The following is a 144,179-nucleotide window of genomic DNA, read 5'->3' as shown; positions in this document are numbered from 1 at the left end:
TTTTTAACATGTACTTTCTACTGGAAGAAAAAAAAATGATTTTGCACCATGAAAGAGTAAGCTATTATTTAAAACTACTACACGGTAGTAATTAAAATATTAAAAGCTTACCGTAATCTACATATAACACTGTCTTACTTGTCTTCTTTTAAGTATTTTAAATTGGTCTTTTATATATTTCACAGTTCTATTCAGTTTTACATTGACCAGAATGATTATTAACTAATTACATTCCTAGATCCATTATTGTACCATCACAGGCTATATGATTATATACAGTCTGGCATGATTATGTCTTTCTGCCTGTTTCTTAGTTCAGATGTTCTTGTCTTATTCTACCTTTAACATTTTAATATAATCTCGAATACAAATCCATAAAACAAAATTATGCAAAAGTATCTCAGGTCCACCTCTCTTATTCAGGAAACATAGATATTAATTCAAATGGCCCCTGATCGTAAGGGTGTAGACTGAAGTGTGGGGAAATAAATGTAATTAATTTACTTAGAAATGTCATAAAACTCCGTGGCTTATAATGAAATTACACAACAATCAATGTGTAAACAACATTTAATTTCATCATAAACTCCAATGTGACAGAAATACTGATAAGTGGTAATGTAGGATGCAGCTTATGTTTGGTAAACAAACCTTTTTTAATACTTAGGTCAACTTTATGATATTCAAGACATTGCATAGTTCTTTAAGAAGTGTACACAGTTGATATTCATCGACAAGATGAAAATTAGAAAGATCCCCTCAGAATTAAACAGTCTAAAATAATCTCTTATAATGTAGAACACTTATATGTATTATAGACACATAATCATAGATATCAAAGACTTAGTGTTTTCCTTTAAACCGTAATCTTATTCTAGAAACTTCTGTTTGAACAAAAACAAAACAAAGCCTCAAAACATATTTGAAACATTTGCTTTTATAGTGGAGATAATGCTAGAAGATAAATCAATTAAAACAATATGTACGGTGTATAATATGTAATAAATATATGGTGTGTACTGTACCATATGTTGTATATGATATAGGTTATGTGATATGCACAATAAATTAAAACAACCAGTCAGAACTATCAGGTTCCTCTATGTAAAATGTGACCAGAAGGAACTGGATCAGTGAAATCAATAGTTTTTAAAATTACATAGAAAACTACATTGGAAGAACATCTTGAAAACAAACAAACGAGCCAAAAAACCTAATTAGATAATGGTGCATTAATGTTTCTTTTAGAATGAACTCTTAACACACTTATCAGACTTTTTCCTATGGCTTTCAGTTAAAACAGAAACTAACCCTTTATTTCCTGTTCCATCTTATGGATCTTGCAGGATCTAAGTGTATCTCAGCTGAGGGGAGAGGTGTCATAAAAGCCCCTCACACTGTCCCCAGTGTGTCCCCAAATCCTGATGCAATCCTTATGCAGAGCAAAGACAACACCAGTGAAGAGAAACCCACTGCATTTGCTATGCAAAAGGAGCCTGAAAAACTTGTATCACTGCAGATACGTACCAAAATGCAGAATAAAGATACCCACAGGCTGCTTTAGAGTTGTGGATTGGTATCATTTATCAGAGTTCAGCTGCAAAGTGGGGAATCAAGCACATGCAGGACTCAAACTGCCAGCATTAATACAATATCTTTATTTTCATCCCTGATCCCCTAACACCTTCCAGCAATAAATAAGAGCATTAAATCAAAAGCTCAGTTTGACTACTGGAAGGGTTCGTGTTTTTGAAGGTAATAATCCTTTATTAAAATTCACGTTTACTTTGGAAAGGTTTAAAGTGTGATTATCCTGTTCTGTCATAAAAATTGGTTCTACTTAAGAACAGCGGGAAATGATACATAGTTAGCAGTTAGAAGAGCAGCACAAAGTCCTTCTAAAGCCTTGGACTTGCCAGTAAAACTCTGAAGTTTTACTGGCAGTAACTAGTCACCATTAATGCATGAAAGAAAGAGGTGATGCTCACATGGTAAATTTTCAGTACAGAACCAGGTAGCCTAAAATATTTTTATTTATTTATTTATTTATTATTCTTTATTTATTATGACGACATGATCTTTTGCTAAGGCACCATGAAAGATAAAGGAGGATTTTTTTTTTTTTGTCATTTTAGTTGCCTCCTCCATACTTCATAGAGCAGCTCTCTGTTAACATCCTCTTATTTTCCTTAATCCCACTCTAAGAAAAGAAAAAGAAGAGACTGGTTCTTTGTCTCATTCATTACAGAGTATAAAATATAATATGTGAAAGTAGGTATGAGACATGTAAGATACTGAGTATAGCAGGGGACAAAAAGCAAGACATTTCTGTGTCTGTCACAACAAACACTTTTAAATCAATATGAACTTGCAGAATAACAGATTATTTGACAGAGGTCTGTATGAGTCACAGTTTCCAGCTTTGGCTATGAATTAGATGCCATTCATTATTTCATATTTGTGGCAAAGCGAGAAAGAGAGATGAAAAAACTATTTAAAAACTGAATCAAAATGAAAGTTACCTTGACTAATTTGAATTCTCATCTAGCTTTGATCTATTGGTTTCGTTGGATCTATGCTGATTCTGAGAACCCTGCACAAGGTGTTAATTTACACAGGGCACATATCAGGTAAATCAGCAAAACCAAGAACTTGAAATGCATGATGGGCTGTCCTGAAATATTCATTAGTGGTAATGAGTAGTTATCACTACTTGCAAAATCTCATGCAACATAATTGCCCTTCAAACAGATATTCTCACAGATAATACAGATTCAAACAGACTTTTTTTTTTTTTTTTGGTGAACTATAAGAAAAAAATATGACAGAGTTATTACAGTTTATACCAAAGTTTAGAGGAATTTCAAGCCTGGAGGATGCTAAAATAAAGCCTTATTTTAGTGAAAGCTAAAATATGTGTTTTATAGCTGCAATTTAAAAGGCCAGCAAGAAGTTTCAGAATGCTTCTTATGTTCTCTCCATTTATATTGTTCATTCTGATAATGTTCCCTTTAAAAGAGCTTTGTATTGTCATCCACAATCTATCTCTTTTCATTATGAAGATTGAGTTGCATTCTTGCGCGTATTTGCATATATAACACTAAAATGGCCATCTTGCTTCTTTAATAAGCATGTGGGCTTTAACTGGCTCTGCAAAAAGCAGTCCATTTTCTGTGTGTTATTTGCTGGTGCTGTATATTGGACGGCAGAAGAGGGGATTAAGTGTGGAACACACCTGACCATGCACTGAACCTGGACAGTCTTCCCAGGACTGGGACAGCAGGAGACCCAGGGACAAAATACCAAAATAGCTTTCCAGGACACACTTGATTCCTTGAAAAGCTCCTATTTAACCACAGCAAATAAAATGTGATGGATTTTGCTAACTTTATTTGCTCGGTGTCCCTGCACACCTTGCCTTGGCAGGTGCCTATATTCCCTTTATTTTCTCTGAGACATCTGAGCTTCAGGTAGTGGAGATCTAGAAAGGGAAAAGGAAACATAAATGGCAGTGGAAATTGAAAGAAAAGGAAAGAAGCCCAAAGTAAAAAGTTTTTCCTCCCTAATTTGGAAGAACAGCACACCAGGAGAAACTTCAGAAGTTGCTTCATTTTACTTCTTTTTATAGCCACCGCAAAACTTTGCTTCCATTCATTAAGAGACAATATAATTTTTATGCACATAAGTGCAACTTCTGAAGTAGCATTATACTCATTCTGTCCTTGATGGGTGTGAAGAGCTTCTTAAAATATTTGCCATCTCTTTCCCTGCTATATCTTAGGAAAGGAGTTAGCAATCTTTCAAGGCTAGCTCAGACTGCTTTTCTTTCACAAATTCTCTATAAAATATCTCACCCAAGAGTCTTCCATGTTCTATCTACTTGACTTCTAGGCCAATTGAGGCCTCAAATAAGATGACCAAAATAAGCACTCAATAATAGCCAACAGAAGGATTAAGAAAAAATTAAAAAATGCCAGTGTTCGTTGTAATTTTACTCATACTGTTGAATGCTTTTTCACTTATTACTGAAAAAGTCTACAAAGTACATCTTAAAATAAAACTGTCTTTTCATAAAACTAAAATATGAATCTCTTAAATAATTCAGGGAAAAAAATCATTATTTTACAAGTTTCCAAGCTAAATGTAATTAATGCCTGGCAGTATCACAGACTGTTTGATAAATCAGATGCCAGAAATTCTGGCAACGTTCTTTGCTAGTAAACCTCTCCAGTAAATAATGAAACAATCATTTCATCACATAACAGCGTTTGCATATTTTCCACAGGGTAATTATAAAATAGATGCAATTTTTCCTGAATTAAGAGTTCTATTTTTTTTCTGAAGTATTTACATATTTCCTATATGCATGAAGGAAAATGTATACTTCTCTTTGGAACAGGAAAAAGATGAAAACAAGAGATTGGAAATCAAAGGAGGCCAACGTTTTCCAGGGTTTTCAGGCAGGGAAGGAGTTGGACTTGTTAGAGCAGCTTGGATTTTCTCCATGGTTCATCGAGACACAAGGTTTGGGTCCCTGAAATCTCTTTTTCAGCAAGTCCAACTCTTTCTGCACAACCCTGCAATCGGATTGCTAGAAAACCTCTCATATCCCTTCCTAGTGGCTATAAATTAGACCAGGACTTGCCCCATGAACTTATTGCTCTTAGATAGAAGTCTGAATTTATATTTGCATAAGGAATTTCTATTGCATGACATAATCTGCCACGAATAGTGCTATTTTTAGCACGCATATAATATAGGTAGACATTCTGCATATAGAGATCCCAAAAGTAGATACCAGAGCTTTGGATATTGTGCTGTTCTTTCCAGTGGCTGTCACTCTCACTTATAATCATGCTGTTAGTTAGAACTAAGCTTAAAGAACTTTAAACTTTTCTGTTGAAGGTATGATCATTGCAATGATAGAAGTGTGGGCTTCCTACGGCTATTGATTTTTCCACTGAATTTCCAGCAGGAACATTTTGGACGACTCCAGCTGTGCAGCACAACAGAATAAATAACCCTTTTCCACTTCCCCGAGAAGCTGCTTTCTTCATCTGCTGAGCTTTCAAACTTTCCTCACTCCAGTTTATTTTCCTCTACATAAACTAGTTTATAGCTTAAAAGTGGGGGAACAAAAAAAGAAAAAGAAATAGACAAATGAAAAGGAAATAGCTAAAGAAATTACTTAGAAGCTGTTAAGACTTTTCCAAGGCTGAACTGAAGACTTTCCATATTCCATCCTTTATTTTACAGATTAAAGGGGATATCTTCAGGCTCTTGGAGGAGAAGGTCTCTGTTTTATAGTGATTTCAAGTAACTAACCTCATAAAGTAAAGCAAAGAAAAAGAAGAGAAAAGAGGAAAAAAAAAAAAGTTGTGAAGTTGGTAAGGGCTTTTGTTTGTATTATGAAGATGTTTTGAGCTTTCTTGGACTTTGTTTACATTGGCAAAGTATATTTTTCACAACATCTGGCAGATATGGCTTTCCTAAGTGGAATAGCACAATTTTTCACTAGGTCATGGAGGCTTTTTCATTTTGCACATCATTTAAAATTAAGTTTAGTTATTCTGTGAAGTGAGAATACACTCTATCCTTGACACACAGAGGGGAAAAAATATTTCTGTCTGTTTTTCAATAGCACACAGGGGGACTGGACACACATTAATTGTCATTAAACTACAGTGTCATGAGTTACATCACTGTAGCTGTGAATTTGAAAAGAAATGTAGTCTTTTTCTGTTATACTGTGATTGAGTTCTTTGCTTTGCAGGAGCCCAGTACTTGGGTTTCTGTCCTCTGCAACATCACAAGCAAAACTGATTTGAAGCCAGCAGTTTTTAATATTCCAAAACACATCAGATCTGCAGCATTCTCGCTCAGATCAGTTAAGAAACAGCATGTCACTCACCTGTGTCCTCACTGCTTTTAGCATATTACATTAAAATTATATCCAGTGCCCAGAGTAGAGCACATGAATAATGCAGAAAAAAATGCAATTGTCATTCTAAAATTGTTTCATTCTATCATTTTCATTCTAAAATTGTTTCATAACATATTATTGAGGGTGCCAATTCACCTTATTAAAAATTTTAATGTCATGCTTATGTACACAACACAGTTAAAATCCTTTTGTATTTCAATCTTCATACTTTGTACTGCCATACATCTTATTTTCTTCTCAGCTCTTAAGCCACCATAGTAATTGCACGAGCTTTTCCCTTAGCTTGCATGCATCAAAGTTACCAGAAAACTGCATTTCTTTCCTTGTTAGCAGCTAGCAAGCGAATCTTGCTGAGCCCATGATATTTCAGGATGAAAGGCACCGATTAAACTTGCCAAAATTACTTAAAGAGCAATTAATTCTGTGAGGGCAGTTCCAGTCCCAGAACTGGAATTGGAAAGGGCTGACTGCAGGCAGATGTTTTATGGGAAGGTGAAAATAGGGTTGGTACTTAAAGCTGTTGAGTGATCCATTCCAGTGCTTCCACAGGCAGTTGTCAGAAGGCTCCATACTTTTTTTTTGCATATTGCTGGTTTTGGTTAGTAAAATTTAAATTTTAAGCTACACAGGATTGTTTCTTTCTTTTTTCTTTTCTTTTTTTTCCCTCCAGATACTCCAGAAAGTGCTCAGTTTACGAGCACGATGATCCTGGCAGTATTCTCTTTATGTAATGAAAATCTATTGCTTGCCTTGAATAACAGAGCAATCATATTTCACTTATTCTAAATTGTTTATATTGAAACATGGCTAAAGCAGCACTTGGCTCGTCCCAGGAGCACCGTTCTAAGGCTCATTCCCACCTGCTCTCCATGTTTTGCCTGTGGGATGGGAGTTTTCAGGAGCTGACTGACAGATTCCAGGGCACCAAATATGCAACTGGTGTCCTGGCATCAAAGCCACTTCCTACTTACATAATATCTCTTACTTTTTCTTGTTCTGTGCATTTTCCGAGACTATTCTTTGCCCTTCCATCCTTCACATCCCTTTTCCTCTCCCTGTTTTTGGTCACAGCACTCCCAAGCCTCCAGATCTGCTCCTTAATGATCCTTCATTACCCCTTCATTGCATATAAAAGAAATTGAATTCTCTGCAGCTTAGCACAGTCAGTGCACAAACTCTAATAGTATCATTTAAAAACAACATTCAGAACAGTATTGCTGAAAACTATGCTTGAATGGCTCTAAACCACTGTTCTCATTAACAGGATGCTTTTCCTGAGCCAATTAGGGGCAAAAAAGTCAGTGGCTCTTTATGAAAGGCACTAAAACATTAGGAAGAAAATGCAGCTGTAAATCTCAGGGCATATTCTGGCATCATCAGGTGTCAATGTGATTCTGCTGCAGCACTGAAGTCAATACAAGTTTTGAGAAGCTTAAGTTGGGAAAAATCCTGGGTTCTTCATGAAGGCTAATGCCCATCCTTCCTTTCTTCTCATGGCAAGCCTATGCAAGTACATTACCTCCTGGCTAGCTGTTGCACATATATATATATATTTATATACACGTATATATAGATAGATATGCTGCTTTTCAAAGTCTGTGCAATGCATTTTTTTACACTTTAAACCTTCAGTTTTAGGCAAAGATATGAATGATGGTTCTAAAACAGTGTCCTCATGTAGGCCTGTTTTGGTTTTCATTAAAAAATTTAAATAGCCAGCAAAAGCTTTAGAATCCATCACTTCTTCATGAAATTTCAGTAGGATTGCAGATGAATGTGATGATAGGAAAATATGCTTGCCTAAATGATGTTTCAGGATATCTTATCCTGAAAGTACAACGTGACAGCCAGAAGACAGACTACTTGCGGTTAAATTAGAGATGACATAGCTGAATGAACGTGTTTCTTTTAAGAAACAAAAGAATGTTTTATTTCAAATCCCTACTTTCTTCACTGAAATAAACAAAGACTTCCTAAAACTGCAGTTTCAAGAAAAAAAAAAGGTTCTTTTTTTTTGCTCTTAGAGAAGTCCTCTTGATATTTCTCGCTCCACATGCCCTATGCAATGAGAGAAAAAGTGATATAATATACCCCACAAGCTTCCATGGGACCGTGACATTTGTCAAAGGCGTTGGATGCAGTGACAGTAGAAAGGTCTGCGTCATCTGATGGTGCAGGCAAGTGGGTCCTATTGCCATCCCTCTGAAGCCTAAGAACTGCTTGGAGCTCTGCCAGCAGCACTGCAGTTGTAGCAAATGCATCGATTTGATAAAGCAATAGTGCTAAGATCAGCCAACACGCTCAGGTTAATGACAGCTCTGCTCTCAGCTGCTTCCTGATGCAGCATTGCCACAGATTGAGGAGGAAAGGTAACATTTTGATAGCGTTTTTTGGGGAATTGCTGTTGTATGTTTGACTATGTTCTTTTGCTTTAGTGTTTAAACGATAGCTGCAGAGGAAGCTTTGGAAAAATATACCTCTATCTCTCAGGAAGATATAGGAGATGTTGCTGATGGGACTTTTTAGGCAATATTACCTGTGCTGGAACACTAAATTCTATGCTTTTCTATTTCATCTCCCTGAGCATGAGGTGAGAATCCCTTCCCATTGGGATAGCACTTGAACCCCATACATATTTAAATGCGTGCTCATAAGTTTCTTATCTAACTTTCATGGTAGCTGGAATAATTGCTGAAGCTGAAGAACGCCCAAGACTTATTTAACATCAGTCCCAGCTCTGTGGATGACTGGAGTCAATATAAATTTCCCAGTGACTTCAATGGGGAGAATATTTTGTCTTGCTTGTATCACTAAAGGGCAGCAGAACACACTGAGATTTGGACAGTCTCTTCACACGATTTATTTTTTAAAAACTACTGCCACAGCTGAAGCCCATCTTTATAAGATCATATAAAATGACTGTTCCTTTGGTAACGTTCATAATTTCATCCAAATTAAAGGCAGATGTATCATTACGTTATTTTATATATGCCAGGAAGGTACCACTACCTCTTTGGAGACTATGTGAAGGTAGAATAAGAGACAGAAATCTTCAGAGTCTCAAGTAGGCTACAGGGAGCTGCAACATATGCGAGATCATACAGGCCTCCAATGCCTCAAAAACACCTTTTCATCTCTCACTCCTGCTATGCCAGCATCCTTCTCTAGAAATGCCAATTACCACATAGTCTGTCCTTCTGTACATCAAAAGCAACTAGGTTTCACCCAGATATGCTCCACTACATAAAAAGCCTTTCTTTGGCAAAATATTTCATTCTTCAGAAAAATTAAAACATGAGGTACATCAGACACTAAGGAACTGCTGGGGTCCAAGGCCCCCATATGGATTAAGGATTTCTGTGACTATCCCTGCCCTTTCCTTTGAAGCTCTGTGGGAGCTGAAAGTTTCTCAACTTTGACATTTTTTTCCTCTTCTAATCTATATCCCTTGCTGAATTCATACATTGTACACCTACAGGCACTAACCAGTATATTTTAACAATAATCGGAGAATAGCATTAATCAAGTATGCTGGCCCTCTATGATGGGACCTCAAATAGTAGGAGAAGCAAGTAGTATGGTAGAGGGCTAAAATAAAATAAAAATCTGTAAGTTAAAATATGGAGGCAATGGTAGAAGCAATGCTCAAAAAGTCCAGTGGAGGGGGCAAAATTAGCAGAGATGGAGAACTTGTCCTGAATAAAATAATATAATAAATCTCTTATGATTATTATTTGAAAACCACAGAATGGTTTTACTAGCCATTGGCACCTCCTGATGACTGATGTTATTAGGTGGAAACAAACACTATGCTACCATCATTCCTAACAGATCTAGCATACACATACATCATTTTCTTAAAGAGCTCCTAAATGTTCACTGCTGTCAGTCCTGGAACATCTTCACTATTTGTAAGTCCTGCAGACTGCATAAAAATATTTAGAGGTATTATTCAGACTGAAGACCTTAAATTATATCTGTAAGCAAGGCTTTCTATTAAAGTCTTGACACTGTGCCTATCATATTCCCTAACTGGCATTTCCAGGTTAAAGTATATAGAATAATACATGGGGCTTTTCCACCCAAAGGATTAAATTTAATTTTAATTTCAAGTTTTAAACTAAAGCTGCATGTGCTCCCTTGGACATATGTTTCTGTTCTAGTAAGGAGAGAATTATAATATACTAGTCTAAAAGAAATAATTTAATATTCTTAGTGAGGGAGATAGATATTATATTCCTAACAAATGTTGAATCTTCATCTCTCGATTGTCTCTCTTGATTATCTTAACAAAAAAAGTAAGAAATTTTCAAGTGAAAGGACTCTACTACATTTTTTTGGAGATTTGAAAATAGAAATAGTTTTTAATCAGCACAAGAATTATAGCTGGGCCATCAAAATCGTTTTCTGCTCCCACTGTCAGGATCAAAGTAGGATTGAGTGACACAGGATTATCCTTCAGGTTTATCAGTCATCTTTCCTGAAATCTGGCTAATAATAAGTAAGTAAATCAGAAAGCATATAACACAACTCCTTTTTCAAGTTTTTTTAGGAGGAAATGTGTCTTTTGACTTGCAAAGCAACAATTTTGATATATTCTCAATGAGAAACCTTAATATAGAACCTCGTTCAATCAACTTTACCAAATATTTTTAGAGCACTTTTTTTTCTGACATAAAGACAATAGGGTATGAATAGCTTTAAAAGCTTTCAATAATAAATTTGCTAATTATAGTTTCTAAGGAGCTACATGACAATGTCAAAATAACTAGGTATATTCAAAGAGGTTGTGGTGGGCCTTGTACTGCATCTGATGCTGTTAATTTTTGTTTCAATTGTGAACTCAATGGTGCAATAGGCAGTACACATACAGTACACATTGCATCTTAGGAGATTCATACTGACATTAGGAAAGTATTTTTCACTAGGAGGGCAGTGGGGCACTAGAACAAAAGTCACTCAGAGAAGTCATCAACTCTCATCCTTGGAGGGTCTCAAGACGTAGCTAGATAAGGCCATAGCTGGCCTAGTCTGGAACTGGCAATAGTCCCATTTCAGACTGGCTGTAGATAACCTCTGCAGGTCCGTTTCAATCATAATTCCTGTGAAAATAATCCTTTAATCATATAATGGACAACATGCATTATAAAAGCAAGTGCAAGTTAAAGAAGTCAAGCACCACCATTAGATGGGTACAAATTATCTTATTAGTCTAAGTCCTGAAGACTACTGGCGATCAGATGCTGAGCTTTAGTTAATAATATTAGTAAATAATGTTAATAAAGCTGCCACAAAAGAAATGGAAAATTTCTTGGATGCATGAGCAGGCATGGCATGACACCAGGGAATTCCTTCTGATTTACTCAGCACTCATGGGCTCAGCTGGAATACTACCTCAAGTTTTGGGACACTGTATTTGCAGAAAAATTTAAATTGCTAGAGAGCTGAGAGGATGATAGGAAGTTATGAAACATGATATCCTAGAAAATTGAAAGCAGTGACATCATGTGGTTTAAAGAAAAAGAAATACATTCTGAAATGTGTGCCAATTTGAAAGCTGAATAGCTTGAAGGATGAATTAAATGTCTTTGTTTCAAATAAATGTTTTCAGAGAAGTCTGCATGGATATAGGCCTTCATGCTATGTTCCCTTAGTGCCAAATTTGAAATAACTGATAATCTTCTCAGAGAAAAAAGACCTTCTCTAATTTCAAATAATTAATGTCCATTTAGGTTCACTTACGTGTTTTGGGCATTTTTTTTTCTCAGGTTGCCCAAAAAGCTTTAGGGAATTACTGACCCTGACTTCCAGTTTATGGAAGAATACACACACACACACATACACACAAGTAACAGAAGTTCATCACTTATCCATTTAAATCAGGTGAAAATTGTACTGCATTAAAGGCACTTACTAAAAACATCAGTTTGAATTAAATGCTTTAAGTATCAATCTACTTACTTACATTCTTACGTCATCTTTATTTTCTAGTTTCATGATGGCACTTTTGATGAGTATGATTTGAAAGAACACTTTTATGAAGTGTAGCTCCAATCATCTCTGTGCATTTACCAAAAGCAGGAGAGGCATTATTAAAATTTTCTTTTTGTTTTCAAGCAAGAATATACATTACATTTATGGTGCAGAGTGCTACAAGAATATGTCACATCTCCAAAACTAGGATGAAGCTTTTCCTAGCTCCCCTCTATACATTATTTTCATGACCACTTTCAGATATGCTTTCTCTAGCAGAATTACCCAGCCTTTGGTTTAATTCTTATCCATTTAGAGGATCATTATTGCAAAAGCCAAAAAAAGTACCCATTGCTATGTTTACAGTTCTTAACTGGCCAAAAAATATCAGCTCAAAAAAAAATAGAAAAAAAAAAAGAAAAAAAAGACTGGTGTTTCTGCTTCTTTAGGAAATGATTTAATAAAGGATTCATGAAGGAAAATGATGTCTCAGTTGAGCTTGTCAAATATTATTTATTGAATAAATTGTCATTTTCATTGAACAGTTTATTCAACAAATACTTTTGATTGTATGCAGCCAATTCTGCAGGAGCCAAAATAGTGTTTGACAAATAAATTATTTGATAAATAATGCCAGCATAATTCTGATCCCTTAGTCAATGGGTTTTAATTAATTAATTAATTTCAGCCAGCTGCATTCTACACAATGGGGTCATATTTAAACATAAATGATGAGGTACAATATATGGTAAGGGGGAGTGGACTTGAAGCACCCGATTTCCACTTAAGAAATGGTGTATTATCTACCAGTCTATATCTTTTGTCTTTATTTCCACTTAGTCTTCTTTCTCCCCTTTTCCTTCTTTCTTGTCTAGGAGAGACCTAGGTCCTCTGCTTCAGTTATTGCTGATGTTGAAAGGCGAAGAGTGAATGGTGCTGCAGTGTGCAGGAAAAGAGAGGATTTTACAGTTAAAATAATATATAATTGGGCAGACCCCCTTGCCCATGAACAACTGACTTCATTGGGTGCCATGGCTGCTCATGGAAGAAGAAGATCTCCCTTCCTCATTTTCTGGATGCCAATGTGAGCATTTCTGGAGCTACATCTGTAGAATCAGTGACTGATCTGTAGATCAGTGATCATGACTGTATCCAGCATCAGAGTCAATTCTGAACACGTGTAATATAGAATTATTATCGTTTGTGTATAAGTGCAGAAAACCCCACCATCAAAATAAACAAACGAACACACACACAAAGCAAACACAAAGTGCAGCAACCCCAAAATAGGCATTATCAAATTAAGCAGGCAAACTTTAGTTTTAGCCTTTGTTTCTATATGTCTTAGTTCTCCCTTCCTAAAACAGGGCTATCCATGCTCCTTTATCAATATCAATGCTTGGATATTATAAAATAAATTCCTATTATTTCCAAAACACTTAAATGATTTGTAGAGAGTCTTCTGGGTTAGTTTAAGAAGAAATTAATATTTCTTTATTCGATGCACGAGTCAGACACGGTGCATTAAATACAGTTCATGACCCTTATTAAATAACTAGGCTGAAAGGAAACCCTGAATGATTATTTACTGAATGAGACCATAATCTTTTGGCAATGCAGTGATACTGTATTTAAGGTGTGAGTACCAAGCACAGCTGCAAAGATGATTCATGCTTAGATGGGCAGCCAAAGTCATGTAATTTTGTGTTTTCTGAGTTTCTGATTTTACATCATTTTGGTCTTCGATTGTAGCATTTGGAGACATGAGCATCTAACACGGCCCCTGAGGCAGAGCTGCTGCACTCGACCGTGGGATTGGACCTTCTGTCCTCCTGGGCCTTGAGCATGGGCCTGAACTGAACTCAAAAGACTGGGCCCGGAGCTAGCGAGGCCAAAAAAAGAGGATTTTACAATTAAGATAATGTTAGCATACACAACTGGGCAGACCTCGCTTGCCCATGAGCAATAAGACTGCAACGGGTGCCAAGGCTGCTAATGAAAGTAGAGTATTTACCTTAATTATAGGTATGTTCCTCATTTTCCATGTCATAAAAGAGGAAATTAAGAAGAGCTAACCACCAGCTCATCCTGCCTAGCAGAGAGATTCTACATCATAGAGCTCTGAAAGTGTGGCTCAGTATGACTTAAATTCACTACAAGGATTTGCCCAGATTTCCAACACCCAAGGTCCTTCATTCTTTGTATGAACTGACATTGACTATTTAACAGTGGCTCTAATATCTACACTTCTTCTTTATTTTTATTAAATTAAGAATGTAATTACTACTTGCATCATTCATTTAAAGGGCATAAAATTCAATTTAATGTTATCAGCAATGATTATATTGAATAGTTGTGTTATTTTGTGACATCAAGCTGTTTCTGCAACAGTTCAAATCAAATTAAGTGTAGGTTTGGCTGCATCTAATTCAATGAAGATAATTATTCTTTTCAAAAAAGAAAAGCGCAGTTAAGATGCTTATAATATGTAATGCAAATGTAGCTAAAAATATCCTAAAATTGCATCATCTCCCAATGAGAAATTGGATTAAGTGAATTGCTCTGCTGCAAATAAATATGAATTTGTTTTGATCTATATTTTATGTCGTATGTTTTTGGCAAGATTACTTTTTCTTTAAAAAAGAGAAAGAAAAACAAAGCAAATATTTCCTGTTGTTTTCCATGATTATTTATACTTAAATACTTTGTCCTTCATTTTTTTGCCAAAAGATTTCAGGGAACATTTGGGAGACATAGCTGGGACGTTAATCTGTGTTCTCTCAGTTGATCTGAGCATTTTGGGACAGATTTAGGAAATTTTGACTCACATATTGGTTATTACCAGTTCTGATGTAACTCTTATAGCTTCAGGGGTACCAGGCTATAGACATACCCGTCAGAATAGTGATTTACCTAACATAAAATACAGGAGATCTGACTCTGCAATCACCCTGTAATAACACACTACCTTGGAATAACTTTTACTCTGATACAGTGAGGAGGCCGCACTGCCATCAGGCTCTAATTCTTAGCCAGGCTCCATTTATTTTCCATGACTACCAATATCTTTCCTACTTAATACTCAGGAATATTTCCAAGTTTCTGGCTAGGACCCCATTTGGGCCCTATTTCTACATATATGCCCATACTTCAAGAAAGAAAAGATGACCCAAAGAGCCATGATGAACACAAACATGATCCTGTTGTAAAAAAATCAGTGGACACAAATTTTGGCCTATGTTGTAGGGTGACCACAAGAAAAGATGTTCTACAAGCAGCCAAAGGCATCCTAAATATAGTGGATTTGCATCTTGCAGAGTTTTCAAACATGAGCAGGTAGAAAAGCTCAGCAAGTTTTTAAATATATCTAGTGCCGTGCAACCTTCTTTGTTCTTCTAGGAGATGCAGCATTGCTAAGGGAAATAGTGTAGCTCCACTTTCAGGGGAGATAGATGGATAACAAAAGGGAAAAAAAGCCAAGGAAAACTGCTGGGGAACAGCCATTTCTGACTCACACTACAACTCAAAAGGAAGCAGTACTGTTACTCTTATGAATAAAAATGACAGAATTCACTAAAAAGAGAGGTGTTTAACAAAACCGATAATGACCATTTTAACTTACTAAATGGCTTTTATCTGTAACTTAGAAACAAAACAAAGCAAACTATAACATTACTATGATTTATCTGCATGCCTTTAATTACTTCTTGATCATTAAGTTGTACATAAATGAGGTGTTTTGCAAATTCGGCAGGATGAAAGATTGCAATCAATCTTGAATTTCTTTATGCATTGCTAATTTTGAGTCTAAGGAAAACACATATCCAGAATGCAATATGCCTGGTTGGCTTGTTTGAGGTGTGTGGAACAGGGAGTAAAGAGCCATCTGTGTTTTTGTTGTCCTAGGTATAAGTGGCACAGGGGCCTGGTAGGATTTAGGCTTCAGCCCTGGAATTCCTCTCGGACATTGCACGCTGTTCCAAGGGAATGGTGAGGGATAGCAATGCTGCAGCTCGGAGCAAACCTGTGCAGAGAGGCACTCTGAGGCCCTACCAGGAGAAGGCAATTTGTATATTGCCTTGCAGACAAATGAGCTCCACAGGGTATTTCCTTCCAGACGACCCAGCATTGCTCTGGGGGAGCCACACTTGTCTTGGTAGGAACTCACTTCACTATTTATACACATATTTTTCATATTTTATGCAGGCTTTGATCTACGTAGGTATATTATGACAAGAGGAAAAAATAAAGATAAGATTCAGCAACCATACCAAGTGCAAATATTAGAAAGATTGCATGCTAACCTCCTGGATGGGAGTTTGCTGTTTCAAGCATACGGCAAATTAGGAATCTCCTTCTATATGTTTGCAAGTACCGTGTATTGCAACCAAAGTAAACCCCCAGTTTCTGCCAGGCTACCCTGATGTGAATCAGTGGCAATTGTCCTGATAAATGAAATATCTCCACATGCATTCCAATAAACAAGGAGAGAGGACCTTGGCCCACGGTGGGTTGAGGGAAGCATCGTCTTGAAGGATGAGAGCCAAAGCCTGAGCATTTCTGCAGCTGAGGGAGGCAGACAAAGCATATGCTGCCACTTAGGAACTAAATGTCACTTTTTTTCCAAAGCTGCCTTTGCTATAAGGTTGCTACTGCTTGTTTCCCCCCAGTCCCCATGGCAACTATAAAAATTTCATTTCTACTCTAAATATTTAAATCCCAGTCAGACCTGTTAACATTTTGGTGAGTAAACACAGAGGAGACGTGTGATTGCTCTGCACTAATCCAGGTCTCACTGGAGGGCTGCGTCAGCTGCAACTCTCTTCATGTTTCAGGGTATAGAAATTTCTTAGCTGATTCCAACACAATGTGTTCTGGGATAATCTAATTATTCTACGAAAAACTAGTTATAACACATTAGTAAACTCTGCCTACTGGAGTGCAATTTCCTTTATTTTTTTTTCTGCTGTTGCAAATTACAGCTATTATGAATCAGGGAGCACCACCTCATCAAGAAGTTAACCTTTTGCAAACATTTCCCGTGTTTGAATTGACATCATTTTAATTGCTAACACTGATACCGCACAGTGCCTTCTTTTCTCAGCTGTGATTAAAACCAAACATACAAAAAATGCCATCCCAGGTCACTGGAAGTCAGCATTTTTCAACAGTCCCTACAATTATTGGGTAATTTATCTTACAAGAGAATTCAGAGCTCCTCATCCATACAGCAGCATCACTGGGCCAGTACAAAAACATCTAAAGATGTCTAGGAGGAATTAAATATGACCAGCAATCACCCAAAAAATCCCCAAAAAGCTCAATCTGGATGTTATGGTTAGCAAGACAATCACATCACCTTACAAATTAAATACACCCCAGAAGGATCATTCCAGAAAACTTAACTACATATTTTTTTTATTTAAGTTAAATGGATTTGTACCTGTGGATTTGTTAGACTAGATGAAAAATGAATACTTCTTGTACTACTAATAAGCCAAATTTATTTCTATGGAAAATATGCATAGATTAATATTGTTTTCTTCATATAATTTGTCGTCTGAATGAATTATACTGAAAACACCCTGAAAACAGCACAGCTGAAGATTAAGAATATTGTTCTAAGTGCTTTTGTATTGATCTCAGTCCAGTTTTATAGGAGAACACATCAATATATTATTGGTGCCATAGACACCTATGTAGGTAGGGTAGTAGGTGCAAAATCAATTTTATCTACTTTCATACTTGAAATCATATTTTATTAATGAGAAATACAAGGTAATACTTTCTGAAACAAAATATTTTTTTATTTCTGTTTAGGATTTCTATTAATTTATAATATTCTGTAGACCCTGAAAATTATTCACTGTTTAGCTTTCACTGAATAGGGATTTGTTGCTGTGACTATCAGGAATAAGTAAGTTCCTCAAGGAAGTTTCCAGAGACTGCCCTAACACATCAATCATTACAGAAATTAAAGACATACTTTAAACAACCTCAGCATGGTCGTAGCACAGGCATTTTGGCCAATAGGAATTTAATATCATTGGGAAAAAAAAAATCCTCTTGCTACTACATTGAACATGCCTGCAAAAGAGCCATATGTTTATTTAAGGTTTGTGTATATCTTTCAGTAATTGAACCTAAAAATTTGTAGCATACGGCAATTTGATCTGTTATATAGAGTGCCAATATCAAAAAGCAGCGACTTACAAATCATGATATTTGCATTAATTGCACTATTTTTGGTCTCTAGCTCAACAAATTATTCTCACAACTTAGCAGTTACCATAAAGCACTGAGAACGCTTGTGTGAAGTGGGAAACAGAGCAGTTTTAGTCAGTTAAAGCAGCATTAAGCCAGTCCTTTGGCCTCCTACAAGAGTCACAGTTTTACCTTGACAAGGACATCCGTGAGTGACACTCATGTAGCAGAAAGCATCTGTCTTGCTTGCTGTCACCAGCATTTCCGAGAAGATCCTTGGAGGACAGAACAGCAAATACTTTCTCATTTAGCAGTGTTGCTCATTTTTGAATGAGAAACTATGTGTTTGCCGTCATTAGTCCTTTATGGATCATATGCATGCTGTAAAATTCATCTCTAAGATTCCCTTCCAATTTCTGTTCTACTAAAATACAATATTCCTTCTATATTCTGGAGCCTCTTATTTGAAAATCTTGGAATCTGTGGCTGTATTCTGCATGCCATTTGAAACCGAGCAATGCTTTTCACCTGGTAATAAGGAGAGATATATCAGTTATTTTTCTTTTTACTCTCAGAAAATAAATAAATCACCAAAAACTCAGTAGTCCATCACACGGCTTTACCAATCTGTGTAGGAAAACCATCTATTTTCTGCTCATTTCTTCATCCATCCAGAGACTAATGTGTCCCTGCATTTATGTGCATGGTTCTAGCAGAGTGGAAAAGCCTTGAAGGCAAATGTAAAACCTTTTTGTACCTGAGACCAACAACGGTACATGATATTGAATGTGAGTTACTCCTCTTGCAGAAGTCCTTCTCTGCTGCAGAGCTTAGGCTCCATGAAGGAATTATTCTCCCTCTGCTTGTACCCCAACCTGTGTTCTGGCATCTAAAATTAAATAAGTAATAAAGACCAACTACAATTTACATTGGTAGAAAAAGAAGGTTACATCTAGTGCCGGATCGGACTATAGGATTTTGTCATTTTGTTATGTATGCAGGCATAACAAAACTATAGATTAAACAGCTCAATAAATTAAAAGACAGAAAAAAATGGGAAAAAAAAAGGAAGGAAAAATATATCATAAGGCTTTTCTCCTCTTTCTCAAACTGGAAATTGTATTCTGAAAAAGCAAATGTGGAGATAGCTTGAGAAACACATTGAAGATAACACATAGAAAAATTATTAAATGCTCATTTTCATCTGGAAACACAGTTTGTATCTACCTCACACAAAGAAAAGGAAAGAGCAAAAGCTTTTGATTTTTTTTTTTTGAAATGATATTTGCCTGATACAAAAACAAGCGTTGAAAAAACAAAAGTAGATCGATTATATAAAAGCCCCAAGCTGGGGCAGGGTAGCTGGGTCAGAAAATTGATCATCAGGAATAAGTTTTCATAATATTCTGGTGCAAATGTGATTTGACTTAGTAATGAAGGAAAGCTCATTTCATGTCTTGGCTGTGTAGCAGACTGTGATGCACTTGGGGGAATCGTTTCCATGCACATTCTGTATACCTGTATGTATAGACGTCTGCCTATAGACTTGACACATCATCTCTAGTCCCTTGTGACAGGATTCCACTGGTATAAACATGAGCAAGGCACAAAGAAGAAACTGGTTTTTCTAACCTCACTGTTCAACAACTGGATCAACACCTGTAGATTTCATACAGGAACCACAGGGAACTGTAGCTTTGGTTGGTTTTTTCAAGGATCTTTTAAATAATCATAATCATTAAGGGGCTTTCAAAGAAATGTTAGACCTTGAAAGTAAAGCAATCACTTGTGTTATAGGAAAAGCAGTCTTGTTTGCTTTCAGTCTTCTTACTTTGTATGTAGGACACATAAAGAAGGCAGTAAACTAAAAGGTGGGAATACAATTACTCTTAAAGCAGAGAACACAAGCCAAACATATTCTTGCAATGAGCGATTCATTTCAGACTTCTCGGCTTTAAAATGTTAAATAATTGGGAATAGTAAAGAAAAAAAAAAGAAAGAAAATATATTTAGCAAATTAGGATTGTAGGAAAAAAAAGGAACCACAACCTCTAGAGCAATGAGTTTTTTTCAATCCCAGTGAGAGAGCAAGGTATCTATTTGGAAATAAAATTCTGATCTAAAAACGAGCATCTGCCATTGACTCAAAATCTAGGCCTTATATTACATTAATAGGAATTAACAGAAACATCCTTATGAGTGTTCAGAAAAGAAAAGCCTGTCAGTGTCAAGATGAGCAGAAAACCATCAACCAGTGGAACTAATATCCTTCTTCAGTTTGCAAATCTGACTATTTTCATCATCCTTCTTGCTACTTTAAGACATAATATCCAAAAATGCAGTTTGAGTTCTGGTTCAGCACTGTGATATTCTAACAAACAGGTGAATTACAGTTATGCAAACACAGAATCTCCTAAGAAACTGCAGGACTGTGGATTCTTCAGCATCCTGAATGTATTTCTTCAAGGGTAATTTAAGACTTTACTAGCATGAATGGGCAACTAGATGTAATTGAGCACAAAGAAAGAGGAGGTAACCAAAATTAGCAAACAAGAGATGATATCTCAGCTATATTGCATAAAGGAGCCAAAAAAAAAAACCACCCTGGTGTGAGTTCATAAGGATAACATCCTTCACAATATCCAAAGGGAAAGAATAAGGAAAAGATCTGGAGCTGAGGGTCTATGATAATTGTTCCCCAGGGTTTCACTCAGGGAACTGCAAAGATCACAGAAGACACTGAAAATATTTCCAGTGACTTCTCCCCCAGAAGGTCAGAATGACAGCTTACCAAATGGTATTAATTAGATGGAAAACAGAAGTACTAAATTTTGTCCTTCGGCCTCTCTACCAGCTTCTTCCAATCGCTCCCTGCTGTATCTCATGAGAATCAGAAGAAAAGATGATTTCCTCTATAGCTGGGAATGCACATCCTATCTCTCTCCAGTGCGAGGTCAGGAAGAAGAAATCATAGGATCATAGAATGGTTAAGGTTGGCAGGGACCTCTTGAGATCATCTAGTCCAACCCCTGCACACGCAGGGTCACCTAGAGCACGTGGCACAGGACTGCGTCCAAGCGGGTTTGAAGATCTCCAGAGAAGGAGACTCCACAACCTCTCTGGGTAACCTTGGACAGAGGTCTCTAGAGGAGCTCTGTGCAGAGCTGCAGTCCTATTCTGCTAGTCTTACATTGCAGAGCACCAGAAATGAGGTAAATGAAAGGTTGCTGGGCCAGTCCATAAGATTCATGACCTCTCTTCCTCCTCTCCTACAATATTCAAGTCACAAAGGCAGAACAGCAATAATCCTTCCAAAACGTTGTGAAAATAAGATACTAAAAATAAAGAGTAAAAGGTGCCGGTAGCTGTGAATTATAACTCCACATATGAATAGTAGGAAAGGATAGTGGCATATTTTTAATCATATTTATACCATGATAACATATCTTCTCCATATTTCTGCCATACATAAATACTGCGTATACATACATACACATATTTTAACCTTCTGCTTAGGTTTTAAAAACAGGAATTTAGAGAATACGAAACCGACCTAAAATGAAGGAGTTGTCTAGAAATATTTGGAAGACTATCTTTGCTTTTATTGCACTTACTTACTTATAATGAAGTCATGAAAGGGATTAAATACATTTCATTAATCCCTTCAAGTACCTTGTTTAAAGATGACAAGATCAAGTATTCATTTGCCTTTGCATCATGAAGAGATTTTCAAAAAACACTTAATGATGGAAAAGAGGGAGAAAAAAAAATCAAAAATAAAACATGAAAAAGATAGGTAATTAGGGTTATATGAAGTGAAGGCAGATACAAATGATTATGCTGTGTTTGTGGAATAGTTATATTTTATTCTTTTATGTTTTATTCTTTTTATGTTAAGGGGACATAGAAAAAGCAAGATTTTTTTCCAGTCATTTGTTGCAGAATAAAGCATCTGCATATAAAACTCATATACTTTTACAAATACGTGTATATATATATATATATATATATATACACAAATATATGCATGTATACCTCCATTATGGAAACTGAGAATGCATTCTACATAGTAAAGATGTAGAATTTTTTAGATAAGATTTTTTAGGTAAAATAGACTTAGTCACACACAGCTCAGATGATTAAGATGCAGCTGCATTGTTTAAAACACAACAGGCAAATCAATACAGCAGTGTATTTTTTATAAGGTACAAAAAAAACCCAAGAAAACAAACAAAAAAACAACTCTTTAATAATCACTGAAGAAAACAGAGCACCAAAGAGCAACATTTTCAGTTTTGTAGCTCCAGTAGTGAACCAGGAAGGACACTGCAACTTGTTGCAAGTAATTTGCTCTTTGTTGGCTAGTCCATAGTGCCTAGGGGAAAAATTTCTATTGCCAAAATTCAATAGATTAATAATCTACTGAATATCTTATTAGATTATATTAATAGATTCAGTAGATTAATAATCTACTGAATAACTAATATCAAATCACTGTGGAGTGAATAAGAAATAGCTGGTCTGTTCTACCACCATATTTATAGCTGTTATATTTCTTCTCTGGCATGCTGTATCTCTGAGTAACTAATGATGATTGTATGATTCTAACTAAATCCTTAGTTATACATGATTATATAGTTTGTTTTTCTTTGAAAATGTCATTGGAAAACAGAATCTGTTAGTGGAACACTCCTGGAAAATTCAGGTATTTACCCTGGGCTGTAGAGGATATTATTTTTAATGCTTTCTGTTTTCTAGATTTGATTTCCTTCATGGAAGGAAAAAAGCAAGCAGGGGGAACTGACTTATCCTGTCCTGAAGTGGATCTTCTGAAAACTGAAAGGATCAGAAATCTGTAGATTTTCTACCGAATTAAGTCCATGGTATTAAAGGATTGCTTTTTAATGATCATATACAAATAAATAGTCACTTCTAAGCAGAAGCTTTAAAATAGAATTTTCTATGCATACCAGGCACATGTTAAATATTAAGTACTAGTATTATACAAAAAATGCACATTCATTAACTGAAAATCCTACTATTACTTATCTCTATGCAACAGAAATTTCAGCAGAAAAATAAAAGCTAACAGAGGACTGACTCAGAATTCCAGGCAGCATTTTTTTTCTCTATATCTCCAAGCCACTTGACTCCAAAAGTCTACATATTGTAGCAAAAAGTGAGGTCACTTTCCCTGCATGTAACAGAGAACAGCCCATCGCTGCCTCATAGTCATCATATTTTGGATAATACACGGAGAGCAAAACATTACCTCTGATTTTCCCTACATCAGAAGCTGCCTCCTGACAGCAATCAATAGGAGGCTGGATGTAAGTAATTAAGTTAATAGTACTGAGAGAAAAGGAGCTCCAACACATCAGCAGATGAAAGGGAGAATAATTTTACCTTTAGGCAATGATCATATCAGACGGGCAGCAGGAAAGGTAGAGGAATTAGGAGACAGTGCAGAACAAGACACCTGCTTTTTATGCAGTTTTAGTGGAAATTACAAAGAATGAGCAGTTTTCTGCAAAGGTTTTCAGCATGGCAAGCATTATTACTTCCTCCTCTCTTTATTCAAGTGGATTTCATGGTGTTTTGGGCTATTTTTCTTTCCCTAATGAAAGCAGAGTATTTTAATTTCAACAACTGCAAAACATAAGGTCCTTCAAGAAAATAAAAGCAGGAAGAAATAAACATTACTTTCTGGTCACTTTAGCAGCCAGCTTCTCTCCATAGCAACCACATCTTGGTGCAGTGGCAAAAACGCTTGCAGAATTATCAGCTCATTGAGCTCCTGTTGCTCCTCAACACATTAGGAAGGGTCTGTTTAGCATCCAAGCATAGGAACTCTCGGCTGGCCTCTCTGTAGTTTATTTTAGCACATCAACAACAACAAAAAAGCTCTTTTAAAAAAAATATATTTTCAGGGTGACTGGAATCCCAGAAAGGATTACCTTATCTTCAACAAGAGAAAGGAGAGCTGGAAAGGAGAAGAAAATGATAGGCCTGGTCTGGATAACAGAATGAACAGCTGTGCATTGGTCTCTCAACCTCTTCTCCAAAAGAAGCTTCTGTTGAGGAGTGCCTGGGACACCCCACCCTATGGACCTGCTACAGGGGAGAGTCTCTCCAGCCTTGGTCAGGAACCAACAGTTCAATCCAACCCCTCACATATAAGAGTGTAAGAATTTGTGCTCTTTATGTGTAAGAGTGTAAGAGGGCACAGAGTGTAAGAGGGCACAGAGTGCCCTCCCTGTGTAAGAATTTGTGCTCTTTATGCCATGAGAAATCCAGAGGAGCAAATGAAAGCACGGTGGTTTTAATCAAGGCAAATGTAGGAGTCGTTGTCAGGAATAACATCCACTATTTTGGAAGTTCTAGGCTTACCACAAAGCCAAGTAAACAGGAATATTGAGAGAAATAGGTGTTATTAATCACACTTGTTTTCAGTTCACAGGCCAGTTGAAGAATGTTTGCTAGGAGCTTTTAGTAGACAATGAAGTACAAAATTACCAAATCAGGGATTAAGTCCAAAATGCCCTAGTCAGATTTACCACCATGGTAAATCTAATCTCACAGGATTAGAAGTCTGGAGAGATTCAGATCCACCATTTCTTCAACGTGTCTCCCAGCAAAGCCAAAACCTTATAAGCTTCCCCAGAAAGCCTTCAGGCTATCATGTCTTCTTCTTTCCCTGGAACAAAAGCACAGAGAAGGTATGACAGTTGATGGTGATCTACCAGAGTATTGTCAGCATGAGAAGGAAAAGTTTCTATGATCCTGATTCCTGCCTAAAAAGCCTGCAAAAAAGAACATACTTCAAGGAATAGCTACTATGTCTGAGTAAATGCAGCTGTAGCCGAGTTCCTTTAGCTATGCACCCAGTGGGCTGGGAATCAGCCTACTCTGCTCTGGGAAGCAGAGCCAGGATTGCTCTACGTTGGCCGAAAACTCTCCAGAATTTAAATCTCTGGCCAAAAAGACATTGGAATGCTGTTTTATTCTGCATATGAAGTGAGGTTTTGTCTTACTGTGTAAAAAGAAACATGCATATCCCCTATCACATCATTATATTCTGATATACCTTTTAATTTTTTTCTTTTAATAAAATCCAGCGACCTTATTATGGATGTGATAACATCGCACTATATGATGTGAGCTATTATGCCTGGTGAATGTCACGCTCAGACAAGCAGCAATATCATCCCTGTGCAGGTATGACTGCATGTGAGTTTGAGGAGTTGAAGGAAAATGAAATATACAGGGCAGAACAATCCGTTATGAATCTTTTACACTTTTATATGAAATTATGCAAAATTATATCAAATCCTCTAGTTGAAGACATTTGGAAGGAATTTTAGAGTGGTTATTGATTGCTTTCTAGAGTTAAAGTCATTGTTCAGAGAAAAATTGAGAGAGCTAACAGGAATAACTAAAGGAACTATTATTTATACTATAGCCTTAAGTTACAAAGCTAAAAAGCTGAAGGCAACGATGTACGTCCTTAGCCACAACATGCTGACCTCTCTGCACAGATTTCAGACCTTGAGATTGGTTCATCTGCAAATCCCATCTTCAAAATTATTTTTATTTCAGAATGAGCACAAAAGAGATTTTTGGTTGAGGGTGGTTTTGTCTTTCCTTCAAAGATAAGATTCTGGGACAAAATTTTTCAGTTTTTCAGCAAGGGCAGATCCTAGATAAACCAAGATGCTTGGGGACAAATGAGGGCCTGAATTAATAACAGCAGTGTCTGTATATTGGATGAAAAAGGAATTCCATAGGACATAGAAGCCTGAGTTACAACTCTAGAGTACCACACAGTTATTTTATTGAAAACATCTCTTTTAGTTCTATACATTTTAAAGATACAAGGTCTAATAATCCAAAAACTATATCTAATTAAAAAACATATATTAGATGCTTTGTAGCTTAAAGTCAAAATATAAGATTAGATTCAGGTCATCAGTAGAGTGAATTGCATGTACCATTAGCTATGGACACATATCATCAATTGAGGAAATGCTCCTTTCTTTTTGTCAGATTATAGTATAAAATGTCAGCACACACGGATGATTTTTATGAACTGGCATGTGCCTGCAATTTTCTGGTAGGTTCACGCCATCAATAATACAGCATATTTTCCAAACTGCACAGAAATCCTTTCCAAGCTACACTATTCTACTATTGATTGACAAGAACTGTTGAGTTTTCTCCTAGGGCCCGGAAGTATGAGAGGAAGATTTTTGGATTCGCAATGGTTACAAAGTACATGCTGGATGATTAAACCACAATAAATCATTTTTTGATGTGAATCACTGTTGGAAAGCACAGGTTAGAACTGAAGGTTGACTCTTAAACAATTCCATGCCCGTTTTCACAGAGCTTTCACATTATTTCCATTATTTTATCAGGGAAGTCTATAGTATTGCCCAGGCAGGTGAAGACTGCCGAGATGGCAGAGACTGCTTTTTGTCCTTCCCAACCATCCAGACCCTCACATAGGATCATCTCCACTGGGGAAGAAATGGAAAAAATGTCTCTGTTGCTCAGCTGTTGCCCAGAACTCATCACCAGCAATGATTAGCTCTTCTGGGACACTAAATCCAGAAAAAAAAAAAAAAAAAAAAGATATATCAGAGTCAAGACCAAAACTGTGTGGAATAATGCAAAGGTAAATGTAAAGCACAGATGACATGGATCAGAAGGTCAGGATTGTATCATTTTATACCTCCTATTTTTTAAAAAAAGTTTACTTGTTATTTTTTCATTCAGAAAAAAAAAAAAAAAACAGTTGAATGCACTGAAATTCCGAAAAGCCAAACTTCATTTAGCAAAGGAAACGAGCTTTTTTGAAGTCTAATATACCCACTTATTTACTGCTTGCAGAAATCTTTTGAGCTTTGAGAAGGGAAAGCACCTTGAGACGGATACCAAAGCCTTCGTACCCTCAGCTCCATTATATCCTTCTACAGTTTCCTGCTGTGCAGGTATTCCTGCAAATGCAGCCACTAATCCTGACCACTTAACCTAGCTGGTAAATATGAACACAAAAACAGTAGCACATCCACAAAGGAGCCCCACTCTCTTCCACCTGCAAACGCTAAGAACTTGCAAATTTAATGCAGTTCCACAGTTTTGCTACATATTTAGTACCAGGTTAGTTACATTGGGAAAATCATATTTGTAGCTTTTCAGCTGTTTTTACCAAAGTCTTAATAAATGATATAATCTTCACACAAATGTTATAAACTTAGCTTAAATGAAGGTCATTTAGGTGAGAAAGCTCAAATGTTGGGAAATGACCAATTTACCTTCCTGGGACAATTGTTACGCCTTTGTCATTGTGCTTATGCATTAGGACATGATCTTCAACTGCAAAATATACAGTATATTTATCACAGACTGCTGTCTCACTTAGGACTAAAGCTGCATATGAAAATACAAACATGATCCTTCAGGTGCTTGAGTTGAAAATTATACAGTTCTGGACATCGTTTTACAACATGTCCCAGTTTTTCTTTTCCTTTAGCTACATGTTTTTGTTGTTTCAAACATGCAGCAGGTTTCCAGTAGGATTTCATTTTTACAATTTAAACCCAGGATAAATTAGGTGTTTTTTTTATTTGGTTTTACACTGTGGTAAGCTACCATGAGCCTGGGAGCCTCTGGGACAAATTATCTTAATGCCTTTCCTAATGCCTCCACAACTGTGCCTGGGATTATACACTGCCTGTAAGACAGAATAATCATCAGATCTAAAAACCAGTCATTTAGTACTGATCAGTCAGTATTTGTGTTTCCTGAAATATCTTTCCTATCTGAAATGCACAGTTTCATTTTAATTTAAAAGTCATCATGGAGAGTCACGACAACTGTTGCCTATGCAGGAATTGAATGGGCACGTTGCCGCTCTCCCAGGAATTTTGCACCGCTTTCCATAGCTTCTGCATGGATTCAGACCTCTAAAAACATTGTCACTGCTCACCACGCAGTAAAACAAAATGATACAATTGCTATTGTCACGAAGCAGCCTCAACATTTCAGTGTTGCCAGGCTCTTCCTTTAACAGGAGTAGGAAATTCAGCAGGAAACAGTGTCCTCCGCAGGATATTAGAGACATGATCATTAAAAGATTCAGAGTGTTGTTGCTCGAAAACTAACACTACCATATCAGTGTATTTTTAGCAGTTTTCCTCTTTCTTTGGAAAGAGAAATGCATGGAAATGATATGATCCACCTGACAGCTTGCCAGCAGGAGTAACATTGAAAGCATTTATTAGGAAATACCAAGATAACATCTCTTTTGCTGAAAACAGTAGCGGAAAGCTGTCAGACTTGGGGTTGCCCCCATGCATAACGAGCTGCTGCTGCTGCTACGTTGTTCGGATGGATGCCGGGGTTATAAATTATTCTTTAGGCATGTACTCTTATATTTGTCATTTGCATGTATTGTGGAAATGTTGCTTTGAACGTTTATTATGCCCATAACCTAAGCTCCCTAAGACGTTCATCCCCTGCTCATCACCTGGTGGGAAGAAAGAACCCATATAAAAGCAACAGGAGGGGCTTCTCCTTAAATGCAGACTTTCAGCTGTAGCATCAAATTGAGTTAGCTATTGCTTTATCTTTTCTCTTTTTCCTAGCTTACTGACTTTATGACTTAGTCACTTTTAATCTTCTTTCAGCTTACCATTTATGTTTTCCCCCACAGGCATTATATCTTTTTTTCATGTTGGGATTTATAAATGCCAGATAACAGCTTCCTACCCCCAACTGCCTTTTCATGATGCATCCTGGTAATTTAGGCCAAAATTCTTCAAACCAGCCATAGCTTGGAATCGCTGGAATTTCTGGATGCCTGTTTAAAATTGAGTCCCTGGTAAAGGCAATGGGGCTGGTGGCACTAGGGTGCTTTTAGACACCAGAGAAACCCACCTGTCCTTTGCACATGGAAGTTACCCAAGTTACGGCACTTCGCTTCTGATCAACGTGGTCACCCAATTCCCCAATGAAAGATCAGTGTCCTTAGAATCATAGAATGCTGAAGGTTGGCAGGGACCTCTAGATCTCATCTAGTCCAACCCCCTGCACACGCAGGGTCACCTAGAGCACGTGGCACAGGACTGCGTCCAAGCGGGTTTGAAGATCTCCAGAGAAGGAGACTCCACAACCTCTCTGGGCAGCCTGTTCCAGGGCTCTGGCACCCTCACTGGGAAGAAATTTTTCCTTAAGTTCCTGTGGAACTTTTGGTGTTTCAGTTTCCGGCCATCACCTCTAGTTCTGTCGGTGGCCACCAGTGAAAAGAGGCCGGCCCCATCCTCCTCACTGCCTCCCTTGAGGTACTTCTAGACACTGCTCAGGTCCCCTCTCAGCCTTCTCTTCTCCAGCTGAACAGGCCCAGCTCCCTCAGCCTCTCCTCACAGGGCAGATGTTCCAGGCCCCTGATCATCCTCGTAGCCCTGCGCTGGACTCTCTCCAGCAGCTCCACATCCCTCTTGTCCTGTGGAGCCCAGAACTGGACACAACACTCCAGCACAATCCATGTGCTGTATACAGAGAGCATCACTGTGCTGCTCACATCCCTTCTGTTCACAAGTGGAGCACAGGCTGCCTCTTGTCCTTAGGCTAGTCCATTTGAAACATTTAGGCTTTTTCGCTTTAATATTTCTTAAATTCCCTCTCCACTTACTGCAGCCACCTCTGGCTTCCCCTGCAACCTCTTTGGGGAGGTAGGAGCTGGCCCATGGTAGTGCTGAACTGTCCGCATCCGGGAGGAGGGAACCAGCAGCGGGAACTGATTTTATCCATCTCTTCCCTTAAATGAGGCAGCTCGGAAACAGCTAAAAAAAAACAAAATCCCTTACCAGTCCATCGCTAATCATTTTAAAAGCATAACTGTAGGAAGCTGTTGCCAAAGCTATATGTCTGCCTAATGGAAGCCGCTTTTCTTAAAAATTGCTCTTAATTTAAAATGGAGCTCTAAGTAGGGTATTTTGCGCATATTTGCTCTCTCCTTTTTTTTTTTTTTCTTTTCTGCATCCAGAGATGCTCATTGCACAAGCAAAGGGCAAATTCTTCCCTTGAAAATCCTTCTTTCCTTTATGGTGCTTGGGCAGCTCTCCTGGATGCCTAAGCATGGCCCAGAATAGCTTTACTGAGTACCGAAGTAAAAGTAGCAAACATTAATGACATAGGAAAGGACAAAACAAACAAATAAACAAAAAAGTGCCAACTCTAGCAGAATTGAAGAGAAATTAAAGAGAAAACAATTTAGACTGTTCTTCTGCCTTGCAGGTCCGAAATGCCTCAGAATCAAGAGCTCTCTCATCCGGCCATCAGGTGTACATAAGTCTGCATTAAAATTAATTGAAATATCTTCACTATTTTAATGGCAAGTGTTCGTTTTGGTAAAAGTATAAGAGATTTTAGGGTCATTTTGCTGTTCAGGATTTTAATGATAAAGCAGGAAAAACTAAATGTTAAACTTTTTGCTCCATTTAGTCCCTGGATCTAACTCACTGCTCCCACTGAACGGAGAGCTATTTCAAAGCACACAACCACAACTCAAAAGTAACAAATTTCAGGGACACGAATTGTTCTGCTTCCTTCTATTTTTTGTGTAATCTGAGACCATATTTTAAATATATCATTTTTGGTAAAATTCAATGGCTTCTGTGGACTACATAGGAAAGATAAAAGGTTAATGAATATTAGAACTGAATCAGATGTCTAATGTATAATATGCAATTATCTATGCTAAATATAGGTAAGAATATTTACTGTTTATTAATATTTTTCTCACATGCTTCTCACTACCTTCTCTCCTGATTCATGACAACATTTGTGATTAAAGGATTTTTATTAGCACAAATGTGGGTAGAATATCTCTATGATCCATAATCTAGCATCTACGGATATACTGCAGTTCTGGTTTCATTACTAAATTTTTGGAGACTGCAGAGGAGAGGTGACATTAAAAGTGCATCTCAAGTATACAGTATAGTAATATTGATCCCTGGAAATTGTTTTGCTCCCATTTTTGAATGGGAAGATGGGTAGATATTTTGAATGGTAGATACAAAGAAATATGGAATACGTTGGACACACTGGGGCCTGTTGAGTAAGAGAGTAAAACAGCTCTTATGAATTTTCTGCAAATATTTTTTGATGTTTAATCTTTCTAAATCATCCTTTGATATGACATAAAAATTATAATAAAGAATTGCTCAGTCAATTCCTGGGGTCAGGAATTTCACCCCAACCTGTTAAAAATGAATAAATACAAGTCAGTAAATACAAATACGAGTAAAAAAAAATGAATAAATAAATATATCTTACAATTATAGTAACAGAGATGTATTCCAAAAATAAACTTTTTTTTAGAGAGCCAGAACTTCTTCCAAAGGAATCTTGAGAGGTCGAGGGAGATTAGGTGTCCAACTGCTGAATTATTATGAGACTTGAATATAATGTCCCTCAAGGTTTTGTTTGCATTGCTGCTCTATATCTTTATTTGTTTTCCAACATCCAAAATTCATACTGGTATCTTGTGTGGAATCTTTTTTCCAATGTGACATCCAAATCTACAGAATGCCACATAAATCTGTTCTTTACTTTGTGAAATAATTTCCCTGATGATTCTGAGGCAATCTAGCTGTATTTTCCATCCTCAGCACAGCACAGTGACAAGGATCAGAGATGAATCAGCAGGAGAGGCATACGATAGTGGAACAACCCTCTTCTATACATGAATATAATTTTCTAACTCCTTTCTCATCTAACAAAGTAACATCAACACAATACAAATATCAGCATCAGAAGCCTCGTGTCTTCTTTTCCATTTCAGCACATCATTTTTCCTCATATCAGGTAGAGGAAAGGTCCCAAAAGAGTCAAAGAAGAAGAAGAAGAAAAGTTCCTTCTCTTTAGTCCCATCAAATATATAGCCACATTTTACCTAATTTTAAATCCTTTCAAGATCTATCCTTAAATAAATTAATTAAGTGCAGTTATGACATGGAAAATGCACTCCAAGTTCCAACAAGCCTTTTAAGCCTCCAAAACTAGTGGACACCCTCTGTATCATCAGTGCATCAGCAATACGGGTCCTTCAGGACTATCCGAATCATCAGTTGTATCTTAAATCACGAAGTCGGCAATGTCAAATTGTAGCCCAAAGTGGTACAATTACATTAAGGCATAAAGAGCAAAATGTAAGTAATCCTTTCTCTCTGTTCAGTACCTGTCTGGCCTGGTCTGGAACACGCTATCCAATTCCGGGCACTCCAGCTCAAGAGAAATGTGGTTTAGGTAGGACAGATGAGAGGAACAAGAGCAACTAGAAATAAAAACATCTAACCCTTAGAAAACACTGAAGAAAGGATTTATTAGGTATCCAAAAAAAAAAAAAAAAAAACAAAAAACACAGAAAAAAAAAAGTGTTAGGAGACTTGATAATAATTTTCAAATATATAAAAAGCTGCAAAAAAAAAACAAAACAATTTGTCTTGTTTTCTTCCTAGTCCCTGAGGACAGAGACGGAAATACTGAGTAATCAGGAAAGTATAATTAAGGAAAAACTTTTTTAAAAGAGAAGTCATTTAAATCCTTAAGTACTGGGCTAAATTCCCAAAGGAAAATAAGCATGGGAGAACAGTAGTACACCAGTAAGGAATCTGTTTCTTTTTCAGTCTCAGGCTGTCTTTGGCTATCTTTTCATCTATCTACAGGTATACAGTGTCAAAGGGAGATTCACTAAAGCGCTCCTCTTTCCTCTGACTGTCAGTTTTTTCCATTTTAACTCTCTTTTATAGGAAGAAGAATTTCAGTCCCTGTCGTCTCCATGTATCAAAGAAAAACCTTAGGCAACAGCAGACTGCTCAGGAAGTCAATAACACAATCAGACCAGAATGACAACAACAGAGCTACATCAGTCCAAAACTCGTGTAAGGTGAACACCAAGATCTTTCTTATCATAACCTACTACATTTTTACCTTACGGTTTCATTAAGATCAAATGAAAACACAAGAAAAAGAGCTTAGGAAAATCTGTCATACTCAAGCTTTTACCTTGGGAATTTATGCAACCTCAACAGAAACCTAATGCGACCCAAACTTTAACAAAATCTAAGTTTAAGGCTAATAAGTTTTATTCTGTTTTCCTATTCTTATTCTGTTACTGTTCCCACAAAGAGCCTCGGTACTTACAATGGCCTTTAGTTAGGTCAGTCTGATACATCTTCATTGACTTGAAATCATCTACTTTGATGGGCACTAGACAGAAATCTGTCCCTTTTGCTTTTATACACTGTTGTAAGTATATGTGCTGAATGTTCATTTTATAGGATAAATCAGGTAGAAAGTATTAACCTTATTTTTTTTTTCCATTTCAGGTTCCTGTTTTCTGTCCTTATTATATAAGAGTGCAGAAAAATAAAGGACCTTTTCTTTCACCAAAGACTTCCATTCAAACGGAACACACATTACAGTCCACCAGAAGAAAAACCTGAAAATTTTAAATCTCCCATTACCCAAAAACATGAAGTAGAATAAATAAATATGAATATTTCTAATCTGGTCCTGTGCCATTATGTAGCAATTTTGCTATCTTTTGACTGGTCCTGCTTTAGAGATGTGGGAGAGATGAGAAAGCAAGATCAATTATGCACATACTGCATATTGGCTAATTGTTATTGCTGCACATACACCAACAAAGCCTGGCCTGAGTTACCAATAGCAAAGCAAATCTATCTGTTTAAAATTTATCAGCAAAACTTGCACATAAGGCAGGGTAAAACCTTACACATGTGATCATATAGCTGAGTTTAAGCTAGTTAGGACTTCTCCCGAGCACTACAAAACATCCAAGAAATGTATTTGAATTCCACTGTCAACTTGTCCATAGTGGGAATGTCACACATAAAAGCAGGTTACTTCTGTAAGGTATTTATGATCTTATTTGAGCCAGTCTTTGAACAGAAATTGTTGACTTCATTTAGTAAGACCATGCTTAAATGTGAGTCCTTACTCAAGTATTGATAGAGTTCTTCTCATATTGAAGAACTCCCAATGGAAACATTTAAATAGATGAACCTCTCTTCTGATTTTATCCATTAAATATTTCTAGATAAATCAAAGTTTTCTTGAATTTCCTGCTCTTTCAGATTAGTAGGTTGCAGGGACATTTTTGGCAGCAGGCAGACAGAACAACCAGAATAAATAATCATCTTTCTAAATGAAAGTACAGTGCAGCTGGGACTGGCCAGCAAAAACAGATGATGTTCTGTATTTTTGGAGATCATGCAATCATTCCCAGAACAAATGACAATAGACATTAAATATTCAGTTATAATTAATATTTCTAACATGTGTCTATGCAATTTCCATAAAATCTATTTCAGTTAAACTCAGTTATTTCTGTTCACAGAGAATAAGCACAGAAGGAGTTTGACCACACTGTTACAAATTCACTAAAATCCTCTAATACAATGGAGAACATGTGTAAGAAGCTACGTAGGTATTTAAATAAGAAAATGGCAAATGCTTGAAGATTTTTTTCATTGGCCCAACTCCTTCTGCTATGATTTCCATTTAATAGAGAACTTTTTTTTTTTCCTCCTGAAGTGTTAAAGCCTGTTTTTCTAAACTCTTTCACTCATTTCTGTTGAATTTATGTGCAGTTTTATCATATAATGTTTTGGAAAAATAACTTCGTAATCAGTTATTCAAAACTGACCTCCAGAGGTCCCTTCCAACCTTAAACATTCTATGATTCAATGATTCTACGATTCTATGAAAACCTGCTGTGCCCTAATGTGTTCAATTACCATCATATCTAGTTTCAGTCATCATAACTGAAACCATTACTCTGAAGTGCTGAATTATGTATCCGATATATCTGATATGTCTGATATATACATCTGATATATCCAAGACATCTCAGGGAGCTGTCAGACATCACACAGGTGCTCTGGGAAACCTGTGTCCTTCAGGAGCATCATCTAGAGACTGGATCAGACACCCTGGAGCATCTTAAGTGATATCCAATGCCAATCTCATCAAAGCCCTGTTCCAACAAGAAGTGCTGCTCATGCAGTGTAAGAACAGTTAAGAGTGTCCCCTGCATGAAATCCAAGTTGAAAGACTGAATCTGTCTGAAGTCTGTGGGAATTTCCAAAGGAGCAGGGGGCTATACAGGCTAACAGGTATACCAAGAAGAGGTGCCCTCGGCGACTATTCTGCGGCGAGGGCTAAAAAGATTTGTGCTCTCTGGTAGGTGCAGCCTGAAATTTAAGAAGAAACCCAGGTAGATATTTTTAAGAAGAAGAAAGAAAAGCAGCTGGAGGGGGAAGGCAGGCAGGAAAAAAATAAAGGAAAAAAAAAAAAGACAGAAAAGTATTTAAATTTGATCTTATTTTAAGCCATTTAAGCTTTTTTTTCACATCTCTATTTCTCTTAAAAATGTTTTTAACTATTAATCTGTCTTGAATGTTGTAAGGAAACATTTCTGTTCAAGTTTTACCTTAGTTTGGATTAAGCAAATGTGATTACATTTGAATAGACAAGAGCAAGACTAGGTTGAAATGAGTGTATAAACTGAAGCACAGAGGCCATTTAATTTGAGGAGAGCTGGAAATGCATGAGATATGGAAGAGTCTTTAAGTTACTAGCTGTAATCAGGAGGACACTCTAACATTCAGTAAGATATCAGGTGCAAGCTTAAACGCCTCTATTTTAATAATAATAGGGATAAGACATTCTTCGGAAACACCTTTAGCTGCATGTTTTTACTAATCCTTTTACAAAACAAGTGTAAATCCTTCTCCAGCTTGCTCCATAGTTTTTAAACAGATCGACACTTTTCCATTGCTATGAACCTTCTGCATTTTTGAGTCAAAGATGTAGAGTTTTGTGTCCCTTCAACAGCAGCGTATTCACATATCTCATATTTCTTACCTTGATTCCCATGTCAGATCCATAACAGCCCTTCAGATTTCCCTTAAAGCTTCAGGGCTCACCTATTTTATTACTGGTAATAATTCTTCCATCAATAATAGACATGGATCAACTATAAGTTTAAGTGTCTGTTTTCCTCAGCTTCTACACCAGGAGTTTGCTTTCTTGCCACAATTTCGCTTTCTTCTTGAAAGAGCATAGGCTACTATCCCGGTTAATAAGCTGCCAAAGGTAAATGTAGCTTGAATTAATCTTTGTTCACTTACTGTGCATTTTACCTTCTTGAAGCCTTAATTCTCAAAAATTATTCTTTAAAGAGCTTAATGAGGAGACTTACTATTCTCCAAGAAAAGGAAGTGATGTTTGTCCTAAAAGTGACTTTTAAATTAGTCTCAGCAGGAAACTAAACTGTGCAGATTTGAAGGAGTGTACAGAAAGCAAAAGAAAATTATATTGCAAAAGAAAATTATATTGCAAAAGAAAGTTATATTGAAGGATTCTTGGCTTATTGTATCACAGGTGGGTGAAACAAATTGCTCTCTGCCCTGCACAGTTTTCTTTACACTACAGGTTCAGTTACCTTCTTGAGTTCATTTTCTATTACAGACTTTCTGTGTTCAGTGTTACAGTTTTAATACTTTAGATCCTGTCAAGAACAAAATGCTCTTGAAATGTAATGTATTTCCTTTCCCCAAAGATGGCCAGTATTTTATTTCGTGTTTTCATATGAAGCTGTTTCGTTATATCCTTAGACAATACATTACTATTGCACTCCCCGTTATTAATTCTAACTTGAAGATTAAATTTGCATGTGGAAAAAGTATAGTGACACTGTGTCATCAAAGACTTTTTTAACTGTGATCTTTGGACATGGCTCTGGTTGAGGTAAATTTGTCCAGTAGGATCTTACTGACAAATCTTTATATTCCCTTGATACATACCAATATGAAACACTTACTGCTAAAGAAATATGCCTTTAAATTTTAACCTCCTAAATTTTCTCCAACCCTCAACAAACAGAAAGGGGTCAGAACAACACCAAAGAACAATCATATTTTAGGAAAAGGGTGAATAATTATGCAAATCATGAAGAAGCAAGGAAAATATTAGCAATCCTCATAAATAACAGTTGCAAATTTTCCCCTCTAGTTTTCAATACACATGAAAGGTCTGTGTTTAAAGTTCCTTGTCTAATAAGTTGTAAAGGGAGAACCAATAAGAGAAGAAAAACAAATACAAACATTGAAAGTGAGTGAATGGATTAGACAGAGTAATTCTTCAGAGCATCAAACATGGATTAAACAATTGAATAATTCAGATATAAATAACCATTACTTAGATTCCCAGGGTTATAAAATATGCAAACATAATGAGATTTCTCTAAAAATATAAAGTAAATATTCCAATGTTTAGCTGCATCTTCACAAGCAATCATGCTGACTATATCATTATTTGAGAATGCTATTAGAAGAACATTTAACAGAATTCAGCCTTTATAAAATAGTTGTAAACCAAATATGTTTAACAAGTTAATCAGTCATTCATGTTAAACAATATATTATGTGTAAATGGCTAATTATAGTTACCAAAGATTGTAACTTTCATTACAAATTTACAATTTATGCAAACTGTTAGATGCCATTAATAGAAAAATAAAAGGCAACAGGGCTCAATAATATATTTATTCATTGGTAACATAAGACTCTGGCAAGCTACAAAATAAATACATGATATTATCAGCTAAACAAGCACTGCTATTCTCTGTATGAGGTTTATATCTGAGTACCTGGTTCCTCTGAGCACTCCTATAGCTTATCCAGTAAATCTCACCCCATTTTGTCCAATGACATTTGTAAAGTGCTGAAGTAGATCCTAAGGGTCCTTTATAATACATACAATTCAGAATCCCAAGCTTAGGATCAAGGGGAAAAAAAATGTATTTCTGGCTTCCAACTCCTTCTGCAAGAATCCGCAGTAACTCAGGATCCCTAAGAATTGTGCCCATGTGTTTTTTTTGCCATTTTCCATTAACACAGGAGGAAGCCATGGGCAGTTCTCTGGTGAAAACCCAATGCAGTTTTCTGCATCCTCTATAGGGTCAAAAGGGACAGAGAAATAATTTGCTGCTTCCTTAAATCTGTCCTTAAATATCCTCAAGAGCCCAAGAACTACCCTTTGCAACTAGTGTGACCTAAATGTGTTATAGCTGTCACAATTACTGCTAATTGCCAGAATTGTGGATCCTTTCCCAGCTTTACAACCCAAGCTCGTGCCTCCTGCTCCACCACTGTCCATATGTGGAAGGAATGAGCAGAGGAACCGTTTCTGCAACTGGATGAGTGGCCATATGTGCAATGCAGAGGAAGGTACCGGGAGGGCCACCTCGCTAACGAGCCAACGTGGCCAGCACGTCTGGCATGAACAGGGCACAAACTGCTCAGAGAGGAGCTCAGCATCTCCTGGCAGCCTAGAAGAGCGCCTGTTATAGACTGCCAAGGGACTCAGTTTGCATCCTCGGGTGCATTAAGAAGAGCGTCTCCAGCAGGTCGAGGGAGGGGATCCTGCCCCTCTACTCAGCCCTGGTGAGGCCGCATCTGGAGTATTGTGTCCAGTTCTGGGCTCCACAGGACAAGAGGGATGTGGAGCTGCTGGAGAGAGTCCAGCGCAGGGCTACAAGGATGATCAGGGGCCTGGAACATCTGCCCTATGAGTAGAGGCTGAGGGAGCTGGGCCTGTTCAGCTGGAGAAGAGAAGGCTGAGAGGGGACCTGAGCAGTGTCTAGAAGTACCTCAAGGGAGGCAGTGAGGAGGATGGGGCCGGCCTCTTTTCACTGGTGGCCACCGACAGAACTAGAGGAAACGGCCGGAAACTGAAACACCAAAAGTTCCACAGGAACTTAAGGAAAAATTTCTTCCCAGTGAGGGTGCCAGAGCCCTGGAACAGGCTGCCCAGAGAGGTTGTGGAGTCTCCTTCTCTGGAGATCTTCAAACCCGCTTGGACGCAGTCCTGTGCCACGTGCTCTAGGTGACCCTGCGTGTGCAGGAGTTGGACTAGATGACCTTGAGAGGTCCCTGCCAACCTTAAGCATGATTCAGATCAGCACTGCTGCGGAGGGTCCTCTGTCGCTGTGACAGGGGCATTTTTCCTGCCATGTAATGCTGGCTAACTGCTAAACTTAAAGCTTCGCTTCAACCATCAGGCCAACACATATATACAATTTATCTCCCCTCTTACAACTTTTCTCCTTCCCCAGGCATCCTGAAAACTGGGAAAGATTCTACATTTCTTAATTAATCATCCAAGTCAGTTGCCAATCTGTTAATAGAAAATCAACGAGCAACATGAGATAATCCTTGAAATCCACCATCTGGGCGTTAGCCATGGACATTCAGCTGTAGCCTTCTGGCAGGCTACTGAAATAACTTAGAGTAAAAAACAGAAGTAACTTTTATAGGTAAGGTAATAGTCTGAATAGAACATAGTCTGTTCCAGTGATGACAGCTTTCATATTTTCTTGGTTTTACAAGAAATGTTATGAAAATAATATTATTCAGGAGAACGACCTGAACAGAGAGAGGTGTTATGACAGTATTCTTCTTTATAATTTGAGCTCTTTTGCTAAAGAAAATTCATGAAACACTTAGATTTGAAACATACATCTTAGTAATTCTAAAAAGTAAGCGTCTAGCTATGTTATAGGTAAACCACTAACTTTATAGACACGAGCCAATTTGAATTCCAATATTATTTCCAATAATATAGCAGCTAGAAACAATAATGAGTAAGGATCATGTCTGATGATCTAAAAAACTTTCTGATATAACAAACTTTAAAGAAATAAGAGCGGACCTACTCGTTATGATGGATGCCATACAAGCCATCTAATATTGTAATAGCAGCCATTATTGGCATATTAGCATTACATTACTCTGCCAAGCCATATATTTATTATGGTCAAAAATCTTAAGATAGGTACTTTGGGTAGAAAGTCTGAAAATAGACCCGAAGTCTTGGCAGACACTTCTGGTGTTACCTGTTAGCTTCATTTGCTTCTACTGTGTTACTAGACTGAAGAGTAGCTATCACATTTACTAACATTTCAGAAAGGTCAAAACTTACATATGTAATAAAGACAAGCTTAAAAGCAGCAACCATCAGTCTCCAGTAGGTTAATGCAGTAACAAATCTCACCCAAAGTACCTTTCCTAAAAAAGAAAAAAAAATCACATTTTAATATGCATTTAAATATAAGCTCCATAATTAAGTGCAAGTGTTCATAAGATCAGGGCTTAAATGTGAGCAGTCTGATATTGATATATTTAAGCCTAAACTGAAATAGAATCTTAACTGCCCTTCACTAGTTAAAACCCTTTAGCCTTATTTAGCCTTTTAACACTGGACTTAATCAAGTTGCCCTGATGCATACAGTAGATGATCATTTAAGGTACAGCTAGCATTAAGTGCTGTGTTAACAGTTCAATGGTTTGGATATTGATAGCATGGGTATCATCCTTCTGGAATAGCAAATTAGATAAGATTAGCACTTTGAGATAAGATTTATAGTACTGTCCATTGAATTAACTGAATCGCACTATAATTTCTTGATAAACCTTTGAACATTTCAGGCTAAATGAATAGAACTGTGTCATTTCTGGGAACAGTGTATGCAGAGTATGAGGGATGGTGGGATGCACCGATGCACCAGCTGCTTAGACGAGGCCACAGGTCTTCTGCACAAGCTGCACTTTCTGTGCTTCATGCACTTTCTGCATGCAGCAGGGGAAGTTCTGCAAGGCAGCAATGCAGCTGATGGTCTTTGCAGCCTTGCAACAACCAGGTAGATGAGAGCACAGTTCTCCTGCTTTAAGAATCTACTTCTTGCTTCTAGATGGGGCCGGTTCAACAGTGGAAACGAAGAACATCTTACAGCAACTCGGTGATTACAACATTCTTAGGAGCAGACAGAGCATACTCTGAGGAGCCCTAAAATCTAAGTTATGCTTCCCAGTGGTATGCTCTAACTTCTAAGCTGCTTTTTAACTGTAACTTATTCTCTTTTGCGCGTTACAACCGTTGGCATCTCCACTTGTGCTTGTACACTGAAGTGCCCAGCCTGAGGATCCCTGATGACTGAATCTCTCTGAGGACTTTGACAATTCAGGAGCCACAGCTCTGTCCTGTTATGGATATCAGGTGTGGCCTAAGTATCTGCTGGTCAAACTCTAAAGTGTGCCGAAATACCCATTCACGGGCACTTCAAGAATCGGGCATCCTGAAATGGAGACAATTCTAAATTTTAGGCCTTTCCCCAGAAAAGTCATAAAGGATGGTAGGTGGTGTGAATGGCTTTCCTGAAGTTACGCCTAAATTTATTTTAAACATGAAAGTTAGGCAACCTGCAAGTTTGATTTAGACTAAGCCCCAAGTTCTCCTCTAAGCCCATAAGAAGTAATAGAAAGACACATTTATCTGCTTTATATACAATGGTACTACATTAGCATATAGAAGGGAATAAAATTTTTGCATATAACATTTGCCTTATCACTCACACGTAGGAGAAAATGTTTTCTGACTTTCCAGAGATGTTCATACACAGGAAGAGATGCTTTCAGGCTACATGATGCTGTTTCCAACAAGTTATCATATACTTGCTTTTTTTCTGTTTTGCATATATCCTCCTGGCTCTCCTTTAAATACATATATATTTATATATATTTAATAAAGCTCCTTTACATGAATTTTATTGTTTCTTTACTTTTATGTACTAATAGTTTAATAAATGCTTTAGCTGAGATGACATTACGTGTTATTTTGCATGACTACAGAATAGGCTCTGACTACAGAATGTTTCAGAAACATATTTCTGAACGCAAACACAATAAGCCCTTTCACAATAAACCCTTTCACTAAGAAGGCAAAATGTTATTGCTTAATTCTGAACAAGTAACCCAGCTTACATTTTGCTTTAGTGATTTTGGCATTCCTATTAAGTCATATAGAAAATCAGAGAGACCTTGGTAATGAAAAACTTTATGTGGGTTTTTTTTTTTTTTCAGCTATTACTCTCTGAAATTTACATGTTTCCTTAAATCCTGATTTCTCTGGAGGAAAGAAAACAGCTGAACATGCATAGCAGCCAATCTGCAATTAGCACTTCATACTACATGTACCCAATAGCAGCCATCCTCCACCTTCTGAGCTTGATTCCAGCTTTTCCTGCCAGCAAACATCTCACGCAGGATGCTCTAGAGGTACCAGTTGTTTGTATTTCGTGTTGGGCTTATTACAGAAGGTGTATTTTCTAATCTTTTTTGACACAAATATCTATTTGCGTATCCTCGCAGAAGATTTAACTGGTTAGCCCCAGCAAAACTATATGAGCAGCTTTGCAGCTGGTCATATAGTGCAACTGTATACCTAGTGCCAGACACGAAGCCTACAAGCTGCCACTTCATTTTTGGCACCTGTATCTATAGCCTGAGAGGCTCTCAGGTGGTCACGGATTTTATGAGGCTCAGAATGATCGTACTAAGTCAAACACTCATGTTCTTGAAGGCATCTGAAGCCCAAGCTAAGTACAATTCTTAAACACGTATGTTTGATTTTATGCAGACCTAAAGAACTTTCTCACAAGGATGATTCATTAAAAAAATGCTGGAAAACCTGTGCAGATTTGCTGTAAGGCACCATGGAGGCCCCTCAGGTTTGGCTACTATACACGCCAAGAGGCATTATGCTCTTGGCTGAGCTGGACATCCACCAGGCCTGTAATCACATTCCTATGACTGAACAAGGCTGAACAAATCTGTTAATCCACTACTGTTGTACTTGCATTCACCCTTAGCCTGCAGTAAACATGAGGAAATTGGCTCTGTGACTACAAAAAAACCCAGCTACACCAACCCAAAGAATATACATTAGTAGTCAATGTAATTTTCTCCAATCAAAAGATGTCCTGAAGAGCCCATACCTGACATACCTTGGCCATGTCAGGATGATTCGGAAAAAGATAATATCCTACAGAGAAAAGAGAAAAACAGGGTTTGTGCTGTAGACCATGAACTAAGGGGGCATGCAGAAAGGAGGCAGTTTAGACAAATTGCCTCAATGTCCTTTTGTTGTTGTGAGGGTCTTACTCACCATATCCTAGTGGTACATCCTGATGGGTGGACCTCATTATCTTCTTACAATAGATCTCACTTGGAATTCTTTCAAGAAAAGTGGATTCTCTTTCCTAAATAGGAGGAGTTAAAAAAAAAAAAACAATACAGTTGTTTAAAAACAGCTAGTTGCAAAAATATATTGCTTTGTAAATCCGGGCAAGGGTGATTTCATCTAGATACAAGTGCAATAGATCCAGGTCTGCTGCATTTTGAAGGCCAGGGAGGCCACAGGAGATATTAAATATTGTGTTAGCTCTACGCCCGACACGGGCAGTATCGCATTCACGAACAGTCTGTCAACAACTGTAGGTCTGATCACCTTCCAAACAGGTAGTCGAATTCAAGAATAGCATGATTTATTCACATGCAACATTTACAAAGCAGGTTTGGGATGTCAGTACAGGAAATTCTCTACTAGAGTGTGGGATTTTTAGCTAGCTCTAATGTACAAATGTGCAATCATCATTCACCCCAGAAGATGGGAGAGGGCTCTCAGTGTCCACTCTCCTCAGGCGGCATCCAGACCAGAGGGGAGGAACAGGGGATCAGCTTGTCAACTCGTCCAAAATTTATGATGGAATCTTCCCTCTCGCTTCTTTCCTCCTTAGTTCACCTTTTACCTTACATTCAGGTGGAGCTTGAGTGACTAGAGTCATACTTAATATTGTTATTGATTGGAGAAAAAGTTTCTCGCTTTCATTTAAAGGTAGAGTCAATCAAAAATCCAGGGCGCGTGCTCAGTGAGGAGTGGTTGTACCTCGGAGGTGGGTGACTTTCCGTGTATCACCTCAAGGAAGCTCCTGTAATGCCAAAACTGCTGTTAGGCCCTAGTTTTTCTCTCAGTTCCCCCTTTTCAAGCAGTTCTTCCACAAGCTCTTAAGACAAGCTGCTGTGATGATACACTTCAGGTCATTTTTAAACCCTCACAGCACTCCACTCAGGTGTTATCACAGAAACAATACATGATGCAAAATGTTTAAATACCTAACCATGTAACTAAAAGAAATAATTTGAATACTCCAAGATAAAACATATGTTGCAGTAAAAAGACTGAAGCTATAAATGAGTTGCTATGCAGCTTTTTAGAACGGCTGTTGTTACAAACGGCTGTTTTTGCAGAATAGTTTGTTAATATCTTATATAGTAATAGTAACTAAGAACCATTTTACTTCTTTTCTGGAATAGCTGCATATCTTCCTCTTTCTGCTTAATTTTTGCTAGATAGCTTCAAAGTTTCATATTTAGCCAGGCACTATACTACTTTGGATATTTATTACACAGTGTCATAGAGGCAGAAGAGCAGAACCGTCTATGCAGTCTTCTCCATCAAGGACCAACAACACAATACGTAATAGAAATGAGAAAATATATCACACAATCGTGGTATGCTACACTGTAACAAGTACAAAGGAAAATAAGGTGCCTATGGATTTATCTGAGTACCCATAATCAAGGCGAACGAGCCTATGTCATGAAAATGACCTTCTTCATGGCAAACTTCTAAAGTGTGAAGCTGGCAATTCATTAAGACCAGTCCTCTGAAGTATGGGATCACCAGTTAGTGCAGATGACAGTACCGTGCAGTTGGACACGAGGGAAGGGACCCACTAAGGGTGACATTCCTGGGGTCTGCGCTGAGCCCGTCCTTTCCATGCAAAGCCAGGCAAGTTAAATTTTAACCTGAAGAAGGGCACGGATTCCTCTTCTCCCTGGCATGCTGACAAAATAAAATAACTACGCTGCATCCTACCAAAAGGTGCATCAACCCTGTATGCTGTCCATCTGTGCCTACAAAGGGCATATTAAAAGAGCAAGCCCAGTACAGCCTGTTCAGGGCCCTCACTGTGGCACCTCTGGGCAGCAGATGCAGTGAAAATTACAGCAGACTTTGCCTGCTGGGAATCTCCCAGGAAACCTGCAGACCAGACTGTTCCTTATCAGGAACAGCAGGATTTTGAGGAGTGAACTGAAGAAATTGATAAAAGACAACAAAATTCTCCTTAGCGGTGCTCACATTGCACATGGTGTCTTTCCACTGTCACAGACTTTACCCTTTCCGAATATGAATGAGGAGCATTTTCAGCAAAATATATAACTGTACCAGCTTGTTGCAGCTGGATCAATCCATCCATTCCAACATTACAGACATCCGAATACAGAGTCTTGTTTTGGTCTTCTCTACATCCTGTTCCCAAATTCCAGGCTTTTTTTTTTTTTTTTCAAATATGCTTTTCATGCTCAGCACTGCTATCATTCTGTATTGAAAGGCATTATCATTACTGTATATATCAACACAAATGAGCTTGACAAGAAGACTCCAGTCTCAAAGCACACAAAGAAGAAAAGGGGCAAGATGGAGCAGAAAAATGAAACAAAACAAAATAAAACAAAGCGCCGAAACCACCACCACCACATACCAAAAAAAAAATAAATAAAATAAAATAAAACAAACAAACAAAATGAAAAAAACACACCGAAGTCTGCTTAGAGGGGCAATCCTTAATATCTGCACTGTCAGAAAGTCAATTCTATTCCACTCCCCCATACTTTTGGAAAATATGGAAACTATTTCTAATCTGATAATAGTGAACTGAAACTAAAACTAGCAAGAACTCTATTGCCTCTTCATGAGATACATAATAAGCTGAACAAGAGAAAACAGTCTCTACCAGCAGGAGAGAGCTAATGAAAATCTGGACCACATGATCAAAGACATGTACAGTGGCTCTGACTTCCAATCTTAACTTCTTGATGCATCATATCCAAGTGAGCTGCTGAAAAAGAGCAAAGTTTCAAAGAAATGATATCGGAGAAAGCATATTATTGAAAGCGAGAAGCAGCTAAAATTCTCGTACAACGCTGTGGTCACAAAAAACATTCAAGAAAGCTTTTAATCTACACATAGGTAGCTGGACTTGGAGAGGTAATTTGCTTTGTTTTGTTTCGCTGGAGAAATATTGTATTCCTAAGAAAAGTGAAAATTTGAAGGACGTTGTCAGCATATGAACCTCCCAAAGAACAAAATTTATTTCAGTCTAGCTCTGAAGAAAGTTTGACTGACAGTCACTTAGCAAGTCAGCCTTGTAATTATGGCATTCTGACTGAATCCACTAGAAAAGATCAAATACTGATGGGAATCAAAGATGTAAAGCTCCTGGAGAAACAGCCAGAAGATAGAAACCTGTATTACAAAAAGCAGTAAGGAAGTGTCAAAAAGATGTGAGGAGAAAAGCAAACTGCAGTTATGCCAAATATCTGATTATTACAAGGCAAAATTGGAAAATGGAAAGACAAAATAAAATAAGAAATTCAGAATAGCAAGAAGTTTTGGTGGATAGAAAATGTGATACCAGCACATGCATGCACAGATCCAAACATCCAACAGTTGCATTTAAATGCTACAAACTTGACCATTTTGCCATATTTTGCAATCTGAACTGTGAGTACAAAAGAGAATCTGACAAAGGTATTGATGCTCCGTATGAAGAAGGTAAGAGCACACAGATATGAAAAGGGCATCTATAATGAGCCTGAATCTTCAGAAGTTGAAAGCAGGGATGGAGGACCCGAATCTATCTCTACCTGAACAAATACTTGTGAATTAATTATGAAATACCGATACCCAAGTGAATATTGGACTGGAAAATGTGGCTGTGAGCTTTTGCATAAGAAACCAAGACTTAGGGAGAAAAGGCCACTAAAGGCCCCAACAGAAATAACTTTGGGCAAAAAATAGTACCTACTGAAAAACCATATGAATTTGACTTGAAAATCAAAATTGAAAATGAAACTAATTACCTTTGTTGCAATTTCTAAGCCAATAAATATGCTAAGCATTTGCCAGTAGATTTAATTCTGAAGACAAAGGGAGATTCTTGAGCTGTGATATAAAATAGGCACATGCTAACATATGCTGGCTAAAGCAGCTTTGTTATTATTCACACTTCTCAGCCTGGATTCCAAGAAGGATATAACATGAAAATGTCAGTGTACATTTGTAACGCAATTGGGAGGCACAGGGTAATATATCATAATGTGCATTAAATCTGCATTTACAAGTTATGAAGTTTCAGAAAATTTTGCCTGGTGAAGATTTACAGTCATATGAGCAAATGAAACAAAATCTCCTGTAAAACATTATTATTTATTTTGTGGGATACGATCTATTTCAATGTTTTGCTTAGTTAACATACCAGTGATTGAGCAGTTTGATGAATAAAGATGTTAAGATGGTCAAATGATTATTCAGAAGCTTGCAGGGGTTGGGCTGGCTTAACATAAACTGGCCTAAACATGAGGACATCACCTTTACAGCGCAGCACATCACATCACCATTGAAATTGTATTTAGGAGGTGAAAGCAGACTCTCCATTTAGTAAAACTGCAGCAGGCACTAGAACAAATTGCATTGTGTAGCAAGAAAAATGGATAAAGACACAAAAATTTATCTTATAAGAGGGATTCAGAAGTATAAAATCCTTTAAAAAGTGGAGCTACAGGTCATTTCTACCAAGGCATTTCATGGACTTTAAAAGACTACATCTATCAGAAAGGTTATTCTAATTTCTTTCAAGCACAGAATACTGAAATCAAGGTTTTGAGGAAAACGGAAAGTAAATTACAACTGATCCCTCGTAATGGGTGTATAGACAAGTGGAAATTGCAGCATCAGATCCCCAAAGCTACTGATTCTGCAGAGACCCTAAAGAAGCAGCACCAGAAGGTGCAATGGAACAGAAAGCTCCATGTTTCACAGCAGCTCACCTAGAATTTGGGAAAGGTTCACTGAACACCATTAAAATTGTTAAAGCAGCTGCCGTTCTGATTAAGAAAAGGAACATGCACTGAACCAGACCCTCGGGAGGAGAGTCAGATGCATAATTAACATAAATACCTAATGTACCCAGCTTATTGCATATCACCAACCTCTTTTTGTAAGCTAGCACCCAGCCTTTGCAAAACTGCCTCCATGGTTTTCCTTGGGTCAATAAGGTTTGGATTTATAGGCCTTATTATTCTCCTCCTTCTGCACCTTAGAGTGGGCATTTCTGTGCCAGGAGCACAGCACCAGGAGCCTTCATGATGCCAGGTGGCAACTGTATATAGCATCAGAATGTCATGCCTGTGATGACAATCATACAAGACATTCCAATATTCACTTCCAAAAAACCTTCAGCTTGAATAATTTAGTGCAAGTAACATGGAATTTTTAAGCTTAAATACTTAAGTAAAAACTATATAGATCAGTTCACCTGAAAATGCATGCTTAGACAGTAAAAGAACGTGCCTTCCCAGCTGAACAGCTCTATTTTTTCATGCAAAGAGGGATATTTTTCAACCTTGCAGTGAATTGATACAGAAAAATGAACTGAGAAATGTAGAGAAAAATTGTACTGCTGCATCTACATTCATTACAGTTGTTAGAAACCATGATAAGGTTAACAACTGCTATAGATACCTCCTGTCTGAAGTATAGGAAAAGAGCCTCATATTTCAGATTATTCTGCCAGTGGTAACTATTAAAATCTGTATTTTAATTGTGATCACTCTCCTGCTGCATTAGCTGTGACAGGAGAGTTGAATATCGCAATTACAATCCAGATTCTACAGATATAGTATTTGGAGATTAATGTCAGAGCAAGCATTCTAGTCTGCCTTTTGCCTCCTTTTCCTTGGTTTGATAATACCGATTTCAGTAACATGCACAGGTCTTTAATTGAGGGTTTCACCCTTGAACCAGAGTTTCATATGACTGTCTTTTTAAGGGAAAAATAGAATTTATCTTTTTTGTGTGCCGCATTTTAAGGAGCTTTACCTAGTTTATATGCTAGCCCAGCTATATGCATACTAGTGCTATACTTTAAAGTCTTTATTTCCTTTATTTAGTTAATTTATTTGTTCTAGAATAGTGAGATAGAGAGAGAGAGGAGGAAACAGTTTCTTAATACTGCGTGTAACATAATGTTTTACAGAAACTAAGTATATTTAAGGAATTATAGGTATAAACTCTCATATATATGCACCACGAATTAAAATTATGTTATCCCATTGTTACAATATTTATTGTGGCAAAATAACTAAGAGTGCAAAAAGGTAGTGCAATGATAGCCATAAAAACCAAGTCCCTGACAGCAGCAAGTTCAAACTGTTCTCCCAAGTGTTCCTGCTAAAAAATGACTTCCAGCAAGCTAGAAGCTGAGCAGGTTGCCTTCGTGACACAGGACTCGTGACCACAAGAGTGATGGAGAGAGACTTCAAGCCATCACCATCCTGCCACCATGCTGTTTACCATGGTGGCTCCTGTCTCCTCACTTAAGTCACCATAGAAGGTTGACCAGGGTCATTCCAGTGCAAAGTCAACAGAGTTTGTTGGAATTGCAAGCAGCAGTGGTCACTTGCTAGGATCAATTGCACAGACCATGAAATTGCCTCAGGACTGAGATGATAGACCCCAGCTGCGAGGCTGGTGATAACCTTCCTGATCCGCATGAACATTTTTCCTGTATCCTACTGAAAAATGATAAATATTGAGTACTTCAAGATGATTGTCAAGTGATGCACGGCCATAAAATGTAAGGATGCATCAGATCCCCAATAAGGAATCAATGATGGCTGGAGTTGGCAACACTTCTGCAAATGGCAAAAATCAAGCGAGAGCTATTGTAAGTTAATTGAAATTCAATAGTATTTAATTACTGAACTGTGGATTTTGGTATGGAACCCCACAGTGAATAAAGAGTTGGTTTCATGTCCTGTGGTGACTATAAGAAAATCATTGATGATACTTCTCAACCATTCTACTGCTGAGGGTATGTACTTACTGTGCTTTTAATTCTAGACTCCTGAGGGAATGTTTTAGAATAGGATTATTTTCCTCAAACAAAAATATTTGTTAGTTTCTATGAGAAGGAAGCAGCTTTTTCAGTGATTCTTTGTTGTTATCACAAACAATGATCCCCCCTGATTTCACCACGTCGGTTCATGCCAATGGCATATTTATTTGTTATGTTCTGAAATACAATTCATCTCTCTCTGCCTCCAAAGCCCTAACTCTTAGATGCACAAAGTTTTTTTTTTTCTTTATTTTTATTATTTTTTAATATCTAAGGGAGCTAGCCAACAAATTTTAACACAAATACACTTATTTGTGCATATATATATGCTCATTCATACTCTGGTAACCATATTCACATGCAGGAAAACTCTTCTCTAAATATTTGTGTAAACATGAAGCGCTTGCCTGAATTTTCATGTGAAAATTGAACACATAAGGGTGTATCAATTCCTTAATGATAGAAAAATTTGAATTAACAAAATGATTCTCATTATGCCACAGCTGAAGCACTGGCCTTCTAAACTTCACTATTTTCAATAAGTTCTGGCCTTTATTTCATCCTGTCAATATCAATAGAAAATGTTTTCTGACATGAAAGAAGTTGGGCTAATCCTTGGCACTTTTAGGCCATTGAAATTTGTCTGTCCAAATTCATACTGGATACTGCTGGATAGTATCTAATCACTTTATTCAGATCCTATCTCTGTAGTAGTAAATTTGTAAATCACCTTGAATTACAGGATATTCCCATTAATGTTTTGATCCCTTTTCTCATGCAGCTCCTGCACCAGGCAATTCCTGGATAAATATTTTGAACAAAGATTCAAACAGAAAATCCATCTCACTTTACACAGCTCAAGAGATACATGAATCTGAGAAATAAAACCTCATGCTTGGCAAAGCTAGTGTAGAAATCACCTTTATGATTTACAATTACTTAAATGAAACCTTAAAAGGCAAGTGTGGGATAAGAGTAAGAATAGGAATAAGAATAGGAATAAGAATAGGAATAAGAATAGGAATAAGAATAAAGAGGGGGTTAGAAAGAGCACAACTTCTCCACCTGATTAGGGAAAGGGGAATTTCAGGTAGAGAAAGTTGGTCTAATGGAGTAACATTGGTTACTCATTACAAAACGGATAAGGTTTATAAGAGAAATTAATTGGCCATGAAAGAGAAGTTAGGAAAACAGTACACTTTAGTTAACTATCAAATAAAAAAGACTGAAAGTTCCTTCCATAGGCAACAAAACACTTCAGTACTGAAGTGATGGCAGATGGTTCAGAAAACTTCAAACATTATATTGAACAGTACTAACCACAGCATGAATAACTCTTTTAGGACTCTTAGCCCATTTTTTCTCTTTTCTTTTTTTTTTTTATTTTCCTCCCAGATTTGGGACAAAAAAGTAGGACTCCAAGGACCAAAATATATGAAAAGGTCCCTATGGTACATGGTGGTACATTGCCAATTTCACAACAGACAAATATATTTTAATGGTTTCTCAGCAGTGGTCTGAACTACGTGTCATGCAATGCTACAGCAATTCCAGCTCATGCCTCTGAAGTCACTAAGGTTAAAGCTTGACTGTGATTAGTTCAACAACACAAAACTGGTCAAAGTTTTCTGAAAATTTGTCAGTAAAATATGTTGATTTTGTCTAGAAGATGAAAGGCAAAAGACACTTTTGCCTTAAAGATTATTAAAAGTTTAATTTAGAGGGTTTTCTTCTGTTTCATGCTGAAGAGATGGCAGCCACAGGGCCTTCTGTTGCTCAAAGAGACTGGAAATCACTGTATTTAGTGCTTGCCTACAGCTGTTACACACTGCAAGCCAGGTACCAGCCTAAATTCCTATTTAAAATGCTAAAATGATAACATTAAAAAAATGAGCATTGCCAATGTAAGGGACAAGCACTCACCATACTTAATTAAATCATGTATTTAGGAGCTTACGCATTTGGGTTCAGATAACCAGTGAAAATCATATGTGGACACACCATGAATAGGACCACTCTGGCAAACACAGATATATGAAGTTTACCTTTCCTCTGCACAGCAGTCTGTGTAACCCAGAGCTTAGATCAAAATCTCTTTTTCCGAGAACGAGTCATTCTAATTAGAGTATAATTCTAGGTGATTGTGTTCATTTTATTATATTCCTTAATTGCTATTGCATTGCCATACAGACTGCTTTTATATGTTTTCTTGTTAGTTCCCCTCATTATATACTTCTAAGATGAATGTAAATGTGATAAAGACTGTTATTTTTCTTGCTAATGAACAATTCAAACTGTTGAGAAACATCTGAAGGGCTGCCAAATTTTCACATCAAACTCTGAATTGCTTTTTTCTCTTTTTTTTTAAAAAAAAAAAATGCTATGAACTACGCGAACTGTTTTAATGTTACACAGAATGCCCACTATATAGTGCCTGGGTCTTTTATGCTTTTACTCCACTTCAGTGAACACGTAGCAATTGAACAGTAGTATTATTGCTCCACTTCGATTTTGTTAGCCCCGATATCTGTGGAAAAGTTCTTCCAGGCTCTCCAACTTCTCCAATGGCTCTCAGAAGGTCTTAAAGAAGGAGCAACCACCATGTCCTCAATAGCTGGGAGGAAGAACCGGGAATTCCACCCACAATTTGGGAATGATGAAGAGCAGCTAGTGGGAAAAGCTGCTTCCTCCTGGTAGAATCCTCCACGTGGAGAAGGAGCACTCTGGAATTGTCACCGGGTTCAGTAGTATTACTCTCTGTATTTAATTATTGCCACTTCTGCCCACTTCATCTTTTCCAAGCTGTTATATGTGACTTCCAGAACTAATCACACTCCCTTATAGCACAACTGAGCTATTTTATTATTTTATTTTTCTCTAAAATCTTCACAGAAATTGTCAATTGCAATTGCTCTATTTTCCTCCTTTCATCTTCAAAAACCTTTTATGATTCCAGAACATATATATATAGCAAGTAATATATGCAGAAAACAAAAAAAAAATGTCACCAACCAACATTCATCACAGAAACACATATCCATGCTCTTTAATGCTGTAGAATGAGGTAAAAATCAATCTCTACTTGTAGAAACATGCATCCAGCAAAAACATCAATCCACATCCATTTAGGCCTTTTCTTAAAGTCTGAAAATCAACTATTAGAACTACATACAGCTGTTAAAAAAGCACCTTGAATTGGAATTTGATCTATTAATTCAAGCCATTGAGTGTCTATATACATAATTATGTGTCTCTGTGTGGACTTGTGGCATACTAAAATTCACACTATACTGAGATTTCTGCAGGGAAGATATAGAGCACAAGTAGACTATATCATTTAGAGAACATATTCCCATTCTGCACTTCGTAGATAGGAAAAAATAAGCTTACAATATATGATATGGTTCCTCATCATTTTTCAGTATTTGTCACGAATACTGGACTCACGGGCTTCAGCATTATTTATCCTTCCTGTTCCCTGAAGTCCTTCCTCTAAATAACAAAGTAATTAGGTCAAAGTTTTGTTGCTGTGAAAATCTAGCAAGAAAATAGAAAGAAGAAATCAGTGAAGCTTGATATAAAGTCAACAAACTCGGAGGTCATAAAATCTATAAAACTGGTGCCTTCTTACATTATGAGGGTCATCTTTAGGTCACAGTTATACACGGTGCTCAGGTGAACAACTAAATCTCAAGGCTCACTTTTCATTACTTTGTCAGGTGCACAAATACTGAACCTGTCAGAAACTATAATGGCAAGAGCTGTGCTGCACCAAATACTGCTAGACTGGACTTGTTGTCATCAAGTGATTTTACTGCAAAGTCAATACACTGTCCGCTCTGCAAAAATGTTGATAAAACCATCCACTCTTCCACAATGTTCATGGTGTCCAGTGAAGTTCTCCAGAATATTTAAAGCACCCAGGGTCCAACAGTGCTTCGGTTAAAGTCAATGTCTAAATCGCCATCTATTTCCAAGACAGCTGGGGCCATAATGCATTAGCCAGAATAAAGGTGTCCAAATGTAGCTGAAAAAAAAAATATTACTCAGGGACTTTGGGCCTGATTCATTGTTGACTCCTGTCATACTTTTGTACAAATTATATAAATGATTCCAAGCAGATGTGCATGCCACTGCATCCATCACCAGTCTGGTGTGAGCATACCTACCAATTTTTACCAGAAAAATAAAGTTATCATTTTAAATAATAAACAAGAATATAATGAAGTATAGGAGAATTTGCTATATTATGAATATACTGGTATTACATGTTACCAATAGAGGATGTATACAGCTAGGAAAAAATAGAGTAGAACTCTATGCTTCAGTGATAAACAATTTTTGAAAGGTTCTGTTTGGGGAAAAACCCAGATATTTAAACTTCATTATGTTCACATATTATTTATCATGCAGCTGCTAAAAATCCAAATATTCAAGGGGTAGGGAACAATGATCAGAAGAATCTGCTGCTGCCACAAATGACATCCCCTTTTTCATAAAAATACCAATAGCTGTTAATTAGCATGTATAAATTCTCCCTGCTGCCTGGGACAGAACGCCATTTTTAAAGGACCCTTTGGCCATTTGGAAGCAAAGTCCTTGGCACTACATCCCAAACAGTGAATATAGGAAAATAACGCAAAATTTCCTTCTTCTTCTTCTTTTTTTTTTTTTTTTTTTAAAGGAATATTTGACTTTGCTTTCCTGCCTTTGATTATTCTCTGTCCAGGTCATACCTCCCTTTGTGTGGAATAGGTCAATTTAGCTCCCTGTTTTTGATCAAATTCCTGAAAGTCTGGCATCCTGCCCATACCTGAGATCACTTGGACCAGTTCCTGCTGTCACCCCATTCCTTCTCCAGAGTCTAATCAGTCCTGAATAAGCAGTCCTGTTCCCTGCTGTTTAGCAACACGGAATTATTCTGACCCTGTAATCAAGGCAGAGACACAACCTCAGCAGACTTGCAATGAGGATATCAAGGAACATGCTAGACCAGACTAGAAATTTGGTCTGGTGGCGAGTTATTGCATGCAACAGAGGCAACTGCTGATGGACTCAGTGCCCTGGTGGCCAGTGAGGGCCTGGGAATTAAGTCCAACAAAGTGTGTGAGCTGAACCTGGCCCATGCAGCAGGAGGACCTGGTCAATGATAGTGGTGCTGGGCTGCCCCGTGCATGGAAGACAAGGACATATTGGAGCAAGTACACTGAAGGGCCACAAAGATGATTAAGGGATGGAAGCACCTGTCAAATGAGGAGAGACTGAGGGAGTTGGGACCTTCAGCCTGGAGAAGAGGGCAGTTGGGGGTGATCTTAGTGGTGTGGAAACACCTGATGGCAGGAGTAAGGAAGATGGAGCCTTCCACCAGGAGAAGAGGCAGTGGGCTCAAAATGACATATGGGAAAATCCATTTAAACATGAGAGAACAGGGTTTTTTTTGTTTGTTGATTTGTTTTTTGTTTTGTTTTCTAACTGGAAGGGTCATGAAATGCTGGAAAAGGGTGAGCAGAGAAGTTTTAGAGTCTCTATCCTTGGATGTGCAAAAAATGACTAGGTATGGTCCTGGGTGACCTGCCAAAGACACTCTGATCTGAGCACAAGGGTTGAGCTAGATGATCTCCAAAGGTCCTTTCCAGCCTTGACTATTCTGTGACAGAATAGAAATAAATGGTGATACTCTTACAGAGCCAAGGTCCATGCAGAACTGTATGTACAAGCAGATCTGGAGCCTACAGAACAGATCTACATATGTATATTTATAGGAATGAATATAACATTCCAGCAAATAAATACAGTGAGAAATGTACATGTACTGTACGGGTAATCTGTTTAAATTACTACTGGAGGCAGGGAGAAAGGGAATCAAAAGGGAAAAGCAAGAAAGAGGAACAGTCACAGTTTGTCATTGAACCAGACACTATCAGCAGTTTGAGTTTAGCAGGTGTCACGACAGCAGTAAAATTTAAGGATGTGATAGGGCACACTTTATCACAGATATTTTCCCTGGTATAAGGTACAGTTATGTTTACAAGAGATGCTGACTACTAAACAAGATGCTCTTTTCTCCCTTTGTCCTTCAGCTTGCCTCTATTTTATGCATTTGCAGTCGTTGTGTCACCAGTCCCAAGGCTTCCCCTGTAATCCTTATTACTATGCAGAGTTAGAGAAAGAAGCTAGAAACCTCTGTAATGATTTAAAGCAGAGGAGGGAATACATAGCAACACACACACACACATATATATGTGTATACATACATATATAAAACAGGGCAAGTTTCATCATAAATCCTATTTGGCCAGCAGCTACCTCATTTCCTGCAATGTGTAATTTATACATTATGATAGATAAATATAAATTATATATATGTAGGTATCAGGTGTAACAAATTTCTGAAGCATTTCATTGTTGATATCAGTTTGTTTTTTCAATCCCACAACTCCATGCACTGTACCAGTACTTTACGACAGAGTTCCACACGTTCATTGCAACGTGGACAAAAAGTGGAGCATTTTCTTTAGTTTTAAGCGTATTGCCTCTGTCCTATTAAACTATACCCATGTGTTGTATAAAAACAGTGAACCAAAATGGCCTTTTTCTTCTCTTTTTCCCTTTATATCATATTGTTATTTCCATAACTTTTCCCTTTCTCTTTTTCCATTTTTATCTCTCTCAGTTTTTATCTGTAAAACCTGTCCCGATCTTACAGTGTATTTCCTCACACAGCACAGTATCCCCCTGCTCAGTCTTTTTAGAGACAGGACAATCAGAACTGAATATAGCATTACACACAGCCCAGCAATATCCTATTAGAATTGTACATGAGATCCGTACCAATTTCCTAGGAATACAAGCAGGATAAGAGGTTGGGAGCACTGCCACACACTGTGTCAATATTGAATGAGGAGAGTTATGCATAGGTCCTCATAGGTGGCAATTCACATGGTCTGAAAGCAACGACTCTGAGCCTGGGCACGTCCCGTCTCACACACGTTCAGCATCAGTGTATCGGAATAACAATTTTACCTTTGAAAAGGGAAACCTCAGTGGAGTGACAGTTGTCCTCGCTTTGTCCCTGAGGTCTCTCATCCATGAATTTGCATTTGTCATGCTAGCCAACCCAGCTAGTTCCCCGTAAGCTCCTTACAGTGCAAGATAAACTCACACAGAGTGACTTGGTGCATGTCCATGGCCTTCTTCCAAGTTCCTGTCACTCTGTTCCTTTGCTTGTACACCTAGGAGCACTCTGCTGGAATAGGAAAGCACACATATAAATATGTTTAGAGGATGCATATGAGCACCCACCCCTATGCTCTTTGAAATCACATATCTTGGATCAACATGAGTATGCGTTGCCCCTACTTTAATGAACTGAGCTACAGCACTAACAAGTACATGAAAAAATTAAGATGTTCCACGTTTCCAGCAACCTAGGAAATCTTCCCATAATAATATATCCTTTCAACAATAAGTGGGTGTTTGATGGAAAGATATGAACAGAGAGCATAAATGATGCAGGAATAAGAAACCAATTAAGTAATGTCCATATGGATTACATTGTGAGCACAGCGGGATGTAGAGCGGAGGGACCGAGTGCCATATGGAGTGTGGATGCTGATCCCATCTGGGTGTTTTCTTTACTAAGGATACTGACAATTTTATACTCATTTTGAGCTTCAAATTATCCACATCTTAAGAATGTTTGAATTATTTTTATTTATACCGAGATTGCTTTATGGTCTCATGCAATACACTTCAGCTGGAAGTGTAGGCTCTGTTATGAACAATAAATCCCTGTTACTGACATTCACTAGTATGGGGTCAGATTGAAAGTTCACGGGCAGTCAGTAACAAGGAACAGCAAAGAGCTGTATTATGATAGGAACAGAACAGGAGGAAAATTAAGCAAGGGCACAGTTATATACCTAGTTCTTTTTCTACTCCAGGGAAAATTAATGTGCAATTTTTCCAAACTTGTTACCAGTCTTTATTACTTTTCTACCTTCAGTATTTCAACTTGGTTTGTAGGTGTTAATTCGCTGTGTAGCTGTATGGGAGGGGAAAAAGGAGAGGAAGGAAAGACCATGGCTCAATCATCTCGTGCTCTGCAATCTCTCTCTGAGGTATCCTGCCCATAAATAAAGAGGAATAAGATTTTCCTTATACTCGTATGCACAGGATAAGCTACAACCTTTTGTTTAATAAAAAGGGTAATTCTATAGATCTGAAATAGACTCTTGGTACATAGAGGACATTTTTTGTGAGCCCATTTCATTTTGCACAGCAGCAGAATCACATCAGCAATTACATGTCTCAGCTGAGCTTTTAAAGCCAGGGTATCAGGCTTGAAAGCTCTTGTGTGCTCATGCCCTAGGTCGTACTTAATGTTCTTCTTGCAGGAGATGCAAGTTTCTTTAATTATAAATAAATGTGTTTGCCCTAGACAGTTTATTAGCTATTGAATACGTGATTTCTCTGTTTCAAAATGGAGCAAATATAGCCTACAAAGCAAATCACCACTTCAAAACCACCACACGACACTGTAATACCCAGCTACACACCTTGCTTTGAATTTCAGATGACCAGTTCTTGCTAGCTCAAGGACAACAAGAAGTTTCTTGTCACTTCAGTGTGCTTGATAAATTGGACCGGACAGTAATAAGAAACCAAAGCCTTTGAATTTTGGCACCTTGATAACTTCGAGAAGCAGGCAGGGCGCACATTTTGCAGACATATATCAGAAGAAAAAAAATATATATAATATATCTAGGCTCATCATGACAGCAATTGCACAGGTGTTGCTTTGTATAAACACAGCTGCAAGAGCAGTGATCTGACTGCAAGCTGGAGGCATTATAAGATTCGCTTCAGAAAAACAAAACACTTATTTTCTGTTTCATAGAAGAAGTAATGGGTTTCTAAACAGAAAATACATTTGTATTGAAACTGGAGATATGGAGACCATTCTTTCATGTAGATTTTCTGTAGCAGAACACAATTCAGGAGATGTATATGGGGATATGCACACTAGTTTTATTGTCTTGCAAGAGTGACTGAAATACCACAGTAAATCATTTATACATGGGTGAATCCATCAAAACATCTGTCAGTCTCAAAACTTGGGAATAAAACTATTTTTTTTATATTTGTAAGTATTGTGGCTTGTTTTGAGAACACTTAGTCTTCACGTTTCTAGGGTTTCAGAACACCCTGTTGGGCCAGGATGTCTCTCATCTGCACCTGTGGCACTAAGAAGTGCTCTACCTAGGGTAAGTTTTTCCTGCATCTGTACACATCTGGCCTAGAGCAGATATACCCACAGACTAACCCGAATCATTTAATAATAATAGTAATAAACTATTTAGTAATAGTAATAATAATAGTAATAGTAATAATAATAGTAATAAACTATTTAGTAATAAACTCCAATGAGATTTTCATCAAACTGAAGCATATCCTCCATGCTACAAATCCATGTTAACATTCCCCAGTAACACTGTTCTACTTAGTACATATTTCCAGTCAGTTTACTTGTTCCTCAACTCTGGCTGCTTCTTGCTTTTTTTTAAAAAAAAAAAAATATGGAAATCCTGAGTAAATTTTCTCTACTAAAAAAAAAAAAAATCATTTTGCAGCAAATATAACCGAAGAAATAATCCGTTGGAACATTTTTAAAAAAATAAAAAAAAAATAGGATAAATAGGATAATATAGGAAAATATAAAATAGGAAAAATAGGATAAAACCTATGATAGCAGAAAGTCAGGCCTGTGAAGAAGCCAGTGTGCTGTGTTCAGAGCCAAAACCAAAGAGAAAACACATTCAAAACAGAGAACATGACAATGAAAACCTTGGGCAACGTGGAGGAAGGAGCAGAAACACAAACTTTTTATCAGTGAATACGAACAAAGGTTCCTGTCTTACTTTGAAAGGTAGAAACAACTCAACTAAAATAAAAATAAGCCATTTTAACTCTGAAAAAGAGCATCCACATGGGAATGCATCATAATTTAATAATTTAGTTCAAAATCATTTTGGGTTGAGTTTCAGGTGGATGAGCTCTGCGGGTGGCATTCCTCAGTCTACAGGACATTCCAACTGGATCAAGCTTTCTCAATGACAGGCACTTTTTCTGTCCCTTAAATAATTGTAATCGTTCTTTTACCTGTGCTAATCGTTCACTACCCATTTAAAGGATGAGTAACAAACAGCAAAATTCCATTCTTGATTTCATCAATGCTTGAGAGAGACAGAAAACAGCCTTCTTATTTCTATACATTTTTTAACAACTCTTGACAATACTTTTAGCCACAACCCTGCGTACTGATTTTCACTCCTTTGCTGTCCTGCATGGTTCCTTTTTTTGTTTTTTCCTTTCAGAGTGCAGCTTTCCTCAACTCTGAAATCTTCAGTGGTCCATGTTCTTCAATGCTTCCCTTTGCTTTTGTGTATCAATCACCCCCATAATGTGCCTACATAGATGTAGGCTGAATCAACAGGACACCATCCCACTTATTTTCAAATGCAGGCAAAATCCAACACTTTCCTAATTTTCTGGAATTTACCTTATACTTCAAAACGTCTTTAAAAATAATATTAGGAGGCCAGCGAGCACTCCAGAGAAACTCCAGGAATTTCTGAGGAGGGGGCATGAAGAACTTGGAAAATACTCAGCCATTTCCTCAGATTGTTTTTAATAATGTGCTTTGTGCCATTCAGGTGGCGTCAGCTTTACTGTCATTTCTATTTTGAGTCCTTGTATTTCTCATGTGCTACTAGGACAAAGAAAATAAAATTCTTAAGCACCCCCCTCTAAAATATGAGGGGACTTTCTCCTCCTGCCTTGAAGCATCTTCTTCTCTCAAGCTCAAATTTGTTTCAAGTCCCTTGCATGTTTAAAGATGATATGTCTGTTTTTCTTTCTTTCCTAATCTAGGTCTGATTTTTTCCTTGTTTATCACAGATTCTATTTGTCTCTCTCCATGCCTCTGTAGATTTACTGTCAGAATAAAATTAACCCTTACATGCCTATCACCTACAACAGACCACCTGGGATATATTGAAATCCCTTACCTGTCTATAATGCTTTTTAAAAGCCTTTTAAAATCTCTTTGGGGGTAAGAAGATTTTGCTCAGTGAGTGCCAAGGATACCCACTAACATCACTGCAATCAAATCACAGAGGACTAAAAGGTTGCTACAGTGGAAGTTCCTTTAGGGTGGATAAGCTTCCACACTGGGAATAACCATTATTGATCCTCAAACATCTTTACATTATTTAATTAATATTTCCATATATTTAATATATGAAATATTTGCAGTTTGACAAAGTATTCATTAAATAACTGCTCTACAAAAAAAATTAATTAAAACATTTATTCAATACCTGGAATCAATGATCTTCTTCTGAAACTTTATGCAATTTCCAGTCTTTTCTAGGTGCATTTTCTGACATTTTGTAAAGCTAGGTCATTTGTGATACCAAAAGCAGATAAGAAAGAAAATAATAATAATTAAAAAAAGAAAATGCAAAAACAGCATTTGAAAGTTTTGATTTTGAAAGTTACCTTGATTTCTTAGCTATGCTTCATCACCAAAAATGAAGTGCTTCATTTAGATCAGGAACCATTAGCTTAGCCCAAAATTACAGACTTTACAGACCTTCATTTTGATGACTTAAAAAAAAAAAAAAAGGTGGACTTCACCTAATGCATTTCCTCCAATATTCAGTTCAGTCATCAAACAGAAAAAAAAAAATCACTTATTATGCAACTCTAAAAACATGGCAGACTAAAATAATACTTGCTTTTTCCTAGCCTTTTCTTCTTCCCTTTTCTGTCCCTCTATATATTTTTATATTGGAATCATTCCAATTGTGGTAAATACTGTTCAGGCATGGATCCACAACACATTTTGTGCTTTGATATCCATAAGTATACATTTTCCTTCAAAAGGAAGGTATTTGGCACAGTTTGATTGGCAGTTAGAGACACATTTTCTAGAAGAAATGAACTATATATTTGGTTTACTTTCCCACTTTTCGCTTTCACTCTAAATAGATTATATTCTTTTTCTATTTATGTTTTTCCCCAATGTATTTGTACGTCCACTTCAAGCTACCAGTCCATCGCTTTTGCTTATTTGCTTAGGATGAAACTGTGAATCAAATTTCATACCTTTATTCCAATAATTCAGTACTTCTTCAAAGAGCATCAAAGCGCTCTTTGATCAAATGAGAAATGATCAAAGACTACGCTTGTTAGAAGAAAAAAAAAGCAAAAAACCACAACGTGGAGCTTCTGCCTTTTTTTTTTTCCATTTTTATCTTAGCTTCTTGCTTTGATTATGTGTTTTACTGTATGAAGTAGGTTGATAGCAATGTAAAACACAAACTGAGGGCCAGTGAAGCACAAGTATTACAGAAACGCTCGACCATTGCACCGTCTTGTCTTTAGTGCCATGCTAACTCGTGCAACAAAAAGACTAAAACCTCAATGAAAATTCCATTCCCCTGTACACATGGACACACACACACAGTCACAGATCAAATAGGACTTTAAATTCCAAAAGGACCTCTCAGGAGGAACATATTGGCAGCTGCAAGTTGACAATTAACTATTAACTGATCAACCTAGTAATACACAGGCTTCCAAGAGGCTGTTGCCTCTCAGAGCAATGTTCTGCATTTCTAGGCCAACCTTTCTGTATAGAACTAACACTGCTTTTGCTGTATGACCATTCTCGTTACAGCTGAAGTAACCTTAGGCATTAATTCAAATATAGGCAGCTTGTGTTATAACTGCACTGGGGCCAAAACATAGAGATGATGAAGAATAAGACCTAACAAATAGTTATTTGTTGTTATTTTCATTAGTCTCTTAATAGATACCTCACTGGTTCACAAAATCACAGCATCACAGAATGGTTGGAAGGGACCTCTAGAGATGCTTAATCCAACCCTCCTACTTAAGCAAGGTCACTTAGAACGGGTTGGTCAGACCATCTTTGAATATCTCCAAGGATGGAGACTCTCCTACCTCTCTGAACAACCCATTTTAGGGTTTGATCACCCTTACAATAAAAAGTGGAGTAATATACAATTAAACAGATATTCCTATATCTAAATCTGTGACTATTGCCCCTTGTCCTGTTACAGAGCACCACAAAAAGCCTGGCTCTCTTCTTTACAGCCTCCCTTTAGATGTTTATGCACATTGATTAGAACCCCCCAGCACGAATCATCTCTTCTCCAGGCTGAACAGTCCCTGCCCTCTCACCCTCACCTCGTATGACAATGTCAGTCTCTTCCCTTAATCATGGCCCTTCCCTGTACTCACTCCAGTTTCCATGCTGGACCCATATTTCTCTTGTACTGGTGAGCCCCACACTTGACATCTGGCTCTCCAGATGTGGCCTCACCAGTGCTGAACAGAGATGAAGGATCGTCTGCTTTGATGGGTGCCAATGCCCTTCCTAATGCAACCCAGAACGACATCGACCTTCTTTGCCATAAGGGCACATCGCTGGCTCATAGCTAACTTTGGCCCACCAAGGTCCCCTGGGTTCTGTTTGCAAAGATATTTTCCATCAGGTTGTCCCACACCACGTGCTAGTGCATGGCCCTAGACTAAGGGCTTTATTATACTAAATTCCACTGAAAATGAATATGTCATCACATAGGCTGTACGCAATGCCTAAACACTTAAATGGAAATAAACATTTTAGAAAGAGATTAAATGAATCCTTTTAAAATCATAAAGCCATGGCATTTCCCAAGGGAAAGAATTTATCTTTCTGCTTGCTTTGTTATTCCAGATGTTTTTCAAATGTTATTATATCTTTTATTAAACGTGTTCTCTGCTCTGATTATCATGGGCATAGCCCTCATATGAGCAGTGTGTTTGTTTGTTTTTAATCACAGCCCAGGAAAGATGGGAATTAAGTGGATACAGCACAGAAAAGATCAACAGTGGTGGTCAGAGGTCTGGAAAACACAATACACGAGACAAGACAAAACCGAATGGAGATATTAGGATAGGTTTTAATTATGTAAAAGACTGTTAAACACAGGAAAGGAATAATCCATTTCTTCTTCAAAGTGATGTATGGGGTAAAAATAATGGGTTTCAGTTGCAGCAAAGATGAGATATTGGGAGACAACTGTAATAGTAAAGGACTGCTGGAATAGGCTTACTAGTGAAATAATAGAATCTCTCCATTATTGCGATGATTAATAGGTTAGACAGTATCTAGGTTTTGCTGGAGCTGATGCTTATATTGCTGATGCAGCTGATATAGCTACAATCTTTGAAAAAGTCCTCAGTATCTAGGAAGGTGAGATTAAACAGTTATTGTCACACCAGCTATGTTTAAGTTTATATAACAGCAAATATAGTGGCCATCTTCAGGTCAAGTGGTATCGTGTCAAACATTCATAGTGAAACTCATATCACATTTCCACAGAATAGGAACTTAATAATAATAAGCTATCAAACCACGTTTCCTGAGGTAAAGTAGCTCCTATTAAAAGACCTTGAAGAAAAGACACCTACAGTTTTCAGCTAAATTTGCTAAAGCACTGAATTCATTCATCTGTATTTTATTAACTGAAGATAATTTTATTAAAGACAGACCACTGTCACGTAAAAGCTGTTTAAGATTATTATTCCATAAGCTGTGATTTCAGAGTTCATAAAAAAAAGGAAAAGCATGACTTTGAAAATACAAGCACCTAAAACACGAAGAGGAGGATTTCCCTTAAGCTTTTGCTGAACTATTAAAAGTTGTATCTGCAGTATTTGACACAACCCAATTCAACATGATGTTCAGCGATTTTCTATATTAAAGATGCAAATAAGATGGAAAAGATGTGCAAAGGAGATTAAAATGATGACCAAGTGATTTTTTCCAAGTACATACTTGACAATATAGCAAATTCATTTATTCCTCCCAATCCACATTTCATGCTTACATAGACCTAAAATCCATTGTCTGGTTCCCTCGGTGATTTTCAAAGTTGTTATTTACAGATTTTCAAGATGAGAACACCATAGCTATAACTTTTGCTGGACTTCAGTTCATTAGTCTGTTCCTCCCTATGGTAATTTCATTATGTCTCCAACCTGTGTTCAAACTCCCAGTGCTACAATTAGGTGGGAAATTTAGAGCTACCAGATTGTAAAGTTATGCTACCTACTACCTACTACCCAAGGGTAATTTAACCATTAATTACAGAAGCAGCAGCTACCATTCCTCCCTTCTGGTGAACAAGACCCTCAGAGCACACAAACTTTCCTTCGTCCCTTGGTGGATACTGCTTTGGTCTCGAGACTAACTGTCCTCATTAACCTGACCTTGAGTAACAAGCCTAAAAGCACCCTCTAAATTACCAAACAATTTCAGTGGGAAGAAAACATAATTTGGAGCGGTGGAATGAAAAATGCCATTGAAAACCCCCGTGCAGAGCAGGAACTCTGTGGATCTGGACATGTTTATTTTTCTCTCTCTGTCCATGGATGAAAAGCCTGAAGGAGCTGTATTCTGAGTAAACACATATAAATATTGCTATTTAATTCAGCAGGACTTGGAATTACTCATGGAGTGTAAGTTTCTGAGAACCAGACCCTTTACCAGTCAAAAGCAGGGAAAATGACACTTTCCCATTCCATTATGATGCTGTTATTCATCATCAACCCACGATAAGCAGAAAACTCTCAAGGACAGGGGTGAATTATTTTAAAATATTTTGTTATTTTGTGGTGTGGAGTTCAGAATCCCGCTTGACCTGCCTCAGCCCTTTTTTTTAAAAAAAACAGATTTACAGACAAAGTTTAGGAACTGGAATTGAAAAAACCCACTAAAAGGGTGAACAGTAGGAAATGTTGAGGGAGAAAGGAGGGAATCTAATCCTACCTCCCTCAAGAAGTTAGGTGCCTTGGCCAGAGCAGTGACCATCAGTGACTGGAGTCTGTCCAAGACCCACAACTGCACAATCTTCTCCTGGCATTAGTCACTTCAGCATGTGTAAAGAACTTTTTTCCCAGGTGCTGAGAATTTCACACATCCTTTAGGTTTCTTTCCTTTTAAGATACTCATTTTTTGCCCTAAAAGGCCTTGGCTTTTAAATGTTTTCCTACATATATGAAAAGTGTTGTGGATTTTGCTTCATTTAATATCTGCATTTCTGTCTCCTACCTTGGGCATCTAAAAAGCTAGTTGCCTGCGTGTGTCCTTCCTTCTTGTGTTTAATTGTCCTCATGTTAGTTAGGCGGCTACTTTGTGTGGAATTAGCTAAACCAATTATTAACCAGGAGTCTGTAAGAACAGTACTAAAATATTGTATTTTAGGTGCTCAGAGAGCAAATATGTAAAATCTGCCTATTAGTTCTGAAAAGAGATAAATTTCCATTGCCTGTGCTATAAAGCATATCTCAGGCATTTTTGAGTCTGAATAGGGAAACAAGTACAAATACTAAAGAAAGGATCTAGAGTTTCATCTTATAATTTTTAACATTTTATAATGTTTTAATATTTTATAGATAGGTGAGTAACTCCACAAGGGAAAAAAAATATTTTTCAACAAATATTGAGGAATTTTGAACTTTCCTAGGACTGTTTTGTGTTTAAATTTATTTTGGACCAATAGGCATGATTTCCCTGTGAAAGGAAGGGAAGAAAAAGCAAGGCTAGAAAGACAGCTATTTTTCACTGAAGTTAATATACATGACAAATTTTCCTTTTTTTTAAAAAAAAAGAAAAAGTTCCTGTAGCCATATTACTGTTGGGTTTTACACTGCAGAGTCAAAAGTTTCACTCTTTCACAGACGGAACTTAATGTTAGTCGCAGTTAAAATATCTAAGAGGAAAATTGCTTATAAAGGTGATCCTGAACCATATAGAAGCTGACCCATGAAATTTGGGGTTAGCGATCCTTTCGTAAGTCCTCATTGCACTGTGCTCATTGGCAGGCCAACATGGGTATTTTCTACATATAGACAGGCTTCTTGGCTCTTTTTCTGTCTTTTGTTTTCTTTAATACCCTCAGAAGTTAGTTTAGCACCCGAGGCCAGCAGAGGCACATAATACATTGTTTAGATGCTAATAACCTTGCTCCAAACACGGTACTAAACTCTTAGTGAACATAAAGCCTGGAGGCTTCTGCTACTGCCATCATTTCTGTGGCAGTAACGTGAGGATCAATCTCTTCTATCTAAGGTATTTCTTTCCTTTCAATAGGAAAGGAATCTTTCATTGTGCTGAGGTGATACATCTCTTCTACCAAAACCCCTTTTACCAACATCTTTTTCCTTTGCTGCACTATATAAATTATATACATAATATACTCATGACTAAAATCCCAAACAATTCATGAGATCTATAGATTATGTATGTTTCATAATTTACATGGAGACCTCAGCATTACATATATAACGCACAAAAATGCCAAGAGGAAGTAAGGAGGACACTCTATCTCTGAACATCCAAGAGAAGGGACTGATCAAGGAAGATGAGGGTGAAAATCCTCCAAGGCAGAGGCAGTTTGTGGACGAGTATGAGGCACTCCACACATACCTGAGTCCAAGATGTTTTCTGCATTAACGGACTGAAATAATTCTTAGTTGCCCAATAAGGACAAACGTGCCTAACTACAGGAAAGAGAAATACTTCTTTTCTAGGCACCAGACTAAGACTTAGAATGCACCAAAGCACATAAGTTCCACTCCAACTCAAAAAATCTTTAGTTTAGACATTTAGATACACATCCTGGAGCATCTAAGTTTTCATAATGCAATTTACTCTGCCACCTGAACATGAACGATACTTAGTTCAGGTACCTTCAGGTACCTTCATGTTCAGGTTCCTTCAGGAACCACTGCCTTCATTGGACTCAGCAGCCTGGTGTCCCCACGTCATCTAAAGCTGCTCAGAATTCACAAAATCAGCCAAATTCCCTGCAAAATATGCACAAATTCACACACTGCATGTTTGGTATGCTGTGGGCAGCCCTATTTGCTAATACCTTCTCACTCTGGCTCTTGGATGACTGAAGACCAACCCTGCATGTATTCAAGCTTACACAAAGACTTTCCCTGTGGCAAACTCCATAATTCCATGCTAGGAGAGGTGCACAGAGGAGCCCAGGTGCACAGCAAGGGACCAACGCTTACCATTTTATCTTGGTACGGGTATGGACACTGTCACAAAAACATTCATTTGTGTTGAACGCATCTGCTAGTAGAGACACAACCCATCTTTTCTGTCGTAGCACAGAGCAAGACTTCTCCAGCAAACCAGACCAGGGCCCGGGTGTCTTCCTTGAAGAGGGATACTTTTATTGCCAACGATACCCATTTTGTCTTCCTTTTTCCCAGCCTCTGCAACTTGAGTGATGATTTATTTGGACTTCGAACTGTTCCTTAGTCACTGTTCCTGCTATCTACTGATCTGAAGTGTGTGAATAGGAAACATGAATAGGAATGTGCTGTGCTTCTTTGTTTCTTATTTTTTTCCTTTTTTTTTCCTCCTTTTTTGTTGTCTGTTTTACCCTGTGTGAATCAAAATCCAGATTTAGCTTGCATTCCTATTCAAAACTTTGGCTCTCTCTAAATTTGGAGAGCCCCATATCAGGTCATACATTGAGGTCAGCCTGTACTTGGATCTTTCATGGGAGAAACTTATTTTTCATTCTGCCCCAATACTGCTGTTTTCTGTTTGACTGTCTATTAGCATTGACATTTTCTCCCTAAGGTTTTATTCTCATCCTTGAAAGCCTGATTGGGAGAGTTCCATGAAGTTTGTACTTCTTTTATCCCTAAGAAAATGTTCTGCTTTATTTTGCGTCTGTCCTGCTGCTGACATTTGCTGACATTTCCTCTTGCTGTTTACAGTTTTGTATTTCTTTAAAGAGTGAGCTATTCTAGTGAAGGCGCTTAATTCATTTTGTCCGGTCTTTATCATATCCTGTACATAAAGTACTCATTTCATTCCTGCATTACCTTTCCCTTTTAATTGCTTTTCTATGCTTCTTTTTTTTTCCTTCTTTATGCCTTTATCTGGAGCATCTCCTGTTCAGAAAGAAGTTGCATATCTCCTTGCTGATTTTTTTTCTTTATCATTCAGCATTATAGCAGAACATTTTGTAGGTATTTACTTTAAAATTCTAAGCAAGCAAATCTTATTCCATGATGTTGTTGGAAGCTCCTGGTGGGGAAAGGTCAAACACAGAGTCTTTGTTTCTCCTGCTGATATGCCAGCACTGCTAATCTTTACAGAATACACTAATTAAAACCCAGGAGATTTCTTTTTTTTTTTTTTTTAGTAGGTGCTGCAAAGGTGAACTAGAAGAACAGATTCCTGTGCCAAAAAATGGATGTGACTGGACCTACAGCTTCACTGCTAATGATAAGAAATATGGAATACTATTGAAGAGCGTTCAAGTAAAGATCTACGATGTGTCTCAGTCAGCAGAGATGAAATACCTGCCAAGCTGCAAATAGCATTGTGTATTACAGCTGCAGGATTATAAACAACTAATGTTTATAACAGCATCTTAAAAGGTTGCTAAAATCTGAGCACTAAACAATAAAAGTAATTGGTTAATTGCAACCAGGCTGCTGAAAATTATATGCTTCAAGGTTAAGTTTTCCAGAGGTGCTAAATTCGATGTTAGATTTCAGTGACCTGTCTTTTTTTGTTTTATTTATTTTATATTTTATAAACATGAGACAACACTTTGTGCTAAGAGATTTAGAAAAATTGTATTTTCTGGAAACAAAGGCTCAGCTGTATGGTGGTACTCTGATTGATGTCTAATTTTTTAAGCAAGTGTATTCATGTATGGCAGCTTCAGCTTTTCATGTTCCATGCACAGAAATTGACTCTAACTACATAATCAATGAGCAGCAAAATAACTGAAAGGAAAATGGTTTCCCATATCAAGAAAAGTCTCCAAAATTTTCCAGTTTTATCTTAGAGTGAAACCAAGCATCTTCAATGTTTTTTTAGGGCACGTTCACATGTGACATGAGAAACTTGCAGTGCATAGTCCAGACTGCACACAGCATTATTCGAGTATTTTCATTCAGCCATTTGCCTTTCTTATACACATGCAACTCATAAGCTCTGTGCTTTTGCCACATACGTTTCTCTCTGGTTTCACATGTTGAAAAGATCAGCCCTGAAATAAGGTTGTTCCACGTTCTCTTACTCATCTGTGGTATAAAGCTGCTTTTAGATATATGATTCTATGAAGTCCAGAGACTCCAGAGATCCCATGAAATGTCTAATACTAGTATGGAAAAAAAAAAAAACTGCAGTAAGAATGGAATTTGTTGAGATGTTGTGAGAAAGAATTGATGACTGGAATGGGCAATGTGTTTTATACTCTATTTAGCTTTAACTTTGTGTATTTCCTCTTGGGAAGTACAAATTACATCTACAGCTACCGTTTAAGTGACATTTTGTAGATCATATAAAGCTAAAGAACTTATGCTGTGCACTTCTGGAGCAGGTTTAATTTAGGCTTGATCCCATTTCAAGAAATTGAATTTTTTCACTATAAATCATGATTTATAGCTTTTCCCATTAAACCTTAAAGTTTGAACAACAGATGCCTGGCTTTAATTGCACTGCCTTCCCAACTTAAAGTATTACAACTTGCTTGTTTTGTATTAATGTATGTTTTAACAGATCTTTAGTTTATCTTATTTCTGGTAACATGGAATAAAAGCAAGCACATCGAAAAACTATCATCTAATATTTACATATTTACTGCTAAGTGTGGCTCTAGAAAACATTAATCACAAAAGTGTTCACCTTAAGGTACTCTTTGTGCAGCTGTTAAAATTCAATTGCTAAGAGTAGTCGATTGAAACAATAACATACAGAATTAATTTCTCTGATAATTCTAGTAGAACTGGTTGCACTCTAGTAGAACTGGTTCTGGTTAGACTGGTTGTAACTTTAACTATTTGAAAATATAGAACCAAAGTTTTCCAATTTTTTTTCTGATCTGGAGTTAAACTCTTTAAAGACAAGTTGGTAACTCAAAAGCATAAAAGATTTAAATCTTCATTGATTTATACTCATACTGCCCTCTCATTTCATTCATAATACTGCAGAATTCAATCCTGAAAAACTGCAATCTGAGAAACATCTTAGTGAAATGAGCTACATTGGTAGAGCTAAATGAGGCCAAAAATCAGACTCATATTTTGTTTAATATTATCAATCTGATCTAGAATTTCTTAACTCGAGATTTGTTATTAAAAACACACTAGCCTTTTCACATAGAACAATATTTTTTTACAGGGCGACAAAAGATCTATATTACTTCTGCAATACAGGAGAACTCATTTCAACTTCATGTCTAAAATCATCTACAAACTGTCAATTCCAAACATCAAATTTGTGCACATAACTCGTCTCTCTTCATAGTGTTCCTTTGTAGTCATCCAAAATTGTTATGTAGTTTTGATCAGAAATACTAGCCATCGAAGGCAATCAGGTTTTTTTCCAACATTTTTTTTGGCTGCCATACTTCAAGCAAAGCAATCATATGCTAGAAAACCATTCATAAACATAACTTATCCATGTGTTACATTATTGAGTGGGCGTCTCGCGCTCAAATTGACATTATCATGCTTAAGCACAGAGGGATTGCAGAGTACAAGAAGAATTTCTTTTCCTCAAGGTCCTTTTAGGCAAGGAACTGCTGCTTTTTCAGCTTTTTTAAGCATATGCTAATTACAAACTTTCTTTACCTGATTAAGATTACTTGTTTCTGCAAAATTATCAATCACTGAGTGTGTTTTCATGTTGGCAAGCAGAAGTGGCAATAAATTTTGAGGGAAAGGACATCCTGAGAGAAGATAAGAACTGACACTTTTTCCACTGGTTGAGCTGCCTTTGGGACAGAATATCTGCTTGCAATCTCAGAAAGTCTGTGAGTTTAAGAATAACTAGAATACCCACATCTAGTAAAGCAGATTGTAAAGATCTAGGTTGTACAGGACTAGATATGTTCATTACCAAGTACATATAATTGCATTATTCCACGGCACAGTTATATGTCCTTCATTTTTATGGATTAGTTGTGGATTAACTGTTCAGTGAAACCAGCCTTTTCGTTCTTGTATCTGGATTCAGTTTTAAATGTCTGTGTGTTTCCTGATGATTCACATTTCCAATGTGAGGAAAGCACTCATTTCCAAAGCATTAATATTAATAAATTATCTTACGTCACCAGTCATAAATGGCAACAATAAATGGTCTGACTCAAACCAAAGACTTTACAGCTAGGATGAACAACTTCACGCCCCGATTTTATTGTATTTGACCCTTTACCATTAACACCTCTTACAAAATGTCTGGAGCATTGAAAATTGTATATTACTTTTATATGTCAGTCTGGACATATGGTCAAAAAATGCAACCGTTACATTTCTTCTGGCAGCCTGGAGACCCCAGAAGGGTCAAAGAAGGTACAGAGAAGCAGGTCGTTTTGTTGCAGAATGAGACTTTTCTTTTTCTCTGAGAACAAGGACTGCTTACTGTAAATGTTCTATTTAATCAGATAGGGCTTCAAGGAAACCAAAAATAATCTGAGACCAACATTAATATTTTTGATATGAACCTGGAAAAGGAGATTGTGAACAACTGAAGTTGTGTATTCATTCTGCCCTGTTCCAGAAGGTCTGATCTCTATTCACCAAAGGATTATTATTTTAAAATACCTTATTCTCTGATGTCATTTACTAATGACACAACATGGTTTGTTGACCTCAATATACCTTTTCTTCAGGTTCAAATATGAAGAATATGACTGTTACAGAAATGTCATTCTGAGAAATTCCTGAATTAGATCTAATGGGACAAAAAGGTATTAAAAGCTTTTTGGGAAAGACATTTTAACAAGAACCTGCAAACTGTGTTAGAAAACAAAAGCTGCAGAAGTGAAAAGTCTTTCTTTTTAGCGTAATGAAGCTGCAACAGTGATAAAGAAAGTGCATGAGTTCTAAAATGCCTTTAGGAAAATTTAATGTGGAAAACAACTGCAGCCCTAATGCTTCATTTAGGCTAGAACTGTATGGTGTAAAGATCATTGGGTAAAGGAATAAATTCTAATTTGAACACATCAAGAACAACAGAAAAGGTCAAAGAATTGTTATACTGTATAAGAAAATAAAATAGGAATTTCAGAATACCAGGAATGGTAGCAATCACGGTGCACAAGAGGAATCAATACAGAACTTAATTAGAGTCATAACCATTTAATTGCTACTAACATCTACATAAGTCTATCTATTGGGTACACTGGCAGAATGGCTCAACTTTGCAGCTTTTTATGAGAATATATATTAATGCAAATTAATATATATTCATACAAAATTTCAAAAGTATTCCCCAGAGATCCATTCTTGGACTTTCACTATTGCAAAGACATCCTCAGCTGTAAAGCCGGAATGTGAAAAGAGTAATTACTCTTTATTTGAAAGAGGTCAAATAATTTTTTTCTTCTAATCCAGCTTTCAAATATCCATCTCACGCAGAGATCAGCATGATGAGTGACATGCAATTGGGCATTTGGGGTAATTTAAAATGCAATTGTAAAAGTGCAGAAACTACCTGACTCTTCCACACTGCATGCAAACAGTCATTACGTGTAGCTACCCAATCTGTTCAAGCACCTTTCTTTGTGATCCTTCAAACTTGTACAAGCATAAATACTGCAAGACTAGAAAAGAACTAAACATTTGGATCCATGTACAAACAGATGGTAGAGAAGTCTAGAAAGGTGGTGCTTGGCCTCGTTTTAAGCTTCGCAGATGATGAAGCTGCAGTGATGGGGATATCACAGGATGAGATATAGCCAACAGTCAAAACAAGGGAATTAGATATACATTAAAATTTTAGGTTATAAATGGAAGGACAAATTGTTAGGTTGAGATAAGGTTATAGATCAAAGAAAAAAAAAAAGAGAGAGAGAGAGAGCTAAGAACTTGGTGCCTTTTAGGAATACCAATGAACAGTTGTCCTACCTTAACAAAACCTTGCTCAATAAAGCCCCACAGCACACCTGACACTACTTAACATACAAACACACAGATTGTCAGAACAATTTTGCCTCACACTCATAGAGTCAGATCATTTGCAACTGAAATAGGTGTTCCCTGAAAATAAAAAGCAAAATTCAAAACCTGCACTCATTACATTCAGGTAGAAGAGAAAGTATAAAATATTATTTAATCACTCTATTTACTGGGATTATGTACTTAGCTTGAATTGCAGAGGAGTTTGTACTCCTTTTAACTGCTTTGTAGAGTGACAAGCAGGTCTTCCTCTTTTTAGTACCACTTAACAAATTTATAATTCTATTGTCTTTGTGTCTACATATAGCAGGTATATACCCTAAAATACTGTCATGTCTTACATAGGATAATTTCATTTGTAATGTCTTTCATTTGTGAAATGCCAGTTAAGAACAAATAATCTAAATACCTGTCAAGGTGAGATTTCTTATATCTACATTTCTTATTGAAAGCTAAGATGATAATTAATAGATATTTTTCACATACTGAATTAAGAACCAAAATAAGTTGCCTAAGTGAGAAGGAACTTGAAAACAATTACTGTTACCTCTCAGCTTTTATTTGCTAATTATTTTAAATAAAGGTATGTGAGAAGAGAGTGGTTTTCAGAAAAAAAAAGCACAACCTTTCTCTACAAGATGCTTTCCTGGAAAGGGACTCCAAGTACTAAGGATGCAGCAAACCCATGCTTAAAAACCCATGCTTCTACTCTTCTGTTTTATATGAAGTTCTGTATATAATTTGAATATTGTTTGTAAGGCTGAAGAAAGAAAATATTTCTGTACCTTCTACTATAAGTATGCATGCATAAATACCTGTATATAAGTTTATATTTTGTAGGCAGTATATGGTCTTTTCATCAGCCACAGACCAGAAACAATTTTGTGATGGGAGTGAACATTAAATTTCCCAAATGGTGGGTGACAAATACCAAAAACAGTTGCAGGTGGACACTGTGTAAGAGCAACTGACTTGTTGGATGTGATCATTTCAAGGATTAAACTAATTCATACAAATCAAACAGTTCCTGGATAGAAGAAAATAGAGAATTCACTGACTGAAGTACTTCTTAACAAATATTTAACCCACCTATATCAAAGACCATCTCCCTTGATTTCATTTGTGGAAATGCTATCTAATAAAGCTTTATGGCTACTACTTTGGGCTGATTAAATACCGTAATCCTCTTATTTGTGCAGGTCCCTGGTGCTCCCCACTTTTATTAAGAGCAGGGTTCTAATGAAGATCACGTGGTGTCACTAGGTAATTACTACTTACAGTCTGAAATGAAGCTTCGTTCCAAGCCATTTGCATTTATGTGCTAAAACTAAATGATTAATGTGGATTTTTACACATTTTTAGGTTTAATTTTTCAGTCTAATGAAACCATAAATTTCAAGCTCTCAAAAATATTCCTATCTCTTATTTAATTCACTATGTAATTGAGAACATGCTTTTACTACAGATGGAGAGCACTTTTTAAATTTGAATTAATTTGGTGTTTCTCTGAGCTACTAGATTAAGCACTACAGATTGCCTGATATTTGTTATGCTTAATCCTAGTTTTCAAATTAATCAAAAGAAATGTTGGAAATTCGCAAGGTCAAAAATATTTTCTGCAGATATCAACGCTGATATCTGCAAATATCAACATTTTTTGCCTACATTGTCTACATCAAATGATAACCACAGAGTGAAGAGAAGGGACAGCTAGAAACAGTCAAAAGCACAATTTTGGCAATCCAAATGGACCAAGGCCCAAGATCTACATTGAATATTCACTCTGTACAATCGATTCAGGAATTAGACTTATTTAAATGGAATCTATGCGTTATGGTTATCTGGTACAAACACTGTATATGGAGTGATAACCAAAGCCTTAATGTTAAAGTTCAGGTGACTACTAAGTTACTAATACCAGGGTGCCACAGTGGCTTCAGTGACAGACAGACAGTTTTGAAAGGGAATAAAAGAAAGTTAAACCAGAATGAACTTCGAAATGGTGACCTGCATCACCCCATCCCACCAAAAGGGATGGCCAAGTTGCTAGAATAGTTGCATCCAAACCTGTATCAAAAAAGCTGCTACTAACAACGCGCAGGGATGAGAATGGCAGTCAAGAGGAAAACAGTGACTGCACATCAGTATTCCACACTGCTGAAGAATCCCATTTCCTGTGCCTTGCATAAGTAGTCATTTAGCCCCTCTTGCTCTGCTGAGCTAAGGAGGATAAGGATATGCACTTATCTTGGTGGGCTCGCCTTTCACCATCAGTTTCTACTGAGCAGTGATGGCATTTTTGCTGGAGCATGATGAGAAGCATGCAAGTGCTCCCCAGCTCACCCTGTCACTAATAAAGCAATGACCAACTCTGTAGGAGCACCTGGTGCACCTCTAAGGGCTCCTCCATCAAGCACTGTGCACAGATTAACTCACAAACCTTTCTATATAGCAATGCAGTGCACTGTATATATACCATGAATAATGCAGTCATTTGATATTCAGAACTATCATATTTTGTTTCTGACAAAAGAGAGAGTAGTTATTATTAGGAGCACGTTCAAGGGTTAATCGCTACATCCAGTTATAAAGTCTATTAGGAAAAAAAATGTCTGCAAAACATATTAATAATAGTCGTTAACAAGATTGCCATGGATGATTACATTTAAGTCACCCACCTTACAAATCCCCAGGTTGAAATTTTCCAGTCATGGGGGTATAAAATTCAGGCCAAGTACTTCACTATTGCGCCGTAATATCTGTGACAAGCTATAATGCATCACTGGCAATCTAGTGATTCATGAAATGAAAACTCCTTCCTGTTTATATCAATGCGGACATTCCCCGAGGGTTCTTCAGAAAACACCTGTCTGGTTGCACAGCATGCAGAGCCTGAAACATTAACTCCCTCATAAAATTCTCTTATTTCATTTCTAGAAGGGCTGGCCTTAGAGTAGCTGCAGTTTCTATTTTACTTTCTGTCACCAGGATTTAGAAGAAAAGATGCTCTCAGTGGGTAGAAGCAGCAGACCGATAACCTCAGCAGAGGTGTCCTCTGCAAATCTTTGAAAGCCATGTGCAGTGTCACATATAGTTCAAATAGTTGCTTTGCATTTATTACACCAATCTCCTCAGGTCTCCTCTTCAAAAAAAATAAAAATTTCTCTTACCTTCCTCAGAACGATACTTCTGAAGCATTGCTCAAAGCTAGTAAACCAAGAGCACGCTAGGTGCTTCTAACCTAGCAAGGGTACAGATCCACCTACAGCCTGGATGGAAAAATTTAACCACCTGCTGAGGAAAATTCTCAAATCCCAGCTGTCTAGAGCCAGTCAGCAGGAAATTATAAACAGATACATCTAATTCCTCACCTGATTTAGAGCATGCTGCCTCTGCCCTGCCCCTGCTTTTTGGCTGCTGAATTCCTTTTGGATGAAGAGATTTGCAAGGTTTTGCTGCATCCCATGCCACGTAGCCCTGTGGTTCACAGTGACACAGGTGGGACACAGTGACACAGTGACACAGGCTCTGCAGAGCCTTCCCAGAGTGCGTGGGGGAACCTGTCCCATCTGAAACCCTCAAGTGGGATCCTCAGGACTCTGCAGTCCTGCTCTGTCCAACTTCTGGTGGCCCTTCTGGGCATGCACACAGGGCAACCTCAGCTGCTTTAGCAACCTCCCGTGAGAAAAACGAATGACCTATGAATTTTATCAGTGAACAATGTTGATTTTGGGAGATTAGCATGTGCACAAAATCCCTTTGGCTCCTGGTCGGGTTTTGTGCTGTCTAGAGGGGCTGAAGTGTTGCTCTAATTTCTTTTTTTTTCCTCATTCTAATGATGCTAAACCTGTGAACATCTTTCTAATGCTGGGACTGTCATTGAGGTGGGGTGGCTATGGACCTATCACTGCTATTATTAGTCTATCTAATCATTAGATATCGTTAATTCCTGCTATTATTAGTCTATCTGCCCTTTCAAAATTGTGCTCTACCAATTGCTGAAGTCATAGCTGGATGACTTGAATACTTCATAAAGGAAAAAAAAAAAAGGCTCATTAAAGTCCTGGCCCACTTTCCACTTTTAATGAATATTCTCTCCATAATACTTGAAAGATGCAGCCTGAAAGACTGAAGTTGGAAGCACAGTTTACACACTGAAATCTGCAAAGACGGAATGGTTGTGAATAACTGATACTAGACAACATCATCTCGATCCAGTTCAAGAGCTGCTGCATTCCCTCATGGCTGTTTCCTAATTGTGTGAGTACTTGGACCAGAGGGGGAAGTTGCAGGTGCAAATAAGCTTCCTTTGCCCCCTGAGTAAAATATTTTTATCTTGAACACAGAAAACAGTATCATCATCTTTATATCATAATGCTCCCTGGGCTCCATGGATACAAAATGACAATAACGAGAATTTATTTGAAGATACATTTTCTTCTCTACCACATTTGTTATTAATGCACAGTATGGTATGTGACCAATTACATAGCAAAAATTGCATTTCTTAACCCCCACGCAGAACACATTTGAACTTTTCCTTTATTCTATATATTCCTCAAAGCACGGAAGCCCTTGCTTCCCAAAGCATGAATTATGGTGGCCATGGTGAACAGAATTCCTAAATCTACTATAATGCAGAACTGCAGTGATAAATGAGGTTAGGAATTTGGCCAGTATTTACATCTAGATTCAAATCATGTGAAAATTTTCACATCCTAAAACAAACAAGCTAATTTTGGCTTTCCATTCCTTAAATCCTTCTATAATCTTTAAAAGGAGCTGCTTTTAAGTTTTTGTCATAAATGTAACATTATTCTTGTACAGATCTCAGGAATAAATAAAATATTGATGGATTAAGAAGAGTAAGGCAAAGCAGTCTTAGTTCAACTACAGAGTACTAGTTGCACTAGCAAAATATTAGCAAAGTGGTACTAGCAAAGTACTAGCACAAAGTCTAGTCAAAGTACAGTTCTCGGAGTATAAATAGGAAATTTTAAAAAATTATTAAATAATCTTATTGAAATTTGGTGCATTATACTTAGCCACAAAAATCATATAGATTTCTTGAAAATAATAATTAAAAAGTAGCAAATAACATTTTTTAGAATTCCCTATGTAGGAAGCTGCTGGGCAGAGAATTGTTCTGTGATCTTGTGATTCTGGCGAGTTTGCAGGACATCTTGTAATTGGGAAAGGATAAATGGTCTCTATTTGGTTTCTATTTTAGAAAGGGTCAGAAAGGCACTATTCAATTTTTCCCTTCTTGTAATTTTGGCTAGCTCTAATAAAATACATCGAATCTGTCTTTAGATAAGTGCTTATCACAGAAACATTACTTTTCACCCAAGTTGTTATTCTTTGTTTTATACATTACAGAAATCTTCACTCGCAACCTTATCTTTGATGTAATATATGTTAAAAAAATTCAGCAAGCATCAGATTAAGGTAAAACGACTGAAGTCTGATGAAGGACTGTCATTAGCAACTGAAGTAAGATGATTTTGCCACACAGGCAGTGTAATATTTCTAAATCTTGTAGTGGTTTTTGATAATGCTGTTTCTGTAGCTCTCAAAACAAGTCACTTTGTAGATGCTAATTCATTCCTCTTGGTCACAGCAGTACCTCTTTGTCACCTTGAATAAGTGTTTTTCTGATCTTGTTCCTGCAAATTACAGTGTTCCCACAGGCTTTTCAAAAGATTTCTTAGTGTTATGCTGTAAGTTATTTTTCTAAACAGAAATTCATCTATTATTTATTTATTAGAAAAAAAAAAAAAGTGGAAAATCTTCCTTCCAAGCAGCCACCCAGATAAAAAGCTTGATTTGAAGACGGCTACTATGTGAACACTTGTAGAAGATCAACATTTAGATTTTTTTTCTCAAACAGCATAAAAGCCGGTGTTTTTACATGCCAAGAGCAGTATCCCCTAACATCTGTGAATCTCAGTTCCAGATGCAATAAATGTTATTACCAAGAACTGTTGAAAAACATGTCAAACACAGAAACATCCATCTTCTTGTACAGGATCAAGGATCATATATATATACATATATATATATGTATGTATTTATGTATTTCTTTTTACCATTTTAGGAAATAGAAAAAAAAAGTAGCAACAAACACAGCATGGAAAGTAATTAAGGGCTTTTTTTTTCTTCCTTTCTCTTTGCACTACACTCACAACATATTGATGTTGCCATACTGGCTACTGTATTTTATATAGACATAGATAAATGTGCCTCTGTGTGTAGCGATGTAAGACAGAGAATATTACTTTATCTGAGGAATTTTGCAAAGAACTGCCCTTGGACTTTTTTCTCAATCTGATTCTGCAAAGTTTATCCTCCACTCACCTCTTCTGTCCGTTTTCAAATAAACCACATTTCATGCCTTTAAGGCTTCTAGCTATTTGGTTCTTATGTCACTTTGTCTCTATCTTTCTCTCTCTCTCCCAGAAACTTGATATGCTGCAGCTCCAAATGCAATTCTTGATTTATGTGGATTTTTGTCTCACAAGAGCATTTATAGAGAGCCCGGACATAGCAGAATTTAAAGAGAATGAACTATTGACAGGTTGTGTTTGAAGTGTTTTGAAAAGCAATTGAAGAAGTATTGCACACATCGGCTCCTAGTGCAAGCAGCTACAAGCACCCAGCTAATACTCTCTCCCTACCTGGGAATGCTTAGGAAGTGCTTCTTAGATGCAATGCAGCAGGATTATGAAAACAACCTGCAAAAGCTCTGGAACAAAAGGCTTGATTCGAAACACATGGAGCCAGGGAAAAGACTCCTGGCCACTACATGGGACTTTGCATCACGCTGTCTGCACCAGGCGCCCCAGCATCTGGCACATCCCCATTTGCAAAAACCACACTTCAAAGAGCTACCTAAACGTTTCAATGCACATTTGGAAGTTTTTCATTTTAATTAATTAAGATGAAAATTGCATGTGATGCGATTAGTGAAACTGAATAAGGGTTAATCTGTGTTGCTGTTGTTATAGAAGGCTTCAGATCACTTATTGCCTTTGAACTCACAGAGAATGGCCAATACAGAATGGCAGATAATCACTTCTGTGTCTCACCCTATTAATTTGACATCAATAACTGAGGACAGAAAGAGGCAGAGACGAGTGTAAACTGTGTCACACAGTAGGGAAGATAGATCACTATTGCTTGCTGTTTGAGTATTTGATTTTGAATGGTGTTATTGCTGATTTCCTATTATTATTGAATTAAATTAACAGTCAAGGAAGTGTGACAGCCAGCAACACAGCACAAAAGCTCTACCTGCCCTAGTTCCAAAGGAACCAGGGACACACAAGAGGTATCTTGCTACACTTTTCTGTTTTTTCCTTTCTAGCACCAGAAATTTTCATTTAGTTTCAGCTTTATATTGGAATGATACAGGATGATTAAAAAATGGCAAAGCTCCCGGGCACATTGCTTGGCTTGTTAACTCCCTGATTGGACTGCAAAAGAGCCAGCTGGGCTTGGTGGTTGGAGTAGCCTGTCCAGGAGGTGAGTGGTGAGTCTCAGAGCATGTGAAGCTGTCCCATGAGAGGTCTTGGTGTCCCCATCATTGCAAACATTGAGGGTCTGATGACCCTGATTGCCCCAGCTTGGTAGCAGCTTTCCAGCATGAGCTATGGGGGAATGTGGTTTGGTGCTGTCCCTCTGTGACACCGTCATCCTAAATACGAGATAGGAAGGCAGATCACCTAATCTCATGTCTACATCTCAGAGATGCTCTATAGAAAAAGGTAAAAGCAAACTAAATATTGTAGGTGCAACTGGGTACATGTTTAGTGACTTATTTTTAAAAGTGTTATAACAGGTGGAAATATTGTGACCAGCAAGACAATTATTTTATGTATAGGAGAAAAAAAAAAAAAAAAAAAAAACAAGCTTTCTAAAGAAGACGGATAAATGTTAAATACTGGGAAGACCTTGGTGACATAATTGACTATGTCTGCAGCTGGCATAAGCAACGGGAAAAGCATAAGTCATCACATAGCGTAAATGATAGTTTGTGTAAATCCAGTATCTGCTCTCTGGCTGGATGAGAAATTTTGAATAAAAGCAGGACAGGGAAGGTGGCTATCTGTAACAGAAAGGGAGTGTACCAGGAGCCTGCTGTGCCTGTTTCTGGAAGCCAGACAGGGTGCTATTAAGTAGTTATCCCAGCTGCAAGTGTTATTTTAAAGGTCAGTGTAACCATTACGGGCAACCAGGGTAAAGTTCTTCTGACCAGTATTATCTAAGCAGATGTTGGAGCTTATGATGGAAGGACTTTAAGCAGTTATGTCCAAGTTAGTGGTGTGTTTTAGCAAGAAATATCCAAAGCGAGCCCTGGAATGGGTATCAACTTCTTTTGGATGCCATCTCCTCGACTAGTTGGCTTTGGTGCTCACAAGCAGTCCAGCATAGGGGTGTTTAGGGCACAGACCACTGTTATCCAGCAGTGGTGTTTCTAACCAGCTGGAAAATCCCACATCAGTTGTAATAATGTCTGGAAACCCTGCACGAAGCTTGCACGTGCTCTCACTCTGTCTCTATCCATATATGCATATGGACATCTGACCATCTCCATAAGAAAGTGGGATCAGAAGACTGATCTTACCTACACACTGGAGTTGTACAGATAGCTAAAGTACAAATTGTTTTATATTTCATTAATGATGATAGAGAAAATACAAAGTTCACAAATTTAGGAAATAATAAGCACCTATACTATACTGTGCTACCTGTAAATAAATCATCGTGATTAAACCAGTGTATACAGCTGCCCATCATTCCCATCACTAGTCACAGCAAGGACTCCTCTGCTCTGTATATCCCCATTCTCCAAAGCAGTAATTTGTTCAGACAGCTCCTGAAGTGGCTATGTAAACAGGACTTACACATCCTATAATACTGAAATAAAACAAAACACAAATCCACTAGCTACAATTCCCCCACATCATCATTACTAAGTGGTATTAGTATCAATATGATTCTGAATGGAATAAATGTTGTTGGACTTGCACCGTTGCTGGTTTGAGGGTTACCAGGGCACTCATCCTGTTCCTCAGCATGGGTCATTCCTTGGCAATGTCCACAGTGATGCTTCCCTTCTCTCCCAGCTCCTGCATGGTGGCACCATCAAATTGGTCTAGCATATTTTTGATAATGTTTAAGGCTCCAGCTTTCTGGTTAGAACTAAGAGTGTTTTCCATTCTGGTTAGAACTAAGAGTGTTTTCCATTCCACAAAGCTTTCAGAGATTAATAATAATAATTTTTGTTCTGCTTATGGACAAACATCTTTCAAAGTTGTTCACTGGGAAGGAGTAGAAAAGACAAGCACAATTCAAGGTAGCTTCGTGCTCATAGGTAAATCATTAATCCACATCTTCTTTGGCCTGAAGAGGATTAGATATAATCATGAATGGGCAAACAAAATTTCCAGAAGTACAATGCTCTCCTCAACCAACAAGCAAATGAATTCTTTACTAGCAATGAGCCCAATGAATTTTTCCAGGTAAAATATATACAAAACTTAATATACAACAATTTTTGAAATTGTCCTGAAAATATTGTTGTCATACATCATATGAATCATATATCTTTGAGAAAGAGAAAAGTATCCTTATACTGTCCCTTAATGGGGGACAATGTCCCTTTTTTCAACTAAAGATAAATTTGTCCTACAGATTTAATTAATTTGTCTTGGAGATAAAGCAGGTCTTTATAAATCTAAAAGTTCCAGGTTAATAGGCTCTGATGTGTGAAAATTTTAAACACTTTCAAGAGTTCTCTGCTAAAAATTTTGAAATTTCTAGTTCAAGACTTTGAATTTAAAATAATCTCAGGAGAAGTATTAGAGAAGGAATTATTATTTGATCAAGACCTATCAAGACCTATTTCTTTCTCCCAATTAATTTCTCCCTCTTTCCCATTAGATTTTCTTCAAAGACGTTAACAAGATATTGTAGGCTAATCATTCACTCCGTTGTACAACTGTTGTTCATACAGTATATCTGGGAGTAGGATTTGGGCTGGTGCTTTTAAAATTAAAGGAGAAAAATCCTCCTCTTATGTGTTGTTCTGCACTGTCTTTATTAAATGTAGATTACATCTGAACTACTGAATGGTTACTACATAAAACTTACTGATAAACATTGTTATTAATGAAGCAAATACCCTAAGTGGAGCTGTGTCTTCTAGTGCAGGAAGTACCCTCATTTCAGTTTGGTTAAATTTGGATCACAGGACAAATGTGGGCTAACATCCACATCTCAGTTGAATGTATGAATTTGTTTTGCTTAGACTTTTACTGGAATAATCCTGGACACTGAAGATAATCATCTTTTGGGAGTGCTGAATTTGTCTTTCATTCTTTTAATGTGCAATCATGCAGCTAATACCTGGTTTTGCATAAACATTGTAGCTGTCAAAAGATTTTAAAATCCTTCAAGTTAGGAGGGGAAAAAAAAAACTTTTAATCTGAATCAAATTGTGTTTATTATTTAATTATAGCACTGAAAGCAAATAAAGCAATTATTTAATTATAGCACTGAAAGCAAATAAAGCAAATAAAACCTCAACACTGAGTCATTTCCAGCTCTTTAAAGCCTATTAATACAATAAAAAAGAAACAATAAGGAAACAAGGAGTCTCTGTTAATTTGCTACTATTAGCAGCACAGTTTCATTATAATGAACCAAAAGAGGGGTTTCCAAACAGAATTAGCCCTCAGTAAATTTGCCAGTTTTCAGTAACAAGGTAAATGGAATGCCTTCATCTTTCTAAAAATGCTAAAACTATTTATTCATAAGTTTAAGGTGCTTTTCTGGTTATTTTGTACTTTTCAAAGCTGAGAGTGAGTCCTGCTTCTTTATGTGATTTAAATTACCCAATCTGTTAAACTTCCGATTGCCCAGGCACATGTTCACTTACACCCACAATTTACAGAATATAAATTTCTGAATTACACCAAACTGCAAGAGAGCCACAAACTAACTCCATTTATTGTAGAAGAATTGTAGAGGATGTAGGATTATTGTGATCAAATTAAAGCTTCCATGAAGTGGGAAAACATTTGTACAATAACATAAAAAGAAAATGAATACAGACCAAAAAGTCTATTTCTAAGACCAATGCAAGTCTTTTCCTCTTAAAAATCCCAAGAAACGAGTTTTCAACTCCTGTAACCTGTCATCATTCGAGTCTTAAACCAGACTTCAGTGATACCAAGTACTTTACAACATCTCACAAGAGTCTGACTTGAAAAGATCCTTTGATATGGCTAGCTACTATCCTAAGACAAATTACATGTACATCTTTGCACAAGGATTGTGATAGCCTTTTAATTTTTCCAGTATGTCACTATTCTCCCTTACATCTGCACTCAAAACTTAATACAATTTTTCATTTTGACATTCTACAGATTTAGGTTCCTGGCAGTTTACAATTGGCAGGAGCCAATTGGAATATTCAGGAATTCTCTCATTCTTTCTGGCTGCTTCTATAGGTCAAGAGACCCATTCTAAAGGGCTACTGCCTTGAGATAGCAAGAGTTGTTCTTGTCGTGTTCTCTTGCAAGCCAGACATCATAATTTCCCCATTTTTTTCCATTACTCTAAAACTTCCCCAGTGGGTTTGAATAATATTAACACAGTAATGGTTGTTAATAGCAAAATGTATCCCTTAATTTTTATCATTGTTTTATTTTATCATCTAGATTCTGTATGACGCGAACGTTCAACTTGCATTGAGCATAAAAATGCTCAATCTAGCAATTGTCAAGCAATCCCTTATATTCAGCCTCACACACACACGAGCCTTTAAAGTCATATAACATCTGACTCTTAACAGCCCTGTCTGTGAAGAGTGACAGTGCTGACATCCTCAAATACCTGCTACCAGGACCACATCTCACACATGTCATCCCACCCATCAGGCCAACACAGGCAAGTAAGCTAAAGTTCGCTTTTGCACAGCTATCTTACGAACCTCAGGTTTTATAAAAAGGTAAAAATAGGGTATTTTGAGGAACAACCAGTCCAGTGCTTTTGCCTTAAGCTTATTCAGTATGTACCCTACTTCAGCAGACAGCGGTTTCTAGTTTCTTTGGTAAGAGGAAGCATCTTACTTACCAAAGAAGGTGTTGTAGATCCTAGAGGACAGTCCCTACTGGGGACAGATGGGAAGGCATGATGATAAGGAGTCTGATTCCACACAGCTTTCCCCATTCTCTGCGAAAAAGAGCAAGGATGTAGTCAATCAAATATTACCCATGTGATCGAGTTCTTGGTCTAGATCTGGGAACATATGTCTAGAGGCTAAACTTTACAGATGAGGAGATTAAACTTGGCGTGTATTAAAATTGACATTGTATACTATCCGTGATAGACTCTGAGGTTTATAGAGTACTAAGTTAGCAGATAATATCATGGCAGTAGATAAAAAGATACAATATTGATAAGCAAGCAAACTCTTGCATATAGTCTTATATCTAAAATCCTTACCTACTATGATTTTTTTTTAAAGGAGCAAAGTTCAAATCAGTTTCAAGACAATAATTTAGTGATTCTGAGTACATAGGATCTCACTCAAATTTATGGATAAATAATACTACAAACCCGGTGCACAGATATGATGATTAAAAGCACAAAATCTCTAGGAAATGTGGTACTTGCAGATATTTCATTTCTAAATCAGAAAGTTATCTCTTGTGAGTAGAGAGGAAAACGTAGATCTAACGAGAAGAAAAAAAATCAGTAGTCAGCAGAAATATTTCAAGTAACTGAGCAGGTAGCTTTTATTAGAAAAAAAAGATTTTTAAAAAAGCCTAATTCACTTTTAAGGCTACAACTGAACTGCAAAAGGTCCAGATTTTTATCATGGTAACTTACAGTATGTCACTGGAAGGCTGAGTTTAGTACTGACACCTATTATACTTGAGCCAAAAGCTACCTTTCTTCTTCTGTAGTTCCTAATATTATCTGTATTAGTTATTTTCAAAAAGCTTAGCTATTAAAAAATGCCTAAAGAAATCCCCAAAATCTGACAGTACTACAGCAGAACTTTTAATGGTGGTTAAAATACTGTCAGCACACAATAAACCTCTGCTTTCAAAGGTTTATCATCGTGTCATAAAAAACAGTTCATTGTATAACTTTACTTATTAACTCCCACTTTAGAAGTTTTTTTTTTTTTTCAGTAAATGTGCAGAATATTTTTCTATACCTAAGTCACAGAAACACATTTTCGAAAGACTCTCTTATGAGTGATTTTTTTTCCAGGTCCTTTCACTTCACAATTGCACAGCATGACATTTTACACTATAATGTAACAAACGTTTTAATACAACTATAAGCAATGAAAGACGATCATCTCAGCTTTCAAAGCTGTAGAATAGTAATAACAACTCCATAATTCTAATACATTTAATCCCAAAAGACTAAGCTTCTATTTTAGCTCATGATATTCATTATAGAGAAATAAGACTCTTAACTGTTGCTTCTCTTTCCTGTTGATGAAAGGCTGAGCAGCAAGTGCCAACCGGCTCTGCATCATTCTGCCAACATACAGCCCAGAAAGCAAGGAAACAGAAACCACTTCATTTCCATGAAAGATCTCCAGGAAATCCACATTTCTGTAACTCTGTGGCACAGATGCAGAACATCGGAACATATAACCTCACATTCCAAGCAGATTTTCCCGTTACATTGACATCCGGGTGTCTGCTAAGAGTGGTCCCCTCTGTATCATGAAGGAATTTTGAATTATATTTCATGTGTGATCACAAATTCTTAGTACGGGCTGCAAGATGTGAGCCTCCAGGATGGCTTAAATGACAGATGACAGTAAAATGACCCCATAACCCTATCTTATGCCTTAGCAGCTATTCCTTACCCAAGATCTGCTTGGCCTCTCTCGTCTTCATACCAATTTTTCTGCCAATGAATATACGCCAGTACCAGCAGCCACAAACCTGTCTGAGCTGAATTTATTAGGGGGAAAAAAAAAGGGAAGCGTGAGGGGAGAAAATATTCTCATATAAATGGGTCTCATCCAAGACAGCTGCTCACGTGGTAATCCTTGCCCATATCCTTTTAGGTAGTCTCAAGATTAGTGCACACATGTAGATGTGCAAGGGCTTCAGGAACTACAGAGGAAAGGACAGGTGCCTATCAGGTTTGAGAGCAGGTCACTAATCCTCTAGGATCTGTTTTCTTCACCCTCCTTTTCTCATTCTCGGGGCTTTTCCCACATTTGGTCTAAGTATTAAGCCCCCTGGCCAAGGATCTCTTGGACTCACCATCTCATCATGATGGAGACAGGAGCTCCTAACATGCCTTAGCTTAGTGCTCCAAAGACCATCTGCAGAAATGGAGGGATCTGTCAAAGCGTGTACCAGCACGCTGCTGATACACAGTGTGATAAGCAGGATTATGTTGATTTGGTCATGAAAAACAAGGGTAAAATCAGAGATGTTTCCAGAAATGAGACAGGTTCTCTAGCCCTTTCTCTCTGAAGAGAGGGAAAAACACCATACTGTTTCACAGCTCAACTTGCTGTTCTAACTCTTTCTTATTTATCTATCTATTTGCTTTCATCCATTTCTCTTTTTGTTATTTTTTTTCTACTTCCTTCATGTTACCTCATGTTTCTCTCTCCCTCTGAGACATGGTCCTTTCAACTGGCCTATTATATGTGCTTTTTTTCCTCAAGAAAGTGGCAACTGAGAACAGGTAAAATTAGACTTAGTTGTTTCCGATATATTGGCGCTTTCCTAGATGAAGTCCTCTTAGGAAACAGAGATCCATATGTCTATTTATCCCCCAGTCCTTCCAAGTAACTACCTGGGGAACAGACATAAAATGAAATAGACTTATTCTTTCAGTTACTTTACTCTTTCTCTACATGATGTTCACTTAAGAGTTTAACTCTGCTGGGAAGAGGGTCAGTTTTATGTATAGTATTTCCAATAGAACATATGTAGCTCAATGAAAAATAGAAATAATGAGATATTCCAGACTTTTATTGCTTTTCACTTACTCAGGGTAGGCTACTGAACTTGCACAGCTTGACATGTCTTTGTAAGAGATAGTTCTAACTAATTTTAAGAGTTAGTTCAGTAGAACATTCCACTACATTTTTCCCTAATTATGATGCAGGAATGGTAATACTCTGCAAAGCACAAAGAACTCTGAGTGCTAAGGGTTATCATTATTATTTAATTAGCTCCATATTTTGTCATTTCCTTCACAGAAATCTATATGTTAAAAAAGAAAAATCTAGAATTCTGATTTTCTTTCAAAACCTTCTCCCCTAAAATGAAAGACTTCAGCAGTTTTTATGATGTGGAACAAGAACTCTGCATTTACAAATTACCACCAAATGGCAGGGGAGGAATCTGATAAAGTCACTGATTTCAAAACTGCCTTAGTGCTGCCTTGCTAAAATGTCTTGCTAACTAGGACCTTTTCTTAAACCACTAGTTTAAGAAATCACTAGTTTAAGAAACTGATATTATTTGCCAAAAAAGAAGGTAACGACCTAGTATTCATGAAGACACTCATTTTTTATTATAAGATACGTAAGCACTGATTTTAAAAAAAAAAATGTGGTGATCTTTAGCCTGGATATCCAGCATTGAACTAACATACAGAGAGGTTATAAAACTTCTCTGAATTAGCAGGTAAGGGGATCCTTTAATGATGTATCAATGGCACAGTTGCTACTACAACATCTTTGTGATGATGGGATAGATGTGAAAATTAGGTGGCAGAGATATTATTGAGTGCCACTTCACTTTATCTGGCTTCTGGCTTGTATAATGGCACTTTGGATATTTTAGAGACTGGCATCATAGCTCTGAAATCAGGAAAACAGAAGTGAGAAGGAAGTGTGAAGCCACCTTTAGCCCCATTTGCACAGGGCCAAAATGTGCTGAAGCTGCTTCTGCACAAAAAGATTTTGTAAAACAAACGTCATGAAATTTAGTTAAAATCCTAAGTACTTGAAAAAACTTTTCAGAACTTTTACAAAAAGAGCATTAATTAAACATTTTGCCTCAAATGCCACATTAAAAATAGCCAATGCACATAAAAAGGAATGAGGAGAGAGATGAATACCTAATCTAAATGCAGGAACAAGGAGGATGCTAACAAACACATATTAATCAAGAGGCATGGGTTATTTCCTCACTATACTTTTGTAAACTGCTAATGTATTCTAATATCCAACTATTTTAGGCAGGGAAGTTACGACTTGTGCTAGTCTGAAAGGAGTAAAATTACGGAATATCACTTGAAAGTGTTGATTTTAAAACTGAATCATATTTCTTTTTGGGGACCCAGTCAGTGCCTTTATATACTGTTAATCTCCTATTTTGTATTTTCAAATTTGATGCACAATTATTTACAACCCGTATGAATTCATTGTCTATATGAAACTGATAGTTATTATGCATGAGTTGATTCCTGTCCCCCAGGACTGAAATGAAAATGAGATACTGCATCTCTAAAAGATGTTCCTAAAAGGAACATTTACAAGTAAACAGCATAACTAAACATTTGCTAAATTGGCAGTAATATACACTCAATCATGTCTTACCTAATTTGAATCAAATCTTAGCAGAATTTGGAAGAAAGGATGACTTGACTTAATTGGCATTTTCAGTCTAGAAGACATGCAAGGAAGAGTTTGCTGAGAATTTAGATTTTACAAAAACAAATGGGACAGCACACTTTTTGACAGCAGAATATTCCTTTCACAGTTCCTAATACATTTCTTTTTATGAAAGCAAAATATTTCTCAGAGCTATATCAACTTTAAAAGTTTTTAACTGGAAAGTTGCAGAAGCTGAAAGTTTTCTGAGGAAAGCAATAGAAAGAGACCTAAGTTATAAAACTGTTTTAACACAAAATACATATTTTGACATGAATCTCATGAAAATAATTATTTCCATCATTAAACTTTTGTCATGAGAGAACTTTTGTTATGTTTTGCAATGAGAGCTAGCACAAAAGATTTTTTTTTCAGCTACCTTATGCAAAGAAAGGTCTTGCAATGACTGAGCAGGTATTTAAATCCCAGCAGAACAGATGGTAATAAAATCACTGCTGATGTCCTCATCACAAGTGCCAGGAACTAAAGTTTCACATAACATGACTCAAATTATATCTACAAAAACAATACTCTCCCAATCTCCTGCCAAGATTAAGTCTGTGCAGTCTGAAGGAGCATCTATTACTCACATTTTAAAGCTGCCAGCTTTAAAAAATGCTGTTACTTTTTGCTTATATTCGGCTCTTGCAGCAAAGGAATGTACTTACTAAAGTGAGTCTTGAAAACTAGAACTAGTACCTGCTTCAGAAATTCTAAGAAATCCCAGTTGGTCATATTCTTGGAAACTTAGAGGTATTTGAAGCGCATAAGACTTAAGAAAGGGAGAAACAATGATTTTGATAACCAATTTCAATTATCAGTTTCAATGAGGCCTAGTAATCTGTCCCTCTTAAGAAGAATATATTCTGACCTCACTCCAAATTGGATGGTATGGACAAGACAAGAAGGAATACTCCAACACAAGAGCTAGAAGGGATGGAGGGCATCTTCCATCAAGGTCCCAAACCTCAATGAGTAGTGAATAAGTATTTGTAGAACATCCACAGATGTCCTGAAATCTAGGCATAGCTTTTCCCTACCTCATTTTCTTTCTGAAATCTTTGTCTTACTCTCAATGCGACAGTCAATATATAAATATTAACTACTTACCACCATGGACATTTAAAGAACCACAAAGTAAATACATACTCACACTCACATTAATGTTGTGGGACACAGTAAGTCATGTTAAATCCATCATAGAGCTAACATTCAATTAAAAAAAAAAGATAATTTAATTAGTCAAAAAAAAAGCAAATGACTTTGAAACTATTTAAAAATGCTGTATTAGATGTCCAGATAAATTTTGTCATAATTCAAAACAAGAAGTCTAATAGAATCCCCTTGCAGCTCAAGGAAAATTGAGGCAGCCTTCAGAGGGAAAAGACCAACGTTTAAAGAATATAAATATTGTACAAATAAAGAAACCAGGAGACATGCCAGACCAACTATAAGGAGAAAATTAAGTGGACAGAGTTTGAAAAGAATAATCAAGCTAAAAGAAAAAAAAAAAAAAAGACAGAATATACGGAAAAGAAACAACTTGAGAATCTGTAGGACCACATGGTGGCACATGTAAAAGGGAAATCAGAGACCCTCACGCCGCAGCAGAGCTATTTATTCTTTGTTTTGAACCTTACTGGACAAGATATTGGAGAAATCCCCCTGCTCAGTACAATCCTTGTGAGATCTAAATCAGAGAAGCTAGGGTGATTTGAAGTAAGAATACAAAAATAATTGGACCAAAGTCACTAGGACTAGATAGCAATTACCTGTGATTTCTGAAGGAACACGAATGCAGAAAAGGCAGAACTGCATTTTTTCTTCTATTCCTTCTCTTTCCTCCTTTCAGTGGTCAGGTCTGTCTTTGGGTGCTCTCTAAGATCTTAAAGAGAACTCCAGTCAAAATTGGTTAACCACAAACCACGCTTATCTGATATCAGGTAGTATCTGGTCTAGTCATCTCATGAGTTGCCCAGTCAAGCATCTCATCATTCATCTCACCATGATTCTACATGGCCACCATCAGTCTCCAGCAGACCAGTTTTGCTGTTAGTTTCAACAAAGCAACATAAAGGTCAACAGTTTTGCTATAGCAAAAACCTTACAGTTAGCTTCATTTCTATTATCATCATTTTAAAGCTGTAAGGCCACATCTTTACACATTTATCTCTGGCAGACCTCAGAATGGCCAGGCCTCTTCCATAGTTCTTCCACATTTCTGGCCTCTGCTTCTCAACAACAACAACAAAATATGTGGTAAAAAAGGCAGAGAGAGAGAGTACTTGCCTTACAAGGAGAGACTAAACTAAAAAATGTTCTTTGATATGAGAGGAGAAGAATGAGGAGGTATGCCTGAGGGCTGGCAACATCTCAAGGGTGGCTTACAAAATGAATGCAGTCCTGTTCGTTCACCCAATCCACAATAGAAATAGGCAGCAGTCAATGAAGATCAGCATTAGAACATCAGTGAAATAGATAAAAGGAAGGATTTCTGTGCCCAGCAGGTAGTGAACTTCTGAAATTTGTTGCCTCAGGAGAGTCTGGAAGCAGCAGATTCAAGAAAGGAATAGCCAAATGTAGAAACAACAGCTCCATAAACAGGTCCTTAACAGAATAGCAGAAATGTACCCCCTGCTATCTCTAAATCTCTATATTGTGGGCATATGTTTCTTTGATATTGAGAACTCTCAAGTTCAAATAACTCCAAGTTTTTATAAGAAAGTATTCTCATTCTTATGCTATTGTTATAAGTCAAGTTCTTAAAAGGTTTTCAAGACTCAGCTGGATAAAGCCCCAAATAACCTCATCTGATGTCATAGAAAAGACTCCTTTGAGCAGGAGGGTGGACTAGAGATCTCATAAGGTTCCTTCCAATCTAAAATATCCCATAATCTTATAGTTACAGTAAGGACAAGAACTCAAGAAAAAAAAATGATTGTCTTCTAGTGCCAATAATTTCTTAAAAGAAAACCTTCATCATAGGGAAAAATTAAAGCTATATTTAAAGGCAGAAAATGATGCAAATTCTGTTCGCTGTTGTGTTCATCACTCATTAACATTAAAGGGATATATATTTTGAAACAGCTTAAAATCCTGCTTAAACAGCCAACATCTGCACAGTTAAAGAGTATTAGTTTCAAGTTATTCTTGTGAGAATTTTAGGTGCCCACCTGGAGGGCAAATCTTAGCCCACAGGACTGTTTCATCTTTCATTCATAATGAAGGGAGTTGAGATTTCTTGCTTAGGAGTTGCCTTATTAATAAAGTTCCAAAATAAGAAACTTGCTTGTGTACTGATTCAAGGACAATGAAAAGGGAGAAACAAAGGGGGGGAAAAAAAAAAAAACCTGTATTTTGCATCTTGGGTCAGTAGTATTCACAAATAGCTACCACTCTTATTTTCCACTGATGCAATAAGATAACTCTGCTTTGCTCCCAACACACTTTCTTCTCTATTTGATATGAAAGAGCAAAGTTAAAGGAACATTTTGTATTTTGTTTGTTTTTCATGAATATTGCCAAAGAAAAAAAACAAATCTTCGATACTTTATTCTTAGTCCACCTCATTATAATTATCATGGAAAGTGATATGGTAACTGTTAAACTAAAACTTCATCGTAACATAGTGGCAATCATCTCTGCAACAGCCAGAACAAATTAGTAACATTTCGGTAACAAATTTTAATGAAAAATCTGTACAGAAAAAGATAATATTGGCTCTCTTAGAATTGAAAACCAGCATAAAGTCATAAATCTCTGGGAAATATTATCTTTCTTAGGTTCGGTTATTACATATATTATACCTTTATATTTTAAAATATATTGGGCAATCTGTTTTCAAACATACTAAATGCATATCCAGTACTGAAAAAAAACACTTAGCAACCCAGATATCACTGAAAGTGAACAAGAATTCACTTCCCTTACCCATTTTAACAATCTTTTCTGCTCTACTGGCCAGTCGCTTTTATGGAAAATGCATCAATTAGCAAATACAAAGTGAAACAGACACAGACAAAATATAAGCCAGTAAACAGTGATAGCACATTTTTGCAAGTTAAATAATTAGTGTTCTTTCAATTCCTATGATGTTATCCATAAAAATAATGACTACAGTTCACCCAAGCAGATGTGAAGTTCTTGACTTTATATTATATAAATAGCAATGTTTTTAAAGCTGCAAAAATAAGCATTTGATACTTATGTTTGATACTTACAGACTTAGTTCTGCCCTCCTCCTTATTCTAGGTTTTGTTTGGGGGCTTCTTGAGCTTCAAATAGGAATTTGGGAAACCTTAAAGAGGGCCTAGAAAAACCCCAAGCTGCATTCTCTACTTTTCATATCCATTTATGTATCCTTATATGTGGACTTGACCATTGCTGTTGTCATATTCATTTTGGGAAATGTCATCCCATGTACAGCTTATCATTAAATGACAGAAAATTACATACACATTATCTGCTTAAATGGGTCTATCAAACCTATTGTCTCCAGCATTACTCAATAGTCAAATTACTGGCAATTTGACTACTGACTTGGTAATTCAATTCAATTTGTATCTTATGAGAAATGAAGGAAAAAAGATTTGATTTTCCTCTGCTCTGCCTGAGTTTTAAGAAATTTAAAATTACATTGTTACAGTACTCAGCAGACCATTATTTACTCTGGTCACAAGAAACTTCATGTTATTCAACTCCTTGCTAAGTTTAAATAGAAATTAGGGTTAAAACAATAACAGATGCTAGAGAGCAATTCCGCCAGTTTCCTGAAAACATCCTATCAAATTGTTTAATATTTTATATGAATACCGTGGCTGGTATTCGTATATTCACATGCCAGTCCTTGCCATGCCAATAGTTCAATCTAAAACCACTGAAACATTTATATTAACTATTTTTTTTTTTTTTTTTGCATGGGGAAAGAGTGTCAAGCTGGTGGTGAAGACTGGTGTCTTTATTTTGATTTTAATGGCACTACCAACTGGCACTACCTAAAAATGTAATGCCTTAGCTCATATTCCACACTCATATGACTTAATTAGAGGGAAATAAAACCTCATGGGAAGAGGCCATGCCTCCTTGCAGCTCTGTCTCATTACCAACACTTACAGAAGATTAGATTTTAGAATTCATGACCTACTTAGGACTTCAGAAAGAAACAAAGCTGAAACAAAATGTAAAAAAATAAAATAAATAAAATAAAGCAGGTTTCATTACCTGGCTTGCATAAGTATTCATCGTGTTTAGCAACTTGGCTTCTCAGTCCAGGAGTCTAGAAGTAAGCAGATGGCAAATAAAATTCTTCAAACATCTTTAAAACAGAATTGTTATATCCAGAAAGATATATTTCTCAAGGTGACCTACTTCATAAAACATTGAAGAGGAGGGAAGAAATAACTTCAAAGAACCTGTAACTAAGCTCTCTAAATACAGTAGCTCAGATTTTAAAATACATTTTAAGTTAATCTCTAATTTGGTAGGAACAAGTTGAACTAAATATTTTGCCTAGAACTGAAACTTTTTGATCTAATTTGTTTTGCTTAATGAAGTAAGAAAATCTGGGTTATGTGCATGCATTTTTTTTTCTTTTTTTTAATTATAAGTATTCATGAAGAATTCATTATCATGGAAAACCTTTATATTTCAGATAGGTCTTAGATGTAGATCTAAGAAGGATTTAAGTACTGGAGCACTGAAAACATGTTTATGTGCCCTCTCCTTTTAAATGTATCTATACTTACAGGCTTAGGCTTGCGAGTTCAATTTTAAAAGAACAGACAGAGAGGCTTCAGAACCACAAAAAAAACCAGTACATTCGGAAGCCAGCACCGTACAACATTTCTAAAGCCATTGGACAAGAGAGAGAGATACATTTTGTAGCCTGGGCTATTCAAACAAGAGGGATGAATTTTAGGCCATGTTCTGGCTGCTTTAAATACATATACAGCCTTTGGAGTCAGCACTCTTATCTAAGACCATTCAACATATGGCCAACTACGATGCTACATGGTTATGTGTGTATTTCCCTCCAGCTCTTCTCCTTTCTTATTCCTTCTCTCCATCCCTTTTGCTTTTCCATCGTCCTCTCCTATGCACACTCATCCTACTAAGTAGCAGGCATTTAAGGCCGCTTTCTCGGTACGTTAGATAGGTGTAAACCTAGTAAAATACTTGTGCATTTAGTTGTTAGTCCAGAATCCTTCAGACTGTGCAGTCCATAAGTTGCAAATCACCCCTCATTGCACAAAGTATTTCTGAACATCTGATTACACATTTAGGTCTTTAATTAAAAAAAAAAAAGAGAAAGAAAAAAGAAAAGAAAAAAAGAAAAAAGCCCTTAGAATGAAACATGACAAACGAAAAAAAAAATGCAGTGATTAAAGATAATTCCTATGTCTTAAGACTTACTATCAAGTCTGTTGCTGAAAATGCCCAGATCCATGGAACAGCATCAACTAATATGCTGCAGAGGGAGTAAGACCATCTACCAGGGAAAATTCTTTGCCCTAAATCTGTCGACAGACAGAATTCTGGCTGAGAGAATTAAAGAAATCCCCCACTAACGAGGTACAGACAACTAAAGGGTTCCTCAAGGTGACCGGGACCACAGGCTTTCTTTGGTCATTCTTCAATTTTCTCTCTTTCAGAGGAAAGTAGTGCAAGCCCTTACACTAAACCCCATTCCAGACCCTCTTCCAGAGCCAAATCATGTATCAAAAGGGAGGATGTTCTTTCTTTCTGGGTCATAAATCTTATAGACTACAGTAACTAAATGCAACAAGGACAAAGAGCAAGAAAACAACCTAAAGGAGTGATGATATCTCCTTTCAATTACTATTTGGTTTTCAAATACAAGGTGTGGAGCCAGAAACACAGTGCCTTCTGAAATTCCGGCAGGGAAGAAAGAGGAAATAGGAATAAAAAACATTAGTTGCTCAACACACCATTGAGTGATATGGTCAAGACAGGACCATATATCCATGTAAAATGTCATCTCCTCCAGAATAGCATCTGTAGCACTGATCAGTGCATTTCAAAAAGATATTGAAGAATCAGCGGGGTTCAGAAAAGGTAGTTGAGAGCTCAGAGAAGGGTTCAAAGGGAGAAGCAATCAAAGGGATGGAAAAACTCACATACAGATCAGAACTTCTTTAAAAGGTTGTAGAAAATATAACTTTTCTTTATCATGTTTACCAACCACAGTAAAAACATATATGCACTGGAACATAGCCTGGAAGTGGCTGGAAACTTCTGATTCCCCTTTCTTTTGACAGATGAGGGAAAATTTCAACTAAAAGGTGCTAAATTAATTATAATTACTTTTTATTCAGATATTAAAATGAAGAAGTCAGTGCCTCCTGGAAGTCAGTGAGGTGAAATATATAGAAAGATCCGAAAATGATCCAAAACATATGCAACTGGTATCCTGAATTCTATTAAGTATCAAGCCTGTGCTTTAGAATACACATAGCATCTCATAACTAAAGATAAAAAAATCTGTTAATAAGCAATGTTCTTCAGTCTGTTATAAGTCTTGCACTCTCATTCATGAAATTATTCTTGCATTTGAGTTCACCCGCCCATCTGCACACTATTCTTGCCTCACCTCTACTTTGATAAAAACTTTACCTTAAAAATAAAAAAGGAAGTAGCCTCCTGAATGGCTAAATAAATTATAATGCATGGCGCATATTTTATTGCACATACTCATCTATACATTGCAGATATTAGGCGTTTCATTGGTTTAATGGCAGTATGGTGAGTAAATAAAAAACGAAGAGATGTCTTTAGGGAGGGAAAAGAAACATTTATGAGCTCACTCCCAAAAGATATAACCCAATAAATATGAAGAATAGCAGAATAAAGTGTCATGAATTCCAGAGTCATTTGCCGATATTGCAGTACATGCTGATAAACAAGGGTAACCAGACTTTTGATAACAGTATTTTTGTACTCTTCAAAATTTTATGTACAATTTCAACACTATGAATCATTTTAATAAATGTAAATTTAAAGCCTTGTTTTTCTGTTTTATGTTACAAGTGTTTCTCGTATGTCCATTATAACACTGTATTTCCTGTGCTATTATAATATTCATTGTTCATTAATATACCTGTTTTTTCTCCACAATTTCATTTTATTTGGACTTATGTATTTTTCTTATATAATTTAAATTTGGTTTTGCTATAAAAAGACATAAAATAAGCAAAACTTCACCAACTTTCCTAAAATTTTACAATAGTATTTCTATTTTTCTGCAGCCACTTCTAATATATGTGACTATCCTTTTATTTGCTGAGCAGAAATTTTGCAAAATGTTTTAAGCCTGTCTGTAAAAAATTGCCTAGCCAAATAGACTTCAGCATATAAAAAACTATCAAACTGTGTGCTGTACAGCATTCATCATCAGATCTGACTCTTCCTGAAGCGCACTTTATTTTTAAATAATTGGAGGAAAAAATCAACTGTTTATGTATCCTTTAATATCTTACAAAGTACAACTTTTGAATTTCTCCCCAAAAAATTTTTTTTTGAAAGAATGCAACTTGATTCTTCATAAGTTCTACTGGAAATTAAAGCAACACTTTTGCAATTCTCTGTCAGGACTCCAATCACAATATTTCTTACATTAATATTTAAGCTAATATGACTTTGACTTCTTATTGCATTGCATCTCTGTGTGTTTACTAATGTGTCCTGAATGTTTTCTTCTTAGGGGATCAGTACGTAAAGCTTTGATTTTAAAAACACAAAAACAGAGCATCTAATGGCCTTGTTTCCTTTCCTTTTAAGTGTAAGCAAAACGATCTCCCAGAAAGGAAGAGGTTTTTGTCTCAGTTATTTTCCTTACTGGCATGCAAAATGAAAAATGTAACTTCATTTACAAAAACTGTGCTAGTCCTTAGAAAATAAAACCTGCCTAATCATATTCAGATTTGTTTTTTCATTAATAATTTTATGTGTTTTTCAACACATACAGTAACATTTCTATATTATTTTTGTTGAATTTGTAAAGAATGTCACCATGGACAGTCTCTGGATAAACATGTGAGTTTTAAAGCGTCCTTCAGAAGCAATTTGGACAGCTTCACAGATAAGAGTTACAAAAGATGAGAGAGGTTATTATCCTACAGTAGCTGCAAATGAGTGTGGCTAGACAAAAAGAAACTTCATCCTATCCTAATCAATGGTAAAATTTTCACTTTCAGTGATGAGACCACAGAATTTCCAATGGTGTAACATACACATTGAGTAGAATAATACATAGTATTCATCAATTTTGATCTAGTTTATTTAGTTCAAATTATACTGAAAATTACTTAAAATATATTTTTCTTTCCTCCTTCAGAGGCTGCCTTTTTTTCTCTGCTTTTCTTTGTTTAATAATACTTCTGCCACTAAGTAACAGTTCTGCAATGTAGATCTCCTGAGACCTTGAGTTTTTAATGTCCCCATATTAGCACTTAAATGCATCATTCAAAGTAAAAACTGAATCCAGTCAGGCACTATGTTACTGCATCTGTAAAATAAATATACCCAGGACAAGAACAAATAATTTGTAAATGAATTACAAGGACTTCTGTTTCTGTTCTAAAGCATTCATTCTTCTGCAAATTATAATTCAGCAATTAGGCAGCACAAGAATTTGGTCAGACTCCTCCATACTAACAGTATTTTAAGGAGTCTGAGGGTTTTTTTTAAGGTAAATTCTTCTACTGTGCACTTGAACAAGGTTTGGAGCACCTGGACATGCCTGTTGTTGCATCTCAGGGAATGACTGACAGAGACAGGAGAAGACCTCAGGTACTGTCCAGCCAATGTACAATCCACACAGTATTTATGGACCCCAGTTCTCCCCAAGGGAGCTGCACGGGGGTTCCTCACCATCACCAGAAAGAAGCATTTGTGCTTAAGGTCATTGAAAGCTTTTAAACTTTGTGAGAACTTTGCATCACTCCTGTTACAGCTATAGTGAGGAGCTGTTGGAATAGGTGTAGGAATAGGTGCTGTGGGAGAGAAGAATTAGGCTTTCAGCCTCCCAAATGTCAGGTCCAAGGTGGGATGTGACTGCTCTCTACAGAGAGATGAAGAGGCAATGTGTCAGAGAGAGAGAAATGCAATTCCATACCAAGGGCAAATGGCAAAGAAACAAAGGAGTATAAAATGGGCATTGGGAAAAATAGGATTAGTGTGGAAATTCAAAAGAAATGCTTCATTACTGGACAGAGTTCTTAAATGCTGGGAAATCCAAGCATCTAACCACTCTTAAGGTCAAGCTCAATAAATTGATTAAAAGCATCATGTGATGCAATTTCTTGCAATATAAAAACTGTGCTTAGGTGAGCAGTGTGTAAATAACAGCTGACATTTCGTTGTTTGCTTCCCAAACTACAGTGATCAAGTCAGAAGTTGTTGACTCGGGCACCTTTAGAGCCTAGCTGGCTTGCACAAGACACCGGAGCTGTGATGCATTTGCCATCATTCCTGTGCTGATGGGCATCACCTCTACCTTGGCAAGGAGTGAATGTACAACACAAGAAAATGGATTCACATGATTCTGCTATCAATAACTCCCTAGAAATATGATAGAAATCTACCCATACATTACCGTGAAAGTCTAAAGGCCTACAAAGGTGGAAAAAGTAGCACCAGATCACTCTTTTTCGATGGGAAAGTGGTTGAGTGTTCTTATGAGAAGAAAAAGCTAGACCTCATCATCTTTCATTCACTCCTGGGGGAGTCTTAAGAAATTTAATTTATAAGAGCAAGTTTTTTTATATATAGAAAGATTTTTTGTAAGCGTATCACTCCCAATCCTATCTTTTAATGTAATCTTTGTAATTGTCTTTTCCTCATCACTTCAGTGCAGTTTTGCCTGAATAATCACTTTTTCAGCTGAGTTTGAAGAAATTATATTTGGCCTTATTGTTAAGTGTTTACTAGACACTGCTAGTAGGAGTCATACAACTTTCTCTCTGCTGTGTATTTTCTGCTTGAAAGTTCACTATCTCCATGAAAACCTCTTGAATTAAATAGAAACGGGAATTAAATGGGAATTAAATAGATAATTCTACAGAAATGCAAGAGTCCTACAAAATCTGTTCTATAAATCAAAGAGATTTTCTAGAGAAAAATGTGTTTCTTCTATGGAGTATGCTGTAGAATGTATATAATTAACTACAAACTTGTATCCATGACAGTGTAAAAAGCACCGAGACGTGTGCCATTTTTCTCAGATGGTCTAGGATGTTTCTACAAGGTCATACATAGCAGCATATTAAAAGAATCATTCTTGTACAACTACAGCTTGCTCCCGTTGCAATTTGACTGTACTTTTACAGTACACACTCACTCCTTTCTGATATTGAGTTTATTCAACATTTCAGACATGTAGAATATGAAAAGACTACATTTAAACAGCTCCTCTTTCTCAACGTTCTCCAAAAACTCATGAGTAGGAGAAAAGATAGTTTGTTTTGGAATCAACAGCTAAAGAAAATCTGTTAAATGTCTAGTAAGACCTGCGGAATTTATTTCAAGAAGGGAGATATATTTGATGCCATGCTGTCTATGAAATGAAAGCACAGACTTATATCACGCATTGTTAGAGGTAGTCAATTTATTGATCTTGCTCGTGACATCCAGATGATAATGACCTAAATTAGGTAATTAAACTATATTGCAAAGAAAAGGTTGCACTAAGATTATCTGCTCGGGACTGACTATCTTAATGGTCTTCAACCAGGATACAATTCTTTGCAATCCAATATGTAATATTAAATATGAAAATCTTACCGGTGGAGGATGGAAACACCTTTGTTCAGTATCTGATGCTTCTAAAGGGGCTGTAAGAGAATAACTGAATTGACACAAAATTATGTAAATGTACACATGGATATCAGCAGGGATTTCAAAAGCTTTCTAATAATATAGAAAAATATAGAAAAAAAATCAAAAAATTGATTTCTAAATCTGTGGACAAAATCTAGAAAGGAACAATTCTATAACACATTAAAAGCTTTGAAAAATGAGACATGTTATAATTGGTTCATAAATTGTATAATTGTTGTGGAAATTCGTAATCTAGTGTTGAAACTGGCATCCTCTGGCAGTGAGACAAGTAGTAATTATCCATAATGCTGACAGGTTGCAGCATTAGTATGACTAAGTGCCATAATTTTTGTTGTACAATGTAAAATAAATTGTTTTTCCAGTAAATCTGAAATACCTGATAGCACCATACTTTCTCCATGCAGGTGTGTAAAATGGCATATATTTCATATGACATCAAAAGAGATAATTTGAACCATTGTTTTACAAGAATTACTGATTTTACAATTGAGGTGTTTTTTACTCTACTATTGAATTTGGGTTTTTTTGGTTGGTTGGTTGGTTGGTTGGTTTGCAGGAATATACTTTGCCTTCAGTGAATCTCATAAAAGACACATTGGAAATACCTGAGTTGTTCCTTTAAGATATATGCAACAATGCGATTTTTGGTTTTTTATGCCAGTGTTAATGTTGCCATTTATTGCAATGGGAACCAATGCTGTTGACTACACTTTTTATAGGAAGAGGAAAGAAATTACACAAAATCCATAAAAATGGACAAGTTCTATATGGATGAAGGAAGTGCTTAAAGCACAAAGAAGTGAAAACAAGTAAACTTCAGCATTGCGACTGCATCAAATTTCCTGTAATGATTATTTCCGGGCTATTTTTATGTAGTAGTTAATGGAATTGGCTCTTAGTCCCCTGTTTTGGATTCTCAGCATAAATATTCAATCCCACAAATCTGTGGGATTACTAAATGCCTTAGTGCTATAGGCTTTCATGGCAACAGAGCTGAGTGTTGTTCCTTAAGCTTTCTGTGTTCAAGGACACTTTGATAAATCCTTTACATCCTCTGAAAGTGTTAGATATACTGTCCTAGAAAAAAAAAATAGAGACAGAGATGGACCACAAAGATTAGGAAGACTTCAACTAAAGCATTTAGTTATAAAAAGAATATATTCAAATCATAACAGTCCACATGAAAGAGGACTATAAAAGCATCTGACAAAAAATTTACCTCTACAGGCACAAAATTTTCTTAAAAAAAGAAAAAAAAAAGCCTCTCACTCTGCTGAAGCCGCTTGATTTTCTCTCCAGCTTACCAGGAGGAAACTGGCCTCTCTGATGACGTTTTTTTGTTCAGGAACCAGCCTGTTTGATTACTTGACTGAAAAAAAAAACTGCCCCAAATGGATTTTGCCCGTGAAAATGCCATTTTAGGTGCATTCCAGCAATTGAGCCCAGTTCTCAGAGGTGACGCCAACGTTATTTTCTTTGTGTTCAGAACAATCCCAGGAGCAAAAGGTCTCTGTACGTACAGCGCAGGAATAAATATGGACCTTATGTGTCTGCATCATCTTTTATGGGTGTCACAAAGTGGCGGCTGTAAACTCATGGTGTGACAGTGAGCACAGTAAAGCTACAGGCAGGTGAAGAGTGTCTCAAATAATACAGGAATTTGCACCCTCCTAATAAGTTTATTAATACGCTGGTAAACGTGCCTATTTGCCTAGGTAGGGAGCTGTGTTGTAAAATTGCTCTGTATATGCACTGCAAGCGCTCCACATTCCTTACAAGTTTTCATGATTATTGTGCACAAGGAATGAGCCATGATTTTCCAATATACTCTGCCTAATTTAAAAGACATTGATTTTACATAATTCAAATACTTTTTGGTTTATTTTTTGCCTTTGCATGAACTGATGAATCACACCAGATGCAGAGCCTTGGTTGCCAAGGAATACTGGATCAGAACTTCCACTGAATGGCAAGAATATTATTGGAGTAAAAAGCATGTATGAGCAAAAAAAAAAAAAAAAAAAAAGTTATAGTTTTTCGGTTCCCTCCTGGTTATTTTGGTATATCCATTGGAATTGTCCTATAGATTTGAAAAATAAAGAAAGGAGACCACAGCCTGAATACAGGCAGTGCTTTAGAGACACAGCTTCTAAGAAGTGAGTATCAAATAAACAGAATTTCTTCATCATCTTTCAACGGGAGTTGAAACAAAGGAGGGCAGTACTTAGCCCATCATTTATTCATAGGAGACAAAGACAAATACATCTGTGTTGCAGAATTACTTCAAAGGCTTGAAAACAGTGACAGAAGAGGTCAGAAGCAGGAAAAAAGCTTGCCTACTTTCTCATTAACCAAAGACACATTTAAAAGGAGGTAACACACATCAAAAAGCAACTTACTGAACTTTAGCAGTTGAAGCTCCCTACTCATCCCTATTCATCCCATTTTCCAATGGGATGCACTCACCATGAAAGAGGCATTCATTGTAATCCACTCCTTTTCAGTATCAAGTGGAGCACTTTGGGGCTGCTGCAGAGAAGCCTCCTAAAAAACCATGCTCCACTTCTCCTGGTGGTTATTTTAGAGTAAATTAGAGCAGAATGGAGCACAGAAGAGACTATGTTGTGATATATTATGACATTCTAACAGTTGCTCGGCTCCTGTATTTCATAGCACATAGCATGAGACACTCCACATTAGAACACTGTTCTACTTTCTGTAAGAGCCTCAGAATGAATATTATATACACATACATACACTATACATATACACAATATATACATACATATTACTATATATTACTATCTATCTCTGTCAGATACTTCAAGTTTTCTACATACTGGGTGGTCATCACATCAAACTAATCAAACTCAATCAGTTCTCTGCTTTTCCCATTGCCTTCATGGTCTTCTAAAAGACTGAACTTCAGCGAAACACCACAGCTAAAATCTAACCAGCCCATCACTAAAAGGCCAAATCATTTTAAGATGAAATAAAAGAATTTCTGAGTCAGGCTCTTGGAGCTACTTCACCTAATTCTTCCTGATGAAATCAGCAGTGAAACTTCTCTGGAGCAGAACTGGTCCAAAGCAAAGCAGTTTTAAGAGAACGGTTATAATTGCACCTTTCTTCTTATAATCTCCATCTATTCTATTCCTTCCACCTGCTTTTCTGCCCCTTCCTTTTTTATGATAATTGTATTCTCAGAAGTATTATGTTCTCATTTTTGTTCTCAAAAGTTTAATGTTATTTCCCCTGGAAATCTAACCTCAGTTCCCACCCAACTTTAGATTGAGATTCTTATGGTGAACATAAATACATCCCTGTGTACCATATATGCTCTATTTTGATGCTGCTAACTTTGGTGTCTTGCTCTCTCATCTCATCATTTAAAAGTAAATTAAAGGAATTAACAAACAACACCCATATGGAATTCACCCACAACCTTAATGAAATATGAACTGACAAACTCATCGGTGAATCATGATTTAATCTGAGAGGTACAACACAATCCCAGTTTAAAAGATTTCTTGATAAATAGAAGATGCTAAAAAATTCTAATGTAATAGTGATTAACCTCAAAAAGCATTTCTAAACCAAGCAATACCTTCATCTTACCTATGAAATGCTACTACTGCAAACTTTTTTCACATCCTGGTTTCGATCTTAGAACTGTGGTACTTCCAATTCAATAAACTTTTCATCCTCCTCGTACTATGGATTTCAGACTGTCCAAACATAGAGCTCAAAGCCACATGCTTGAGTCAGTCTCACAATTTCAGTTTTAGGTTCATATTTTCTAAAAAGTCAAGGTCTCCAACATTTGGGTTTGACTTCATAAATGCAAATGACTTTTAGAAAATGTTAGGCTGAATTGCAGGGAATGTCATTTTTCTTTACAATTACAGCACAAGCCTTACACTACTCTACACTTCATTACACAGCTGTAGTTTTATAAAAGTATTTACACCCAGAATAACAATAACCTGGATGTGATTTCATGCAGCATAACAATTACATCTACAAAACATTTTCTATTTACAACAAACGCATTCTAAATGGGCTTAACTCTGAGATATGACTAAAAGACTACAATTCTGCACTTACAAACATCTTTTTTATCTAACGCATTGCAAGTAAAATTAACTTTTTAGGCTTGCTATATATTACCAGCTCCAGCTCACAGTAAGTATGGTCAGATACCCGCTCTAGGGATCACCCCTAGTCACTCCTAGGCTTGCATTTCATCGTAGGTCAGCAAGAAGAGTCAAATAGTCACTGAGGACTAGTGCAGAGAGAGCAATGTTATTGATCCCCACCGTTCAGCTGAGCCTCTGCCTAATACTGTAAAATAATCCGAGTCCTAGCAGTGGAGTTCTTTTCATCCACGCAAAACAATATCAAAAGGTAAATATGGAATACCATATGTTTACAACAAATCTATTGTTTAAATCAACAGAATTCAATTAGACTACGTGATTGTCCTGATAAAGGTCTACTTTGTTCAGTGGCCAGGTGCCAGCTGATCACTATATGTAGCATAATTCTGCATAACAACTACTGCAAACAGCTGAGACAAGAGCCTCATAACAGTACCTACAATACACCCTGCATGAAGTCCAAGGGCTGCAGAAGTCTCAGGTTTCCTCTTACACTCAGGGATAAGGTACCCTGTGCACACACATCTGTTCTTATTCAATTAATGAAACTTCCCATCAATTGATTTACCTAAAGACACAGCATTTGAAGACCTTACAAGCTAAATGTCAGGTTGTAAGGTGTGCACATATTAGGAGACACGCTGTTTGCACGAAAGGAATAAAACTTCAACAGCAGGGAGTCTGCAAGACATACGATCATTTTTAACTCCAGCCTAAATGAGCTTGGATACGGGCCAAGAGCACTATATAATTTGTCAAGATGAGCTACAAAATGTAACACTATACCTTTGGTAGACAAATAAGGAGAATTAAAATGGTGAAGTGGGCTCAATCAGGGTTGCAAAAGTATAAAGCCCTGTTTTATATTCTTCACACCTTTTACAACTTAAGAATGCAGAACGCTAGAGCAAGAATTTACACCCAAGGCAACTTGCATATGAATAGACCCCCAGGGTGCACAGATATAGTCTGAAGCTACCTGCATAGCGAAGAGAAGGTCAAGAAGAGCAAAATATTCTATAGATTCTTTTCTTTGAATTGGTTCTTGCTGTGATATATAATCATACTGCTTTCATACATCTGCAAATACTTGTTAATTTTAGTTAAAAAAAAAGAAACTCTACAGCGAAACTGCACTTTGTGGATATCTAGGTGGTGGTTTGCAGACACAATAAACTATTTTCAAGAGGCAGAGTTGCATGAACACTTCAGGTCTGATTGAACAGCTTGGAAAGGGCAGGAAACCTCTAGAACACTGCTTTTCCACATTGTTTTGAAGAATCAGCAAGCAGCAAATAAAATTGGATTTGTTATCTATCCCTCTTTCCAAGAGACTTACACTGTCTCCATCCGAGACTGTGGGCGCAGACGATTGATCGGAGCTCATTGATTAGCCAAGCACTGGAGTCTGCTCTGAGTTTCAGTGGACGTACAGGGGACATCACGAGGCCAGCGTGAATCCTCTTCCCCTGCCTCTCAGCGGGGCTCCCAGAGCCAAAATCAGAGCTGAAAGAAGCAGGAATGCAGTTTTACAGGGGCACATTTCAGCTCTGAGCAGGTTACCGACTTGAGCTTCTGCTACGAGCTACCTCATGGTCCTTGCTTGGAGCAACAGGTCATCGGCCTCGGGAACTTATCGGGAACCAGGAGCTGCTGCCTCGATACGATCCAGGGGTCCTCGCGGAGCTTTGGGTGCTGGGAACATGTACAGTGAGCAGCAGCCTGTAATTCCACAGGAGCCAGCAGCAATTGCCATGGACAGAGGCAAGATGACAGGCTATAGTCGCTGAATCAGCATTGCCAAAGTGGAAAGGTCGTATATATATGTATATATATGTTTTAACTGATTGGTGGCAAAATACCTCATAGAGCCATGGCTTCTCTTCAGTTGAGCCTAAGGACCAAAGAGTATATATATTTTTAAAGTGTGGATAGATGAAGGATACAAGGATGAGTGTGTAGAAGTGAGGAGTGTGCCTCTTATGTTGAGAAATTCTGTCATGGGCAGATTTATGGAATTATTTATGGAAATGTTCCTGAAGAAGTAAGAGAAAGGAATTTCAGCGAGGAAGTCATTACTGGAAGCTGGGACACCTGCTGACACCAAACCACAAAATTGCCTAGAAATTCCAGAGTAGCTGGGACATTAAAAAAATAATAAAAAAGTTGCCCAAATGGCCACTGAGAATAATCAGTAAGGAGGATAATTATCACCTTCAAAGCAGAGCAAGAAAAAGCAGTATGAATTCAGTGAAGAAGAAGCAGGGAGCTTCTTGTTTCAGCAAGGGACAGCACATAGTGATGAAGCATGTCAACATATCTCTTTATACATCAGAAAAACAAAATAAAACAAGACAGACTGTGTTAATTCTCACATCTCAACTATTCTCTTAGTTGGAGGCATCGTTTTTTTACCATTGCTGCTGTAACCTAGTCTCTTGTTTTAACCACGGTCCAACCTTCTCTGTGCTGATTTACACTCCTCTTCCCCAAGTCATGCTGGTGGTCGTGGTGGCATAAAATAAGCTGGTGGCCATCACCTGCACTGCCCCATAGCGCCTGGTAGCATCCTAGCACTCTTTTTTACATCTCTCTCCTCTTGTTTCCATCCCATTCCTTTGGGAACTGCTGAGCTGATCAGTGGGGAAGAAGGTCACAGCTGGAAGATGCCCTTGGTCGCAATGTCCCTGACTGCCTCTGTGAGACTCAAAAATTGCTACCAATCCCATTTAGTCCACACAACAACACTACTAGGGACAGCACTGCCTAGGCAATCTGCATTTTGGTTTTAAGTGACTCACAGCACTGAATTTAACCAACCCCGGTTGTTTAGAGCTGATACAAAATGTTTCCAACTTTATTATTGACAAATAAGAGCAACACGAGAAGTATCAAATGAACCACAGGTTTCTCTTAAGATTACAGGAGCACAAACAAGGCAAAATTCATATGCTCCCCTGGTCTCCTACTGACCATGTATCCTACTGGGTACAAACTATTGTTGTGTATGAGAAGTGTCACAGCCTGTGGCAAAGATGGCACAAAAAGTGGCACCACAAATGGTAGCCAGTTAGGTTCAGTCTTGCTAATAAGCTCTCAGATATCGAATTTTGCTGTGATATTGGCAGAACCTATGCCATCTCAGCAGCAACAGCTGGCAAGACTGCAACCATGAGAAATATATTGTCAGCATCCTCGGATTAAATATAAAATTAATTTTATTGTATCTCAACCAATTTTTTCTTTCCTTGCCATTACTATTACAGCCATGTACATTCAGATACATTTCTGAGCTATAAAAACACATTTTACCTTCCTCATGCTCCCTAGATTTCTAGGGTGTAAATTAAAAAGTAATATAGCTGCTATTCATTGCATTCTGAAAAAATTAAAGTTACAGCATTATGATTACAATTATTAATGAATTCATTTTCCAAATTACTTTTTTATGATGTACATGAAGAAAAGCAAATAACAGTATAACAAATAGCGGAAACGAATGGTGAATGGAGCATGGCCAGCATTTGATTCTGATAATTAGAAATACTGAGGAAGAGTTATTTATCAAACTAGAGAGAAAAAAGTTAGAAGTCAAACTATCTTCATACTTCAGAAGCAGCAGAGAACCAATTTCACTGCTCTTACAAACCTTGTACATAATATGAGTAACAACAGGCCCTAGAAATTAAGCAAAACTTCATTTAAAGGCTTGCAGTCATGGTAAGATCAAGTTGCCTCTAGGCTGAATAAAGGTTTAACTGGCTGCTTACATATCTCTACGTCAGTTTTCACTATTATAATGGCACCTGCTGAAAGACTTTATTACATTACATTCTATCATCACAACTGCTTTCTCAGGAAGGTGAATTATAGACTGCAGTACAATGATAGGTAGTTAATCACTGTGATACTTTGTGCTCAATATTTTCTATTCATCAGTGCATTGCAGTGTCATTGGTTTATTACAGTGACTGATTTGATTTGACTACATACAATGATTTATTAAATATATTTTGAATTTTTCATGCTATATTTCAACTGCTAGTGACATGTTCTGTTGTCATTACCTCCAGCTAATTAGCACTTATGGATATTTTTATGCATCTGCCTGAAGATGAAGCACAGCAACCACCAGGAAATTCCATGAAGGATGTGACACCAGGAATGCTACAGTTGAAGAGCTTGCTGTTGAATTCAAACCTGATACTTTTGCCACTGGAATTCTTTTCAAGAAGTGAAGTTCCACTGATTGCGTCACCGCAGAATCCGATTCTTTAATATTAAGCTATGCTGCTATTCTTAATTCTTTTTATGGAAGAGCCCCACTGCCTGGGAAAAAGCTCTCCTTCATGTGAAAGGCCTATGAATAAAGCCTATGAATAAGTTGAGTCCCACTTACATGTCACTCAAAATAGAACTATGACCCAAACCATCTTTTAATGATCCTTTACAGAAAAGGAAATTTCACCTTCACCCTCTCGCTCTCTCTTTCTCTGTCAGTATTCAGATTTTTGCTGAAAAAAAAGACTTTTATTTTTATGTTAATTTCTGGAGCCAGATAATCGAGGGCTAAGGCCATAAACAACAATGAAAAAATGAAATGCTCGTACAGCCCGGTTGGGGGAACGAAGGGAAGGGGTTAGCAACAGCTTTAACAGCCTTCCTGTCCATAGCAATAAGAAATCTGCAGCCATAACGAGCAAATACTCTGCAGCTGAAATATTCGAGACCCCCCTCCCATGACCACTTCTATCTATATCCAGCGAACTGTTGATCCCAAAGGAAGCATCATCAAAGCCTTAGCCCAGAGTTTGCCTTTGATATTACATATAGAGTATGTTATTTTCTCTAACAGCTGTTATGACTGCATTGTGTTTTGTGCTACTTTTCCTTTCAGAATTATGTATGAATAAACAGCTACTGTACGCTTCCATTCTAATACTTTAAGGATAGGCTTTCTTGTCTCTTATAAATTTTTGAGAGAAAAATAACAGAAGAGAAACTCACCCTCTTGTCATCAAACGCCTGCCCTTTCCTGTTCTATTCTGCCTTGTTCGCTCTGGCTCAATCAAGGCATGACATTGCACAGGCAGTTTCACAGTCCCTGGATACTTTCCTCTGACACTGAAGGATGGCCACAGGCAGCATATTTAAATCCACAAGCAATATCAGATCAGTAGAAAAGCCTTGATGCATCAGCTTTATAGATTTTCACCATAAATATTTTGCTAGTATTTTTGTACTTGAATACCATTTAATTAATATATTATATCACAGCAATGTATTTTCAGCTATGTTTATATGTACTATATATGGCATTTTGATAGACTAATGAATTCCTGACCTCTGTAACCAAAGATATTTATAATATGTAAAAGTAGATACTAGATATAAAATATTTGTTATCATAACATGTTTATCTTTATCACTGTAATATACTCTCTGGAAGTGATGGCATCGTGATGGCACCTTTTATCAAAGCACCAAATTAAATTTGCTATTATTAGAATTAATAATGAAAAAGGAAAACAACAAGAGGATGGTGATGATTAAAATGCTTTTGTCATTCCCTTTTTTATGACTTTGGAATGCCAGGAAATAAATTAGAGGGAAAACTGTAACCTCGCAAATTCAAGCAGGACAAAGAACCTCATAGCTAATAGTGAAACCCTGAGTTAACTCAGAATCAGATTCCAAACTGAAAAGAAGCTCAGAATATTTCATATTGGCTGGTCTCCTTTTACTTACTGAATATGAATTTAATTTGGAATGAGTTGCATAGCAGGACTAATATAACGATTAGTGAATGAGGAACTTTTTTCCTTAATTGACAACTAGATTGAAAGATATTGCATTGCTTAGCCTAGCCAAGTGAAATTTGAAAGGGAAGTCAGGAAGTCCACAAATATTGTAGGAATAGGAGTAAATATTAAGATGAAAGGAGAATTATTTCAGTTAATAGATTTAATGGTATATAGTCAGACTGATATAAATTTGTCATGTAATAATTCAGCAGAACAGAAGGGTGTTTTCAAGGGTACCAAAGGAAAAAAAAAATCACATGGCATTGAAAATGCATAGAGAGCCCTTACACTTTTGAAAGAGCAGAGGGAAAATATGACAGAATAGAAATGACCATGAAATTAAAAGGAAGGTTTGATTCCTTATCTAGGTCTTTTTGATCTCAAAGATCATTGGCAGGACACTGGGCTGCTGTTTGAATGTCTGATCGCTCCTGCTTTAATCTCAGGGCACATCACAGTGGAGGCTGTGGATCTTTTTTGTGGATCGTAATCTTATCACAGGGCATTGAGAAGCATTTTATTGCCTGGGATGAGGGGCTAGGTCTGGCAAGTAAATGTTTATGAACATAAATTTATTGTGTGGTGACCTGAAAATGGAGAAAGGTGACAGAACTAAGTAGCTCAAGAAGTCCCTTCCATCACTGTTCTAAAACCATCTCTTTCTCTCCCTTTCTAAATGTACATACACGAATTATAACCTTAATCTACCAATCCCTTACTCCCACCCATACATGCATATTTTCAAAGTGTTGTTTGATGTCAGGGAGGTAGAGCTACAAGCAGACCCGACATGAGCACAACCACTTCTCCTGTACAAACTCATTACTCAAGATCCGTGACAATTTACCAGCCCACTGAGCAGAAACACCCTTCTTTCCTTCTAATTCATGAGAAATTGATAAATTTCACTTTCCTTTTACTACAAAGTGGTGTGGAAGGCTGTGATACAAAAAAAATACCCATTTAACTCAGTGTTAGCTGCAGCTTATGTTTACTTAAGGGGCAAATTATCAATTAGCAGCTCCAGCAAGTTCTCAGTTTCAGCATCAGCACTTGAGATGCCTCCCCAAAGCAGAAGGAGAACCATTCCTCAGGTCAGAGGCACAGATTGCAGCAACTGTTTATGAAACAGAGACAGAAATGAGACAAGCAACCACGTACAATTGCACTGAACCAGAAGGAAAAGCGACCGCAGAACCGCTCTTCGAAGCTGACCCAATAATTGCCTTCTTCAATACAATCATTATCAAAATGATTCATGCAGGCCTACCGCTTCCTGTCATATCTTCTATCGACTGGAAATTGATGTGAAATGAGAGCACTGTCATCATGATACTGCTTTGATAATATTATAACAGGCTAATGTTCAAAGCTGGATCTCTAAACCTTCCAGCGGCAAAGACAAAAGTAAAACCAGGAATACAAACCTATTACTTATATAACACATCCCCATTAATAAATGCTAAAATCCCTCGCATAAGAGAGTAAAAAGAAGCTTTTTCTAAAACTTCTAAATAATACATTTAGCATCAAATGCAATTCTGTTGGCAGCTTTTTTTTTTTTTCTCTTCTAAAGATATTTCAAAACACTAATTTCATATCACTTAGATAATTCTTTCTAGGCAATATCTTCAAGAATTTATGGGCTATTTTTTTCTTAATAATAGCACAAAAAGAGTAAATAAATGTACTCAGTCATTAGCTAAGATTAAATACATAGTATATATGACAAATGCAGACCAGGAACAGAAAAAAATATACATCCAATCAAGAAGGAAGTACGTTTTCTTTTTAATATTGTTTGACCTTAGGTTGATGAAGTGGGCTTTTTGGGTTTTTTTTGAGTAAATGATTGGGATTAAGAGGTTCTTTTTTAAATCCCCTATAATTTAACAACCACACTAGTGTGCATTCTTTTTCCCTAACAGTCACCACTGCAGCTCTGAGCATTACAGCTGTCTAGGATGCAAAATGCCAGAAGCTGATTTACTGCTCTGTTTAATTAAAGCTGCATTTACCTTTGAAACTGAAAGAAACAAGATCTATGTTAGCTGTCATTAAAAATAATAGATATTTACATTTTTGCTCAGGGGTGCCCCTGCTCTCCTAACTTTTGCTGTCACTTGCAGGAGCGATTTTAAAAGCATTCCAATTCCCCCATGCATGCACGTGTGAACAAGCATCTGCAGCTTCACAAGGAATGGAGATCTGTTTCAAGGGGGCACCATGGCTAGTATGTGTCCAGAATAGCACAATAAAAAATGCACATGTTGTTGCAATTCTGACTTGTTCCCAAATTCCCAAATCCCTCGGATATGAACACTCCTAGAGTTCCATGTTGAAATTTGGTTTTATATGCTGAAGCTCTCCATCCTTAACCATATTAAAAAATACATCACCGAGTAAAACAAGTAGGAAGAAACAGAGGGAAACCATTTAACAGTTCAGCTCATTCCTCCCTGAAATTTCTAGGCAATATTTAATGCTTCCAAAATTGTCAGAGTTTGTTTTTTTTTCTTGTTGCTTCCCATCTTAGCCATTCGTGAGATTTGAGAGCAGTCATTAAATACATGGAACAGGATGGTGCTCTTCACAAACAGATGCATAATAAAAAAGGATGGTAAAACACAACCTGGCAATAGCCACTGTGTGTCATTCTCTTGTTGGACACTGATGGCAGCAAGAACCTGCCCACACACCCTAAGGGACTGTTGTTAGGGTCAACCAGAAAATAAATTAAAGCAACTCCTGCAGAGAATGAGTCCTTATTTAGATTAAAGAGGAAGACAATTTATTTCTTGGATTTGCTCTTAGTTCATTTCTCGACACCAAAATCACTGACATTTTATGATATGCTGCTAGCTGTTGAAAAAGCAGGAAGGATGATAACTCTGGGGGATTACAGAAGCCAAACTGCTTGACCTGAAAGGGTTATGGTGACTTCTAATCCTACTTTTCTTTCACCTGCTCCGGAAAACAGTATGAATAATAAATATTACTTCATAACTGCAGGTCTTTGCAGGTGCTTTACAAGGCAAAGAATGTAACAGCACAGCAGAGCTAGGGTCTGAAAGCAAATAAATCCAGAAACAACCTGTGCAGTAAAACTGCAAAAGAAGCATGCCTGGTAGATTGCTGTGACAGTAACGTTGAATTAAAGCAAGAAGAAATAATTGCATCTTGTTTGCTCTACTCTCTTTATGCTTTCCTCTAGCAAAATCACAAATGTTTACTATAGTTTTAGCAAAATATGCTTTAAAAAGATGGGTGTTACAACCTATTTTGTGAGCTATGTGTTTCTCTGATAGTAAAACAATATTTCATTTAGAAAGTATTCACTAATTCCACTGTTTAGATAGACATAAAATGTTTTTAGATATCTAAGCATATCTTTAGGGATCACTGTGAGTTGCATTTTTTCTTCTGTTTTATTTTGAAAGCCCAGGGTGCTTCATTAGTCTGTGAATCTACGTGAATCTCCACTGATTTCCACAGTATCATGCGAGGTGGATTAAATACAAAAGCCTAAAGCCCATCCAGAGCCTCCAAGGATCAAAACCACCCAGGGAGCAGTTTTGCATTGCACCAACAGCAAACAAAGTTCTGTACTAAATGCGATTGCTCTTGGGAATGAAGTGTATTGTGGTTATTTCAAACCCTCCTGATTACCGGTTTACAACCTTGAACTTGACTGCTTTACAGTTCTAATATTCAACCAGATTTTTTTTTTTTAATTTGCAAAAATATAAATCATTCAAAGTGATTACTTAAGGTGAAAATACCCTCACTGAATGCAGATCCTCGTTCATGCGATGCAGCTGGACTCTGCATTTTAAAATGCTTATTTTATTTTCAAATATATGTTCTGTGATAGTCTTCCAAGATTTAGGGAATGATTTCCCACAGTTGTTTAATGTATGCTGTAATGTATATAATAAATTTTAGAATGAACTAACTGAAATTAAGTTAGAGCCATCCATAAAGCTAAATAAATAGATTCAGAAGCACAGGCCAGAAAGATCGGAGGTATTTGGGGCATCTAAGATTGTCAACACCGTTGGCTTGGCTTGGGCTTGAGATGTGCAAGCTCTCTGTGGAGGAAAAGCACAGTGTGAATATACTAACATGGACTGGAGGTGTTCTTGTTTTAGGCTATCAATTCCCAAAACCTTCGTCTTCTTCCAGTCAATTTGTGCCAAGGGAGATTACCAAGTTTGTGTTCCCCATATTCCTCTTCCTTTTTAGTTAATACAATGCAACGTGTGTGTATCTGCCCTCTCTCTGTCTAAACACCTGGATAGTCAGTCCAGCTTGTAACTGTGCTCTTTCAGCTAGTGACTCTGGAAAGCTTTTGCTCTGGTCTAAGACAACTGAGCTTGAATCATTCCACACAAAATACGAAACTGACCCCCCACCTCTGAGCATTTGAACCTATACTCTAGATTCTAGGTTTCTCAATAAAAGAAACAGTGAGCAAGAATAAGCCATTTTAAAAAGCAACCTGCAAGCTCCCCACTATCTCTGTTCCGTTGTCAGATATTGAAACAAAGAAAATAAGCATCCACCTTAAAAAAAGGGTCACTGGCGACAATGTGGGTCAAGGCTGGGTAAAGGCTCCATCCTGACTTCTTGTATAGGTGCTAAACCTCTAGAAAGGAGAGAAGTTTAAGACATACGTTGGTATTCAATATTTTCCACTGATTCTTCCAATGTAGTTTACTTCTGGGACATCTGAGATCATGTCAGCACAGTAGACTCAGCTCAGGCTTGAGATATCAAAGCCATCTGTGATAAAAAGGTGAAATTGGGAGATACTAGAATGGATTCTGAAGGCAAAATACTTGTATCAGCTATTCTTTCTCAGATTAATTTTAAAAACTCATTTCCTAATAGGTAGACTCACATTTTGAGTCAATAAAACGTCATCTCTAGCCAAAATGGACAAGAGTACTGCATCTACAAATTTGGTTCAGAATAACAATCAAGTGAAGTTGCAGCATGCTGGATCTAAGCCTAAACCATCCAGTGCAGATGATTGACTACAGGCAGTGTTATATGTCAGCATTATACGTGTATATATATATACTTATATATATATATAAATATATATATGTATATGTCAGAAGTTTCAAAAGGTAAAATAAATCCTGTAGTGAATGCTGAAAATTCTTGTTTTATTACAAGGAAAATTTAAATTAATTAATACAAGAGCAGCAAATTGCAGCTGGCAAGGAGTCAGACACTGGAAGGCCCTTAAATATATAAAATAGAACGGACCCAATTCCACATAATTCGTTACCTATTTGTTGCCATTATGCAATATCCCAAACTGAATGAACTAAAAGATGAGCACATAAGGCTTAACAAGATTACAAGAAGAGAATGAAGGGCTTAAATTATGGGCATGCCAAAATTATAAAATATGCAGGTTTCTGCATATCAGAATGCACAGGACAATTCTTTGCTTAATAGAATTTTCCCTCTCTGTAATTACTTCAGTGTCTGGGTCCACAGAGAAAACATTTCTAGGACAGAAACATTTTCTTATTTTTTTTTCTTTTTCTTTGCAGTTTATTGTTGTTCAGCTCTTTTTATTAGTCAGTCACTCTACCATCTACTAGGAGTGTTGGTCAGGGTAATGCAGTCTCATGCATTAATACAGGGAAGATTCAAGAGAGATTTGACATTTCTTGAAGCGTTTTCTGTTCAGGCATATGAAAAAATTTTACTAGATTAGCAGAGGAAGTGTTTCTGCTTTTCTTTTTATTTAATAATTATAAATATTTTTAAAGTGTTCACTGTAGGACAATTCTCTAATTTCTAATATATCTTGCGGCACTCTAACAAATAACATCATTTTAGTAATAAATGAAGTGATCTTGACACATAATTCGCATCCCAGTTTAAGTACAAATGCAGGCAAGGTTCTTACCACATTTCTGAGTACCGTACTCATAAAATGAGGAGGAGATTTCTCTAGCCTATACTGAACAAATAGCTCCTTCCTACTGCACTTGGTAGCCTGCCCAAGCCATCTCATTTCCCTTACTCACAAACCAGACTTTTGCTAGAAAGATATCTGTAGAGTTTATCTATCTAGAATGAGGAGAGAGGAAACCTAGAAGGGAGAACGGGGCTCCTAGCTGGTTGCCTACTTGTGCAGCACGGAATTGTTTTAATCATTTTGCAGAATCAACCCCCTTCTCCTCCTCAGAAGCAGAACATCAGCATGTGAATTGGACTTTTGCTGGAAGTTGAATGTAGCTATTTATATTATGGAGAGTTATCAAGCTGCTTTCTATAACCTTATGCATGTATCAAGGCTATCTGACATGGGGAGTAGCAGGCACTTAGGGACTTCTGAGAACAACAGAAAAGATATTTCAGTTTCTTCAAAATTTAAGTCTGAAAGTTTCTTGTAATTTCACAATTTTCTCTCTAAAATCTCTCCACACCAAATTATTGGTTCAAATTCTAGGCCTGATCAGCGACAACTCAGTAAGCAAATTCCGAGTCCTCGCAAGCTCCATCAAAAAGAAAAGAAGTAGAGGGCACACAGCCTTCAAAGCAGTGAGCATCTCACTGTGGTGCAAGTGCTATTTGCAAAGATCTCTGAAACAACAGATAGCGTAAAAATGCATTTCGTTAATATTTGTAGATTTGATTAATCTGCATTTTCCACAGAGGGAAAAAATCAGAGGCTGCATCAAAACATTTCCTATCACATCAGAATTTCTCTGAAGCCAATAATGCAATTCCTACTCTGTGCCAGCATAATTGATAGTACCAACACCGATCTTTGTTTTTCCAAATAATAAAGATTAAAAGATACAATGTCCTTTTTGCCAACCCACATAATCTACCTCAGCGAAAGTAAAGTTGCAGAGTTTTCCCTTAATAATGAAAAGTACCATTCAGAGCACAACAATAATAAGAGCAGTGCGTTATGAGCTCAAGAGGCATCATTTGAGAACGTATCCTGTCACACTTTTGTTTCTTTCCTCCTCACTCATTTTTTGCATAATAATGTTCAAATTCTGGCCACATCTCAATTCCTAATTTCTGCAACACCAAGTCCATGATTTATACTCTCTAAATCCATAACATAATTCTCTTTATCACTTAGCATTTTATCCTCCCTCACAAATAGGAATCTGAAACTGTGAACGACAGAGAGCCATGGATTACAATGGAATTCACAATGTTAAATAATGTTCATAAATTTTCATGGCCTGTGATGATGTAAAAATTCATATAAATATTTTCAAGCCACAAAATTGCCAGCAAAAAATTAGATAAAAGTGATGAGAACATTACAGTAAAATGAACTATATTAGAAGCAACCTGCAGAAGGGTAATCTCAGCTGTTCAGATCAGTTTACATTTTCTTTTTTTGCTGGTAAATAAATCTGGATGAAACACTCTGTGGCAAATAATTTGAGCAGACCAACTATATTTGTTGTATAAACAGAAATGATTATATTGATCCAGATAAACCAGATAAACCAGAATAATGTTTATCCTTATATGAACTGAGCATTTTCATATTTGTGTTTCAGATGAAGGTCCGCTTAATGTTAAACTGTATGATTTTATTGTCCTGTAAAACATTATTTGTGGAATCATTTAATAAATCACAGTGCATACTTCCTATAAATAAGGCTGATAATTCTCAGAACTATAAAACCAAAATGTTCTGAAAACTGCATGATTTATTTTTCTGTTTTAGTATTGAAACTGTGGGCACAAATCTTCCAATGCAGAAGTCTAAATGAAGATATGCATCTCTGTATTTCTAATGGTCAATTTTCAGCTAGTTAGATTTAACTTTCTATATTTTATCTTTTTACCATTAGAACTTATAATCTGAATTACTTGAGAAATGTGTAGTATACAATATATCTATTTCATATTCATCTGTTGACTGACTTTTCTGCTTGCAAAAGACTGTAAATAGGTGTAGATCCATGACAAACCCTATCCACACAGAGCAAAATACTTTTTCACTGTTACTGAAATAGCACAATTACAGTTGCAAAAAATATATTTGATGGTTAAATAGAAATTTCGTTACGTTCTCTCTGAATATTATTCAAACCCCCTTCACAACTCTTACATGTGATAAGATTTCATAGGGATTAAAATAAATGACCTTTCTTAATGATTAAGCAAGATAATAATTTGCACTATTAGACAAAGTCAATATCTCTCTAACACAGTTACTGTGATTGAAAGAAAGGTTTTTACAACTGCACCTTATTAGGGATTATAAGAGGAATAGTGACATATCTCCAGAGGTTGAAGAGTTTCCATAAGCAGCCAGACTCTTCAGACACCTTTGAGGCTCATCCTAATGATCCTCATCCTACCAAAACAGCTTATGGTCATATGGGATTTCCATTCTGTTATGAAGGTAACTCCCACATTCTTAGATAAATCATCATATAAAGTTACATACGGATGAGAGAAAATACTCTTTATTCTTCTTCAGCAGCACAGACCACATAACCAGGTCTCTCTGGGCACTACGCCAAGGCTCACCTTCATTCGTCTGCTGCCTGAAAAAGAATGATCCCAAGGAGCTGGTAAGAACCACATCCTATAGATTCATGTGTCCTTTTTTGTTTGCTTTTTAGTTTGTTTGTTTGTTTTTTCTCCCAATAACATCTTTAAATGTCAATATTTTTCCCACTTTCAAAGTCAAGATACAAAATAGGAGAATTTTAAGAATTGGTCTTAATTTCATTTCTGAAAACTGCTACAGAAGAGTGCATTAAAAACACTGCAATCACTCTATGACATATACCTTTGTGTTTGGGTGTATAATCTTGATGTATATGTATGATACATTAACACAATATGATGTATAACAGCTTCAAGTTTACTGTGAAGTTTCACAAAATGTGTGATACTTCATCCGGTTGGAGCAGTAAACTGTTAATGTGTGAATATCTTGTCTTCTGGAATCAAAATCATACATAAAACTAAACCACAGTTCATATACTGTGAGCTATTCATAAGCTCACAAACTGTTCATAAACTGGTTTATTTACTTTATATAAAGTTTAATGAGGTATCTTCAAGGTCTGCTGGCCTGAAGATACAGAAGAGACTACAGTAAAACCAGAAGTTCCAGAGGATACCAGAAGCTGTTATTGTGCTGGGAGAACCCAAGACATAAATATAGAAGAGACATAAAGAACAATATAGGAAAGGTTCAGGGATATCTTTTATTCTCTTCCCCAAGCTAAAATGGTGACAAAAGGCTTGCTATCATCAGCAATAGCAAAAAAAAAAGGCAAACAAAACAAAAATTCCAAAATCTTCAATAGAATCATCATAGAATAGAATAGCTTTGTGGATTTTCAGTAAGATTGAAGGTTTAGATACTTATGTTAGTCTGAGCAACAAAGCTCATCTCAGGATAAGCTCAAAGTTTAGGTAACACTGGGGTTTAGTAAGTATTTAAGTTAAATCTACACAGTATCTACAGTATAAATCTACAGTACATTGGAGGACTCCATCCTAACGATAGTGCTATATCAGGCCTCTGTCCCAGCTCTTTACATTACGACAGGCAGGGCAGCACCCTGAACTCTGTTTTGTACCATTTTAAGCAGCATATTCCAGCAAAGAGGATATAGCAATTTGTTGTGCAGACAGCTGTAACCTTCACCTATGGGCAACACACCTGATGCTGAAAGGATAATGAAAATCTGAAACCAATCCTGCTTTAGAAAACAATGATGGTTAAAAAAATAATTGCAAAGCTCAACATATTAAGTCAATTTTCATTTTTTTCAGCATTTATATCTACATGAAAGGAAAATAAATTGCTTACAACAAATACTTATTAGTTATATGTCATACTGTCCTTTTAGAAACAGCTTTATACAAGAGACTCAAACATACCTTTTTCTTCTAAAAACAGTATTTGTTGAAGATACAATGAACTATTAAATTGTCTAACTTTAGAATACATGAGATTATTATAATACCTTTAAAGGCTCCTGGAAAAGCACTGTAGGTTAGGAATTCACCACAACATTTGTCAATATATCAATAATAAATCTAAGTTTGCTGAAAAATATTTACACTACCTTCAAAAACAACATTCTACTGAGAGTAAAATTTTATGCTCGCATTAGATCATCATTTTAGGTCCACCCCAAAACATAAATATACAACTTGAGACTGCAGAAGTGCTTATTTTCATCTTGTGGAGTTTTGAGAGTGCACAAATAGCTATTATAGATTACTGAAATGGGATTGTGCAATAATAGTGCTTGCTGTGCAATAACCAGTTTATCTCTAAAAGCGCTTGCAAATTCAAAGAGGGCCTCCTTTCAGGAAAGGGCTCAGGATTACTTCAGTTGACCTGAAACTGCATTTCGAGGGTAGAATTCCAGTTTTGCAAAAAGGACAGAGTGCTTCCGGCACATTTACCATTAAAATCGAGTTTCGATAATTTGTCTAGGGAAATGAAAGAGCTGGGATTTCACTCCTGTTACACCATAATTATACTATTAAACACAATGATTTATTTTAATTTTTCCAATCTGTCTTTAAAATAATAATAATCATGTCAAAGAGACTGGATCAGCAGAGAGACTTACCAGTGGGACACCAATTTCCAGACCTAGTTGATATCAGCTCCACAGTGCCTGAAAACCACAGCGATCTGCTGAGGGATCTTTGCTGATTTATGTGAAAGAGGAGAGAAAAAAAAAATGTCCTTGCTCTACCTCTCATTGAACTAGAGAAAATATAATAAAAGCCAAGCTACTGAGGAACAGGACTGCATTCAAAAGATGTTGCCTGAATCCTCCTTAAATCTGGGGGACATTCTCTATTTCAGGATGCACAACTCCTTTCTTAGTTGGTTGAGTCTTTTATTTTTCTTTCCATTTTTTGCTGCTTATTAACACATTTTACAATGGCAATTCACATTAGGCTAATTCACCTTAGGCTTTTTGATGGTTATTAATACAGTTATTTCATGCGTTTGGTATCCCACGCTTCAGCACAGCAGGGATGGACAGTAATAAGTATCTTGCAGAGCAGGTCCTTTGATATCAGCTGGTGATTAATTGAAGTACAGCTTTAACTCTAAATGACTCTACCACAATTAAAAGCACAAGGATATCTTCACAGAGATGTCAATAATTTCACTTAAGACTTTATACAACAGAGAAGTCAATAGTACAGCAGATAACTGCTTTCTGAGGCCTGATATATTGGCACTATCTTTACAGTATTCATACTCAACTAAAAATAGAAATTCAGCAAATTATATTCTGGGCTTTTTTGCTTCTTTCCTCTTCCCAAAAAAACTATATCCAATCTTTAAGGTCAGCTAGGGATTTTATAATTTTACTGTTTACATGAAAATCTGAAATAAACTTGTCCTCAGTGAAGTTAATAAAGATTTTTAATAAGATTTGAATCATGAATTTCACAAGAATGTGGCTCTCCAGACCCAGAATTATGCCAACCTTTCCAGAAAAGATGCTTTAAAACATTCACTTCAAACGACTAGCTACAGAATTCAGCACTCATACTTACTTATAAACATGAAAAGACACAAACTCCAATGTTTATGAGCATTTATCTGTACAAATTCTTTGAGTCATTAGTACAATTTTATGTGTTAATGAGACTCCTTTGTATATTGTTGTGTGATCTTTATTATCTAGATTACAACCTATGACTGCTTCCTGTTCTGAGATGTATTCTAATCCATAAAATAAGAACAGAGGGAAAACTCATGTATTAACTTGTGCACAAATGCCTTTTTTTCTTATTTTTTTTAATATATGTTTTCCTACAAACTCAGTTCAATAACCATTTCTCAAAATGAGAACCAATTCCCTCAAAGAGTTAACTATTAGCTATTTAACTAATTTGTGGGATCAATATTCAAAACTGAACAGTTATGCATGGAATTTAATGATGATATCCCAGCCCTGGGTATCTTTGCCTCTATATTTATTTCTTCATTTGAATAGTCCCCCCAAATATTTGTGAGCCATTCCCCTAGAATATAACCATTTTAATGCAAATCTCAGATAGTCCAGTTGTTTCATTTTTGAATGATGAAACAAAACAAATGGCACTTTTTAAAGGATAGATATTTTAAATGTTTTAAAAACTAAAATCTGAAAAAAATATATAGCTAGAGCAAGACTGAGAAAAGATTAGTGACGGCAATAAAAACAACTAGCCACCGGCAGTGTGATTCTGTCCTTTGACAAGCCATATTTCATAAACATATATTTGAAGTTGGGTAAAGGTAGAAGACACAAATAAGTCAAAAATGTCTTCATCAGATCATACATAAAATATATGGCTGGAGGGGATACTAAATGTTCTTCTGGCTGGCTAAGCACTGGGAATTGCTTTGATTGAGCACAGCAGTACCGAGCGTAAAGCCTGTGCATGGTTCCTGCAGCAATGTCAGCTGGAATTCCATGGAATGCCGGAGTGTCACCTTTACAAGGTGACGTTACTGCCTGTTACTGATCTGTTGTGCTTTCCCAATATGCCATTTCTCCCGTGTTATGCCCATTTCATATCACTGTTAAGGATTAAAATCATATGTATTTGTATCAATGTAATATTTTAATACTAACCTTTATCCTAAAGTTCATGCGTTTTCTCGGTGAAGGAGTTATTTAATGCTTCTAACAAGATTGTTCCAAGCTTCTGACTCGAGCTTTTATTCAGCTTTTCTGACTATTTCTGACTATTGTAGCGTATTTTGTCTTAAATTATCTGTTTGTATTTTTATCTTGATTAGGAACCATTACTGTGTCTCCAGGCTATGAATTTTACCCCTAATTTCCCAGTTAATTCCTTGCGTCATTTTAGGGTTCCAATTCCTGGAAGACAGGGTGACTCCTAAGATTTTACGGAGTGAAATTTTTCATGCCGTTTCAGGTACCAGCCATATAGGTTGGTACAATGGAAAATAATAAAATGACAATGGCTTCTGCTACATGTATTTTTTAAAAAAAATAGTGTACATGTGTGTATATATATTAGAAAAACACCTCGGTAGCCTTTTCATGTTTGGTGAATCCACCTTCCATAGCTATATTTTTTCATCCAGCATGTCGCATTTAATTGTTTGGCATGGCACAATATTTTAAAGGGCTATGACAATGTCCAAACCCAAACCCTCTCAGAGAACTTGACTTATCTTTCACAATGTCGTGTGTTTATATATTTATTCAAAACATAACTTCAACCTTTATCTTAATAAATGTGAAACTTACGGCATAGAATTTCATCTTATTATAGCTATTCCAATCTTATTTTCATCAAGCAGGAGTAATCTACTGAATCTACTGAGTTAGGAGATTTGAGATTAAAAGAAGATTTTTTTCTTTATGCCACAGTTTAAATAGAATCATGTGCGACATTTTTAGATTTATTTAAAGCACATTCCAGATTTAAAAAAAAAAGTCTTTCTGCTTCAGTACTTCTTACTACAAAGTCTATCATGAAAATAATAATATGCATTATTCAGAGAGACTGAATATAAGTCATAGAAACAAAGGATGATGTAACAGCGTTTTCTTACAGATTGCTCAACCATGTTCTACTAAAAGAGCAAAAATACTATTTTTACATGAATATTTTCAAAAGTATCACTATCATCTTCCTTGTGAATTCATAATGACAGTTTAATTATCTCTGGTTATTTTCTGTGGTTATAATTTAAAAAGAAAAAAACACTGATTCATATGCACAGGTTTTAATGCATTTTAAATGGGTCCAATAATAAGTCTTACGTGCCTACATGCAGAAGTCACTCTACTCACCTTAACAACATCAGCTGGACATAATGTGGATTCAAAACACCATCAGGAGCAGTAAACAGAAATGGCATTCTAGGAACCGAGCCAAAAACTCTTCTCTCACATCTATCTTCTCCTTGGTCCAGTAGTTAACATTTAAAAGCTCGAAAGGCTGCAACATATTTTAATGAGTTTTGCACTTTGGCTATCCTTCCCAAATTGTTGTTATTCCTAATTTGGAAAATAACTACGAAATCTCTCAGGAACAGAATCAAGAGCAGGGACAAAAAAAAAATAGATGCAATTTAATTTTTTTTCATTAAATCCTGGGTAAAAAAAAATTGCAAAGTAACATTAATGGGAAGAGAGAATATGTCAGTGTTATGCGACAAGCTTGTCAACAAAACCTGTATGCATCTAGGTAATGCTAAGAGCAGAGAACAAAATGTAACACCCTAAAATAAAGAACATTTATCCTATTGTCCTTAAAGTCTTTAACTTGCTTCACCTGAACCGATTGTTTTGTCCTGACATCTATTTCTGGCTCTGCCAAGTCATAAATGGAATCATGAGAAAGATTTAATATTGTATAATTCCTAAGCTTTTCTCTCCTTTTTCTTTCTTTCATTTTTTTTTCCTCCTGTCTTCTGAGCCAAAAAGCTAACAGCTTTTGTGTCAAAGAGAGGCAGCACCTGGAACTCTGCATTAAAGAGCTTTTAAAGCAATGACAAGAACTCTTCTTGCCCTGAGCACTGATGGCACTGAATTAATGCATTTCATTTCACTCACATGTAGGCTGTGTTAATCTCCATTTCTGTGCCTAACGGAAAGTAATGCAAAGGGACAGAAACATCATGAACCTGTAAGGTAAGACAAGAAGAAAATAGCCACTCCAAAAGCTGTGTTCTGAGTTTGCACTCCCTACGGTTGAAACCAATTCAGAAATTGACTGCTCAAATCATAAAAAAAGAGGAAAAATCCATTGCATAATGGTTTTTGAAGAGCTGCTATCTTTTTAAATGGTGCAGTTTAGAATTCAGTTTTGCTGATAAGTAATTATTATGTCAATGTTATGGAGTAATATTTCTTGGGAAGCAAAAATGGAAATGCATATCAAAGTGAAGCATATATGTGGAATATATATGTATGTAGATAGTTTAGATAGATCTTTCTCCAGACTCAAATGGTTACCAATAAGATATTTAGAGCTGCTTTCTGGTCTATTGCATCTTCATTTCCTTCTATCCCTGAGAAACATTTTTGGCAGTACCTTGGAGTTTCACTCTGGTTTATTATTATATTATACTATATCTGGTTATCATAGGGTGGATTATTTCCACCCTATGAGATTCCTCAGTCTGTTAAAGAGGCAGAAGTGTGTGTCTTGCTCAGCTTAGGGCAGTGTGTTTGGCTTCTCTTAGGCAGTTAGAGAAGGTGCTGATGGCATATTCTGAAGGATATTACTGATTAATGATAATACAATAGTCTTATATTGCTATCCTTACCATCATAGTATTGAAAAAGGCAACTAAGAAAGCCTGGCTATGTAAATTATGTTCTCATGCTCCCTCTCTCAGGTGTTCAAGAAGGATGGAAACTACTTGCTTTCCTCTTCCTTGCAAACATGAAAATTGTATTAAATGTGCACTTGGTGCTTAGGTAGGGAGAGCTAGATATCAGCAGCAACATCACACTGAAAACTGCAAACCAACCTCCCCTTTTCAATAACCCCAAGTACACGGTGAATGAGTGGAGCCAGACGTTCAGCTTGTGAGCCTGTATGATTACAAAATCATGCTTTTCTACTTAATGCTAGTCATAAATTCTCACCTGCAGTAGCATCAGAAACCTGATGGAATTTGCACGAAGGTTTTCTGGTTTCTGATATTTTTCTTTTCCACTGGACTCTCCATAACAGATAACAGCCGAGCTCTAGGTGACATGGAAGTATAGAGGATACATTTAGGAAACTTTTAAAATATTGGGCAACTATACTTTAAAATTAACCCTATGCACATGGAGGAGGGGGGTATATGTACATATGTAGCCCCACGTACACATATAAACACTCTTGAATCTACTTTTAAAAGTAAAAAACAGTGAAAGTGAAAAGGTTCAAGCTTGATTTTTAATATTGAATAGCAGAAAGCATACATGACTGTCAATCTGGGGAGTGTAGTTTTCTAAGATGAGTCTTAGATAAATAAGCAAGCAAATAAATTTACTGAGAGGTAATCTTAACAAGTATCTTTTTATAGCAAAAATAGCTCACATTTTCACCCTTCAGCAGAATTAGCACTCCCCTGTTACCTAGCACTATTGATGACAATTCTTTTATATGGCCCTTTTCCCTCAGGCTCTATTTTCTTTAGATAATTTCTATGCAGTCTTGATTTCCTCCACACACTTACTGATTCCATTTCCTTTTTTTGTGAGCATTTTGCTATCTCTTTTATAACAAATTCTTCCTGGTAGTGCTACTTTCCATCCTTAAAGAATTCCGTGGTGAAGAAATAGGAGCACACTAAGGTAAATTTCTCAAGAGCACAAAATAACAGCTTTTGGCTCATGGATTGTCTCAGCCTATAGCTCTGTCATGACAGTTGTTCCCTTGACAAATTTTAGGATCTTATAAACAAGGTAGAGTTGCAAAAGAGAGTGGATTTCAAGGAGTCATCTGCTACTTTACTTGCAGATAGAGCAGCTGTTTACAATGTTTCATAGAGCATTTACAGTGCAAAAATGGATGTGAAGTCCTTTAGATTTCCCTAGTCATACTCAAGTTTTCATCTATTCTCATTCCTCTCTCCTTCACATTCCCTCCAAAACACACGCACACACACACACACACACGTAAAACTACTTTCTGTTTGGAAATTCCTTCCTAGGAAGTACATTGGGACTAATTTTGGATAAATGCAAAAAAAAAAAATACAGACAAGTAATTACAGGAATTAGAGTTTTTGTAAAATGTTTATGGCATTTGTGATGGGTGTCAGTGCAAATTTTCCCCTGCTTTCCACTTACCAAACAACTTAATTCATAAAAGTAATAATAAATCCTCTGACATGGCATGTTGTCCAGTTACCATGGAGCTAATATCTTGACAAATTCAAGATACTGAACACTGCTCATAGATGAATGATAATAGAATATGAGTTCCTAAATGATGATTTAGGATGATGAGACACAAACTTCAGTAGAAAATGCTATACCTATTCCTGAAGCATACATTACCCAAGAAGAACACTAGCATCTCCAGTCAGCAGTTAAAATCCCAGAGTTACTGCAACCTTAACAGTTTTAAAGTTTGTTTCCATGTATTATACTATGAGGTATAAAGAAAATGTTATTTGGGTCTGAGAAAGTCAGAGTAATCAGATCAAGATCACCTGGGGATTCAAAAGAACTGTAAAATCTTCTTCCTTTAGGAATCAACTGTTAGAAATTAATGTCGTCCTTGCACCTCTAGCAAGCTATATCTCAGAATAAAAGAATGAAATGCAATTTCCCTATCCTAAAAACATTCCTAAATATATTCAGCCACACAGCTTTAGTAGATGCTATGTAGATGTTTAGTAGATGTTTAGTTATACAAGCTGTTGTTCAAGGTGAACACCAAAGAACAAAGTGGGGAAGGAAAGTTTAAATTGCAGCATCCCATCAAAGGACAAAGAAATATCTCAAACTGGAGCAAAAGTATTCTAACAAACACAGAAATTTCTTTGTGTAGTTCTTCAAGTCCTTACTTCCCATCCTTATGTGACATACAGACTCCCCTCACAGTTTTCAATTTTCTGGGCACTGAAAATGAAAACATGTCTTTTGATTATCAGAAAGTTACCCATTGACATGATGAATATCCACCTACCCTAGCTTTAAGAAACGTTCCGAGGCAGGAGTTAATATAGTACTTTCCCTGGACCCACATTACATTCGTTGGAGAAAAGCAAGCTCCTGCTTTGTGCTATTCAGGAAAACAAAATGACACTCTTATCCTCAACAGCTGAAAAAGTGACAAACCAGTCCCAAAGACACAAGAAGCTTAGGGAGAAGAGCTCCAATGGACAACCACGTCTGTGATTTAACTCAATGCTTTCTTCTCTCCTAACATTTTATGCACTGAATGCTTTTGTCAACCTAGTCATGATCTCACTGACAAGATCTAGAGGAACCACCATCAACTACTGACATTCAAGAGTGCACCATGACAATAATTAACAGCTACATAGATTATTATTTGAGTTGCAAAATAGAAAAGCAACAGCAGCAAAACCTTCTATGGGAAGCTGCTCAGGTCAAGCTCTTCCATTGTATTTTCCAATCAAAGCAAGAGCCAGCAACTGGGATTCAAGTGCATACCCTGAAGCAGGAAGAGTTTGGACTTGCTTCATTCTGGAACATTCTGGGTAAGCAGTGTGAATGCCGGTAGACCAAATAAGTAACCAATTATTTATAGAAAATAAAGAGCAGATTGGAAGTACCCATCTCAGTATGGCCAAATTGCATGTGGCATAATCATACAAATGAAATCTTCACTCTGAGCATGGCAGAAAATTTAATTTAAAAAGCATCTAGTTTTCCACGTGCAGTTCTCAAATTTGAAAACATAGACTGCCTCCACTGCTCAAATGCTTCTGAAAGAAGGCATATGAAATGGGCTATCATCTGATACGCACTGCTAAAAGCAGAAAAGTCTGCCAGGATGCTCTAACTCATGCAATAGATTCCGACAAGCTGGAAGGAAACTGGACTATTTGCTTGGTGCTCTTTAGCTGGCTTTGAGGAGCTGTGGCATAGGGAACAAGGATTCTCCTCGTCCAGTATTTCAGGCTACCTCGGGGAGTGGGGCAATAAAACTGCATGAAACTGTTCCTCACACACATAACTGGAAAAGCAATAGCATTTTTTCTGTACCTTTCTGCCAAGCACATTGAAATCACAGGAAAACCTGGTGGATCTTTTCCGTCATCATGGCCAAATTTAGGTCATTATTTTCCCACTGTATTTCATCACATATTACATGCAAGTGTACATTAGCCCTGCGTTGGTTTTGCACACCACTTCATATGGCCCCATTGGGACTTTGAGCAACATCGTGACTTACCCTTATTTACTGACCATGATCCACGCCAGCCTACAAATCACCACTGCAAACACCAAGCCCTTCTCTTGCCAGGGTCTGCACAAGAACACAAATCACTTACAGATTCACCATGCTGACATAACAGAAGTCCTAAATGGTTTTTTAAAAACAATAAATTACAGCAACCCTGACTGTCCTTTCATTTACAGCACTCTAAATCAAAAATGGTGCTATTTTAGTCAATGCTGCTACACAGCTTTAATACCCTCAGAGAACAGAGGGTCAAAGCCAACACACGTCTCACATGTGTAGTAAACTGCACGTAAATGCTGTATGATCAGTATCAAAGTACCACTATGTTTAGCACAGCAAAAAGAATTACCTGGCATTTATGGCTTTACTGTATCAAGGAAGTTATGCAAGCCCATCTAGCTTCTGTGCAAAGAGGTTCTTTTTGTCCTCGTTGCATTTCTCTCATGCATGGTGCTATAGCAACTGAAGATGTGATAACTTCTGAGAGAGAAGAAAAAAAGGACGAAAAAGACACAGAAAGGAAACACACTGTTCACACCTTAAAAACATGAACAAGGAAGAAGAGTCCAATTAGATACGTTCATTTTACAATTATTCTGTTTTCAAAAAGGAATTAGACTTCTGTAAGAACTGCTTTTAGAATCATTTTGCACCTTAGTTAATTATTTCAACCACCTGAACCTGAGTCAAATCTATATGCTAAGCAACTTGGCCTAAAATTTGTGGTTTGGGAGGGACTTGTTCAGAAAAATGCAGTTTATCCTATATTTAAAAAGAAAAAAAAAAAAAAAAAAAGATTATCTTCCCAGGTTGGAAGGAAAAGCAGGACACCTCATATTTGTGATCATTTTCAAAATGCATGTCTTGAGCGATGGGGGAGAGGAAAAAATATGGGAGAAAAGTAAATGTGGAAAACTGTTTTTCTTTTAGGAATAATAATATTAATAAACTTTTCATCTTGTTAAGGAGTAGTTGTTATTATCTGCTGTGATACCTTTCTAAAAGGCTACCAGTAAAAACAAGGAACTTTACACCCTGTAGAGAGGTGGTGCTTCGCTCAATCTTAGGAGGGCTTCAGTAGCAAACAAGTAGGACAAACTCATCTGTCTCTTCAAATACAGCTATCCTGGAGGGAAGAATTCTCCAAACATTCAAATGGGAACCCATAGGATAACGAAGAATCACCGCATGCTTAAGCCTTGCAATTCCAAATCTTGTCACAGCTCCTAAAAGCAAAAGTCCTCCTCACCAAGGCTAAAGTTGAAGCAAAACAAATAAAAAATGCAGCGAGATCAACAGGACGACGATTTCACTTGGGCAGAGACCAAGAATCCTAATGACATTGTTTTTAATTATAAATCAAGTCAAAGCTGGGTGACAAAACAAAGAGTGGCATGAAAATTCAGAGCAACGTCAGAGCTGACACTGTCAGTAAGGCAAAAGGAAAGATCGAAACAGCCTGAACTTTGAAAAACAAATATGACAGTTATGTTTTATTAAAAGCATTAATGACTCATTCATCATTCTAACACCAACTCAGCAGAGTTTCAGAATTCTTATTTGACGTACTCATGTAATAATGACCAAAGACATCCACAACTTTTACTGTTATCCTCATGATCTGGTGCAGAATGGGAACAGGTATAAATTTTGCATGCAAAAAGAAGGGCATTGGGTAAGAAAATGAACAGAATTGCAAAAGCCCTGGATTTTATGCAACTGGAGGCAACATCTGTGCTTCATTTCACTCTTCTGTTAAAAAAATATATATAATAAATCATTAATACTGTATGTGGTGGTGATGTTGCATGTACATAGCGTACTCAGATGTGTAGGGGGACAAAATCTAGCACACAATGACTTAGTATCCCTAGTATCCTTCTTACCAAACTTACATATAAAAATATAAAGACCCAACTGAAAAATGATAAAAATCATCTGAAAGTGCCATTTCAAAACTGTATGATCTGGTTATAATTCTAACTGTTATCTTTAACCAATGGTGCAGTTTGACAACAATTCACAATGCTTTCTTCACCAGTGTAGAAAACAACAAGTTTTATCTTACCCTTAGTACATCAGCTATAATTATCCAGAGGCACTGCTAGAGTTTCTGAGCTTAGATGTTGATCTAAAGTGGGTCCTGGTCTTTTTCTTTTCCTAGAGAGGACATAGAGAAATTAAACATACAATAAATTAGTCATAAATCCTATAAATAGGGGAAAAAAAGAAGTTGTAGTTGAAATTTTTATTATATAATACTTTTTATACTCTAAAAGAATGTCTAAGAGAAAAGTATATATGTTGTCTGGGCAACAGTAACATAAACATTTGAAAAACCAACCAAATAAAACTTAAGTGTAATCATGAAGGCTTGTTCATGGAAGATAATAGTCAGGGGGTCAAGCCATCAGATTTCCATGCCTCTTTGAAAAAATACTTTTTGAGAATATTAATTTACAATTGAAGTCCTTCCTGACAAGGAAATTTGCTATAAGCCTGACAAGTTGAACTCCTGAGATCATAATGCAATTTTCATTTCTTTCTTAGTCTTTTTCATCTGATTGCATGAAGATCAAGAGTTAGAATCAATAAAACCTACAATAAAGAGACCATAAAAAAGTAACCTGATATCAAGAAACATGAATTATGAATTACAGAGAAATGCATGTCACTATTCTGTGACATTGCAGGACTGGGAGAGAACACAGGGGGCTTGTGAAAACAACACGTAAAATAAACATTTCTTCTGAACAATGATGAAAGACAGCACTTGCTCCTACAATAACTATTACAGGGAGAGAAGATTTGGTCCTTACTGAAGGGTCCCATAAAGTTCAGCCATAACACAGGCTGAATTTACAGAACTGCATAAGCAGCGTTAACATTGCATCCACTTAGAGTTTCAGAAACTTTTCAGGTGACTGGGTGAGAACAGATGGACAGCAAATGTCACAAAGACAAATGAAAAAAGTTAGAAAAGTCTGAAATTAAATCTGTGAATTAAAATTAATTTACCTCTCTTCTCCGCATTTTTTATTACGATATAGTTAATTACACAATTGCATGCATTTCATTCCATAAAGAGTAAGTCAATGCTTGGAAGAGAGTGATCTTGGTCTCCTTGAGCAACTGGGAGGATTATGGCAAATCAAATGAGCTACTGTAGGGGAAGCAGTATCACTCTTCCGGAATATTAAATTTTATCCCTTTCTCAAACAAGAAGTACCTAGAGGAATATGTGCAAAATGATTCATCTGAGTCTTTAGAAAATCCAACTAATTGGTCCTCGTTTCTGTGCATAGAAGTTTGAGACCTAAAAGTATGAATTGCAAAAGCACTGAGAACTTAGTAGGGCAAACTACATCACTGAGACTAGTGCTTTAATTGCATAAAATGCTCAGCCCAGCCAACAACTTCGTGAGTTTCTGAACTTTTTTGAACTAAAAAACACCTTGAATTAGAAAACAAAACTTGTGTTTCATGTCCTTCAAACAATCCTGATAATTTAGGGCCAATATTATATACTTATAGAAAAGCTCATGAAAAAATGAGTAATTTTTCTTCAGCAGACAGCATGAACACCGTTCAGTACTTTAGACTGCATATTGAAAAACAAAGATGAAGTCAAATATTGATGGTGACTGTCTACTGTTCACTCTGTGCGTTGAACAAGTCACCGGGGAAGAGACGTTGAAATCCACCATGTCATCACGTTCATTCCTTCTGTTCCATCACTTCGTTTTTGTTTTAAGGGGAAAGTGGCTGATAAAATGGTTTTAACAGTTATTCTAGTCAATGCATCTCTAATTGATACAAATCACTTCCTGATACAGGATGGGTTAGCAATAATTTCTCCTCAAGGATCCTAATTTTTTTCTTGACCCTTCTGCTGCCTCTAATACTTCTTAACTGCAAATTCTTAACCACATATGAATTTATTTTTGTAGATTTAAACTGCATAGAAGATTTGATACCTGTTCATTTTTTAAAGTTTTCAGTCTTTTTCTTCTTAATTTGCTTCTTAATGCAGTTCACTGTTATGCTCAGAGGTCAGATACAAGGATCAATAAAATCTGCAATAGACAAGCCATAAGGAACCAATCTGTACTATTTATTGGACCGGGGTTACAGTAACGCTGAATATGATCTGAATGCTAAAACTGTTAAATTGTCTGTAACAGAACAATTCCAATCATTAACAGTCCCATTTATACTGCCTAGAAAATTGAAAACTACATATGCACGTATGTGAAATCATAATATAAGAGATTTTGTACTTCAGAGGAAGGCTTTAGAGTTTATTTTCTGTTGGCATACGATTAATTTCAGAATATTTTAACTAGTAAAGGGGAAAGTAGAAAAAAATCACCTATAAAATGAATTTATGCTCATGCGCCTAAAAACATTATGTAAGACATCCTTTTTATTATCTATGCAAAACATGGATTATTACAAATGGTTAAAACAAGATAATATGGATCTGGCTCATCTTTCATCAAAAAACTTAGCGATTTTGGCTAAAAGCTTGATCTATATCATTTAATGTTAACAGAAATCTCTTATTGGCTTATATTGGAGCTCTCTTCCAAATCCAAATACCTTCAAGGAAAGGCAGTTGCTAAAAACTGTCTGGAATATAAATATGTCATCATTGAGGGTGTGATTGTGCTGGATGTGTAAACAGGTTTACTCCAGTTTGTTGCCTGCTGAAGATCTGAATAAAAGTATTGACAAATTTAATGTTTTCTGTCCGTGAGCCAGTTACCAGTTATGGCTCCTTGAGCCATAAGAAATGAAAACAAAAATTACAGCAATGGGTTGTTATACTATTTTCACCATTTATATATATATCTGTTGATACTGGTTTGCTATGTTTGTTATGTCATGTTTTGAGCCAGAAAAAAAATAGAACAGATGCAAAATTTTTCTCAGGTGAGCTTAAAGATATGAAAAAAAACAATAGTTGTGTTCCATTCTCATCCTGTCCTTTCACCTTCTCCTTATCTATCTGAGTTAAGGTACAAAGAAATAATCCTCAGAGTACATGTAAATAGCAATTAAAGCTTTCCTGTGTTTTATCACATCAGAAGCATTCCTTGTGTGCTTCCTTAAAGGTCCCTATAGAGCAATCCGTACTTTGGATCTACTATTAATCTGCTTTGACCTGAAAGCTGATGTACTTGCCTTGTGTGTGAGTTACCCCTTCTTCATTCACAGATGTCATTGGTGCCAATTGACCAGGAAAGTTGAGTCTCCTTCTCACCTGAAACAAGCCTAAGCCCACCTGGAAAAAGCATTACTGCCAAGGGAACCCATGGCTGGGAAATAAAGGTATGTTTTACTGTGCTCTAGGATTTATACACCTCAGTGCTGGACTCTTCTGTTCCCTGGTAATAAAAAGTAAATAAAATAAAATAAAAATAAAAAAGCTTGAAAGTAGGAATTCCTTGAACTAAGACAAAGGGTAAGAAATAACCAAGTGCTACATCAGAGGTGTGATATACTGCAGGTGACAGGTTTAGATCTGTCTATGACCTGCTATTCAGAGAGACCTACCAAGGCTCATGTCACAGGGGCAGCTCCCTTTAGGCACCTACTGGGAAAAGAGACAGGAAACATTAGGCTGGGCAAGCATAAAGAACAACAGCAAAAAATAAATGCAAAAATCTCATTAAATTTAACCAAAAAAAAATCTTGTTTATTACTTATATCATTTATATTACTGTAATAAAACACTTTTCCTTGAGAGCTTCAGAAAGGCTCAAGAAGCCTTGAAAGTTTAATTCTAAGTTCCTGGGAACGTTGACTTTCTCTACGCCCAAGAAAACGTTGTATTGATGACGAATCTGGGGTGGATTTAGTAGACACTACTCAACACCTTCAGCATCATCCAGTCTGCATGAGGACATCACTTCACACAGTTATGTTGCTATGTATGGGCTACATCACCCACAGCTGTAATCACTCACTCCCTCTGTTCTCGTGTTCTCAGGGAATGGTAATAGCAAAAAAAGGTCCCTTTATCTCTGCACTTGCTAACTATCAAAGCATAACACCCAGATCTGACATTTACATTTCAGAAAAGACATTGACAAACTGGAAAGAGTTCACAGATCGTAAAAACAACTAAAGAAACATAAAGTTTCCATCACAGAGAAGTCAGCAAGTTCATTCAATATGTTTCAGAGAGAAGCGTAGACAATCAATACATACTAAGGGAAGGAAACCAACTTCTTTAACATCTCATCTATTTCTTAAAATTAAGATATAATAATTGCAAAAATACAATCTGTACAAGTTTTGGATTATAAATTAATATAAATCTGTTTGTGTGTATGTATAGATACATATAGATAGATCATCCAAGGGAAATAATTCACAGGAGTTTTATAACTTCTGTAACTCAAAAGAGGTCAGAGGAAAATTACAGTGATTCTAACAATTCTAACAGCAATAAACAAACATTTAAGATGTTTTCAGCCCCAGAAGGACATGCACATACATGCCACAGTACAAAACAGCTTCACAATTTTGTGTAACATTTCTGAAAGGCAAATATAGAAGGTAATAGAGGTTCAGCATCTGACATTCAGAAGAGTACTTGTCTCGAGTGCCAAACAGATGACAAAGCCATGAAAAAACGTCCACATAACAGTTTTATATATTAGAAATTATACATATAAAATATACATACAACAAAACCTGTATATAATTGATTGCAATGCAGCTAGACAGACACATTTTTATTATTATTATTATTTTTTCAAGCATTGACATCTCCAAAAAACCTCATTTTGGAGCATTCTCAAAGTACTTGCTCAAGTAATGACATTTAAATGGCCTCTGACATTTTCAAAGATAGCTTTTTGTGAAAAGTGGCAAAACTCTTTCTTTTGGCATGCAACAACAATCAAGGATTTTCACTCACCATAAAAACATGTCAAAATAATGGATGGCATTCCTGGTAAAGAAAATTAATTTAAACAACTCAGGTAGAAACACATACCTTTCTAGCAAGAAAGAAATTTAGAAGTTGTGCTTATTCATTGCCTTCATAGAAGGCACAATTGTACACAATTGTTTGGGACTGGTTTATTTCCCCCGTATGCCTTTGAAGGAGAAACTTGTGCTTCAACTGGTACTGCTACTTCTCTGAACTTCTGCACAAAAGAATTCCCATTTGACTCCCAACTGGTCCATTAGTTAGTTAATGAGTGTATGTTATTACAGAATCAATAATAATGTGCCATTGATGATACATTTCCCATTTACAAATGTGAATATACATGGGTCTTCCCACTAATTCTTTATTGAATGTATTTATTGCAAAGATTCTTCACGGAGTAAAGCATTTTTCTATTGTGAAATCTCTCAGCTGGGCATAGATAGAGCACAAATAAAAGAGAAAATGAGGAAAGAAAAGTACCTTTCTATAACTCTTGTTTATTTATCAGAATCTTCTTGACTGTATGAAGCATCAACAAAGTACTTCCAATATCTTTCAGTACATCAATAGTGAACTTTGTTTTTGTCCCCTTCAGCTTTCTTCAAATTATGGTAACCTCCTTTAGCTAGGAGGTGACCTTAGTCTCCATAACTAATGGCTCCTGATACACCCAGCGTCACCCCTGGCACCATCATTGATGACCAAACGAGTGAGCAACAAGAGGTAATCTAAGGGGCAAGATACTAATACTAATCTTAAGGCTGGACAAGTCCCAACTATCTCTCTGCAGTATCCCAGATCTCACCCACCAGTAGGCCACAAACTTCTCAAGACACAAAGTCAGGCCGGTAAGTGGGTGTCTTTGCACCCTGAAGGAGTGCAAATCCAGTAAACAACTCCCACTCTTGGAACAATCACTTGATTCCATCTTAGCTAGATCTTATCAATCTTAGCTTGCTTTGGCAAATCTTGTTCCTCCTTACCTGCTCCTAGAGCACTAAAGTCTTTCTGCAAATACAGATCTGCAGGCAGAGAAGGTGCCTTCCTTCTGTTTAAATGCCACAAACTTCTACTTTTTGGGTCATCTGTGGGAATTTCTACCCAACCATCCTTTGAATATACTCTACAGCTGTCCTCTTTTCCTTGCATCACAGGGCCTATAGGCTCACCTCTGCAGGATCTCTGCAAAGATATGGTTGGTCTCCTATTCATACACCCTGATAGGGCACAGTCTGGTCATCTTCTCCAGAGGCCCTTCTCTGAGCCACGTGGACATCTCCTGTAGAGAACTCCATCAAGCCCAGCCTCAGACCAAAAAAAAAAAAAAAAAAGGCAGGCAACAAGCGCTTCCTGCGGCACAAGACTTGAACATTCCCCCTCTGTCTGGCTTGAAGCATTTGATAAACCAAAAAACTGCTTCTGCAGCGATGGAGTCTGCCCTGCAGTGCACAGCCACCGATAGTGGAAAATCTGAAACACACTAGCTGTCCTGGGCAGAAACTTCAGCTCCTGTCATGCCCTTAGTGAGATGACTCCTATAACAACTGGTGCATTTCCATTTCTCATTCTATAGAAGCTATGCTGACACCTGAAAGCAACATAATATTGCTGATCCACAAGCACCTGTTGAGTAGGTGCTTGGTAGTCCCTGCTGTTCACTCAGAAAGGTGTAGGCCCCTTGATAGGACACAGGCAGAAGCTGCAGAAGCCTCCAGGAGTTAGTCCTCACCAGCAGCAGCAAGTCTCCAGAAGCAGCCCTGGGAAAAGGCAGCTGCCAGATGTTTTATGAAGCAGCCTGGATCCTGCTGTGCCCACTGCTTCCCCTCCTGCTACATCACGTTGCACAAACACAATCATTTAGGGGCACGGGGATGCTTTTCAAGGCCAGGATGCAATTCTCTACACTTCCCATTCATTTATTTGTCATTCTGCTTAACTGAAAAGCATCTTGTCTCAAAGGCAGATTTCTGTCCCTGTCATTATCGCAGTTTGTTTTCATTTTCTGTAACATGAACTTCTACCTAAGGCGGTTTGTATTTTCTCTATGTGGTTTTGACTGGAAATAGGAAAGCGCATAGACACGGTATATTGCTGCCTAAGCTAAAAGTTTTTTCTAGCATGTAAGCAATGTCTCCAAATAACCTTCTCACCTGTACTTGGCAGCTAGCAATTCTTCAGTGGTGTAAGGAGCATTTATGTGCAGCTTGACACTGACAAATTATGGGTCCCTGCTTCCTTTCCTGTAGAACTAACACTGAATGCAGAAACTAGCATGGAAAATTATAGATTAAAAAAAAATTCTATAGCCAGATCCATGTCACAGATACAATAATCATAAAATTCTGATCAACCGCCTTCTGCCCACCTGTTTTTTGGGGGGTCCCACCACACTAGATGTGCATATGCAGGAAATCTGCAGGTCAACCATAGCAGGTCGGGGTTACAAGGCTGATTCATCAGGGTTTGCCGGAACCTTAAATTATTCTAGTCATAGAAAAGATATAAGGTTAGAGTTCAACCCTTCAGTGATACTTGGAATGAAATAAGCATTCAGATGGGATTTGTACTTGCTTAGAAAGGCAGAGTATTCTACTTAGTTCCAGGAAATACAAAATAACAGACGCTTTGGATAAATCCAACTCCTTTCTGACTAGTTATTCAGTCAGTTACAGTGTTTTTATGTACTGTTGGTACAAATAAGCCTAAATGGCCCATGAAAGGTCCCTCTTTCTTACTTGTTAAATTTAGATGATGTACCTTAAGGCTTGACAGGTCTTCAAGGACATTCATGAGGTAAATTGTTGATTTCTAAAGTTCAAATTAGAAAGTACATAGATAAAGTACAAAAAGACAAAACATGCATGCGAAGTCCCCAAAATCATCACCAGAGCATTGCCTGTTATCCTTTCTCTCATGGACCAAGCTAAATGGCATTAATGAAATGTCAGGGCAGTCTCAGGCCCGGGGACCCTAGGAATCTAGGCAGCAGGATTTCCTACATGCACAGAGAATATTTTCTCCCCAAGCAGCCACAGTGATATTAACTGTGTGACTGGGCCAGTGACCCCTTAATAATAGCAATCAACCTTGAAGCTAAAATAGAGGCAATTGTTTTCTAGACATAGTTACTTTTGCATATGTGATAATGGATGTGCTTCTGCTTTCTCCATTTCCTAATACTTTCCTTGATCAATCCCTTCATTATTTTTAATTGATAGCTGTCAATTTGCAGCTTCCCATTCACTATTGCTGTCTGATGGTTTTTAAGTGGCTCAGGTTATCTAGGGCCACAAAAGCTAATTTACAGCCAATATAGTTACCCATGGACTGAAAATTACAGCTGCTTACCTCTGGAACTACAATCTGTGGGAGCCTGGATGATTTGCTGGATGGAAGCACACATTTCTTCCTTCGGCAACAGGAAGCAAGCCCATGGCATCTCTTTCACCCCTGTCACTCGTGCAGCTGTACACCAAACAGACTGTAGCACTACCAGAACAGCAGTGACACTACAAGATTTAGGTAAAAATTGGTCTTTGGAGATTGGAAGTAGAGGTTTCATGGAAAAAAAATGAAAAATGTTTTGCAAACATTGGTCTTTATTACACCACTCAGTCACTCTAATATTTTTTTTTTCTTGGGTGCTCATAGACATCTTTTTGGGGTGGTATCCCTGTTACCTTGAAATATGTACCAGGTCCTGATTTCAGCAAAATATGACCTGACCAGGTTAGATTTAGTCCTTCTCAGCACAGCGCTGACAACACAAATATCATTGCTTTGAAACAAATTTCAGATTTTATCCCATTCTATCCAAATCACTCCCTGATCGCATTTTGTGCTGCATTTTCTTCACTCTTGCCACATTTTTAATCAGAAAACCAAGCAACTCTAAGGCCAACAGAGGAGAAGATAGATGGGAGGACAAACCTATCTGCTCATTTCCTCATGTCCAAAAGCATGCAGAGCAATGGGTTGTGAAAGACCCAAGGAGCTGATTAAACATTTCCCTCTGGAAGAGGAAATAAAAACTCCTCTCTGTGCATGGGACTCTGGGGAATTATCTGGGATGCAGTAGTAATTTCATTACTGTTCCTGTTTGCCAAGAATATAGGCTAAAAAGATCTGCCTGTTATTAAGGGATTTATATCTATCTCTCTTGATGGTGCACAGCGTTTGCAGAATAATGTAATGATATGAAAAAATATCTTGCTAAACAGAGGATAGCGCAAAGTTTATGAGAATGAATATATAGAGACAAAAAAAAATTCAAAATATCCCAGTAGAAATTTTTCTCTTATCTTCTCTAGGCACCCAAGGTGCTTTGTGCAAATAAAACACTCCAGTATCTATTTCTTCTGCAGTGCCAGAGGGAATGTGAAATATGCTTTGAAAAAAACAGATTTGTCTGAAGCTTGGATGATGGAAGGTAAAGAGCTTCCCTCAAGTGTAGCACAGAGTCCTGCTCCCTGCACTGCACATTGGGCCTGCAGTTTTCATGTTTCACCCTGGATGAAGACACTAGTTAGCAGATGTGCAGAAAGGAATTCGCCATCCAGAAGCATAATTTTTCAGCACTTGTGCAAACCAGAGGCAAAGAAAAAGACAAATACAAACAGCAAAGCAAGTCAGTCTTAACTCTTGAGGGTAACAACTTACAAGAGAATATAGTGTGGGCAAAATACGAGGCATAATCATTTAAGGAGAGGATCAGAATGGTTCTCAAATTCATTTCTGCATGCTGAATAGTGGCATGCATTATTTATTTTTTCACCATTCAACATTTTTTCTTTATCACAGATCATGATAATTATTTTTTCCAATAATCCAACTACTTTATCTTTATTGGGAACAAATGTGTAGCATAATTGACCATTCCTACGTTTTCCTCTTTGTGAAGAAAAATGGGGTGACTATTTTTTTTCCTTATTAGAAAATAAGATGAAGTTTAGAATCTGATGATATGGCAAATGCATTGGAGTAACAGAGCAATGCAATACAGTCCATGGAATGTCTACAAAGCATCTGCAGTTATTTCCTCTACTTCCAGTCCCCACAGACCGTGGAGGTTTTAATAAATTTTGTGATGCAACTGTTGCATCCTACTGCACCATCTGCTCCTAAAAGTCAATCAAACAACAAAATGAATTTTGGAGGCAGTGGGTCAAAAACTTGTGAATGCCAAGAGCAGACAAGGACAATCTTGAGTTATTTCCATGTTTCCTTGGAATCGTACTCATGCTTAGGCAGTTTTGCGTGTGGTAGGACACTGGTGACAAACTCAACACGCAGCAAAGCAATGGATGCAGCTGCTCGCCACTTATAACAGCAGTAAATTCTAGTGCCATAAGCATTCGTGCTCCTGCCATAAGCATGTAACTCTGTGGATTAAAAATATGGTACACAGAGGAATGGCAATGCCCACATAGTTCCTGCAGTGCAGGTCTTTCCCCTCCTTGGATCTCATGCCATACCTGCAAGATATCAAGTAAGGAAACCTCTCTTTTCTAAGTAGTTTTCTTCTAATTCTTTTTTCCAAAATGTTCTCCTTTCTGCTCCCCAGTGCCCTGTACGAGTTTATGGGAGCATATGGCTTATAATTAACACAGAGATTCCTTCACATAAAATTTTCCAACTGTACCAGGAAAAAAAAAAAAGAAAAAT

Source organism: Tinamus guttatus, unplaced genomic scaffold, assembly GCF_059628265.1.
Source record: "Tinamus guttatus ecotype Peru unplaced genomic scaffold, ASM5962826v1 Tinamus_guttatus_pri_ptg000301l, whole genome shotgun sequence".
NCBI classification, from domain to species: Eukaryota; Metazoa; Chordata; class Aves; order Tinamiformes; family Tinamidae; genus Tinamus; species Tinamus guttatus.
Note: the sequence above shows the minus strand (reverse complement) of the source record.